The sequence below is a fragment of the Zootoca vivipara genome, chromosome 1 (assembly GCF_965207765.1).
Source record: "Zootoca vivipara chromosome 1, rZooViv2.hap1.1, whole genome shotgun sequence".
In the NCBI taxonomy this organism is placed as follows: Eukaryota; Metazoa; Chordata; class Lepidosauria; order Squamata; family Lacertidae; genus Zootoca; species Zootoca vivipara.
Genome location: NC_142582.1, coordinates 125,692,520 through 125,836,698, shown reverse-complemented (window position 1 = coordinate 125,836,698; position 144,179 = coordinate 125,692,520). Strand labels below are relative to the sequence as shown.

Genomic DNA, 144,179 nt, shown 5'->3' with positions numbered 1-144,179 from the left:
TTAATAACCCTGAGGTAGCCCAAATCATATCAATTCTAGAAGCTGACTTCCTTGCTCCCGAAAAAAATGTGAATTTCCTATCCTCTGGGTTGTTTTTCCTCCAAACATCCTCCAAACCGTAATTCTCTATTATATTGAAGAAAACTTCTGGCAGCTTCCCTCTATCCCTCCTCCCTCCATTTGTTCGATCTAATTCAGATCTTATAACCCCGTTAAAATCTCCCAATAAAATAATCTCTTCATCCAATATATATTCTCCCATTTTTGTTTCCAATTTTTTGAAAAATTCTCTTTTGCATCCATTTGGTGCATATATATTTACCAAAATTACATTTCTATTTGGCAGTTTTAGCCGTAACCCCACCATTCTTCCTTCATCATCTTGGAACAGTTTTTCAGCTCTGATATTTGGTTTAACATAAATAACTACCCCCCTTTTCTTTTTCTTATTTAAGGATAGAAATTCTTCCCCCAATCTTTTATTTATCAATACTCTTTCGTGATCTCTGCTTACATGTGTTTCTTGTAAACACATGATATCCCATGCTCCTTTTTTTAATATATGTTCAATTTTGTTTCTTTTAAATTTATCATTTAATCCATTGACATTCCACGAAATAACATTCAAATTAGAATTCATTCTTTATTATATATTTAAAATTTCCCAATTAAAATTAAACAGATTTTATTTTATTTTATTTTTCCAAAAGAAAGTGGGGGTTGTTAAGCAAATCCGATATTCCGGGGGTACTCTGTAAAAATTAGGACAAAGGGAGGGGAGGATAAGAAAGGGGAAAAAACAACAACAACAACAACAACAAAAAGAAAAAAAGGGAGGGAAGAAAATTTGAAAGTTTAGGGAAAAAGAAAACGAAGGGAAATGGGAAAGTGGTTTGTATATATTGGGGAGGAAAGGGAAAAGGAAGAAGAAGAAGAGAGAGAGGGGGGGAAAAGAGGGGGGGAAGGGAGGAAAGGGGGAAAAAAGAAAAGGGGAAAAAAAAGAAAAAGTGAGAAAAACAAACAAAACAAAACAAAACAATCAGGGCAAGCAAATCAGCCTCTTATACTTTCATACTTGCTATATTTACTACACTGGGCAGTGACAAGTTGGTCCACCACTGGGATAAAAACACACTATCAAACTTTAAATTGAGATTGGTATTTGAAATTTAACCAGTCACTTGGTTCTCGTCGTCCTGTTCTTCTTCCCCCTCTTTAAGCACTTCTTTCTTGTGTCTGGCCCAAAATCTTTCCGCTTCTTCCGCAGATCTTAAAGTCTTTTTCTTCCCTCTAAACACAAAGGTGATTCCATTGGGATACTCCCAAGTATACCACACTCCTTGTTTTCTTAGGGCGTCTGTCAATACATTATACGCCTGCCTCTTAAGTCGGAATCTCTTGGGGATTTCTTTGTATATAGCCACTGTTCTCCCCTCGATGGTTAGGCTCTCTTGTTTTTTCTTCTGTAGAATTTTATCTTTTAAGAGCATGGAATTCAAGTAAATCAAACAATCTCCTGGTCCCTTGATGTTGCGCGCCTTGTCTATCCTCACTCTGTAAATTTTGTCTATGTCCATCAATAATTGTTCTTCCTTTACATGCAGCCATTCAGACAATCCCTGGGTTATTTTCTCCTCAATTTGTTCACCTGCTGTTTCTGGGACGCCCCTTATTCTGAGAATCAGCTCCTTCTGTTTCATCTCAATCAGCGCCATCTGATCGGCTAGATCTTCCTGCATCTTCCTCAATTTCCGGGTTTCTTCTCCCTCTTTTTCCTTTGATGCCTTAATTTCTTTAAATTCTGTAGTTATTTTCTTGATTGCATCATCATGTTTGGTGACCTTCCCATTTAAATCTCTGACTGCTTTGTCTAATTCTTTATGCTTTCCATGTAATTCTTTTATTTGACCTGATAATTCTGAGATCATTTTTGTGTTCCCATCAACTTTAGATTCCACAGAGTCCATCTTGTCATTTAGGTGTACCAATTTTTCATTCAAAGTTCTACTCATTTCCATAATCAATTCTTTGATATCTCCCATTGTCTCACTCTCGCCTGCCATTGGGTTGGATTGTCTTCTTGTTGAGCTTCCTGTCGAGGTTCCTTGTTGTTCTTTATACTTCCTTATAGGCATATTATACAGTTCTTACTCTTTTTTATAGGAAATAAAGAATAGAAAGTCTTTCCTTATTGTCTCTTCTTTCAAAATTCTTCTTTATTAGTCTTATTATACAGAGACCCAAAATCTCTCTTTTCCCTTGGGAGCCCCTCCTTCACCTTTAGCAAGCCATTCTAATCTTTTGCAGCTTTATCTCAAAAATAAGGATCGTTTTGTACTTCTTAATCTCACTTTCAAGGAGTCAGGGCATCGAAATGCTGTTCTCAGACGGCGTTCCTAAGCAACACGTTGCCCTTCTCTCCTGCCAGAGGCTCCTGCTCCACTAGTTGTCGCCGTAGGGTTCCCGTCTCCAGTCCTCCCTTGCCCCCTCCTTCCTCCTCCTCCTCCTCTCCCTTGCGTTGGAACCGGAAAAGAAGCTTGTGGAATGACTTGTCTAAAGTAACATCTCCATTTTGAAACAGTTTTAAACAAACCAATTCCGATAGTTACTTTGTTATCACCGCGTTTCTTTCCTTTCAGTCTTTTAATAAGATCGGCATTGGACGCGGCGCGCGATCTGATAGCTTAAAAGTTCTAACTCTTGTTTCACAGGGCTCTTGTTTGCAAGTTTAGAGCGATATATTACAGGTTTCTTCGACTTGCTCTTCCGCCCGTGGTCCCACACTTTAAATCTTAAATATCAACAAACACACTCACGGTTCGGTGGCTCTGTATATTCTTAAGCCGAAGAGCTCTGGTGCTTCCTGGGCGAGCGATTTAGGCGCCGCAACAGCGGATACTTTGTATCTTGGCGTCAGGCTCCTCTCCGCAGCTCTCACCACTCTGGGTGCCGCTACTGAGTTCTGCCGTTCCGACGCCGCTTTTCTTGCTTTCGACGAGTGACCCGTACTCTCGTCTTAATTTGGAGGGGTTTTTTGGCGCCAACACCCCCCCCTGTTCACTTTTATCCGCTGTTTTATCGCTCCGATGTCCACGGAGCTTCTCCTTAATCACCCGATCGCCAGCGCACCGTCACCGGAAGTCCGAATTAAAGAACCTTTTAATGAGGGTGAAAGAGGAGAGCGCAAAATATGGTCTGAAGCTCAACATCAAAAAAACCAAGATCATGGCCACTGGTCCCATCACCTCCTGGCAAATAGAAGGGGAAGAAATGGAGGCAGTGAGAGATTTTACTTTCTTGGGCTCCTTGATCACTGCAGATGGTGACAGCAGTCACGAAATTAAAAGACGCCTGCTTCTTGGGAGAAAAGCAATGACAAACCTAGACAGCATCTTAAAAAGCAGAGACATCACTTTGCCGACAAAGGTCCGTATAGTTAAAGCTATGGTTTTCCCAGTAGTGATGTATGGAAGTGAGAGCTGGACCATAAAGAAGGCTGAGCGCCGAAGAATTGATGCTTTTGAATTATGGTGCTGGAGGAGACTCTTGAGAGTCCCATGGACTGCAAGAAGATCAAACCTATCCATTCTTAAGGAAATCAGCCCTGATTGCTCCCTGGAAGGACAGATTGTGAAGCTGAGGCTCCAATACTTTGGCCACTTCATGAGAAGAGAACAATCCTTGGAAAAGACCCTGATGTTGGGAAAGATGGAGGGCACTAGGAGAAGGGGACGACAGAGGACAAGATGGTTGGACAGTGTTCTCGAAGCTACGAACATGAGTTTGACCAAACTGCGGGAGGCAGTGCAAGACAGGAGTGCCTGGCGTGCTATGGTCCATGGGGTCACGAAGGGTCAGACACGACTGAACGACTAAACAACAACAACAACAATATATGAGTAGGCATATATAGGATTGCACTGTAAGCCGGCCCTTCTCTCACTTTCCCGGGAGTAAGTCCCATTGGACTCAATGAGACTTACTTCTGAGTAGAAATACTTGAACACGCATTTGCTTTTTTAAAAAATTGTGGGTCTGACTTTTGAGTAGACATGCAGGAGATTGCGTCCACGTCAGCAACCCGATAGCAAACACCTACGTACGGCAACGGCATCTCTCCATCCTACACAAGCTAATTTGGGGGAAAGCCCCCCCCCCTGATTTCCACGGGGCGCCTCTCCTGCCGGCCCTTTCTGCCTGAGGCTGCGCTGAGCCGGCCCTGCACACGAGGTGGCGCTTCGAGGCCCCATCTGGCAGCCGTCAGGGGCTGGGAGGCGATGGAGCAGCGGCAGCGTGGGCGGAGAGGCGGCTTCAGAGGCTAAAGGTCCTTAGAGTGAGTAGCAGTGGCGGCGGCAGCAGCAGGAATAGCAGCGCCCGCGGGAGCCTTCGCTTTGTCGCCAAGATGCCGGCTGTGTCAAAGGGGGACGGGATGCGCTGGCTGGCTGTCTTCATCTCCGACATCAGGAATTGTAAGCGCGGCAGCCCCGGACGAGGCTAGCCAGCGCCCCCTCCATTTTGACGCCCTAGGCAACTGCCTAGTTCACCTTAATGGACACGCCAGTCCCGCTTCTATGTTCTATCAAGGGGGCTCCTGTGCACTCACTATTTCACAACAGACATTCTCGAGTTTGATTGTTCTCTCCGCTCAGGAGAGCTGCAGGATCTTCTTGCCAGATGCAATCTTAGCACCTGACCTGCCGTTTCAGCTAAAATAGACTTGGCATAAACTGTTCTTGGCCAGAATTGTCTTTGCTCCTCCCTCGCTGGGAATTGTGCTTATGCATCTAATGTTACTAGAGAGGGGGGACGGGGGACTTTTGATCAATAAAGCCTACCCCATACGTATTAATCAGAAAGCACTTTTTTAGTGCTACGCTTTGTGAGGCTCACTTGCACACAAGTATCCAGAGGAGCTGCGGCCTTAACTACTCTTAGAACGAGTGCTTCATGCTCTCCAATGTTCCTCGCGTGAAAATAGATGCAAACTCAGCAGCTGACCGACACAAGCCAGAGCCAAGCAACTGCTGTATTGGCCGCTCTTCTGCACCTGCAAACCCTCTACACCCTTCGCAGCCATGCCAGCAGCCTTGTGGACCCCTCGCTTACCCCCTTCAACGCTTTCTTTATAGGAGACCAGTCAACTGAGGAACGGTGAAAAGCTTTCTTAGTGCCATTCAAGCAACCCAGGTCTTGTTTTTGTAAAAACAGGAAGTGGCGCCATATTGAGTGGGAGGGGAGGGAGCAGGCGGCATAGATCTGGAAACGATGCCTTATGAGGAACGGCTTAGGGAGCTGGGTATGTTTAGCCTGGAGAAGAGAAGGTTAAGGGGTGATATGATAGCCATGTTCAAATATATAAAAGGATGTCATATAGAGGAGGGAGAAAGGTTGTTTTCTGCTGCTCCAGAGAAGCGGACACGGAGGAATGGATTCAAACTACAAGAAAGAAGATTCCACCTAAAGATTAGGAAGAACTTCCTGACAGTAAGAGCTGTTCGGCAGTGGAATTTGCTGCCAAGGAGTGTGGTGGAGTCTCTTCCAACGCTATGATTATATGATTCTAAGAACTTGGGTCATTATGCCACATATGAATCTACTTCTGCATAAATAAGGCATGATCCATGCCAATCATCTGGGAATTTACTGGCATTTTTACTGGATGGCCCTTGTGGTCTCTTGCAACTCTATGATTCTATGATTCTCTATGATTCTATGATTCTATGATCTAAGAAAAGCATTAGAGGACACATGGATCAGAATGCCGGGTAACATGTTGAAACGCTGCACTGAAGAGAAGGCGCCTCAGGAATTTGGGAAAGCGAGAAGCCGCGATGGCTTGAGGGTTTTCATGACAATCCCAGTATTTTCAGGACTATTGGAGGGTATGCTCTACTTTGTGTTTATAATGGTGGGAGAGGCATTCTTCCCTGACATACACAGGAGGGATGCCTCTGCCTGTTCTTGTCCTCGCTGCCAGATGATGGACTCGAACCCAGGGCTTTGTTCCGGCCAAATATTTTAACGCATAAAGCTAAGTGATACATAAAGGTAAAGGGACCCCTGACCATTAGGTCCAGTCATGACCGACTCTGAGGTTGCGGCGCTCATCTCGCGTTATTGGCCGAGGGAGCCGGTGTACAGCTTCCGGATCATGTGGCCAGCATGACAAAGCCACTTCTGGCGAACCAGAGCAGCACACAGAGCGGTACCTATTTATCTACTTGCACTTTGACGTGCTTTCGAACTGCTAGGTTGGCAGGAGCAGGGACCGAGCAACGGGAGCTCACCCCATCGTAGGGATTCGAACCGTCGACCTTCTGATCGGCAAGCCCAAGAGGCTCAGTGGTTTAACCCACAGCGCAAGGGTTAAAAGGCAAGGGAGTAAGAACTGTCGTTTTTCCCTCAAGCAAAGGGTTATTCAATAGGTATCGGAGAGAAATGTTTTAAAATTGATCGATGATTACTATAGATAGATAAAAGGAGACTTAACTCCACTTGAGTACTTTGAGAACAGGTTGTAAGAAATGTATAGGAGTCTTAGCAGAAATTGGTAATTGAACAAGTGATGTGTTGGGAGAAAGAGTGAAATACTGAAATGTTATTGCGCAAAGGGGGGGAGAGGGAACATCTGGGGAAAATTCAGCTTTCAAATTTGTATAAAATTTGTATTAATTTGGTCACAATTTTTTAAAAATTATGGAAAATTAATTTAAAAAATGGGGGAAAGGCAAGGGTTAAAGGCCCAGCAGGTGAATTGTAGGGCTAAGCATGAGGTGAGACCAAACAAACTACACACCCTGTGCCTCTTCCTTTTGAAGAATGGGCTGGGCACAAACCCAGCTTGGGGTGGCCATTCGTCATGGATGCTTTAGTTGAGATTCCTGCATTGCATGGGGTTGGACTAGATGACCCTTGGGGTCCCTTTCAACTCTACAATTCTGTGATTCTATAGATCCCATTGGGTCTCCTATCCAGGCCCTGCGGAAGTCCTCGCACACCAACAGAGCTGCTCTGTGTGCCTACGGACCACTCCGCACAATTTGAAGTCGCCTTCGAGTCCTGCTGAACGTTTTGAACGTGCTACAATGTATAACCGGAAAATGCCAAATCCCAGAAAAAGCAACCTGTCACACCTTATTGATGAGGGAAAAATGAGTTATAAAGCACTGATTGAATTAGGCAGCCTAATGAGTTCTGCAACCTGGCAGAGGCTTCTACAATAAACTGCTGAAGTATTTGTTGATCTTTTGCAATCGGAGTGGTTTTGCCATTGTTGCTTACGCAGCAACCATAGACGTCTTCAGCAATGGCACGCTGCGTCAGGAACCACAGTTCTGAGTAATTAAACCAAGCTGTCTCTTCAAGATGGCAGGAAACATCCCTCGTCCAGCTTGTTAAAATGCAAGAGGCTCTCTCTTTTTTCTTAATTAAGCTGAACAAATGCTTTTGTCCTGATTGCTTAGCGTTTTGCAGCTGGAGGAGACCTGAGAGACGTTTTCAAGGGCAGCCCTGCATAGAGCACATTGCTGTAGTCCAGCTGAGGCGTATGAGACCATGGAGTCTAAATTGGAAGGGGTTTAAGCCGCAAAGTATCTTGCAAATTAATCCTCACATACCCTCCCACATGACTCAGGCAAAAATTATGGAGATCCTAGTCTACATCAGGAAGCTTCTCCTGCATTTGATCATCATCATCATTAGAAACTATGAGAATGAATGGGAACATAGCAGAGAGTGAATCCTCTTAAACTCAGTGGGACTTTGTTCTGAGTAAAAATGCTTTAGGATTACACTGTACAGTCTTTACCCAGTTACAGGTAGGTAGCCATGTTGGTCTGAGTCGAAGCAAAATAAAAAAATTCCTTCAGTAGCACCTTAAAGACCAACTAAGTTTATATTTTGGTATGAGCTTTCGTGTGCATGCACACTTCTTCAGATACACAGTCTTTACCCAGTTACCTCCTCCTCAGTCCCTCTTGTCCTTCCTTGGTGCTCTCCCATTTCACTCTTTTTACCACTCTTTATTATCTGTTAGTGTCTATAATGAAAGGGAAAAAGAGCAAGAGGGGGTTTTCTTTCTCTTTGTTCCCTTTTGCTCGTCCCATAGACATTGTTTCTCAGCACAACTTTCATAAATCGACACAAGGTGAGCCTCCTTATTTCTGAATTCCTTGTAACTGTAAAACGTTTACATGAAATCAGCTGTCCCCCAGATACTCTTCTCTTTCACCATTTCTCCTTTGGGGTAGCTGTTTTTGGCGTCGGTTTAACTATTGAGAAACTTGGTGCCACTCTTTCCGGGATCTGAGGCCTCTCGCGGTTCAGGGCGCAGCCTCTTTAGCGCTGGGTTTCCTGCTTTCCTTTTTGCCACAAAATATACGGTAGTTGAAATTTGGCTTCTGTTAGAGCAGCAGATAAAAGCCCCCTTTTGCGCTGCTCGGGCTCTTTGCTGAGAACCTCTTCCTCAGCTTTTTAAGGGGGGGGTTCTTCGCTGACACCCCCCTCTCCCCTCTCTCCGCAACGAAAGGTGTTCTGCTCAACTCACCAGGAACACTTTTCTCAACCCGTTCTTAGAGCGCACCCTGCTGGATGGCTCGGGGCGCTCAGCAGGAGGAGGCAGGCACCCGGAACCATACGGTACCGTATTTACGGTAAGAAGAAGAAGAAGAAGAAGAAGAAGAAGAAGAAGAAGAAGAAGAAGAAGAAGAAGAAGAAGAGGCACCCCCATAGGCTTGTTTTCTTGAGTAAAATAAATATAAGACGGTGTCTTAAAAAAGGGGAAACCCAGTGGGACTTACTTCTTAGTAGACATGTAAAAGTCTGCAGTGAAAGGCTCCATTTACAACAAAGGAATAAACACTCCGCATGTTTCCTTGCTGAAGCATTGCAATTGAAGAATTTAAAGCGGATTGGTAAAGTTTTCCTTCAAATTTATAGGAAGGGCTTCACCATTTCCTTCATTTGGTGCAGGTATTTAATTCTCGGTATAATCAGGACCCTGCTTTTGCACAAATCCCTTTTAATAGTTTTCTGAGACATGAAGGGGATGAAAAGGGGAAAGCGGGACATTCTGGGATCAAATCAGAAACTGGGATGGTTTCTGTTAATTCTGGGACTGTCCCTGGACAATTGGGACACTTGGGGGGGGGTGTCTCAGGCATCCTCCATCTGGGGGACCTATCAGCTTCCTTTTCCTTAGCCTAAGTTTTGCCCTTGTAGAACTCAGCAGGGAGAATGAGGGCAAAAAAAGCAGTTCAATTATGTTCATTGGTTTCTCCGGCTGGTTCAGTGTTTTGCTTGCTTGTTTCTAGTTAGATGATAACTAGACGATAGCTTCATTGTTAGATGATAACAGATTTGTAAGCTGAAAGGTAGAAGCCAACTCACAACGCCAAGAAAAACAAGTTTGTTTTCTCCTACTCTGGAGGGTAAGACTTGAACCGATGGCTTCAAGTTACAAGAAAGGAGGTTCCAACTAACATCAGGAAGGACTTTCTGACAGTAAGAGCTGTTCAACAGTGGAATGGACTCCCACGAGAGGTGGTGGACTCTCCATCCTGGGAGGCCTTTAAGCAGAGCTTGGGTGGCCATCTATCATGGATGCTTTAGTCTCCACTCTCATCGTTCAGCCCAGACACTGAGATCCAGCACCAAGGGCCTTCTGGTGGTTCCCTCACTGCGAGAAGTGAGGTCACAGGGAACCAGGCAGAGGGCCTTCTCGGTAGTGGCACCCGCCCTGTGGAACGCCCTCCCACCAGATGACAAGGAAACAAACAACTACAGTGGTACCTCAACCTCCGAATGCCTCGACTTCCGAAGTCCGCTAACCCGGAAGTATTTTTGTCGCGCGCGCAGTCTGCGCATGTGCAGAAGCGGCGCGCACGGTCTGCGCATGCGCAAAATGGACGCTTCGACTTCCGAAGGTTTCGACTTCCGAACGGATCGCCTTCGGAAGTCGAGGTACCACTGTATCTGACTTTTAGACTTTTCTGACTTTTAGAAGACATCTGAAGGCAGCCCTGTTTAGGGAAGTTACAGGTAGGTAGCCGTGTTGGTCTGACGTAGTCGAAACAAAAAAATTAAAAAATTCCTTCCAGTAGCACCTTAGAGACTAACTCTAGTTGGAGCTGCCCAGAGTGGCTGGGGAAAATATTATTATTATTATTATTATTATTATTATTATTATTATTATTATTATTATTAGCTTTGCAAGGGGTTGGGCTAGATCACCCTCAGGATCCTTTCCAACTTTACAATTCCATGAGTATTGTATTCCATAGGACAGTGTTTCTCAACCAGTGTGGCTTCAGATGTTTTGGGACTACAACTCCCATCATTCCTGACCACTGGTCTTGCTAGCTAGGGATGATGGGAGTTGTAGTCCCAAAACATCTGAAGCCACACTGGTTGAGAAACACTGCCATAGGATACCAGACTAGATGGGCCACTGGCCTGATCCAGGAGAGCTCTTCTGATATGCTTATGTCCTGGCGGCAAACCTCATTGTCAGTACAGAGTTACTTGGATTGACTGTCTACCTGAGGCTGGATTTTAATCGAGAAGCAGAGCAGCTGGGTTGCATTTGATAAGCCGCTTCATGCCAGCCTCTTGAAGGCAACCTGGCAGCTTCTAGTCCCCAGAGCTAGTCTTCCTTTAAAGCGAGTAGAGTTGTCTTGCTTCGACACACATCAGAGAGCTGGCCTTTGAAGAGATGCAAATCAAAGCAGACTCCCTGCTCCTCTGCTGAGACAATACAACTGTAATGGCAACGAACAAAAGAATTGAGTCACCTCCTGAGCCCATCAAGAAGATGCCTTTATCAAACAGACGCACACATTTCCCAGACATGGTCACCACACTGTGGCTTCAGCCTGTCTCAATTCATTTTTGTCGAGTTAATTTTTAAACTATAGATTCGTTGTCCTCCTCAGAATGTCTTATCCAGAGCCGGTCTCGCCATACAGGCAAACTACTCTGCTGCTTGGGGTGGCACAATTAAAGGGGATGCCCACATAGAATCATAGAATCATAGAGTTGGAAGAGACCACAAGGGCCATCCAGTCCAACCCCCTGCCAAGCAGGAAACACCATCAAAGCATTCTTGACATATGCCTGTCAAGCCTCTGCTTAAAGACCTCCAAAGAAGGAGACTCCACCACACTTCTTGGCAGCAAATTCCACTGACGAACAGCTCTTACTGGAAGAGCTGTTTGACCAGGAAGTAAGACGGCTTCAGGCTTGCCATTTCCAGGCGCACTTCAAACCTCGTTTCAATTTCTTAATCTGGCTTGGGAGCCAAATATCTGAAGTAGAATCATAGAATCATAGAGTTGGAAGAGGCCACAAGGGCCATCCAGTCCAACCCCCTGCCAAGAAGGAAACACCATCAAAGCATTCCTGACAGATGGTCGTCAAGCCTCCGCTTAAAGACCTCCAAAGAAGGAGACTCCACCACACTCCTTGGCAGCAAGTTCCACTGTCGAACAGCTCTTACTGTTAGGAAGTTCTTCCTAATGTTTAGGTGGAATCTTCTTTCTTGTAGTTTGAATCCATTGCTCCGTGTCCGCTTCTCTGGAGCAGCAGAAAACAACCTTTCTCCCTCCTCTATATGGCATCCTTTTATATATTTGAACATGGCTATCATATCACCCCTTAACCTTCTCTTCTCCAGGCTAAACATACCCAGCTCCCTAAGCCGTTCCTCATAAGGCATCGTTTCCAGGCCTTTGATCCTTTTGGTAGGCCTTCTCTGGACAGGGTCCAGCTTGTCAGTATCCTTCTTGAACTGTGGTGTCCAGACCTGGACACAGTACTCCAGGTGAGGTCTGACCAGAGTGGAATACAGTGGTACTATTACTGCCCTTGATCTAGATGCTATACTCCTATTGATGCAGCCCAGAATTTCCTCCTGAGGTTTCCAGCAACTGGCATTCAGATACATACTGCCTCTGACTGTCGAGGAAAAAAGGTAAAAGGTAAAGGACCCATGGATGCATAACATACAGGTAGCTGTCATGGCTAGCAGGCCGTGATAGATTTCCAACTCTATGATTCTATGAAAGAGTGCTCTGGCAATTTTTAAAGTTCACATTCAAAGGAATCCAATTCCTTGCCCCCCCCCCCCATTGTTAAATGCACAGGTCTGAAACACACCAATGTGAAAAGCCTCAGTCACTAGTGGCAAACACGGTTCTGCTTGTTTTTAAAAGTTCTGCCTAAGTATTATATTCTGGGCAGCTTCCAGTATGAGGACAACTCAGGAGACACGGCCTCCTCAGTAAAGCCGCTATTAATAGCCCAAGTGTCGATTTTCAGCAACTCGCTAACAAATCTAACTAACGGAGGGAAATAAAAAACCTTCCCACTTAAAAGGTTATCGAGGATGAGAGTCCTAATTAGTTATATAATGTTCTCCTGGCAAGCAGAAGGAAAGAATGTGCATTATGGGCCTCTTAAAAGTAGGTGCATCAGGAGCAGTATTTTAAAGCAGCGGATTGGAAAAGGGATTCCGATTGTCTTCATTCTGAGCATTTGAGCAACAGCTCAGAGAGAAGGCAACTCATCTATAGGAAAGACAGGGCATTCGATCTAGATAAGGCTATGCTCCAACTTTCCTATCCTATCTGATACCTCGTGACACAATTTCTGTGTTACCCCAACTGTTAACAACCATCATTGTCTGCATTACTGTGTTTTGTTTCCTTCTGACCTCAGTGTTTGCAGTCCTCCCTTGCCATGTCTAGGGCTTGCCAACATGGCACCCGTGGATGAATGGCTGCCCAAAGAGATCTTATTTTGTGCCCAGAGGGCTCCCCCTGGCTGAAATTAGACTTGAGGAAGCATTCTGTTGTAGCCAATATCCTAGAACAGGCATCCCCAAACTTCGGCCCTCCAGATGTTTTGGACTACAATTCCCATCTTCCCCAACCACTGGTCCTGTTAGCTAGGGATCATGGGAGTTGTAGGCCAAAACATCTGGAGGGCCACAGTTTGGGGATGCCTGTTCTAGAAGTTGCAGTGCATGGTTGGTTACAAAGGTGTTGCCCATTACAATTTTTGCAGTTGCTCCGAATGCCTAATTGTAACAGAGAGTGCCATCAGTAAATCACACATTTCAAAGTTGGAGTTAACTCTTTATTAGCAAAAACACAATCTCCACAGGCTTCACTGAGTGTCTGGCCTAAGGAGCACAGCTGAGATTGAAAGTCCCCACCTCTCCAGGGTTGAGAGCCAGTGTGGTGTAGTGGTTAAGAGCAGTGGACTCGTAATCTGGTGAACCGGGTTCGCTTCTCCGCTCCTCCACATGCAGCTGCTGGGTGACCTTGGGCTAGTCACACTTCTCTGAAGTCTCTCAGCCCCACTCACCTCACAGAGTGTTTGTTGTGGGGGAGGAAGGGAAAGGAGAATGTTAGCCACATTGAGACTCGTTAGGGTAGTGATAAGGCGGGATATCAAACCCAAACTACTACTCTTCTTCTTCTTCTTCTTCTTCTTCTTCTCCCCAAGCAATCGGAGACGACGCCTGTGTGCAGCTGATCTCTCCTCCACCTTTTTCATGCCTCTCCTGGTTCTGAGAGGCTGGAGGTAGAGCTTGTAGCAGCAGGAGGGGGAGAAACCTGTGACCCTTCCCCAGCCTGACTCATCTCTGCCTCTTGGCCTCCCTCCTCCCCTGCTTCAGCTTCTGCCTCTGATTCTGGACTGCTCTCTGCCACAGACTCTCCCTGCTCACTAAGCCCTGTTGCCCCTTCAGCTTCTGACACCTCCTCTTCCCGGTCTTCTCCCTCTGAGCATTCATCATTGTCCCACCACCATTCCCTGGGCTCTGAGCCTTCTTCCCTTGGAGGTTCCATAGCTGGTTCCTCCCACCATTCCTCTGGGTCCAATCAGTCCATGATTCTATTGAACCCCAAAAAAAATTGGCAACCCTGGTGTGAAGAACTCTTCACACATCCAATAAAGCAGATTGGAGCCCACAAAAAATATTACGCTGGAATACATTTGTAAGACCTTAAGGTACTCTTATTTTTGCCACAACAGGCTGACCCAGTGACCTACCCTGGAAAGTATCCTTGATTGATTGATTGATTGATTGATTGATGATAAGAATTTTATTCCTATAGCACCCTCAGCATGCACAGTGTTTCACAATGTAGAAGGAGGCAGGTGTCTGCCCCGAGCCTCTTACAATCTGAAATTTGACATGTCAGCAACCGCAGGAGGAAGGAAATGGAGATAGGAGTAAACAGGGAAATTAGATGCAATTGTTTTAGTCACACTAGCTTTCGCTTGCCTAATGTTTAATCGATTATTTTATTTCATTCTTCTGTTGGAAGCCGCCCAGAGTGGCTGGGGAGACCCAGCCAGATGGGCAGGGTATAAACAATAAATTATTATTATTTATTATTATTAAGCACTAAAGCTGCAGCAGAGCACGGGAAGTAAGGAGCAATGCCAAAAGCTTCACAAAGAAATGGTTTGGGGGCAGGAGAAGGAGGGAGGATCATGGATCATGGATTATTCTGGTGTTCTGGGAGGGAATCATAGAATTGTAGCGTTGGAAGGGAACCCGGGGGTCATCTATCTAGTCCAACCCCCTGCATTGCAGGAATCTCAGCTAAAGCATCTGTGACAGGTGGCCATCCAACCTCCCGTTTAGGAGGAGGTTAGATGGAGCATGCCATTTGTGTACAAGAGGGGTGGAGAACCCTTTTGGTCCAGTGGGCCAGATCTTTATCTCCCCTACCTTATGGTCAGGTTTTGCAGGGTGGGTGGGACCAACGCCCTTCAACCAGCTGGCTTCATGATGACATCAGGCCATAGCTGCCAAGTCTCCCGTATTCCCCGGGAAATCCCCGTTTTTCCAGCTGTTCCTAGCTGAAAAAACAGGTTTTTTGTTTTTTTTCCCGGTTATTCTGGCGCGGCGGCCATTTTGGAACTGGGCGGAGCATGCTCAGAAGTGACTTTTGATGCTGCTCTGCCCAGTTCCAAAATGGCTGCAGTGCGCCTTCTGGCGCGACGGCCATTTTGGAACAGGGCAAAGCAGCATCAAAAGTCACTTCTGAGCATGCTCCGCCCAGTTCCAAAATGGCGGCAGCGCTACTTCTGGTCTGCTACTTCCGGCCCAGTCCCTTATTTCTCCGACAGCAACTTGGCAGGTATGCATCAGGCAACTGCTAGGTTGGCAGCCGCACCCACCTGTCGAAGATGACTCACGAGAGTGGCATGCCCCTCACAGGAAATGCACTGGTGAAGCAGCACCCAGAATGATTGAACCCCTGCCTCAAACACCCACTGATGGCACACAGGGGCACCAGCTGATAGACAGGTGGACATAGTTTAAGGGAAACGGCCTATCATGATTTGTTTGTGTAAGGGGGAGGGATTACAGAGAAACCCCCCCCCATCAGAAGCAGCCCATCTCCAAGCAGTCATGAGAGCGAGGGGTCTGAAGAGGTGAGTCAGGAAACGGAGAAGGAGTGCCAGGGCTCTGGCAGCACGGGAGAGCCCCTGCTCCGTAGGCAGGAAGAGAGAGAGGCGGAAAGAGTGGACAGGAATAGGGCAGACAGAAGACCCGTACCTCCGACGCCAAAACTGAGGAAGAGAAGGAAAGGGAGGCGCTTCTCAGTTCTGAGGCTTTTATGCTGGTCGAGAACGCGGAAGAGTTTAGTGCAGGAATCTGACTCGAGCGGGTAGACATGAAATGAGCAATCAGTTACACTGTAAATAATGTGCACCAATAAAAACATCTGAAAGACAAGCATGTGGACGGTCGTTACTCAAGAGTAGTCACAACAAACCCTGACAGTTTGCTTTCTTGTTTTTCTGTTGGATCTTCCAGGTGCAATTTAACCAGTTTAGCACCACGCTAAAATTCCACTGCAAAGAGGGACAAGGAGTCACTGCGCACAGCGGCTATCTTACTGTGATTCCGTTTTATTATTATTATTATTATTATTATTATTATTATTATTATTATTATTGTCATCATTATTAAGAACGCAGATTGATTTGCAGATCATATGAGACCAGGTGCAGTCATTGAAACAGGCACTGAGAAAGAGAAAGAAATCAAAAAGGGTATGGTTTGTAACTAAACTGCAGTCAGGGACCTATAATTCCCCTCCCAGTTGCAGAGCAGATTCCACCCCACAATTTAAACAGGAAAAACAGCAGTGTTTAATAAATAATGCAGGTGTTTTTGTTTTTAAAGGAACAGTAAGGCAGTTCTGGGTTTAGGAAAACTCCGAACCCAAAGGAAAACCCGTTCTACTTGGGCAAAGCTGAATGTGCAACAATACACGCTGTTGCTGACGGAGAATTGGATTTTGGTTCACTTTAGTCAATAGCATATATGAGAAGGTTTGGAGAGTCATTGCCTTAGTTCCTATCCCATGGAGCTGCCTTTATTGGGGAAGGGCTATGGCTTAGGGGCAGAGCACCTGCATTGTGTGCAGAAGGTTCCGGGTTCAATTTCTGGGACTTCCCAGGCTGGAAAATACCTTCTGCCTGAAACCCAGTCAAACCACTTTTTTTCTCTTCGGCTGTTGTAAGACTACAGCTCCCATCATCCCTGACTGCTGGTCCTGCTAGCTAGGGAGGATGGGAGTTTTAGTCCACCAAGAGCCAGAGACCCAAGTTTGAGGAAAAACTGCAATAAGTAGACAATACCGTGCTCAATGGATAGTGGTCTGATTCAGTATACAGGTGAAACTCAGAAAATTAGAATGTCGTCGAAAAGTGCATTTATTTCAGTAACGCAACTGAAAAGGTGAAACCAATATATGAGATAGGTGCATGACATGCAAAGCAAGATATGTCAAGCCTTTATTTGTTGTAATTGTAGTTATTTGTCATTAGGTGGGTCAATTATAAATGGAATGGAATTAATGAAATATAATAGGGGACCCAGGTGGCGCTGTGGTTAAACCACTGAGCCTAGGGCTTGCTGATCAGAAGGTCGGCAGTTCGAATCCCTGTGACGAGGTGAGCTCCCGTTGCTTGGTCCCAGCTCCTGCCAACCTAACAGTTCGAAAGCACATCAAAATGCAAGTAGATAAATAGGAACCGCTACAGCGGGAAGGTTAACGGCGTTTCCATGTGCTGCTCTGGTTTGCCAGAAGCGGCTTTGTCATGCTGGCCACATGACCTGGAAGCTATACGCCGGCTCCCTCGGCCAATAATGCGAGATGAGCGCGCAACCCCAGAGTCGGTCACGACTGGACCTAATGGTCAGGGGTCCCTTTACCTTTACCTTTAATAGCGATGTTTATTTTTGTATTATTGTAACTATTTGTTTTATTACTGTGGAATTTCCAAAAGAAAGCATTTGTAAAAATTAAAAGAAAAAGAAAAAATAATAAGTTGCATTACTGAAATAAATGCACTTTTCAACGATATTCTAATTTCCCGAGTTTCACCCGTAAGGCAGCTTCCAGTCTTCCAGTATGTGCTGCTGACGGTTTCTAAAGCCTCAACTACGTGGCTATATGAAATCTCTAAATAAGGGCCAATGGGGGAAAGGAAGAGAAATTCCAGAGCCAAGCGACTACATCCCACCCTGATTCTCAGCGCCACCATTGCCCTACTGCCGGTTTTCGCCAGCAGCAGGATTGAGCCCACAGAAGGTTGCACTTCAGCCGTTGTGCCAAGGGCTCAGGCGGTCTCGCATTCCGTGGTCTCGGTGAGGCACATGCCGCAGTCACACCGAATGGCCTTGAGGTACGTGTAGAATGGGCTGACGTTGGCCGCACAGTTTGGCAACTTCACCGTCTCCAGCTTGGTCTCGTTGTAAGTGCAGACGCGGTGGTGAGCTTCGATGTAAGGGGGTTTCAGCACAGGTTTCTGGCCACAAGGGAAGCAGAGAGAGAGGGAGAGAGAGAGGAGATGTTAGCCTAAATGTGGCTGTATGGACATGCGCAACTGTCGTTGGAGCAAGCTTGTTTTCTCCTGCTCCAGAGGGTAGGACCCAAACTAATGGCTTCTAGTTACACAAAAGGAGATTCCAAGAGTTCTACAGTTCAGGGCAGGCATCCCCGAACTTCGGCCCTCCAGATGTTTTGGACTACAATTCCCGTCATCCCTGACCACTGGTCCTGTTAGCTAGGGATCATGGGAGTGGTAGGCCAAAACATCTGGAGGGCCGCAGTTTGGGGATACCTGGTTTAGGGGCTGTCACAGAGAAAGCTGTCTTCAGGGCTGCCATTCACCACAGCTTCTGTTCCCAATGCCAATTTCAATAAGCAACCCCTGACAGGCTGCACCTGAGGGAATGTGGCCAATAATAATAATAATAATAATAATAATAATAATAATTTTTATTTAAACCCCGCCCATCTGGCTGGGTTTCCTCAGCCACTCTGGGCAGCTCCCAACAGAATATTAAAAACACAATAAAACATCAAACATTAAAAACTTCCCTAAACAGGATTGCTTTCACATGTCTTCTAAAAGTCAGGTAGTTGTTCTTTTCCTTGACATCTGCTGGGAGGGCATTCCACAGGGCGGGTGCCACTACCGAGAAGGCCCTCTGCCTGGTTCCCTGTAACCTCGCTTCTCACAGTGAGGGAACCGCCAGAAGGCCCTCGGTGCTGGACCTCAGAGCATCAGGAAGAACTTTCTGATGATAAGAGCCATGCAGCAGTGAAACAGACTCCTGAGTTTTGATTCTATAAACGTTTAATTGTTCTAAATTGGTTTTGCTCTGAATTTTTTAAATTGTTCCTATATTATCTGGAAGGCAGGAGTGCCTGGTGTGCTCTGGTCCATGGGGTCATGAAGAGTCGGACACGACTAAACAACTAAACAACAACAAATATTATCTGTATGCCGCCTTGAATCACTGTCAGGGAAAGAAGCAGGGTAGAAAAAAATTACATAATAGTCATAATTTCTGAAGGGCTGTCATGGAAGATGGAGCAATATTGTTTTCTGCTGCTCTGGAGGGTATGACTTGAACCAGCGGCTTCAAGTTACAGGAAAGGAGATTCCGACAAAACATCAGGAAGAACTTTCTGACAGTCAGAGCTGTTGGACAGTGGAAAGGTCTCCCTCAGAAGGTTGTGGACTCTCCTTCCTTGGAGGTTTCAAAGCAGAGAGTGGATGGCCATCTGTCATGGATGCTTTTAGCTGAGATTCCTGCATTGCAGGGGGTTGGACTAGATGGCTCTTGGGGTCCCTTCCATCTCTACAATTCTATAAGTCTATGAAATAATTACAGGTAGGTAGCCATGTTGGTCTGACGTAGTCGAAACAAAAAATGAAAAAATTCCTTCCAGTAGCACCTTAGAGACCAACTAAGTTTGTCATTGGTTTGTCTCTATATTGGACAAACAGGCCAAACCCTACGCCAAAGGATAAATGGACATAAATCTGACACTAGGAATCACAAGACAGAGAAACCAGTAGGAGAACACTTCAATCTCCCAGGACATTCTATGCAAGATCTCAAAGTAGCTGTCTTATTACAGAAAAAATTCAGAAACAGACTGGAAAGAGAAGTTGCCATTACCAAGCTTAAAACCATGGAGAGACCTGGTCTGAATAAAGACATTGGATTCTTGTCTCATTATACATGTTAAAGCTTTCTTTAGCCATCTCACCCCTTGCTTTTTCCTGCAAGACCGATTGCAGTCGTTAACAGTAGTTAACAGTCGTCAACAGGTTTACCACTCCTATCAGCCAATCACCCATTCCCACCACCCTTCTGAGTAATACCCCTCCCCACCCTCTGGTGACTTCTGTTTCAGTGTATCTGAAGAAGTGTGCATGCACACGAAAGCTCATACCAATGACAAACTTAGTTGGTCTCTAAGGTGCTACTGGGAGGAATCTATGAAATAAGTTTATCCTCAGCATTCACCAAAACCAGCATAGTGAAGGTGCCAGATATGTTTCACAACTTAGTGGCTGCCACAGAAGATGTCCTCTCCTGGGCTACAGCCACCCTCAGCTTCTGAGGGCGGTGGAACATGTAACACCCAGAAAGATCTGTAGAGAAGGTGATCTTTCGGGGACTTGGGACGTGTGAGCTTTCCAGATCATAGCCAGTCCTTTGAATTTCCTCAGCGGGAAAAGTGAGAATGAAAGCATTTATTTCTCCATCACAAGATTTTATACACAAACACACACAAGTGGGGAATCGGGCTCAGAGCTCCCGGTGTGTGGAATGAAAAGGAGTCTAAAATTAGTCACAATCTTGTTCTGCTTAATGTGCATGGACTTGCTTGCCCTGTTTTGTCACACCCACTCACACCTAACACCTAACAGCACAATTGCCACAACTCTGAGGCAACCAAAATTAGAAGCAAACATATTACTGGGATATGGAATAAAAGGTATCCCCGTTGAGTCAGGGGCTCTATTTTAATCCCCGAGGAATTTTCTGTCGGTGGAGCAATAAAGGACAGCTCCCCCTTAAGTGCTCAAGCTGTAAGGAGCTTTCGAAATTATATAATGAGAGCATTAAGTAATTGCTTGAGAATATATTTTGCCATGCAACCACTAAGGCGTTCTTAAGAAGAAAGAGGAGGAAACTTTAAAACAAGTGGCTCTCATTAGAGATGCAGCCCAACTGCAAATATGCAATATTCGGTGATGTCAGCTATTTGTGTGTCAGAACAAGCCATTAAAGACCTCTGGAAAGTTACTAAGTAAGGATGGCGGACAAATTCTGTTCAGTTCACATTTAATGGTAAACCAAACAAATCTGCACTTTCCAGAATAATATGTGAACCAAATCACAGCCCACTGTCAAAATCCTCGCCCCTCCAAGTTTTGCAGTTCAGTTCTCCAGCAAAATAATATGTGCAAATTTGCACACACTGTGGATGAAAAGTGTGCATGAAAAATTGCACATATTCATGGAAATTAACTCCAAAAAATGTGTACGTTAGGCAAAAATGCATATCAAAATGTGTATGTGAAAAGAAATTGGCACTAAAATGCTCGTAGATTTTAATGAGTACCTTTAAAATACTTGTTTGTTTGTTTTATTAAATTTGTATACTGCCCTTCATCCGAAGATCGCAGGGCGGTTTGCAACATAAAAATACAAAATGGAAACACAAAATACAGAACAGAACAAAAGCAAAAGCAAAACAACCAATAATGATGTGGAAATATGGAGACGATTGGAAAAATAAGAAACAGAGGAATACTGAAATGGGGGCCGATTTGCCCAGACCAAATTACAAGTATTGTGTCCATGTGTCCTATATTACAGAGGATAGTCCCCCGTTTGAAGGAATGTCCAGGCCAAGTCCAGATTAAAGATAAAGAACCCTAAAAAGAGAGAGCGTATCATGGAAGGTCATTGTTATTTCAAGGAGCTTTTAAGTGGGAAACAATAAGGCTCCTTATGGCGTTTATGGTGCCTCCACTTTCATCCCCTAACTCTAATACAAGAGGAAGGTCTGTGGTTCAGTGGTACAGCATCTGCACACATAAGGTGCCAGCTTCAATCCCCAGCATCTCTAGATAGGGCTGGGAAAGAGCCCTTATTTGAACCCCTTGGGAGGCCCTGCCACTCACCTCCCAAGTCTGACAACGGCCCCAGCAGGAGTCTGTCGTAATTCGCATCGCCTTGCAGCCAGGCTTCTTGGCCAGGAAAGTGAATTCACGCACAGCACAACCAGTGAACGTTTGCAGGTTGATGCTGGGGGGCTTGGGGGCACCGGCCCAGCTGGCCAGGATGAAGAGAAGCAGTGAGCCTTGGACCACGGATGGGAGCTTCATTCTGTGAGGGGAACAGCAAAGACGGGGAGTTGTTAAAGACGCTCGCCTGGGGTATGTTCTGCATCAGAAATGGGCCTTCCCAATGTCTTTGGACTCCAATTCCCATAATCCACAGCCAGTATGCCCAACAATTGAGGACGATGGGTATTGTAGGCCAACAACATCTGGAAGACCCACCCCATCCTTCTTCTGCATAATCAAGATCCCACCTTAAGGTCCTTAGACCAAGTTACTTCAACCACACCTTATTGCTGATCTCTTGGACCATTGTCTCATGACAATGACCTCTTTCTGATGGCTTGTTTTTTTGTGAACAGTTTTGGCAGTGCTGAAAAACAGCTCCTCATCTGGGTGATTTTTTTGGCAGCCGGCAAGAAAGATCACTTACACATTTATATGGTCTTCCATCACCCTCATTTGTCCTCAGTGGTATCAATAGATGACAATATCAAACTGCCCTGGGGATTATTGGAAGGCTGGAGGAGAACCCAGGTGGCGCTGTGGTTAAACCACTGAGCCTAGGGCTTGCCGATCAGAAGGTCGGCGGTTCGAATCCCTGTGATGGGGTGAGCTCCCGTTGCTTGGTCCCAGCTCCTGCCAACCTAGCAGTTCGAAAGCACGTCAAAATCCAAGTAGATAAATAGGTACCGCTACAATGGGAAGGTAAATGGTGTTTCCATGTGCTGCTCTGGTTTGCCAGAAGCGGCTTTGTCATGCTGGCCACATGACTTGGAAACTCTACGCCGGCTCCCTCGGCCAGTAATGCGAGATGAGCACACAACCCCAGAGTCGGTCACGATTGGACCTAATAGTCAGGGGTCCCTTTACCTTTACCTTTTAAATAAACAATACATGAATCGTGCGGCCAAATCTAGCTATAATTGACTGTGCTTTTATTCACTGATATCTGAGAATAACATCACGTTATATCATCCCATCCATCTCTACAACATGGGATCATTCATGTGCCTCGTTCAAGAAGGTGGAAGGTGGAATTTGGAAAATGAGTAAAAATTAATTGGCAAAATAAAAATGGGAAATGAATAAAAATTAATTGGCAAATAGGTGGAAGGTGGAAGCAGACAGGTGAGGCACCACCCTAAAATGATGTCGAAGGGTCAGGACATCAACTATGTAAAATAAATAAAACAAGATGCAAAAGTTGAGACTTTTCATAACCTGAAAAGCCTTTGTTCTGCTGAAAACGATTGTTTCAATCCCCAAACAAGAATTATTAAATATTTGGTGCCCCCTCCCTTTTATATAGCCCTTTTAGTTTTGCATTTCAAAAAATGTTTCCAGTGTGGGGAAATTCAACATCTCTCTGGCTGCATGTCTGAGGCTGAAACCCTCTAGCCAGTTTCTACCTGAACTCAGTGGGACTTGCTTTTGAGATGGCATGTATCTGTTCTGTTAGGCTGTATCCTTAGAAGAAACTCATACTAGTTTTACACCAATTTTATCCTCAGTGCTTCTGCAACCCCCAAATGAATCCTGTAGTCTGGTGATATGAGAATTCTGTATCAGAGATCCATAACCCTTTTGTCAAAGAACTACAACTCCCAAGATTCTCAAGGAAGAGAGAAAGCCTGTTTCAGTATTTTAGGACAGAGCATAGAAATGCCTGTAGGGAAACACAAGATTTAGTTTTCCATACTGGGGCAAGGGGAGGACTTGCCTAATACAGAAGTCTTGACAAAATACAAAACCTAGTGTTGGAGCAGGAGATTTCTCTTCCAGGACAGTAAAATACAGGCTTATTAGCCGCCATTAGTAAGTTGTTAATACTGCTCATTTTTTCCTTGTAACAACCCAGAAATGGAAGGAGGGAGGGACAGTGGGTGGGTGGGTTTATGGGTAATGAGTGGCCCTGGGGAAGGCCTTCAGCTCAGGTCTCCCCATGCCAAGTCCAAACTATTAGCCAGCAGTAGCCTTCAGGGTTGCCATATTTCAAAAAATAAAAACAGTTGTTGAGCTTTTCTTTATTTTTAGACAAACCCCAAGGATCCCTAAGATCCAGGACAAAGAACCACCTCTCAGAAATTCCCCTTTGAAGGAGTAAATTCTGGACGTATGGCAGCCCTAGTTATAGTTTTATTATCAAAGATGCTCACTTTCCATATTCATTTTTTTATATGAATCCAGACAATATGGAAGTCCTAGGAAAGGAGAGATTTTACTTTCTTGGGTTCCATGATCACCATAGCTGCCAGGTTTTCCCATTTCTCGTGAGGAAGCCTATTCAGCATAAGGGAATTAACCTTAAAAAAAGGGATAACTTGGCAGCTATCATGATCACTGCAGATGGTGACAGCAGTCACGAAATTAAAAGATGCCTGCTTCTTGGGAGAAAAGCAATGACAAACCTAGACAGCATCTTAAAAAGCAGAGACATTACTTTGCCAACAAAGGTCCATATAGTTAAAGCTATGGTTTTCCCAGTAGTGATGTATGGAAGTGAGAGCTGGACCATAAAGAAGGCTGATCGCCGAAGAATTGATGCTTTTGAATTATGGTGCTGGAGGAGACTCTTGAGAGTCCCATGGACTGCAAGAAGGTCAAACCTATCCATTCTTAAGGAAATCAGCCCTGAGTGCTCACTGGAAGGACAGATCCTGAAGCTGAGGCTCCAATACTTTGGCCACCTCATGAGAAGAGAAGACTCCCTGGAAAAAGACCCTGATGTTGGGAAAGATGGAGAGCACTAGGAGAAGGGGGCGACAGAGGATGAGATGGTTGGACAGTGTTCTCGAAGCTACGAACATGAGTTTGACCAAACTGCAGGAGGCAGTGCAAGACAGGAGTGCCTGGCGTGCTATGGTCCATGGGGTCAGGAAGAGTCGGACATGACTAAACGACTAAACAACAACAAGAAGGATATTGGTGCTTTGGGAAAGGGAAATCTGCCTGTGGGTTATGGGTTAGATTTGCTCCTGTTTGGTGTACTAGCGAAGCTGGAAGATAATAGTAGATAGATAGATAGATAGATAGATAGATAGATAGATAGATAGATAGATAATAGATAGATAGAAAGATAGAAAGATAGAAAGATAGATAGATAGAAAGAAAGAAAGAAAGAAAGAAAGAAAGAAAGAAAGATAGATAGATAGATAGATAGATAGATGATAGATAGATAGATAGATGATAGATAGATAGATAGATAGATAGATAGATAGATAGATAGATAGATAGCTGATAGATAGATAGATAGAAAGATAGAATGATAGATAGATAGATAGATAGATAGATGATAGATAGATAGATGATAGATAGAAAGATAGAAAGATAGAAAGATAGAAAGATAGAAAGATAGAAAGATAGAAAGATAGAAAGATAGATAGATAGATAGATAGATAGATAGATGATAGAAAGATAGAAAGATAGAAAGATAGAAAGATAGAAAGATAGAAAGATAGAAAGATAGATAGATAGATAGATAGATAGATAGATGATAGATAGATAGATAGATAGATAGATAGATAGATGATAGATAGATAGATAGATAGATGATAGAAAGATAGAAAGATAGAAAGATAGAAAGATAGAAAGATAGAAAGATGATAGATAGATAGATAGATAGATAGATAGATAGATAGATAGATAGATAGCATGTGACCTTCTAGAAGTTTTGTTGGACTACAAATCCCATCATCTCCTGCAAGGATGGCTAATGAACAGAGATGATGGAAGCTGTAGTCCAACAATATCTGGAGGACCACAGATTCTCCATCGCTGATATAAATATCTACCTATCCATCTATGTATCTACCTGTGATGGGGAACCTGTGGCCCTGCATATATTATTGGACTACAATTCCCTTCATCCTTGATTATTGGCCATCCTGGCAAGGGTTGATGGGAGTTATAGTTCAGCATCATCTCAAGGGATCCAGGTCCCCCATTCCTGTTTCAATTTTTCTTTTCCTGGTACCCTTTTTCCAAATACGATAGCCGGGCCATTTTTCTCACATCTCTTTAAAAGAAATAGACCCATTTCAATGAACGTTTCTGTGTCCGCCGATTGCCTTTGTTCGCTGTTACCTCCTGGTTGCCTCTCGACTAGCTGCAAACAGTAACCTGCACCTAGCCGAAAGACAGCAGACTCTCTTACCTAGCTCGAGGAATGCCCCTCTTTTCTCCAGCTGCGGTTCTGCAAGGCAGTCGCTTGCCAAAGGACGGGAGACGGCCTCCTCCTCTGTCAGTGTCGGCTCTTGCCAGAGCTCCTTGCCAGCTGCTACTAGGCTGCTTAATTGCTCAAATTTATAGAAAAGGCTGTGTCAATCAAACCACAATGGAGGCAGATCCTTACATGAAGAAGCAGCGGAATCAAAGGCGATGGGTTAGAAAAAGGAGCCTCTCGTTCCCAGCGCTAAGTTCAGGGATATTGTGTTGTTTTTCCCCCCTCTCCCTAACATCACCCGAGTGGAACAAAAGGGACCATCTTGGTGGGGCTGCAGGATCGTGGCAAGGAAAAAATGAGCAGGCCACTGGATCTCCTCCCCTCCCTCCCCCCCGCTCCTTCGTGGCACTTTCCACCCCTTGGCATTCAGAATGGTGCAAAGTCAGCCTCCCAGGTATCCGTTATCCCAGGAAAAGCAAGAGCTGAGCCAAACGCACAATAAGGAGAGGACCCGCCAACAAAAGCTTGAGTTAAATTTCACTGCCATAGCTCCTTTGTTGTGGGAGTATGGGGGGGGGGGGGCGGCACGCACATTTCCTAGTTCCGTGCAGTGATTATTGCAAGGTGTGTAACCATGTAAACTTTGTAAATCGCTAAGGAGTCAGCTGGCCCTTGGTTTTCTGTAAGCATTAACACTGCAAATGTAAAGGAAGAAGAAGAAATGAAAGCAAGAAAACGGTGCTATATTTTTGGGAAGTTTGCTGGCAATAAATGTGCATATTAGGCAAAATTGCACACCAAACCATGAATATTCTCTCTCTCTCTCTCTCTCTCTCTCTGTGTGTGTGTGTGTGTGTGTGTGTGTGTGTGTGTGTGTGTGTGTGTGAGAGAGAGAGAGAGAGAGAGAGAGAGAGAGAGAGAGAGAGAGAGAGAACTACTGATGAAATTCTCATGAGGAATTTCATAGAAACCTAGGAAGTTGCCTTCTATTGAGGCAGACCGTTTGTCCATCTAGCTCCATACTGTCTGCACTGACTGGCAGCTGCTGCCCAGCATTTCAGGCAGGGGGCATTCACAGGCCCACCTGGAGATTCCATGGAATACTGAACTTGCAAAGCAGATGCTCTGCCAATGAGCAAAGGCCGTTCCCTATAACTCGGAGAAAGGGCATTTGAGAGAGAGAGAGAGAGAGAGAGAGAGAGAGAGAGAGAGAGAGAGAGAGAGAGAGAGAGAGAGAGAAGAGAGCGCTGATGTGGAAATGTGGCTAACTCAAGTTAGATTGGGAAACCAATAAGTTAAGGGAGAAACAAAATTGGCCTGTTCATCCTTCTATAAGGTAAAGGTAAAAGGACCCCTGACCATTAGGTCCAGTCGTGACTGAGTCTGGGGTTGCGGCACTCATCTCGCGTTATTGGCCAAGGGAGCCAGCGTACAGCTTCCAGGTCATGTGGCCAGCATGACAAAGCCGCTTCTGGCGAACCAGAGCAGCGCACGGAAACGCCGTTTACCTTCCCGCTTGGAGCGGTACCTATTTATCTACTTGCACTTTGTGCTTTCGAACTGCTAGGTGGGCAGGAGCAGGGACCGAGCAACGGGAGCTCACCCCGTCGCGGGGATTCGAACCGCCGACCTTCTGGTTGGCAAGTCCTAGGCTCTGTGGTTTAACCCACAGCGCCACCCACATCCCTGCATCCTTCTGTCTCTTGGAGACATATCTATGTCAAGGTAAAAGGCAATATGAAATGAAAGTTCTACTTGTTTTTCCCGTATAGTCAATCAGGCGTCGTCTGTTGTGTCCTGAGGCATATATAGTTCAGAAAAGGGTCACGCAAGACAACTAGATCAATGTCTACCAAAGTGTAGAAAGTCAAGGGAGAAGTCCCCCGTTTCCATCCATTCATATAAACTATGGAAAAAGCTGCTCTCTCTCTCTCTCTCTCTCTCTCTCTCTCTCTCTTTGCGCACATGCATGCACACAGAAACACCTTGAATTGATTCTCTCCCCCCATATATTTTTTAAAGTCGCTGTTTACAAATGTTGCCCTGGCAACGGTGATGCTGAATGGCAGCCGTGTTGCCTTGTGAGACATGACACATCTCCCCAAACACCAGCTTGTCCCTTGCCCTCCTGGCAGATGCTCATCTCACCTTCGAGGGCCTCCCAGCCAGACGACCCACCGCTGCCACCTCACTCCTTGCACCACTTGGGTGGTTGACTAGCACCAACAGGATTAACTCTTAAGTTATAAACCGAATGGTCCCTGCTGTTACATTTCCTGCAGATTCAAAATTACAAAATTACACCATCAGTCAGAAAGCTATCTATTCCAGCCTCTGGTCCAAATGCTCATGGTAAAGAGAACATCTGGAATTGTTTAACTAGTCCAGTGGTTTGTCATGGAATTCTACTCAATACCGATCCAGAGCAGATTCCAATGTATAGTTAGCAAAATAAAAACTTAAACAAGTTGCAGGGATTCCCCAAAATTAATATTTCATCAAGCAGAGCTTTACAGTACTGCTACTGAAGGCAAATGGTCACAAATCCAATACAGGATTAGCACTGTCCATAAGAGATCCAGTTGCAGCAGACTTAACTTAAACTTGAAATAACTTATAATAAGTCTGAATCTTAACACTAAGCATACTATGGACAGAACACCACACCAGAAGAAAAAGAAAAGAGAAAGTGAAACCCAGGCTCCTTCTGGCCTGACTTTTATAGTCAGCATGACCTTGACAGAAGAGATAACAGAACCAGGGCCGGCCCTATGGCCAGGCTGGGTGGCCTGTCCGCTGGCCGGCCAGTCCGCCGTGCAGCTGTTCAACAGTGGAAATTGCTGCCAAGGAGTGTGGTGGAGTCTCCTTCTTTGGAGGTCTTTAAGCAGAGGCTTGACAGGCATATGTCAAGAATGCTTTGATGGTGTTTCCTGCTTGGCACGGGGTTGGACTGGATGGCCCTTGAAATCTCTTCCAACTCTATGATTCTATGATTCTATGAACTTGGGTCATTATGCCACATATGAATCTACTTCTGCATAAGTAAGGCATGACCCATGCCAATCACCTGGGAATTTACTGCCATTTTTATGGATCAGGACCGTCTCATCTTTTAAATACAGAAACAGAGAAGCACACGCCCATTGTAATTTCTTTGAGAAACTCCTATATTCCACCTTGCTTTCTATTTCTTGTGCAAAGGCTCATATGACAATGAAACGGACTGAATCCCATAATCCCTTCCCTCTGGCTCAGAGACTGAATTTGAAGCTTTACAACCATAGAGACTCTATATCTTATGTCATCATTGGGTGGTTTGATTTTCCTATTGTTCCTGACCAGCAGGCTGGAAAAGAAAACCTCATTCCGACATGCTACTACATCCTTTTAAAAAACTAAAAATAAAAAAATGTTTCCAAGATTGCAAACTTTATTTATCACCAAGGCAATCAAAAAAAGCTTTTGGGGAGGGGTGGGAAGCTGCCTGCCTCCCTGCTCCAAGAGGAGAGACAGTTGCAAGAAGTCAGAGTGGTTCCCTTAGCCTAAAATGCATGCAAAGAATGTGCTCGTGAACGAAACACAAGTTATAGTTGGGAATGAAACTAATTCAACATTTGTGCAATTAACGCTGGTCACCTGTTCAAAGAAATCTCAGTAGTTTCATCCAACGGGTTTTAAGTGTTTAAATCTGCCTAAAATGGCATACAGCTAAAACAATAGTTTTAACCAAAGGGAGAAGCAGCATACCTGGACTTATAGAATCGGAAGTAACCACAAAGGTTGACTAGTCCAACTTCCTGCAATGCAGGGATCACAGCTAAAGATGAGCACAGATGGCCGTCCAACCTCTCTTTAAAAGCCTGCAATGAAGGAGAGCCCATTACATTCTAAGGTGGTCCGTTCCACTCTTAAACAGCTCTCACCTTCAGAAAGTTTTTTTCTGGTGTTTAGTCGGAATCTCCTTTCTTGTAACTTGAAGCCATTGGTTCAGGTCCTACCATCCAGAGCAGGAGAAAACAAGCTTGTTCCCTCTTCCATGGGATATTTGAAGAGGGCTATTGTATCTCCTCTCAGTCTCCTCTTTTCCAGGCTAAACATACCCAGCTCCTTCAACGGTTCCTCCTAAGGTTTGGTTTCCAGACCCTTGATCGTCTTGGTCGCCCTCCTCTGCAAACCTTCCAGCATCTCAGTATCCATCTTCTTTTAAATAGATGGTTACATTTTTAAAACGTGTCTGGGAGGTTTGGATCAGAAGATGTTGGGGTGGCTTCCATCTCCGAGGTTTCTAGGATTTCAGACAGGGAGTCTTTTCCAGCCCTGCCTGCAGGCGTCAGGAATCGAACCCATGACCCTCTGCGTGCAAAGCATCCCCCCTACCCCTGAGCTGCAACTCATCTCCAGCCAATAACGAGCAGCATAAGAATTCCAAGGCAAGGGTGCCCCATTCATAAAATGGATTTTATGAGCCCTGGTACCTGCTGAAAGAACAGCTCAATTAGGCTCTCCTGTCCCTGACCTCTTCCCTGCCCCACCTGGTCATGATAAAAAGTACTATTTAACTTTAAAGAATTGGTGACGGGGTCTACTGCTTTCCTCTTCCCTCCATTGTCCTGTTACCTTTTATGTTGCGTATTTATTTTTTAGGGTTGTCTGCCTGTAGGCAGGGACTCTTGTTTCAATGTATTGCACATGAGCTGGTTTGAGAGACTTTTCGGCTGAGGAGTGGGGTAAAAAGGTAAATGCATCAGTACATACATGCATAGTGCCTTGCTAACTGCCACCTGGAACTGCTGTTTGCACAGGTTGGTTTGACCTTCAACCTGCAGGTATATCGCCACCCATATCCTGCCCAGGTGGAAAAGAGGAGAGTTGTTTTGTGATGAACAATAGAATGTATTTTCTTTCCTTCTTTCTCTTTCTTTCTTTCTTTCTTTTATTTATTTATTTATTTATTTATTTATTTCCTTTATTCTTTCCTTCTTCTTCTTCTTCCTCCTCCTCCTCCTCCTCTTCCTCCTCCTCCTCTTCTTCTTCTTCTTCTTCTTCTTCTTCTTCTTCTTCTTCTTCTTCTTCTTCTTCTTCCAATGATAGTTTTACCCAAATTAATCTCTGCTCCTTTTTTGAGTGCAAACTCTTGATTTGTGCCAAAATAAAGTCATTTCTGCTCTTATCAGCTCTTGATCTGTGTTCAATTCCAACGGAACTCAAAAGGGTTCACAACCGAGGCCATTGTGAAATTGATCCGGTTTTCCCCTTTCAGTTAATTAATCAGAACTGAGTCAAGTAGTTCCTGCTTATGTTTCCAGTAAATGCGATGCTATTTCTCAAAAGAAACGTTTCCAACTTATTTTCATTGGCATCAAACTTTGTCACGCGGAGAAGCTCCTTCTGGAAAAAGCCATGCCCCAAAAAGACTAAAGCGGGAGAGGTGGATTTTCCGGGGCCATTGAGTTGGGAAGGATTTGCTGAGGGCAATTAAAGGAAGGGCAGGGTCAGAGGAGGTCAAGGCCTGGAACAATAGCGATACTGCAGCATTATAGGCCAGCTCCTTTCTGACATCTTAAAATATTGCCAGCATGGCTAAACCTTCTGGTGTCTGGCATCTTTTCGATGGCAGGCAACACCTATGGGGGAGTGCTGGACCAGAACCTGAGAGACCAAGGGTCCAGTCCCCACTCATCCATGAAACTCATTGGGTGACCCTGAGCCAGTCGCTTCCTCTCCACCTAACCTACCTTGCAGGGTTGTTGGGAAGATGAAACAAGGAGTGGGGGAAATCATGCATACCATCTTGAGTTCTTTGAAGGAAATGCAGAATACAAATGCATTCATTCATTTGTTCGTTTTGAATTTATTTAAGTTATAAATTGCTTAAAGGCCTCTGCATTTCAGTAGGCCCTTTAAGGAAGTGTGCTGTTCTTATTAGTTTTAACTGCACTTTTTGTAATTGTTTACGTATGCAGCTAAGAATCTAAGATAATTAAGAGGGGTATGTTGTTGTTGTTTAGTCGTTTAGTCGTGTCCGATTCTTCGTGACCCCATGGACCATAGCACGCCAGGCACTCCTGTCTTCCACTGCCTCCCGCAGTTTGGTCACTGTCCCCTTCTCCTAGTGCCCTCAATCTTTCCCAACATCAGGGTCATCAAAAGGGGTATAGATGGCTTAAATATACAAAAACAGAACCATAGTAATTTAGGTAACTCCTATACCATACCTTTAAAGCACATAAAGGTAAAGGTAAAGGGACCCCTGACCATTAGGTCCGTTGTGACCGACTCTGGGGTTGCGGCGCTCATCTCGCATTATTGGCCGAGGGAGCCATGCGTACAGCTTCCAGGTCATGTGGCCTGCATGACTAAGCCGCTTCTGGCAAACCAGAGCAGCACATGGAAACGCCATTTACCTTCCCGCTTTAGTGGTACCTATTTATCTACTTGCACTTTGACGTGCTTTCGAACTGCTAGGTTGGCAGGAGCTGGGACCCCTTCGCAGGGATTCGAACCTCCGACCTTCTGATCAGCAAGCCCTAGGCTCTGTGGTTTAACCCACAGCGCCACCTGGGCACATAGCTTCCCCCAAAAAAGATTCCTGGGAACAGTGGTTTACCCAGCGTAAAGCTACAATTTCCAGCACCCTTGGCAAACTAAGGTTCCCAGGATTTTAAGGGGGAAGTTATGTGCTTTAAATGCCTTTTAAATGCATGGGTGTGGCCTTAGAGATGGAAGAGACCTCAATGTCTTCTAGCTCAATCCTCCCAGATAGCTTAAAAAGATGTATCATCTACCTAAAAGAAGAAAGATATTGACAAACTAGAAGGTGCACAGAGAAGGGCAACCAAGATGATCAAGGGTCTGGAAATCAAGTCTCACAAAGAACGGTTGAAACAAGATGCTGCTGGAAGGAATTTTTTTTTTATCTTGTTTCGACTACGTCACACCAACACGGCTACTTACCGTACCTGTAAGAAGAACGGTTGAGTAACTTGGGGTGTTTAGCCTGGATAAGAGGAGACAGAGAGGTGATCTGATAGGCACCGTCAAATTTCTGAAGGGCTGTCACATAGAAGACGACGCAAACCTGTTTTCTGCTGCTCCAGAGGGTAGGATTCAACCCCTGCATTCAAATTACAAGAAAGCAGATTCCGACTAAACATTTGTAATAACTTTCTGACGGTTAAGAGCTGCTCAACAGCAGAACGGTCTCCCTCAGGAGGTGGTAGACTCTCCTTCCTTGGAGGTTTTTAAAGAGAGGTTGGATTGACATCTGTTAGGGCCTTCTCGGTGGTGGCGCCCGCCCCGTGGAACACCCTCCCATCAGATGTCAAAGAGAAAAACAGCTACCAGATTTTTAGAAGACATCTGAAGGCAGCCCTGTTTAGGGAGGCTTTTAATGTTTAATAGATTATTTTATTTCATTTCTCTGTTGGAAGCCACCCAGAGTGGCTGGGGAAACCCAGCCAGATGGGCGGGGTATAAATAAATTATTATTATTATTATTATTATTATTATTATTATTATTATTATTATTTAGCTGATAATTCCTGCATTGCAGGGGGGTTGGACTGGTTGACCACTGAGTTCCCTTCCAGTTCTACAATTCTATCATCCAGTTTGTGTGGACAGAAAAAAGAATCACGAGGCGGCCGCTCGTTATGACCTGTGCAGACTGCGTCCGCTAAGCTTAATGGAACAGCATTCAAGCTGCCATTGTGAACAGGTGGCAAAATGTATCTGTTTGGCTTAATTGCCAGGGAAAACAGAAGTTTGCAACTAAGCCATTGAGAGGGATTCCTGCTCTCCCTTTTAGTCGGCTCTGAATTCGTTACTAGGGCAAGAAATCCAGTCGGTTGCATCATGGTCGGAAAACTTACGCAAGGGTGTGGGTGAGCCTGAGCTGGAGGGGGATACTTCCATTTAAAAAAAAGAAAAATCTCGTTTATTTTTAAAGCCATATCTCCACCCCTGCCCTCCGTTCCTCGCCCTACTGTGAATGGATCATTCCTTTTAGCGAAGCCTGAAACTACCCAAAACGTTTATGAGACCCTACCCTACCCTACCCAAAGAGTTTATGAGACCCTGAGACCCTACCTGCCTGCAGACTGTCTAGCCAGAGTGGTGCATGCTCTAGTTATCTCCCGCTTGGACTACTGCAATGCGCTCTACGTGGGGCTACCTTTGAAGGTGACTCGGAAACTACAACTAATCCAGAACGCGGCAGCTAGACTGGTGACTGGGAGCGGCCGCCGAGACCACATAACACCGGTCTTGAAAGATCTACATTGGCTCCCAGTACGTTTCCGAGCACAATTCAAAGTGTTGGTGCTGACCTTTAAAGCCCTAAACGGCCTCGGTCCAGTATACCTGAAGGAGCGTCTCCACCCCCATCGTTCTGCCTGGACACTGAGGTCCAGCTCCGAGGGCCTTCTGGCGGTTCCCTCGTTGCGAGAAGCCAAGTTGCAGGGAACTAGGCAGAGGGCCTTCTCGGTGGTGGCGCCTGCCCTGTGGAACGCCCTCCCAACAGATGTCAAAGAGGAAAACAACTACCAGACTTTTAGAAGACATCTGAAGGCAGCCCTGTTCAGGGAGGCTTTTAATGTTTAATAGATTATTGTGTTTTATTCTTCTGTTGGAAGCCGCCCAGAGTGGATGGGGAGACCCGGCCAGATGGGCGGGGTATAAATAATAAATTGTTGTTGTTGTTGTTGTTGTTGTTGTTATTTCGTGTCTGGGATGGAGGCGATTCATCTAAGGCTTCACCGTTGGTGCCGGTCCTATCCTTAGACAGTATAAGTATCTGTAGAGCTGGCCCACCTATGGGGCTGGGTGAGGTGGCTGCCTCAGGCGGCACCCCGCAAAGGGCATCACCCCGTTTCTGATACCCACATTTGTCGGTGGCCTCTAGCGGCAAAGCTCTGCAGAATGCCTCCCCTCAGGCCAAGTTGGAGAGGCAGAAGGTTTACCGTCACCCTGACTGCTGGGGGGGGAGCGGGTTTGGGGCCATTCCTGAACTTGCTTGGTTCTGTGCGGGTTTTCAGAACACCAATGAGATCCGGATGGGCCCTGACAAAGCTGAGTGCTCTTTAATGGTGCATTATTTCTAAAGGAGGAGCAAGCGACCTGCGTTGACTGGATTTCAGAAAGAGAACAGTGTTTCCTTTGTCCTGCCGAGGAGAACCATTAGTTCAGCGATCATCGGCACTTGGAATCTACTCTGAAATCACAGGCCATGTGCGAATCAATTATTGTCTAATGACAGGCATGTGCAAAGGATGTCAAAATATCGTCTTTGTGTCTGTGAGATAATCTGTGAACTAATTAGCGCTGTCTGAATTCCACGTTTCCTTCTCACTGAACCAAGCCAGGAAGGACAATTCTTAGAAATCAGGATGAAACCTTTCCCCAAAGAATTGTCCTCTTCGGCAAAGGGTGGTGAACTTGTGGCCCTCCCCATGTTTTTGGATGACAACTTCCGACAGCATGTCCAACAATATCTGGAGATCCGTAGATTCTCCATTCCTGAAATAATTTCCTTCTTGTTGTGGTTAATTTATATGCCACTTAGCTGCCAAAATGGCTTCTAAGCGGTTTCCAAAACTAGGGACGTATCCAAACCATTCATTTAAGGCCCTTTTAGGCCATGGCTTCCCCTAAAGATGTATAGAGTTCTGGGAGTTGTTCAAATAAAAGGATGTCATATAGAAGAGGGCGAAAGGTTGTTTTCTGCTGCTCCAGAGAAGCGGACACAGAGCAAGGGATTCAAGCTACAAGAAAGAAGATTCCACCTAAACATTAGGAAGAAGTTCCTGACAGTAAGAGCTGTTCGGCAGTGGAATTTACTACCAAGGAGTGTGGTGGAGTCTCCTTCTTTGGAGGTCTTTAAGCAGAGGCTTGACAGGTATATGTCAAGAATGCTTTGATGGTGTTTCCTGCTTGGCAGGAGGTTGGACTGGATGGTCTCTGGACCCTTGTGGTCTCTTCCAACTCTGAGATTCTATTATTCCAAGATATCTGAAAATGGCTATCATATCTTCTCTGGCTAAACATACCCAGCTCCTTCAACTGTTCCTCATCAGGCTAGGTTTCCAGACCCTTCATCATCTTGGTTGCCCTCACCTGTTCCAGCTTGTCAACACCCTTCTTAAATTGTGGTGCCCAGAATTGGACACAGTATTCCAGGTGTGGTCTGACCAAGGCAGAATAGAGCAGGACTATTGGGGGGGGGGGGTGCTCCTGGATCTATCTTTGTCACAAGAGGCCCAGGTAACTGGAGAGACTTCTAGCAGCTTTGGCTTGTAATACTAGTACCATCTCTGGACCCAGATAGCTTGACTGCTGTCATCCATGCAAGGGGAACATCCAGACTGGATTACTGCAATGCACCCTATGTGGGGCTGCCCTTGAGGTTGGTCCAGAAGCTGCAGCTGGTGCCAAATGTGGCAGCTCAAGAAGAGTTGTTTGGATTTGATATCCTGCTTTATCACTACCCGAAGGAGTCTCAAAGCGGCTAACATTCTCCTTTCCCTTCCTCCCCCACAACAGACACCCTGTGAGGTGATTGGGGCTGAGAGACTTCAGAAAAGTGTGACTAGCCCAAGGTCACCCAGCAGCTGCATGTGGAGGAGCGGGGACGCGAACCCGGTTCACCAGATTAGGAATCTACCGCTCTTAACCACTACACCACACTGGCTCAACTGCTCACTGGAGCAGGATATTGCCAACACTTTACCCCGCCGTGGAAACAATTGCACTGGCTGCCAATTAGCTACCAGGCGAAGTTCAAGGTGGTGGTTTAGATTTGTAAAGCAGCTTAGGGTCAGGATACCTGAAAGATTGTCTCACCCCCTTATATCACCACTAGATCACTATGCTTTGCAGGTGGAGGTCTCAGAATGCAAAGGCTTCTCCCTACCCACCAGCAGAGAGCTTGCATGCTTTTTCATATATAGGTGACAGCATTCCTACGGAGAAAATGAGCTTCTGCTGCCCTCTCCTGGCTAAATCATAAAATGCAACCTCATCCTCTATCTACGGTATGTAAGTTAAAAAAAAAAAAAGCAGCAGCAAAGCATGATCCAAACACCCACATGAAGGGCAATCCTTCATAAGGGAGCTGTTTCCAGAGGAAGAACTGTGAAAGGAGAGAGACTTTGCCTACAATCATGAGGTGGCTGGGCTCAATCGATCAAAAGATTATGAGTCCTGGGGTTATTTTTTGGGTTGCTATTTTGTTAACATCGTGGTTTTATAGATTGCGAATGCTGTACTTTGTGAATCCCAGCATATGACCCTTGTTGCAATTGTGCCGTTAGGCTTGTTGGGTTTTTTTTAGTTGCATAGATGGCATTTTATGGATTGCAGTTGTTTAAACTGATGACTTATTGCTCTGTACAATTTGTGCTGTATTTGTTCTATTATGTTATTACAGTGGTACCTCTGGTTACAAACTTCATTCGTTCCAGAAATCCGTTCTTAACCCGAGGTACCACTTTAGCTAATGGGGCCTCCCGCTGCCGCCGTGCGATTTCTGTTCTTATCCTGGGGCAAAGTTCTTAACCCAAGGTACTACTTCCAAGTTAGGGGAGTCTATAACCCTAAGTGTTTGTAACCCAAGGTGTTTGTAACCCAAGATACCACTGTATTTGCCATTTGTAAGCCGCTTTACGGCTCATCTGAATGAGAAGTGATGTAGAATTATTATTTTTAATCAAATCAAAATCTCCCATCAGCCCCAGCGTGCATGGCCAACTGCTAGGGAAGATAGGAGTTGTAGTTCAGCTATACCTGGAGGACCACAGGGCCCCCATGCCTGCAGGCGTAGCCGAAGTGCAGCCCCTCCAGGGGTTACCGGAATACAGCTGCCATCATCCCTGGCCCTTGGGCCTTCCTGGCTGAGTCTGATAGAAGACGGAGTCCAACTGCAGCAGAACATAGGCTACCCTTGGACTTGGGAATCACAGCCAATCTCCTTTATTAAAAAAAAAGCATACAAAAGGCTTTTAAAATGCACGTGTGGCTCCCCCATAATAGTAAGAGATCATGCGGCTGTAAACAAAATTTAAGGTCAGTGCACAGATGCAATGCTGTGTTTCCTGCTATCTCGGCGCCCTCTCAAGCATTTCATGTGTTTTAAAAGGCAGATAAAATATATTGTGTGTGAAAAGTGTTTAGTTTTCCCAGTGTAGGCTGCTTCATTAAAGGCGGGCTGGGCCAGGGCCACCCCAATACGTTTTTGCACCTGAGTCGGAACCACAAAATGACATCCCACTCCCCACCACAGGTCTACATCAGGAACAGAGGAGGAAGGGAAACTGACATTGGGATCTGCTGTCCCTGCGGATGCTGCCGCCTGAGGCAGTCCCCTCACCTTGCCTCATGGGCGTGCCGGCCCTAGATGAGGCCCTGCTTCAACTGCCTCAGTCTGCTCCCAGCTATCTCCCGCCTGACTCTCTTTTTTACTTACATGCACTCCAGGAAGATCAATTGTTGACCCTGGGAGCTGCGTTCTAGTCTCTTTGTTGTGTTTATTCCTTTGCTCAAAGAAAGGCATGAGAAAGGCTGGCTCTCGGGCTGAATTTCCATACCTTCTAAGAAACAGGCCCTGGGCTCATGAAGAGTGTTCAGCACCTAGCTGACTATGGGACAAACGGCCTGGAATGTGTCTCCCGTTGAAAGATGACTGCAAATATCCGGGAGTCATGTGGCCAGCATGTTGCTCCTTTGGGGAAATGGGAAATGACCCGTGAACTTCAAATCCCTCCCCATCTCTTCAAAATAGAGGTAAGGCAGTGTTAACGGAACAGGCACTATATCCACAGCATCTACCCTGACCCAAGCAATCAACTGACCTTCCTTCAAAGATACAGCACTAATGACGCATGTGTGTGTTTTAACACCATCATCATAACATATAACCTTTACACTGCTGCTTCAGTATGGTTTTCACTACTGTAAAATGCTTTTAGTCAGGTGTGTAAAACGTTCTCGTCGAAGCCTATTTTAGGCATGGGATAACTTCAAAAATCTGTAGCAGAAACAAAAGACTGGTCAAAATCAAGGACGTCTAAGGGATATGATTTGTTATAAATTTATTTCATCTTCAGTATTTCAGCTTGCACCTTTTGCTCCAGCACTTTTTTTTTTTAAATAGAACGTTTCACCTACGGCAGCACCTGCCATGTATACATTGAGTCCCAGTCAATGTTCTTAAAAGAGGCTTAGCTTAATCCCATTAAACCATGTTGTGTTTGGTGTTGCATATGACTAGTTTACTTCTGGTTTCCACCCACCCTCCCCCCCCCCCAATGAATTAGCAGTGTCAAGTTTTTACAAAGCTCTTGAGTTTACAATATCCATGTGCAAAGACTCACATGTACAAACTGTGGCCTGATAACCCCAAAACAGTAGTCCATCTGACAGAGAGGGGAATATCCCTGCTCTCTCATTTTTATTTTTATTTTATTTTTTTGGCCTGGAAACAAGAAACCCCCAATTCTACCAAATATTTAAATGGCAGGAAGAAAAATATACAAGCTCGTATTTATACTGTACTTCTATCAATGGCAACAGGTTGTAAATTCATGTTTGCGACTATCACAAAAGACTTATGAACACCAATTCAGCTTTATACTGTAAATACTGCTGGATCAATGGTTTAGGATTATCAATCATTGTTGTCATATGTTGTCTATAACAGTTCAAAAGCATCCTGGAGAAAAATCCTGAAAAACACATACCTTACGGTATATAATAATGTACCTGCATTAGCTAAATATATACTGTACACAAGTCTTATCAGCATTTTATCTACCAAAGATGTGAGATTCCACTTTTAAATACAAAGCAGATAGCCAGTAATGTATATTTATAATACAGCCCTCTCTTTTTTCCATATATTTTTTTTTGCTTTGTTTTTAACCTTAAACAATTTGGTCACAATGCACCTTTGATATAAAATCATTTAAAATTTTATTATTTAATACTCAAGACATTAGGTTTGCCAGAATTGGAATATTCTCTTTCCCCCCACCCTCCCCAATAGTATTTTTTAGAACCACTTTTGGTAACAAATACAGTAATTAGGAAATGAGCACCCAAGTTCAGAATGCTGAAGTATGTTATCCATAATCCATTCCAGCTCAAAACGCAAAGATGTGATGAGAAACAAGAGTTGCAAAAAACCACCACAGAATCTTATTTTTCTTTTTTTGGCTGGAATGTTTAATAAATATTTAGAAAGGTAAGGCAACAACTTCAAACAATCCAACTTGCCTGCTCAACTCCCCACCCCACCCCCATATTAGCTCCATGATGACCATACACGATCAATTTCTTTTAGATGTACTCTTTTTTTATTATTTCCAAATAGCCTAAAGAAAATGTATAGCAATGCAATAATTTATCCTCAGTATTCCTAAGACAAATCTGGCCATTTTATCAACCGTGTACAGTTTAATACTGGTCGGATACTGAAGTCTGCGTTGTTGCCACTGCACACTTTGATAAGGATTGGTGAGGTGAGCTGGGATTCGCAAGCAACTGATTCATTGACAAATCCCAATGCACACCTCCCAAGTCCGTCTATAACCACATTATACTTACTCGTAATGTTCACACTGAAGGAGCACCAAAGCAGGTCTGGTACTCAAAAGTTGCGTATACCAGAACAAACTCTTAGCATTTTAAGGACCTCTCTCTATATATATTTTTTACGGCCCTGATCTGTATAAACATTCAACTCATGAAGATGTGCAAAAAAGGAAAAAAAACAAAAACAAAAAAAATCCAAGTCAAATTACAGCATAGTTATCCGGAGGAGAAAGATGTTACACAAACTCATAAGAAAATGACAATCTTTTTTTCCTCTCTTTTACTATAAATACATTTAACAGTTTAGCAGAAAGACAAGCTAAATTTTAAGATTGTTCACATTTGAAGTTGTATCACTCTCTGCTAATGATAAATAAGGAAGAGGTCCTGACAATGGAATTTGGACATAGCAATTTCGACAGATCTTTTGAAGACTGGTTTAAAGAAGGGTTAAAACAATGATTATTTTTGCAAAGTTCTGAGAAGTCCATCTGTTGTCCAAACTTTGGATTGAAGTTCTTTTTTTTGTTTTGTTTTCCTTTACTTAGAGACAGATATATACAGTGCTGTTGTAATAATGAAACAAATGTGAAATCTACTGTAAAGTTGCACAATACAGAAAACTGTTGCTCCATCTTCTACTACATACATGTGTGACTCCACAGGTTATTTAAATGCTGCTTTGCTTCTTTTTGTTAAGTTGGAATTATTCCATCCCGCCTAAGACCCCGCTTTAGTTCCAAATCCTCCAGTTTCTTCCATAGTTCTTCACGTTCCTTCTCCTTTTTCTTCTCACTGTTAAATTAAAGGGGGGGAGAAACATTAGAGAAAAGTCAGGTTTTCACGAGCCTCATTTCACCTTGCTTCTTACATCATTACAGCTACAGAAAGAAAACGGCACTAGAGATAGAACGATGCACTGGGTTGTCCCAACGTTTTGCATTTTCTCTGAAACCTCTTAAGGCTGCACACATAAAAACCCTGCAACTGAATAGTGCCAGGCATTCACAGGAACAACCCCAAGCTGGTGGTGCCTTGCAACATCCAATGCTACCCAATCTGGCAAGACTTCGGAATCACACCGCTTGCTCTATTTGCCGGCTGGTCTTGTCCTGCACTTACTGGGATTTCTTTATCCAAGTTAATGAAAACCTGCCTTCTAGAGCAAAACAAAGGTAGAATAAAAACAATTACGTACCAAATGCACTACTGCAGACGTTTTGGAGGATAAGGAATTGTGTTCCTGTATTTGAAGCCATTACAAACCCATACTGCCCAATATGTTCCTTCAAATAATATGGAGATGGAAGCCAGTGGAGCTTCATTTGGCAATGCATGTCATCCGTGACGAGTGGTTTTATTTTTTCTTTCTAGTGAACTCATTGAATCTCTTTTTTTAATTATCAGACTGCATCAGTTCTTTAATTTAAAAACATTATTATTCCATTTCTTGTTCTCTCCTTCCCCATACAATCTTATCTTAATCATTATTTGCAGAAAACTGTCCTTAGCTTCTTTCCAATGAAACCACCAATGAAACCACTGGAACTGCAGCCAGACAAGTGACCAAAATTTCAGGTCCAACCTTTCACAAAATAGAAACTGCTACTTAACCTTTATATTTCTCAGGATCATAAACTTAATATGTGCATAACTTTCAAGTTGCCAGAGAGCTAATGAACTATACCCAAGTTTATTATAGTAGTAGTCATAATAAATAATAATAATAATGATTTATTATTTATACCCCACCCATCTGGCTGGGTTTTCCCAGCCACTCTGGACGGCTTCCAGCAAAAGATTAAAAATACATTAAGATACAGCTATTTAACTTTTTAAGAATGCCATATATTGACTTGGCAGGCAATAGATAATGTCACAGTCATCAACTATACATAGTGTACATAGTTAAAAATGGCAAAATTCTGTATGTTAGAACAATCCTGGACTACTATCCTACCATTATTCATTATGGAGGAGGCCCCATTGAAAACAGTAGTGCTTACTCCCTAGCAAAGTGTATCCTCTACTTGAGCAATGCCTTGTCTTTCTTACTGCTGGATTCCAAATAACAGCGCATCGAGTTCTGTGCTAGTGGCCAGGGAGGGCTTTAGGCTTGTGTTTCTCAAACACCCCGCAATGCCGCACAGAAAACCATTTTCGAGACCGAGTGAATGTTCAAAGCTGATCATGGTGTGATATGGGAGCCTGCTGTTCCAAGACAAAAAGGTCGAAAACCATGCCGGAGATTCTCAAGACCTAAAATGAAATAGCTTTCCGGATCCTTGCCTCCAAGATGCCATGATTTTAAAAATGTGTTTCCTGCATGAAGATGGAAGCCTCGGCTTTGATCTTTTGAGGTTACCGTAAACGCCAATACCCACGGCCAGAAACGCAATCAATACTTCACTAATTGTTAGGAGTCTAACCAGTTTCTTGATGAAACTTGCGTAACGTTTGCAAAAAGGTCCACACTACATCCAGACGGCAACATCCCACTGATTCCCTGGTGGTACTGGGAGACTATGTAAGAAGCCTAGCCTAGCTTAAACAAAACATTGACAAATCAAGCATAACTGACTTGCTGTGCGTACAGGCATAAAGTCTATAAAAGCTAAGGGGTACTTGGTACGCCTCTGTTTACATTTCTTTGAGTTTTCTTTTCTTTTTAATGTTAAGCAGAGAGCTGTCAGCCTGGTGATGGAACTGAACAACATTAGGGCCTCCAAGAATGTGTGAGAGGCTATACTAACCTAACAAGGCTTGATGACATACAGTACCCTTCGCTTTGCTTGTGGGAACCCCGAGTCTCACAAAAGGCACGACTTTCACCAAGTCGCAAACTGCCCGGAGTTCCCGAAGTTTCCTCATTAGTTTCACCTGCTGCTTTGGATAAGCTGAAATTTCAGACAAAAGATGATGCACTATAATTGGAGAAGGGTGATTAAGGGAAAGACAGAGAAACATTTTAAACTAAGGTGCAACTAATGATCGTATGGATGGCACTTCTTCTAGATCCAGCAATGTCAAAGCCTTAAATGTATCAAGATATTATGGAGAAGGAAAGCAAGGAAGGCTTGGGGGGGGTCACTTTGCTTAGAGCAGTGGTTCCCAACAGGTGGCCGTGGACCCCCAGGGGTCCGCGAGCTATGCCAGAGGGGTCCGCAATATGCTATTAGAATTAAAAATATATTAAATATATTTTGTATGATAACAGATTTTTTGTTTTGGCCGCTTCCTGCATGAGCAGAGTCTAGCGCAAAACTACAATTAGATGAGGCAGTAGTTCTGCTGTATACCGTTAGGTGGCGCTTTACAAACACTACTGTTTTGCAAAGAGGCAGCACGCGCATTCTACTAACGCTCACCGCCCCAAGATGCTTTGCGCGTGTCGGCTTCATTTGTGCGCTACTGTGCAGGTACCCTGTCTTCTGCATTCCCCTCCCTCCTCCCTGGACTCTTATAAAAAGACTCTTAATTTGGCTCTCACTTTTTAATTTTAGGATTAGGAATTAATGGGGGTCCTTGTCACAATAGCGGCTCGATGAGGGGTCCTCGAGAAAATTTTGTTGGGAACCCCTGGCTTAGAGATTCCAATAAAGGTCAGACGCGAGTTATGAGAGTTAATTGCTGAAAGCTTTCTTGACTCGCAAAGAGTTCCTGTGTGCATTCTGGACACCATCTTCAAAGCAAAGTGAGGGCAAATTGATGAATTTGGGGTTTGTTTGTTTGTTTGTTTTTTATTAAAAAAAAGAGATTTGTTTTATTTTTTGCTACTGAAAATTCTTGATACAATTAAGTCTTTAAGAACATAGAGCCAAAAGAAGTTCTGTGAGGAATGCAAGTTCACAAGCTACGCAATGGGTACTGTATCTCATAAAGGGGAGGAAAAAACAACCATCTATACGTCTTGCGGGGGCCAGGCTAATGAGCATGCGGGGAGGGGAGGAATGAGGCATTGCAATCAATCATGTGTGGGAATTATGCAATTACTGCAAAGTGTTTAAATAAAATAAGAACCAAAACTGAAAACAGCGGGCTTTATGCGCAGCTGACCAAAAAAAAAAAAAGGCTATAGAAAGTTACCGCTGGCGATCTGACTTGTAAGTGGCCGTCAGCTCGTCAAACATGGCGCTGTTCATTTCCATAAATGCCTTCAGCACGTTGTATACTAAAGCCACAATAGCCCTGTGAATCGTGAAAGAAAGAGTCCATTAATTTGCCGTTCAAACGGGACAGATCTTCTCGTGTCAACAACACCATTCTGATTTGACGTATTTGTGTCATAGGAGACATAGCTCTGGCATCATCTAAGGTGTGTCCCCTTCCAGTCTTCCCCAAAGCTATGACGGGTCAATGGAAACAGAATCCCACATCAATCAATGTTGTGCTGGGAAGTGTCAGCAACCACAGCTGAATACAGTGTGTGGGAGCCTTTTCAAATTCTGCAGTGTTTAAATGTAAAAGAAACAGCGGTATGCCAAACTCAAGATGCTATTACTTTGTGGGGAAAGAGCAGAGGGCGCAACTGAAGTTTAGAACTCAAGCTTCGCAGAAACATATGAAAGCAGGGAGAGAATGCAGGAAGGATTTAACACAAAACTTAGCATGGCACCAGAGTAGAATACCCAGGCAGGTGATCCCAACTTTTCCTTTCCTTTCATCTGTGCAGTGTAGTGCGAAGTTCTCCAAGAACTGGGAACCTCAAGATTCTCTCTAGTCAACTCTAGTCTTTGGTTTCAACTATGCAGCTAACAAGCTGGGACAATGGCATAAGAAACCATAAGAAAAAGGACTGGGGGAAAGAAGACTAGAATTAGAAAAGGGTAATCGAATGAGAGAAGCACTAAGGAGGAGCAGAGAACCTCATATTAAATTTACAAAAGGGCTTTCATGTTTACATTTTTCCTTTATTACCCAGTGGAAGCTCAGTGCAATATATGCATGTTACTACATGTCCTGTTAAGGAGACCCAGAAGAAGAAAGTGTAAGAAAATCAGGGACTCATCTCCCATAAGCCCTCTTGAATAAGCTTTTGATGACCTGTCTGTGCACCTCAAGGCTGTCTCCTCCTGCAGACCCCACAGAATACAACAGGGCTTATCAGTGCAGTGCTCTGAAGACTAGGGCAAAAGTAAATCGTATTAAGGTTTTGTCGGGAGGATATTGCTGTAAAGTGGCAAAGTTGTAGCTGCAGAGCAGCAAAAGGCACCTTTTAAAAATACGGGGTGCACATCTCTGCGGCGCAACAGTTCAGTGCATCTGGCTGCTGACCAGAAGGTTGGCGGTTCAGGCCCCCCCAGGGACAGCTGTGGGCCAGGAGTCCTGCATTGCAGGTGGTTGGACTAGATGACCCTCAGGTGTTCCTTCCAACTCTTGATTCTATGATAGATTCTGCGTTGCTCTTTCCTAACTGATGCTTAGTACAGCCTTTGTTTCAAATTTCCTGATGCACAAAGCACTAGTGACATCAACAACACTCAACTGTGACACAACCCTCCACGCAACCGATCTGAGGAAGCACAGTAAACCAACCTCCCTGCTCCCAGTGAACTGCAAATTCTTCTCATTCTTTTGGCTAGATTTTTATTAATACAGTTCAGTCTTGGGGTGGGGGAATACCAGAATCAGAGCATCTGCCAATATGCTAGCTCAGGATATGGAATGGACTTTGCGCTTCCCCAATTCAATATTTAATATGGACATATCATGCTGGGTGCTACTAACTGGTGCTGCTTGTTTTAGCAGGTTTCTGTGCTGTTTTGAAAAAAATGAAATGATTGTTTGTTTTTGTTTTTATTTAGTTTCAAAATTATATTGTGGCTTAACTGTTGGTATGGCATTGTGAACAGCTTTGTGAAACTTTGTTTGAACAATGATCTGTAAGATTTTTATTTTTATTTTTAAAAAAACAATAATAAACTTTCCGTTTCTGAGAAACGGACCCTTCAAACTGGTGAAATATTTTCCAGGTTCTGCCAGTCTCCGGATAAAATGTTTCTGTTCAAAGATCTGTAATAGTCCAACTTGGAAGGCATCATACTTTTGCTCACAATAGGGCTGTGCATCAAATATCTAGGAAGAGGTTCCAATATCACTTTTCAAGTAAATAGGCCAGATCATAATGAGAGTTGCTTTGGAGAGCCAACCAAATCTCCTCTAATTTCCAAAAGTTTTAACCTTATCTATTTTCCTAAGTGACCATGTACACAACGAGGCAGGGCCACATTCCAACTATGTACAGGGATTTATTATCTCTGTAGTTCCAGAGTTTTCTCCTCTTCTTAACTTCTCTCTCCAATGAACTCAGAGGAGCGTCTGCAAGCTTATTCTATCATAGTGCAAGTACCATCATGCGAAAGGCTGGACTAGATGAATCCCAAACCGGAATTAAGATTGCCGGAAGAAATATCAACATCCTCAGATATGCAGATGACACAACCTTGATGGCAGAAAGTGAGGAGGAATTAAAGAACCTTTTAATGAGGGTGAAAGAGGAGAGTGCAAAATATGGTCTGAAGCTCAACATCAAAAAAACCAAGATCATGGCCACTGGTCCCATCACCTCCTGGCAAATAGAAGGGGAAGAAATGGAGGCAGTGAGAGATTTTACTTTCTTGGGCTCCTTGATCACTGCAGATGGTGACAGCAGTCACAAAATTAAAAGACCCCTGCTTCTTGGGAGAAAAGCAATGACAAACCTAGACAGCATCTTAAAAAGCAGAGACATCACCTTGCCGACAAAGGTCCGTATAGTTAAAGCTATGGTTTTCCCAGTAGTGATGTATGGAAGTGAGAGCTGGACCATAAAGAAGGCTGATCGCCGAAGAATTGATGCTTTTGAATTATGGTGCTGGAGGAGACTCTTGAGAGTCCCATGGACTGCTAGAAGATCAAACCTATCCATTCTTAAGGAAATCAGTCCTGAGTGCTCCCTGGAAGGACAGGTCGTGAAGCTGAGGCTCCAATACTTTGGCCACCTCATGAGAAGAGAAGAATCCTTGGAAAAGACCTTGATGTTGGGAAAGATTGAGGGCACTAGGAGAAGGGGACGACAGAGGACGAGATGGTTGGACAGTGTTCTCAAAGCTACGAACATGAGTTTGACCAAACTGCGGGAGGCAGTGCAAGACAGGAGTGCCTGGCGTGCTCTGGTCCATGGGGTCACGAAGAGTCGGACACGACTAAACGACTAAACAACAACAACAGTGCAAGTACCATACTGTCCGCCATATACCATATACGAGAAACACTGCAACTTTCTCAATTGTATGGTATCCCAGAAACAAGTTTCGTGCATACACTTCAGGTAAATATCCTAAGTGCTTGCAAAAGCACTGCTCTCATTGTGCAACTCTAGAGTCAAGTGCATTTGGTGTCAAGTCTATGCTGTAAAACCCTGCAAGTGGTGAAATGTCAAGACAGGTCAGATAACTAGTATTTCATTGTTTAGAAAACAGCTCTGTGAAAGGTACAAATTTAAGATTTTCTATGTGTTGCAAATATACAATGGGTTTTTTAAAAAAACAAAACAAAGAAAAACACTTACGGGTTCCAGTGTTCTTTGGAAATCCTGTACAGACTGGAAAACATTATGGGAAGTATTACATTGGAATTCTCCTCTATCAAACTCATGATGTATTCATTATTCCAATAGTACAGTGCTCTTTCAGCCACCTTGAAAAAAGGGGGAAATGGTATTCTTTTATTTCCTAGATCAGGTAACAATTCCAGAAAGTACAACCATATTATGCCAGTGCTTTGCCATCTGTACTGTTTTCCAGTTTGTTTATGGGCCCAACTTAAAGTACTGGAATAAACCTTTAAAGCCCTAAACATATTGGGGCCAGCAAGTAAATACACATGTGGTAGTGGTATTCCATTAGGGGAAATCTATTAAGAGGAAACAATATTGCATGACAAGTGGTAGGACAGGGAATAATAATAATTTTTTTAAAAAAAAATTATACCCAGCCCTCCCCGGCCAAAGCCAGGCTCAGAGCAGCTAACATCAAATATATATCATTCGCTGTACCCTCCCAAGTAGTGATACCTTCTTTTATCTAATAATTTTTACAATGGATAAAGTTTATATTTATTGCTTATATTTTAGATTGTATTTTGGATTGTTTTATGTATATATGTGTATGCTGGTCGCGAACCGTAACAATAAATAACTAAAATAACTAACTAACATATTAACATAAAATCAGGCAATCAATTAAAATACATCCTAAAATCAAATCAGAATCAAAGTGAAATCCAATCAGATGGCAGCCCACATATTAGGGTTGGGGACCTTAAATGCCCACCGGCCTAACTGTTTGTACTGATCTTATATGAGCCTGTGAGAAAAGTTGCAGGGCCACTTTCATACAAGTTCTCATAAGGAGAGAGGGGGAGTCAGACTGGACCCCGACCAAAGGCCTGGCGGAACAGCTCCGTCTTGCAGGCCCTGCGGAAAGATGTCAGATCCTGCAAGGCCCTGGTTTCTTGTGTCAGGGCATTCCACCAGGTCGGGGCCATGACCGAAAAGGCCTTGGCTCTGGTCAAGGCCAGTCTAATCTCCTTGAGGCCCGGGACCTCCAAGATGTTATTATTTGTGGACCATAAGGTCCTCCGTGGGACATACCAGGAGAGGCGGTCCCGTAGGTACAAGCGTCCTAGGCGTATAGGGCTTTAAAGGTTATCAGAATCCCCCTCTTCTGAAGTGACTTCCCATATTAAACAAATGGCCCCACGGTTTATATACATGCAACATACAATTTGCTTCTGAGTTTCTGGCTGCCTATACTGACCTGAAAGTGAGGGCTAGACACACACTTAGCTATCTGTTTAAACAAGGGTTCTTGAATTTTGACAAACTGTGAGGGTTCAATCACATCCAATATCTCCTCCAGCTCTCCAAGGAACATGACCTAAAGTGAGAAAGGAAGTATTAAATTCAGAGGTCTTCTGTTTGCATTCGGAAATAAATTTTGAAGGAAGTATTAACTCAGCTTCTAGTTGTGCCAGCAGAGATAATGCACAAGAACAATATACCCTTCATTTGCAGAAACTGGCTGCAATCATGCATATACTTCTTAGGAAGTAAATGGAAAACCCAGCACCATTTATTGGCATAGGAACAAGCGCACTTCAATCAAGTCAGTAAGACTCTACACCAAAATAAACTTCCAAATGTCACAATTAAAGAGCAACATCCAAGCATTTCCAACCGCTCTTAAAAATTTACACTTATTAACAGCTAAGTAGGGTGGGCAGCTTACTTTTTACAGATGGCACTAAGGAGGGTAGCCATTATTTTACTCCTACAAGAATATGCTGCATACAATGGTTGCTAATTGGGCTGCTGTCAACCTTTGTGCAAAGCAATAAACCTATGGCTTCTGAGTAGACAATGACGAATGTCAAAAAAAAATCTGCATCTAAAATCATTTAACAGAATCATTTAACTTTATGATTCCTCAAAGACACCTACATTTTCCATTGTACTACAAAATACTCTTAGGTTACTTGTAAGGTTTCTATCCTACCATTTCTCTAAAGAGCTCAAAACAGCACACATGGCGGGGTCCTCACCATTTTATCCTCTGTGTTGCCCTGTGTGATAGATCGGCCTGAGAGACAATGGTTGACCAAAGGCCACCCAATTAGCTTCATGGCTGAGTGGAGATTTGAACCCGAGCCCCTCTAGTTGAACACTCTAAGCCAGGCATCCCCAAACTGTGGCCCTCCAGATGTTTTGGCCTACAGCTCTGTTGAGATTCTGGTGAACACAGAGTTAAAACACTCTGGAGGCGTTCTGATTCTCTGGGTGTCTGCCCACAAGTCATACGTGCCATTTCCTTTGTTTCAGATTTCAGTGTTTTGGTTTTGAGTATGAGAGTCTGAGTCTGAGTTTCTGCCGGAGAGGAGTGTATAGGAGAGAGCGCTAGAGATAAGAGCTGCAAACATGCAGCTAGCTTCTGTTGGTTTTGCTGTTTCTTTTATGCTTCTGTAATAAAGTTAAGTTAGTTTAGAAGCAACAGAATTGAGTCTGCCATCGTTCTAGCTGCGCTGTAACTCTGCTGGGTCCGAACAAGAAGAAGCTTTGCAGAGCGAGTTGGGGAGCGTGCTGGGCAGCCATTGAAGGTTGGCTGCGTGGGTCTAAGGCTTTACGGCCCACTAATGAACTTTACAACACTACATTTATCACAACAAACTCCCATGATCCCTAGCTAACAGGACCAGTGGTCGGGGAAGATGGGAATTGTAGTCCAAAACATCTGGAGGGCCGAAGTTTGGGGATGCCTGCTCTAAGCACTCTAATGATCCCAAGCATGGAATTTGCCTTTCCCCCCAGCTGCTGCAAACCCTAGGCTACCATCTTCATCTAGCTATTTTCCAAAGTCTTTTTCCTCATCAGCCACCAGCAGTTCAGACCCTATGAGCATAGATATGAGATTAAGATATTTTTTTTCCAAAATGTGCATCCCTTTACATTTGCTTACATTAAATGCCATTTGCCATATAATAAGAGATGGCCCAATGATTCCTTTTTCTACAGATTCTGTTTTCAACAGGAAGAGGATTGATGCCCCGTTACTTACTTCTTTTTGACTGCAAGTTTTCGGCCAGAATTTCATTAAACCTCTAATGACCTGTATGGAGGAAGAGACAATGAACAATCCATTTAGATACAGAAATACACAGGTTTCTGAAGCCAACTCTTAAGATAAAAAAAAGACATGTATATATCATACTTACAGGCTCTGTGAGTGAAGGGTCTTTCTCCAGAAACTGCACTATGCAATACGCCAACTGCAAAATATATAAGAAAACATTGCATTAAAATATTTTCTTGAAAAGGCAAAAAGAATAAAAATAGCATTAAGGTGGCTAATCCATATATACATCCTGAATCCTTCATGGCACTGGGTTTTCCCTGACTTGCTGCATCCTCCTGCAACTACAAAGAGCAACTATTAATGATGCCCACTGGAAAATATTAGGAAGTAATACAGGGGGCTGTAGCAGGAAGAGATAAATCAGTGGTCCTACCCCAATAATAATAATAATAATAATAACAACAATGCAACAACCCTCAAATAACACAGGGGCAGCTTTGTATCCAAGTCTTATTCTGCTAGCAGTTTCCATTTCAAATGAAGATTGAAAGATGTGGAGTTCCATCAAACTGCAACGTTGACCAACGCACCAAGCTCCTCAGTGTACTAAAGCAACTAGATAAATGTGAGTCTGAAACCATCTGAATTTCGGCACTGAATGCCTCATTGTGCTGTGGATGTTTTTCTTCTACGTTTCTGGCAGCACTAGGGCACATGAGATGAGTTAGCACAGCTGAAGACCAGCATACAGAAAGATTCAAGGTAGCAAGGCTCCCTCTGCAGGGATATCAGAGGCAAAGGTTTGGAGAGCAGGAACTGGGGGAACATGCTGCTGCTCAATGAGAAGATTTGTAGGCAAACTTAGGAAAGCAAGAATACTAAAGAGTATAGGTGCTGGTTCAGAATTTGTGCCAGGAATTCAAAGCAGTGGTGTGCAGGCTACACAGTGGTGTGTAGGCTAACTCTGACACACAGTTGCTTCACCATCACCTTGCAGCAGAGGAAGGCAACCTTTTCATTCCAGCCAACCCCCTCAAAAACTGGCTTTTGGAAGGAGCAAACACTTTCAGAAACACACAGCAACACTCCCCACTTATTATTCCCTGCAGTCTCCTCTCCTATCAAGAACAGTGGAAGATGCTACCCTTAGGTGCTTTGTGTCAGCTGACTACAGATTCACTGGAGTGGCAAAAGTAAGAAGGGAGGTGGGAAGGGGAGGAGGTGTGGGGAGGAGGTGTCTGACTCGGGCTGTAGTGCGCCTCCCCAAGTTAGCTGGTGGGCATATCTAGCTGCCACACCCCAATTACAGAGTGCAATAAAGCACCTAAACCCAAAAAAGTTTTTTTAAAAATAGGGAAGCTATACAGGCAGCCCCCGGTGTGCATGGGTCTTGCATTCCAGGGCATCGCACGCTTGTGTGAAATTGTGTGCAATTAAAACACCCTGCCCCATCCATCCCTTTTAGGACATTTCCTGGTCCCTTCCGGGTTTGCCGCTGTGTGCATGTGCACAATCATGCACATTTCGATCACGCCTAAAAGAGGGGTTGTTTGTATTCATCACCACTGAAGACAGACACTTGTTCTAGTTCTGCCCCCATCCCAGTGCTGCACAAAGTGCAAGCTTTCAATTTTAGTTTTCAAACCTTGTGTGCTCCCCCTCCTAAGGCAACACTAAACAATTAAGATACCATTAGCAGTAGCTCTGTTTCAGCAAAACAGCCAATAGTTCTGTACCTCCTTAGCTTACCTAGCACTGCATTGTGGGCTCAGGGCAGAACTAGAGAAAACATCCCACTCACCTAGCCAAATAAGCTTGTAAGGCATCAAGAACAGACTGACAGAAGTGGGTGGGTTGCTGGAGATTCTTGCCCAATTGCACGCAGTCTCTGGTGAACACAAGGGGCATGCAAAAATATGTCTACTGGACTCTACATGTTTCAGTTTTCTGAAGGGGTTTGATTAAACCTATTTCCAACTCAGCACATACAGAAGTGCCGCACCGGTTCTAACAAAAGCAAGAAACAACAACAACAACAACATTTGTATGGAAGTTTTACCTGTGCATGGAAGAGCGATAAACTTCTAACGGTATGTAGAGGAATCAGTACTTTCACCAAAAACTGTTTATGCTCGGCTTTAAGAGGTAAAGCAAAGCCATTGATAATACTAGGAGGGAGAAAAGAAGCCTTATTAGTATCAAGGTATTCCTTAACACAGAATGAACTGAGATGTATCTAATCACAGCTAGAACAAGTGTTTGAAACTGGCACACATGGTCTAGATTTGCTTGAGAACAAAAGCAATCTTGCAAATTTTATTTATAAGCAGAAAAGCATTCCTTTACCAATAAGTGCAAACAGTGCATGTTATAAAATTGTCCATACAGATTTCCTTTCATTATCTGACCCCTGAGAATTTTGTTATCATGAGCAAGTTCGGGTCTCTTGTCCTCTCTCACTGTGGATAGAAGTGACTGAATAAACTACATTCACTTCAGGGTGGAATCTGCCAGATCCTGCAAGGAAAAAGGCCAAGGATTTCTCTTTCAGGATCAAAGCGAGCAGATAAGGAAATATATGAGCCGAAACTACATGAGCTCAAGGTCATGACCTCAATGCAAATAAAATTCTGGGGATCAAATGAACAAGCCCAAGGTGTGGGCCAGCAGAAAATCTAAAATGGAGCACAGAAAAGCTTAACAGCCTGACCCTGCCTCTAAACTAAAGTTAAGCATATGCAAAGCAACTTAGGATAAAGGTAAAGGTAAAGGGCCCCTGACAGTTAAGTCCAGTCGCGGACGACTCTGGGGTTGCGATGCTTATCTCGCTTTACTGGCCGAGGGAACCGGCATTTGTCCGCAAACAGTTTTTCCGGGTCATGTGGCCAGCATGACTAAGCCGCTTCTAGTGAAACCAGAGCAGCACAAGGAAACGCTGTTTACCTTCCCGCCAGAACGGTACCTATTTATCTACTTGCACGTCACACCCCGTCGCAGGGATTCGAACTGCCAACCTTCCGACTGGCAAGCCCTAGGCTCAGTGGTTTAGATTACAGCGCCACCCATGTCCCTAAAGGATACAGGGCCCCATAGCATTTGAACACCACTTTAAATGTCAGTAAGAGCTACCTTGACGAAACTGGATGCCCAATAAAGCATACGATTGCCTGACAATCCCCACCAGCAACCCAATCCTTCAGATCCAATTTAGAACCGATATTATAAGGCAGGGGTTCCCAACAAAATTTTCTCGAGGACCCCTCATCGAGCCGCTATTGTGACAAGGACCCCCATTAATTCCTAATCCTAAAATTAAAAAGTGAGAGCCAAATTAAGAGTCTTTTTATATTTTATATTTATACGTTTTTTTACAGTTCTTCCTCTTCATCTGTAGGCCTTTGTCGTTTTAACGAACCACTTTTTAACCAACGGTCCATTTTTAACTACGCGAACTGTAGCTTCCGCGAAAAACAACGCTTTGTTTACAAACACTACTGTTTTGCAAAGAGGCATCGCGCGCCAGGGAGGAGGGAGGGGAATGGAGAAGACAGGGTACCTACGCAGTAGTGCACAAATGAAGCCGACGCGCGCAAAGCATCTTGGGGAGGTGAGTGTTAGTAGAATGCGTGCGCTGCCTCTTTGCAAAACAGTAGTGTTTGTAAAGCGCCACCTAACGGCATACAGCAGAACTACTGCCTCTATCTAATTCTAGTTTTGCGCTAGACTCTGCTCATGCAGGAAGCGGCCAAAACAAAAAATCTGTTATCATACAAAATATATTTAATATATTTTTTATTCTAATAGCATCTTGCGGACCCCTCTGGCATAGCTCGCGGACCCCTGGGGGTCCCCGGACCACCTGTTGGGAACCACTGTTATAAGGAACTAACTCAGATATAGCAGTATCCCAGCCCTGGCAAGTGACTCTGTCCAACTTCAGGAAGACACATTATTTAGCTTCCTTGTGCTCTCAGAAACGCAGCAGTCAAGAGTCGTGAGATCTTTCCTGAATTTCAAAGAGGGCTTTCTACAGCTTCACTCCCCTCTGCACAACTGCAGTTCCATTTGAACTATTATTGTGTGCAGCACAAGTGAGTGGAGGAAAAAAAGAACAGGGCAGGGCTGAGAGTTGGTTCAACACCACTGCATCTTATGAGCCTCCATGGCAAGGCAGCAACTCACATTGGGCCATTAGGGCATGTCATTTTAGGAGGGGATTTGTTTTTGCTAATTTCTTCAGAGAGGGGTCTTAAAAATATGTTTTTGAGTGTGAGGAATTCAAATCTGCTATTATTTTTTGTGATTGGACAACAGTTAGCTTGGTAAGTCTGTTGATGGAGAAGCACATAAACTGCTTTCGGAAAACAAAACAAAAAATAATTTTACCTAATGAAAATGTCAGATAATGCTAAATACAGTGGTACCTCTACTTACGAATTTAATGCGTTCCGAACACACCTTTGTAAGTCGAAAAAAAATGTAAGTCGAATCCCATAGGAATGCATTGGGAGAAAAAAATCGTAAGTAGAAGCAACCCTATCTAAAAATTCGTAAGTAGAAAAAAGCCTATCTAAACCGCATCCAAGATGGCGGATGGAGCTCCATTCGTAAGTAGAGGTACCACTGTAGTAGCACTGTAGTGATTATAGTTAATAATAATAATAATAATAATAATAATAATAATAATAATTTGCCACAAGTATTTGGCAATGATTTTTTAATGAATTCTATGCAATTTTACACACATTTAACTTACCAGGCAAACCTAAATTATATTAATTTAATTAAAATACCTTTTGAATCCTTAAGTCATATTATAACTTTTTAACACCCCTCATTTTGGGAAATTGAAAGTTGGGTCATGTGTTTGCTATCACAAGCACGCTTATCTGGAAGCCATTTCAACTGCTACTGAGGTTTCTTCCACATTTTGGGCTGTCAGCAAATTTAAGATAACCTTTTTTGCACATCAAGTTTCACACATCATGTAGAAGGAGTGTCGTGGGTGAGGTCAGCCATTAAAAAATGAGACTTTATTTACCTTCCTAATATTTCCAGCAGTTCAGCTACACCATTGAAGTGCTCAGTTTCATAAACAAACCTGTCCAAACAAATTACATACATTAAATAATTAAGCAAATTGCACAGACACAAATTACACAGATGATGTATTTATTTACTTGGAAATTTCTAGCCTGCCCTTCTAGTGTGCATGGACCAACCAGGGTGGTTTACAGTTTAAAAACACAACACAATACAAAATATATTGCGGGCATACAAACCTACAAGAAGAAAAATAGAAAATTACACAAATAGCTTTCTTTTTTAAACAAAAAACAAAAAAAACCTCACACTTACCGTAGAAAAATATTGTTAATCTGTTTCCTGATAAATGCTCTAAGACCAAGGAACTTGCCATAAATTCTGTGTAAGACTGTTTTTAGGTAGTCCCGCTCACGAGGATCTTCGCTGTCAAACAGTTCCAGAAGCTATTGGGGGGGGGGGGATCAAAACAAAAACAATAGCTCAGAAATGGAGACTGTCTCTAACACCTGCATTTCTGAATTGGCTTTATCTGACCCATACTTCTTTATTCCACAGCCAAATTGTCCATCATGAATTCTGACAATGGATCCCTACCAATAACCTTCACGGGAGGCTCTTTGATCCAGTGGAAGCTTTCATGAACGGGGTGGGGGGATGTTTTCGCAAATGCCCCCCCTTCCTCCATACAGCTCCCAGCACTGTTCCACAGCAGTGTTAAAAATTCGTACATATAAGCTAGGGGCTACTTAAACCAAGGTTGCAGTTGCCAAACCAGAATGTCTAGTTGCCATTTTGGGGCAAGACGGTTCTAAAATCTTATTTTTTCAAATGATGGGCTGATGTGATTGATCCTCTGGCTAGTTCAGATTACACCCTTGAGCTAGGTTAAGAGCTTTGAGAACTTAAAGAAGAAAAGTCACTTGATCCAGGGACTGTCCACATATATACTGGCCTATTTCTGCCTCCTTTTCTTAATGGTAACACATTCATAACGTAATACTATTCTTCACAACTGTGAGCACAGCAGTGGAGTGGGGTAAGTGAAGACAAGCTACAGCAATTAACCATATTGTTGTTCACTGCTCCTGCTCAGGTGGCAAAGGGGGGGGGACACATTTTGCTTCCTGAAATTATTTCCAACTGTGCAGAGAAAATATAACTGATAGAATTCTACAGGAAGGGGCATTAGTGTGTGAAAACAGTCCAGATCCAAGGATCCTCAGGTATGCACCTCCAGATGGTGGAGGTATCAGGTGTCATCCTGGAGCTCAGGCATCTGCGCTTGGTCGCAAGTGGCCGATAGCCAGGGGCAAAATGCGCCTGGCGCCTGGCTATTTTGAAACACTGTGCCAAAGGGTATCCGAACGCTCTGAAGCAGATCTGGTGTGGACGCAAGGGGCTGCAGAGAGAAGGAAGAATGTATGGCAATCACCTCTCTCCTCTTCACAGAAGCCTTTGCTGGATCAAAGAGTCTGTCCATAAACAGAAGGACCAAATTGCATATAAGCCTTACTTCCCAAGCACTGATGGACCAGTATATTGATTAATGCTTGGCAAGATCTAACAGGGAGGGGCAGGTTCAAGCCTTTTGCACCACGGAATTCCATTTATAAGGTGGAGGCAGAGTGAGAATTGTTTCAGGAGATGGTTGTGTGGCATTCTCTCTCATGTGGAGTTAGCTACTTCTTAGTGCCAAACATTTAATGTCATCTTCTAACAAATTTAATTTAAAAAAAATCCTTCCAATAGCACCTTAGAGACAAACTAAGTTTGTCATTGGTATGAGCTTTCGTTCTGAAGAAGTGTGCATGCACACAAAAGCTCATACCAATGATAAACTTAGTTGGTCTCTAAGGTGCTACTGGAAGGAATTTTTTAATATTGTTTCGACTATGGCAGACCAACAAGGCTACCTACCTGTAACTACCAAATTTAAGTTACAGCATTTCATAATTGCTTTCACATATCCCAGTGACAGCTTCTGAATGCAGCTTGTTTTTTTAAGTCCCTGAGACTTTCTGAAACTCCAGTCATTAACCTTTTCTTTTTTTTAAGTTAACATTACAAATACTCTCATGAGCTTCAAAGAAAGCAGACCTCCTTACCTGTAGTACAAATTTCTGATCTATGTATTTTTTGGCAATGCTGGGCTGGAATTCTTGGCTTTCCAAAAATCGTATGAAAAATTCATATACAAGCTGCAATAAATCATAACACAATTTAGTAATGTGTTAATGCGTGCTGCATTTCTACAGAATGAAACAGTAAATTATTCTGCTTCTGTATTTAAAGAGAAGCAAGAGAGGGACAATGGTAGGTAAAGACATTGTCTATGTGCCTAACCCTGGTTCAAGTGAGTGTTTTCCAATCTGCTGCCCTCCCTCCCACTGCACAGAGGAGTTCGTTGTTCTGCATGTGTGAGAAGACTGTTGCTGAATCAAACATCTTTTTTTTTAAAAAAAAAGTTATCTTCACGACCACCTTGATAAAACTGTTTCCCCATCTTCCCCTACCTCCCGTCCCACCCTTCCTTGGTTTATTTATATGGTCTCCCCCCCCCTCCCATAGGCCCTTTTCAGAGACACAGACCCACACATATAAATACTACCACTGCCACTCATACCCACTCAGGAGAGGGTGGGATATAAATCCAATTTAACTTAATAAATAATGTGTTATTTTCCTGTGTTCATATAGCCTAGAGTGGCATAAGCCTAGTGCCCATTAATTCTTTTCATTTAGCTGCCATCAGAAGAACTGCAGCTCATTCTAAGAGCAGGCATCACAAACTCTTTTTCACTGGCTTGCCAAAGCTCCCAGGGGTATAATCAGCATTCCTCTGCCCTCCAGACTCTTGAAATCATATAAAATAAAGCAATTATGATGTTGGTGAAACATTTAATAGTAATTAGAAAGCTTTTGGGAGCGTTCAACTACAACACAGATGCCTGTTGCAGAATAATGTGTTTTAATCTGGATTTTCCAAACTTGGGGGGGGGGTTTGGGGGGGGAGGACTGCCTCCTGCATGGAAGGCATTTGTGTGCCCGCACTCTCTCCCTCTCCACCCCACAGGGCCAGACTGCAGGTTACATGTAAACACGCCCAACAGCCCTTTCCACTTTATGGAACTGATAGGGAGGGAATCAGTGGATGGAAAGGGCACTTAAGTCTTTCTCTGCCCTGTTTCCTCATTTCAAGTCACCGTGCCAGGCAACTCCCCCCCCCCCGTGAGGTTTAAAATGAAGAACTGGGGTGGGTGTGCTACTAGGCTACCGTTGCCCATGCTGGCACGTAAGCAGGAACACATGGAGCTTCCTTTCACTAAGTCTCATCACAGGTTTATCCCAGCAGGCACTGGCCCTCCTAGGTTTCAGAAAGGGGGGCATTCCCAATCCTACCTGGATTGAACCTAGGGCACTTTGCACACAAAGCCTACATCTTTTTAGGGGGAAGCAAGTGACCAGGGCCATTAGTTCCATGAATGGAAGAATGGAAAGGAAGCGATAACACTTTAAAATCTGTGTGAAACTGGTTTTAGAAGTTGCAGACCATCATAAGGTGTGGCTCAATGTATTCTGCCTAGCTAAATATAAGCTGCTAGAGGACTGAAAGCTGGAGCCTACAGCTGCTTCTCCTCAATGCGCCTTTGTATTTCCTAGGAAACTATTTAAAATGGTGTTTCCTAGTCCCTTTTATAAAAATCAATATCCATACTGAACAGAATGCCAAGCTAAATATGGAATTTAAAATCACTAAATCTGTATTTATCTATATACATTCATCTATAATATGGCACACTGTTACTATTCTGCGTAGAAAATCTGAACACAATTTTCAAAGGGAACCAGAAAGTGAAAGAGACCTGAGGTTTATCAAAACTAACAGCACAGAACCTGTCATGTGGGTATACAGTGCACAAAATAAATTGCAACATCTATTATGATAGTGTCAAACTAAAGATTTCTGCTGTCCTCAAATGGCCCGGGCATGCCGGCCAAGCTATATACGGAAAAGTGCACATCAGGTGACAGCTGAGAAATAGAAGTTTAAAGTCATTTGAGACTAAAGCAATGTAGATTAGATACTGCTGAGACTTCCTGGTTTCTAACCTTATTTTGAGTGAACACTTCAGGTAAATGCAATAGCATGCCTGTTTACAAAGCAGCAAAAATGAGGCGGTGTGCAAAGGGAGATGCTTGTACACACTGTTAGTTTAAAAATAAAAACTTCGGATTAGGGTGGCAACTCCAAAACTTTGAAGTTAAGCACTGACTACTAAATCCTTAAACGTTGCACTGGACCTGCAGCAGAAAGGAGAAGCAAGTTTTAGTCCCCTGAACCAGCCAGAGGCTCATGGGCTACTTGAGGCTTCTAGGCAGAGCAAAGGGAAGTTATCAGGTCCTGCCACTGGTCAGGGAACCAGTTTGCTTCCTTCTCCCCCAGAAAGAACACTGCTGCAGCCTATAACAATCTGCTATCCTGTGGCGAGAGCACTGGTGAGTTCCTGTCCTGCTTGAAGGCCCCTTATAAGCATCTAGATAGCCACTGTAAAAACAGAATATTGGACTGAATTGCCCTTAGGTCTGGGTCCATATGTGGCTGCAGAGCTAAAAAAGACATAACCCAGGAGGGCATATCACATTAATCCTAACTGGACACTGTCACAAACCATCCCCTGCCCCGGTCCATCTAATCACAATAAATTGTATTTTGTTTGGGGGTTGTTGTTTTTTTAAAAAATGTGTTCTGTCCCATTTCAGGGTCCTTCCAGCACGCAAGTTGGTGTGCTTGTTTTTAATTCTAAAATAAAAAAAATTAAAAGAATAAAATCACCTGTAAATGTGGCCATGACGCCTCAAGGGTGGGTTCATCTTCTTCTGGATCAAACTCATTGCTATCGCTAGGAGGAAGTGTTCGGAATATATTGCAAGAAACCTAGGAAATTGAACAAACACAATTAAAGGCTGCTCTCTCGTCAAGATTACAGGGCAAGGCAATCAGAAGAATTAGAGTGCATTCACAAATTGCTAAAAATTTGCCCAATGAATCCATAAATTGATATAATGCATTTCACTAGCAGATTATTCTTAGATAAGAAAAATGTATATGGCACTTTATGGTTTCCAAATTGCACTAATCATTTCTTACCTCTGTTTTATCCTTGTAGTGAAAGCAGGGAGCACCTACTACCAGCTCTAGAGAGAAGAAAAAACTATGTGACTCCTCTAAGCTGACTAGCATCTCCCTCTGAGAATACTCTGGATACAAAGCATAACTTATATTCCAAGAAATGAAAATGTGCACTGCTATAGCTAAAACCTCACGAGGCCCACATCAAATGACAATGCAGTCTCAAACTGCTCCCTTTCTTTACACTGCTCAGATCAAGCCTAACAGAGCAATCTATCAGGAAGGAGAAGGAGCATTTTATTCTCACAACCACCTTGTTAGATGATAGCCAAAAAACACCACCTTGTCCAGGGTCATTAAGGCTCACAATTAAGAAGGGAAATGAACTCAGTCATCCATAGCCCAAGTCTGAAACTTTATACAACGCTGTCTAATTGTCATCTCCTCCTAATTTCAATATTCCAGTTAACTTAGATGAAACAGAATCATTTCAATAATTCGAGCTTTCTCTCACACATTAGACGAGACTTTTAAATTACTGAGAAAGAGTAAGCAGGAAATAAAGAGGTTTTGTACTTAGTGTTTTCTTTTCTCACCACAAGAGGGTGCATTTTGATATAATCCTAGAAAAAGGATGCTGGCTTTTACTAAAATCTTTGTTATGCACCAATATGTACTTCCATCACACAGTGTTTCATAGTGAGAGATCTATTAGCAACAGATACCAAACAACTGATTTAAACTTTCCTTTGGTGCAGGTTTCCTAAGAGATTGTTTCAATTTTGATCTAAAATTAACACCTATTAGCAGTAATCATTCAGAGAATCTATTTATGCTATTCATCTAATTTGAGCAATAGATTAAAGCAGTGGTCCTCAACCTTGGGCTCCAGATGTTTGGAGACTACAATTCCCATCATCCCTGACCACTGGTCCTGCTAGCTAGGGATCATGGGAGTTGTAGGCCAAAATTTAGCCAAAGTGGCAAAGATCCCTCACGTTTAAATCTTGCTTCTTCCACGAACTCATTGAGTGCCTTTTATATACCATCTCTCAAACGCAACCCTCTCACCCAGTTCCTCCCCAACACATGCTACAATAGGTAGACACTGACTTACCTTACAATGATGTTGTAAGGGCAGAGGTAGGTCACATCCACGCCACACATTTAATGCACTCTTATACCACTTTAACCACCATGGGCTTCCCTTTTAAAAAAATCCTGACAACTGCAGTTTATTAAGGGTGGTGAGACTTGTTACGAGACCCCCTCACAGAGCTACAATTCCCAGCACCCTAAATCAACCACGGTTCCCATGATTTTTTAGGGGAAGCTATGACTGTTAAAGTGATATGAGTGCTTTAGATGTATGGTGCGAATGTGACAATAACATACATAAAGCACTTCCTCCTTTCTTAACAGTTATACAGTTATGCCAAGTTATGCCAAGTGTTAGTTCCTCCAAAGATACTTTGGATTTCACACATTTTGCTGTAAAATAGTAGAGAAGAACACTATACATATTGTGGCAGATACATAAATAAATTCAAGAAAATCAATTATTCCATCTGGCCACGCAAATAGAAAATTGATCACTTGTGCTGGGACTAAAGAACAATATACCTGAATGTGACTGGAGAGCCAAAGTAGCCATGCATGGATTTTTTATTTTTATTATTTATTATTATGAATTTGTTTTTATTGAAAGATTTTCATGGATAACAAAGGTATATATGACATCTCTGTTTTCAATTCAGAGTCCTTCCTACAGGTCAAAACGCAAACAGAAGTCACAGAGTGGGGGCTGATCATTACGAAGGCACCCAGCTGGCAGAAAGGCGGAGTGAAACTCTTTCATCCCTTGCTTTGGTCCTGGTGAAAATTGGTTTTTGAAGCTGCTATTTGCATTGGGGGGGGATCTCCTTTACTAGAACAAACAGTTATGTGTAGTGCACCATATTTTTCTCTCCATAAGACACACTTTTTAAAAAGTAAGGAGAAATGTCCGTGCGTCTTATGGAACAAATGAGTCCTATGGAGCAATTCCTCTTCCCCCCCCCCCCCCCGCCATTTTCTGTTGCATGAGATTTTTCAACTGTTCTTATATGTTCTTTCAATGCTGATTTCATATCTGAAGTCGGTTTTGTTCTGTAAGCTCTAGGGGTTTTTTGCAATTTTTTGCTCTAGTTTTTCACTTTTCACCATAATCTTCATTTTTCGCAATGCAAGAATTCAATATTTTATTAAACACATAGCCAAAGCAGTACAATATGATTATAAATGTAAGTGACTTATATAGCATTGAACATGACATGTATAGCATTGAAAATGGCATGTATATCTATGTACAGTTGAAGGTATGCAAAAAAATGTATTCCCTTGGGATACAGTACATATATACAAGCTGCTGTTATTCAGGTAAGAATTTGCGCTTGTATTTGAGGAGGGTGTGATTCAGAATATTTTTTTCCTTGTTTTCCTGCTCTAAAAAGCTAGGTGCGTCTTGTGGTCAGGTGCGTCTTATGGAGCGAAAAAGTACAGAGCAGCAGCAGCATTGGGATGTTCGGTTACACCTTATCACAACAATGACTTTTCAATAGTGTATCATCACTGTATGCACAAAAGATACAACCCTGTGTGTCCTTTCTTAAGATTGAACCCAATCTCTTCTGAGGAAATACTTGTAGGCTGGCAATGAAATAGTTGTATGGAAAAGTAGCTATCTTAAACCTATCTTTACTTATCGGATTTATACTTCATTCCATCTTACCATTGAAATAACAGCCGTAATGAAAATTCATTATCTCTTCCATTTCTCTCTTGTAAGCAATAATTTCCCCTTTTTCCTGGTGTGACAAGTTGTTTAGTAGGCATTAAGAGTTAAAAGTATACACACGTTCTTAACAGACACATGTCCTGACTCCATTCCTCTCAGTGTGCGTCTACACACATGGTGAACAGTGTGAGAAACTCAGATATATAAGCTGGGTGCCAGACGGCACCTTAAATCTTGGTTACACTTGCCACAATGGAATGTCTGTTTGTGAGGGGGTTGAACTAGATGACCCTCGGGGGTCCTTTCCAACTCTACGATCTCAACTACATTGCTTGACTGTAGCTTGCTTTTACAACAATTCACTTGTCTCAGTATGCAAGGAGAAACAGCAGAAATAGAGTTGTTGTTAACTGTGGACTAAGGCAGAGGTTTTAAAACTGTGGTAGCCAAACGGGTGCCCAGGAATCTCCATGTAGCCGCAAATGGACCTGCGCCAATAGCAAAAGGCACCTGGGGAATGTAAAACACTGGGGTGAACATGTATGTGGGTTCAGACATAAACCTTATAACACCACATTTCAGAAGACTATAATTTTAACCAAAGGGGGCCACTCCCATGTTATGTGCCACACAGCAACAAGTGGTTGATTTCTTTTAAAAGTGAGAGTGTGTAAAAATCACAGTGCAGTCTTATCTAAGCACCAGCCTGGTAGGCAATGAGAAACTGCAGGCAGGCAAGAGGGATGGATAACATCTAGGCTAGAAACCAAATGGGCTGCTCCATCCCCCACAGCCCCTTAAGGCTCCTTGGCTAATCCCCAGCAGGCGACTAACTTTTGCAAGGTTATTTGCAAGGCTGTTTTTAGTATTACTTGTGCAGTGGCTTTCTAATAGACTCCTTAATCAAAACTGAAGCGAAGAGATGTTGCATGTACATAGTTGAAGGGGACGGAAGCGCCAGAAGCTGTTTGCAGCTCTAAAATTAGCTTTTCCACATGAATGAACGCCAGGCATTCACTTATATGGTAGAAAGGGGGCGTGGAAATTTATTTATGAACGCCAGCAACATCGCCCCTCCTGTAACAGTGCTGCCAACTACAGGTCACTTATTTGTCCTACAGAACTCAATGGTAAACAATCAAACCTGATAAAGAGGCTATTAGGAACTGGCTATTGCCTTTTTTGGAACATTATATTTATATATATTTCGGAGTGCCTTCTACCAACTTCACTTGGTCAGGCTGCTGCAGGTGATTCTGGATTGCCAGCCCATGGACTGGTAACATCCAGACTGCATTATTGCAACATGTTATAGGTAGAGAGGCCCTTGAAGCTGACCCAGAAGCTGCAGCCAGCACAAAACCCAGTGGCTGGGTTGCTCACTGGGGCAGAATATCACCATTGCATTGTGCCACTGATAAAGGAACTGCACTGCCTGCCAATTGGCTAGGTTCAGGATACTTATGTTGCTGTACTAAGCCCCATACAGCTGGATACCAAAAAGATCATCTGATCCCCTACATACCTAATTGATCACTGAGGTCTGGCAGGTATCAGTCTATCTGTAGGTCCGTTCCACATTATGTCAGAATCAGCCCTTTAGTCTGGCAGAACCAAACCTTTGGAACACCTTCCCATTGCTATCAGACAACTAACTTCCTCTTCTCTTGGCTATTAGATCCCATATTTATTTTGATAGCTGCTTTTTAAAACTGTTTTTATATGCAGTTGCTTTTAACTGTTCTGAATATTTCATTGTATTGTAAAATTGTTTCAAGATGCCTTATGTGATTCATAAATTAAATAAATATTTATTATATATATACATATATGCAAGTATATGGGATACCCATACTCAAATCACACACACACAGAGAGAGAGAATTTCCACACTACTGGGCTGTTTGGCAAAGCTCATATAAACAATGACTAAAAAACATGTCAAAAGAGCAGAATATACGATAGTGATGTGTTCTAAATTATTATTTTTTAAACACTATAAATCCTCCAATGAGAACGCATGACTGAAGTTCAGGAAAGTGAAGGGGTGGCATTCGCCATGGGCCCATATGAAAAGAAGAGCAGGATACAAATTTAATCAACAAACAAACAACGTTAGTTATACTCCTTGAACTACTTGAATCAATGGACTTCAGTGGAACTACTCTGAGTATGACTTAGTTGGATAGCATCCAAGGAGTAAGAAGAGATGAAAAGCCTGCTGAATCAGGCTACTGGCTCATCTGGCCCAGCATCCTGTTCTCAAAATGGTTAACCCATGCAAAGAATGCAAGATGGGCATGAATGTTATAGCACTCTCTCCTCCTGCCATTCCCAACAACTAGTATTTAGCAGCATTTATCTATCCGCTTTCTCCACACCATGCATGATTTTATAAACTTCTATTGTGTCATCTCTTATTCCCCTTTTTCATCAGCTATAAAGTCCCAAATGTTGCAACGTCTCCTCATAAAGGAGCTGCCCTATCCCATTGATCGTTTTGGTTGCCCATAATTAGATCTTTTCTAACCCTGCAATTTTCTTTTGCATGTGAGGCAACCAGAACTTTACACATTATTCAAAATGAGGTCACACCACAGATTTGTCTAAGAGAAATATTGTATCAGCAGTTTTGTTTTCAATTCCTTTCCCAATTATCTTTATACGGAATTTGCCCTTTTCACAGCTGCTGCACACTGGGTTGACATCTTCATTCACTATGGCCCCATGGTCTTGTTCCTGGCCAGTCACCTCCAGATCAGACCCCTTAAGTGTCTATGTGAATTTAAGGTTATTGTTCTCACATGCATCACTTTACACTGTAGACAGTGAATTGTATTTGTCATTTTACCACTCCTTCACTTGGTTTGGAGAGGTCCTTTGTAAGCTCTGCACAATTTTTTTAAACAATTTAGTACCATCACAAAACTTGGTCATCTGCTCATTCCTAACTCTGCATTGTTTTCAACAAGTTAAAAAGCACAAATTCCAATACCAATCTTTCAGAAACTCCACCTTCTATCTTCTCCGTTCAGAGAAATTAACCCTGCACTCTGTTTCCTGCTATTTAACGTACTCCTCCATAAGAGGACATCTCCTCTTATTTTGTGTCATTTACAGCAGCCATTAAGATGTGTGTGTGTGTGTGTAGTACTGTAAACCAAAAACACACTAAAGATGCAATACCAACACAAGCCAGACAGGTTTTAACTACAAGCAGCACACCATACAACTTGTATAGATATACAGTGGTGCCTCGCTTAACGAATGCCCTGCTTAACTAAATTTCCACTTAACGAAAGGTTTTTTCTAGTGGAGGTTGCCTCACTAGACGAATTCGTTTTATGAAAAATTCGTCTAGCGAATCGCGGTTTCCCATAGGAATGCATTGAAATTCAATTAATGCGTTCCTATGGGCAAAAAAAATTCAAAAAAAATTCAATGCATTCCTATGGGATTCGCTAGACGAATTTTTCGTTATAAGAAAAGACCCGTGGAACTAATTAAATTCGTCTAGCGAGGCACCACTGTACACTGTAATAACAGTCATCAGCCACTGTAATATAATTTATTCCAGAGTAAGCAACAAACAAAAATACAATGTAAGGATGCTGTTTTAGAGCTATCGTCTGCTAATGTCCTTAAACCTTGCAAAATATTTATGCTTTAAATGAAACGGCCAACCTGCTCTGACCTGCTTCAACCTTTATCAATATGAAACAGCTGTTACAGGGGACTGGTTCAATGTGGGAAACACAGTATTTTACTTGTTCTGCTCTCCAAGGGCAAGTGATAGTAATATGCAGGTAGCCGTGATGGTATCAGTGACAGTTGTTAACACAGTCACACTTACTACTATTGATAATCAATACTTGTGTCAGTTTCCAGAACTCTGAAAGGTTTAATTCTAAACTATGTTTTAAGTGGTTCTGTGCAAACGGTAGTTTTTTTTCAAAAAAACAGAACCATAAATGTTCCTATATTCATTGAGATCTAACTCCCCCGGCAACCTGTTTCCAAATATATTCATTCGTTCATTCTCTCTCTTTCTCTTTCTCTCTTTCTCTCTTTCTCTCTCTCTCACACACACACACCACTTTCTCTATTCTCCTGTGTTCAGCTTCACAGGTTCTTACACTGTCACCAGTCTTCAACATACAAAATTACTTTTCCCTTAAGGATAAATGGCACCCTTGCAGGAGTGTTCAAGGAGAGCAGGACATTGGCGCAGCCTCAGACCCTATTCTTCCAAAGGTGAGTAAGATTGTCAAAAAGCTAAAAACCTGGGGCAAGCTCCTCACCAAGAAGTTTCTATATCAAAGGAATATACATTTCCTAGGGCTTACAACCCTCCATTAATTAATGCCACTAGTTCCCCAGGTTTGTGGAGAAAGCTTGGAGTTTCATCATGGGGCTTATATAATCAACAGCAAATTAATCAGCAAGAGAGTTTTTCCATCATAGTGGTACATCACATAGGCAAGCTTAGGACAATAAGCCATTGTGTCACTGGATCAGAATGAGACAATGCAATGAATACACTGTGCAGCAGAACATCTCATCCTGGGGCACTGTGAGCAGATTCATGATCCCACACTAGGGCAGCACCACTATGCTCTCAACAGGGGTGAGGTTACATAAAGGCCAGCAGCAGAACCAGCAATGACAGTGCAAAATTAAATTAAAAATGCCTTCCAGTAGCACCTCAGAGACCAACTAAGATTGTCATTGGTATGAGCTTTCGTGTGCATGCACACTTCTTAGTTGGTCTCTAAGGTGCTACTGGAAGGAATTTTTTTATTTTGCTTCGACTACGGCAGACCAACACGGCTACCTACCTGTAACTAAGTGCAAAATTAAGTCCAAGCTTCTAATATGATTGAGCAAAATGTTGTTTATTCAACTTCTATGCCACCCTCCATCCAAGGATCACAGAGAGGTTTACAATATGAAAAAACAAAAATACCTAACATAGTAACAAACAAAAACAATACCCCCCCACACACACACACAGTTTAAAGGGCCATAGACAGTAATTGTTTTATTTATTAAATTTCTATACCGTACTTTTGTCATCAAATGCTTTATAACAAACTAGTCCAACTGCTCTTCTACTGGAGCACAGTATACCTAGAATGGAAGCAGCTTTTCTGGATTTCAGTTCTTTATTATTATTAATAATAATAATAATAATAATAAATTTTTATTTATACCCCGCCCTCCCCAGTCAACAACCGGGCTCAGGGCGGCTGACACCAACAGAACCACAATAAAACATAAAAACAATTAATTAAAATACAGATTAAAATTTCGTACAAAGATTACCATAATCAAGGACAAAAGTGGTAAGGACCTAACAGAAGCAGAAGACATCAAGAAGAGGTGGCAAGAACACACAGAGGAATGGAGGTCTCGTACACCCCAGGTAGTGTGGTTGCTGACCTTGAGCCAGACATCTTGGAGAGTGAAGTCAAATGGGCCTTAGAAAGCACTGCTAATAACAAGGCCAGTGGAAGTGATGATATTCCAGCTGAACTACGGTATTTAAAATTTTAAAAGATGATGCTGTTAAGGTGCTACACCCAATATGCCAGCAAGTTTGGAAAACTCAGCAATGGCCAGAGGATTGGAGAAGATCAGTCTACATCCCAATTCCAAAGAAGGGCAGTGCCAAAGAATGCTCCAACTACCGCACAATTGCGCTCATTGCACACGCTAGCAAGGTTATGCTCAAAATTCTACAAGGCAGGCTTAGGCAGTATGTGGACCGAGAACTCCCAGAAGTGCAAGCTGGATTTCGAAAGGGCAGAGGAACCAGAGACCAAATAGCAAACATGCGCTGGATTATGGAGAAAGCTAGAGAGTTCCAGAAAAACGTCTACTTCTGCTTCATTGACTATGCAAAAGCCTTTGACTGTGTCGACCACAGCAAACTATGGCAAGTTCTTAAAGAAATGGGAGTGCCTGATCACCTCATCTGTCTCCTGAGAAATCTCTATGTGGGACAAGAAGCTACAGTTAGAACTGGATATGGAACAACTGATTGGTTCAAAATTGGGAAAGGAGTACGACAAGGTTGTATATTGTCTCCCTGCTTATTTAACTTATATGCAGAATTCATCATGCGAAAGGCTGGACTAGATGAATCCCAAGCCGGAATTAAGATTGCCGGAAGAAATATCAACAACCTCAGATATGCAGATGACACAACCTTGATGGCAGAAAGCGAGGAGGAATTAAAGAACCTTTTAATGAGGGTGAAAGAGGAGAGTGCAAAATATGGTCTGAAGCTCAACATCAAAAAAACCAAGATCATGGCCACCGGTCCCATCACCTCCTGGCAAATAGAAGGGGAAGAAATGGAGGCAGTGAGAGATTTTACTTTCTTGGGCTCCTTGATCACTGCAGATGGTGACAGCAGTCACGAAATTAAAAGACGCCTGCTTCTTGGGAGAAAAGCAATGACAAACCTAGACAGCATCTTAAAAAGCAGAGACATCACCTTGCCGACAAAGGTCCGTATAGTTAAAGCTATGGTTTTCCCAGTAGTGATGTATGGAAGTGAGAGCTGGACCATAAAGAAGGCCGATCGCCGAAGAATTGATGCTTTTGAATTATGGTGCTGGAGGAGACTCTTGAGAGTCCCATGGACTGCTAGAAGATCAAACCTATCCATTCTTAAGGAAATCAGCCCTGAGTGCTCCCTGGAAGGACAGATCGTGAAGCTGAGGCTCCAATACTTTGGCCACCTCATGAGAAGAGAAGAATCCTTGGAAAAGACCCTGATGTTGGGAAAGATTGAGGGCACTAGGAGAAGGGGACGACAGAGGACAAGATGGTTGGACAGTGTTCTCGAAGCTACGAACATGAGTTTGACCAAACTGCGGGAGGCAGTGGAAGACAGGAGTGCCTGGCGTGCTATGGTCCAGGGGGTCACGAAGAGTCGGACACGACTAAACGACTAAACAACAACAACAACAGATTAAAATACAGTATTAAAATTTAAAGTGCAGCCTCATTTCAAGTAGGCCATAAAAAACATCAATGATCACCTAACAGCAAGGTTACACCTGCAAGTGCGCTATGTGAGTAGTACCTGACGCATAATTCAGCAGTAGGTATCTGAATCCAAGCAAGAAAAATTAAACCAAATTTCTAGACTTTATGGATGCAGATAAAAGCTTGGAAATGTGTGTGCAATGCCTGGTCTTGGATGGTCCCTTATGGGTAAAGCCCCTAGGCACTAAAGAAAGCTCTCTATCCTTCCATAATGCCAAAATATCCTGCAGTCCTGATATTACTACCGTAGCCATTTTAACCCTATCTCCATGCAGCAGTCTTCCACCACCATATGCCTCACTGCTGCAAGAGCGCCAATGCCACTGACTGTGACTCTTGCAAGGAGATGGAAATGTGCAGAATAAGGAGCTAAACTGCAAATGTGCCACAAATACGTACATATTATAGGTATATTAATTCTTACTGCACATTCTGAAGCTCTTTAGAACAGAAGAAGTGAATGCAGCCTATACACAGCCCTGCATATCAGACATTATGGAAATATCAGGATTTTCCCAGGAACTAAGCCCCACTTCTTTAAATTATGGGAGCCTACCGATTATATTTTTTACAATGCAGAACTGTGGCAATGAATCTAGTTAGTGTTAAACTGAAAGGATGGTGCCTTTCAAAGGATAAAAATTGTCACTGGTTTCATAATGAAAGACAGGGACTGCTCAGCTAGAAAGGTAAAGCAGCAGAGAGGCCAGATGAGATCTGAAGGGAAAACGAAATCAAAACTGCAGCATGGTAGCTAACTGGGATTGGCAATGCAGGGTTTTCCACAGCAGTCTGTCTACTTCACTTTTAAGAACAGCGAGATTCACAAGTACCATAGAAATTATACCACCAAACCGGCATCACTTTTTTTCTCCACTTACAGCACAACCCCCGAAATAAAGCTGTCAATTACGGTAGTTAACTGAATCATACCTTTCATTTTGCCTACACATTAATAAAATCAGCTCTGTCAGATTTTAGTTAAACCTGTGCACCTAAAGATGCATATATATCAAGCACTAGAGCATGAACATTTTATGTTTCCCATAAGCATGGTACAGGGAAATTGGATGTTGCTGGGATGCAATAAAAGGTAAAGGGACCCCTGACCATTAGGTCCAGTCATGACCGACTCTGGGGTTGTGGCACTCATCTCACGTTTTTGGTCGAGGGAGCCGGCGTACAGCTTTCAGGTCATGTGGCCAGCATGACAAAGCCGCTTCTGGCGAACCAGAGCAGCACACGGAAACACCGTTTACCTTCCCACCAGAGCGGTACCTATTTATCTACTTGCACTTTGACATGCTTTCGAACTGCTAGGTTGGCAGGAGTTGGGACCAAGCAACGGGAGCTCACCCCGTCGTAGGGATTTGAACTGTCGACCTTCTGATCGGCAAGCCCTAGGCTCTGTGGTTTAACCCACAGCACCACCTGCGTCCCTTGCTGGGACGCAATACACATATCCTATTAATGCAACTTCAATCTAAACAGCCCCTTCACAAATGATCATCTTAAATAAATATTCCTCACAACCCTTTCAACTTTATTTCATCATATACTGTTCAGTTACAGCAGCTAAGGATAAACCAATGTTTCCCATCTATGTTATCCTAAAGCATTAAAAAAAATACTGTGACTCAGGACCAAGACATGGCATCTCTGCTTCAGAAGGGGAAATTCCCTTTCCCAGGACCATGTTTAAGCAGCAGCAACTGGGGAAGTCTTTTTGGCAGATACTTCTACCAACAAAGAACCACCAGTTCGAACTCTGATTCTTTGATCCATTGCTTCTGAGGAGGTTTGTTTGCCAACATCCTCAGATATCAATTATGCCTCTTCAGAAATCCATTCAGCTATTTCCCAACAATGGTGTGCAAGCCTCAATATGGAAGCACTGCCCCTTAAATGCAAGTTGATCTCCCACCAGGAAGGTGGGAACTGGAACACACACCTGTGTATTTCAGCCCTCTGGAGGTTTCAGGCCATGACTGAAGCAACACTCCAGGTTTCCTCCTTTCCAACCTAGGTTCTGGTGCTTGACACTGAGCAAATACTGCATGCTTGTCCTTATTACCAATCCGCCAAACTCTGCAATACAAACTCTGACTCCAAGTACTCTGAAGCCCTCACTACCCGCCATCCACCCCTGAGTAGCAGTTCTCTGCAATGTTCAGTCACAACCTCAATATCAATTCCCTACTTGCTTAACCATGTCCAACAAATGTGAGTCCATAAAAAAGTAACCTTTATATTGCCTTACAGAAGAACAGTGGTGAATTTACAGAGGAAGGAAATTCCACAAAGTGGATCACCCTTTCAATGAGTGCCTGGTGCTTAAAATTTGTTTAACGTCTTGTAATGGAGTTGGGGAAAATTATTGCAATGTATTAACGTGTTGACTTAAGCTGCAATTCTACACACACTTACCTGGGAGTAGGTCCCAGTGAAATCAATGGGTCTTGCATCCAAGCAAGTACTGTATGTACAGTATTGTCCTATAAATCAGACTTATACCACTGACAAGTGTAAATCCTAAACCCAATTTCCAAGACTAAATGCCACTTCACATGTGTGCTAGTATCTAGAATAGGGACAGAATGTATACACTCAGTGTCCAAGTAGTACAGCAAACAATTTTGCAAACAAGCATTTCATAAAAGTTTACACTGTTGAACAGTTCACAGATTTCTGCACAGAGTACAGACATAGCATGTTTTCAGAGCATATCAGTACAAATATTGATTCAATACTTATACTGGGGTCTGTGATTCTTTACTTTTTACTGTAAAAAAAAAAAACCACTCTTCAAAAACAAACAAAGCCGCAAATAGAAGAGAGTGGCAAATGGCCATGGAGCAGCGTAATAATCTGTGAGCAACACTTTCTGAGACCCGATGCCTTGGAATGACAAAAACACCCTCCTGGCATGATATACCACCAGCCCTGGTGTCCTGGGCTAAGAAATTGAGAGAGAACCTGGAGAATAAGCAAGTGTAAAGTGGTGCACAAGGGGAGAATAAATCCTCATATATTAAGTGTGTCTGAACTGACAAGTGATGAAGCAGGGAAAAGACCTTGGGGTCAAAGTAAATAGCTCAATGAAGATATGGACCCCACTGTGCAGAAGCTGTGAAAAAGACAAATTCCATGTTAGGGATCATTAGGCTTTTTAGTTTAAAAAAAAAAACAGTAAGGAGGGAAATGATGTGTATTCAATTATGTACGCTGTAGAGAAAATTAACAGAGTGAGGTTTTTCTCTCTATCTCAGAACACTAGAAGCTGGGAACAGCCAATGCAAGCTTAATGTTGGAAGATGAAAGGAAGTACTTCACACTGTGCACTGTTAAACTATGGAATTCAATACCACAAAATGTAATCATGACGACTAAATAGGGTGGCTTTAAAATAAAATTAAGGCAGATTTGTGTTTCTCAGTGCAAGATGTCCATTACGGCAACCAAAACCATTTTTGTCGCAAAGTTCTGCATAAAACCAGACTGAAAGGGATCTAGACAACACACAACTTTCTAGCCTAAGACTCCAATACTCAAGACTAGACAATTTCCCAGTCTGCTTGAGTAAAAAGATAGGTACATCAAAGGGCACATCACTGCCTTCTTGAGAACAGTAGGCATGGAACCCTCTCTCAAGGTTGCCCAGACACATAATCTCAGCCTTCCTGTCTTTGTCAGCCAGGAAAGGGAAAGGATCAAGCATATCTCTTAAAGAATTTCATCCATTTCCTCTAGTCAAACAAATAAAAGTAGGCATAGAAACCTGATAAAGACTGTGTTAAAGACACATTCAGCACACTCCACATACAACTACAGTTCAAGTCTGAACAGATGTGAAAAAATTTATTCACAAAGTGCTTTGCAATCTCAACATAGACTCTGGTGGCTCCTCCAACTTCCACTGCACGCCAAGTTGTAAAAGGCCCCTCACCATTTGAAAAATCAATACAATTAGTAATACAGTGCTAGGTGCAATCCAAATAACTACTGTATTTAAAATCCATAACTTTAAAGCATTTTAATGTCACATATGTAAAATGGTATTTCTCCTAACATCAAAACACTGCACAACGACTTTTGAACATTGTATAGAAGTGTTCTGAACCACAGCTAAGAAGCCCAACATTTGAAAGACCTGTATTTAAACAAAATAAGGAATATGAAGCCTCCTATGATTCTTCTGTGATCCCAACCCACCCACTGCATTTTGAGCAGACATAATAAATTTGGCTGCATCTCATATAGTGAATTACCAGAAGTAAAGTTGTATTCCCTATTTTGCATCTGAAAGACTTTCCAGCAATACGCAATATCTGTCATGCAAACTCCAATGTTCTATTGAGCACACATACTAGCTAGCACTATCTTGATTTATAAAGTGTTCGTGATAAAACTTACCATTCTAACTACTTCAGGATAAGTCTGCTCTGTCAAACAGCCCCTGCTTATTGTAATGTAATCCACAAGTTCATTAAGAGTTGAGCGCTTGTATTCTTTCATTTTAAGATCAGAAAGTGTGTCCATGAAGTCAAAAATGACACAGCACTGCTGAAGTTTCTTTAGGAACAACTCAGGTTGCTCTGAAGTTGGAACGTCTGGAAGGGAAAAAAGGAAAGCCTGTGTTAGTCTTAACATTCCTGCATAAAACAAATCACGCTTCAAAAGGACAACAAACATTGCATATATTTTTTTGTAAATCAATAAAATCTTTAATAAAAAAAGGACAACAAAAGCAGCAACACCCATTGAATATCTGTAAAAAAAAGAAACCATATGAACAATTATGCTTTTCAGATATTGGTATGTTGGATACTAAATCACCAACTAGTAATATATCCATGGTTTCATAAATAAGCCCAAACTCAAGCCCAAGCAGGCAAAAGGCAATCTGGCAGCCTTAGTCCTTCAATAGAACCAATAATTTCCATCTAGCACTAGTAGAATATCACAAACAGCTCAAATAATAAAATAGCACTTTTTATTTATTTACAGGCATATTAAGACTGGGGCCAAGAAACTGGCTCACATTTTATTACAACAGTTGTCACTTGTATTTTCAACTAATAATATGGTATAATCTCTTCGAAAACTGCACAGAGATCTGGGAATGGGGAGTTAGGCAAGTTTAGCTTTCATTTTAAAAAATATTGCATATATTTGAGTTTATTTTGGATGAGAAAAGACTAAAAAAAAAACCCAACATTTTACTTTCCTATAGCAGCATATTGGATGCACAAGTAAATCTTTTTAAAGTATAATACTACACCACTCAACGCTCTCCTCACTATACATGTGTGAGTGTTTAATAGGTTGTTGTTGTTGTTGTTGTATTTATATACCCTGCCCACCTGGCTGGGTTTCCCCAGCCACTCTGGGCGGCTCCCAACAGAATATTAAAAACATTATAAAACACCAAACATTAAAAACTTCCCTAAACAGGGCTGCCTTCAAGTGTCTTCTAAAAGTTGTGTAGCTCTTTATCTACTTGATATCTGATGGGAGGGCATTCCACAGGGAGGGCGCCACCGCTGAGAAGGCCCTCTGCCTGCTTCCCTGTAACTTCACTTGAGGGAACCACCAGAAGAAACTCGGAAGAGGACCTCAGTGTAAGTACTGTAATATGTATAATTTATAATGCTTTAAACCATATGCAGGTGACTCTCTCTCCCCCCCCCCCCGTACATGATCGATTTGTGCATGTCTGCATATATGCGGGCACTGGGAAATAAACAAATATATTTAAAGCAGGAAATGGCAGGAGAGAGCTGGAGAGTCCTTGCGGCTCGTGAGGACACCTCTCCTGGAGCCCAAAGAGGACTTCATTGAGGGTGAAGGATGCCCCAAAGAGATTCGGGGTGCAGCAGGGCTTTGTTTAGGCTGCCCAGCCTCCCCGCCTAGCAGCTGACACACACAGTAGCGCAGCAGCCACTTTTCTGCACATCCCCCCCCAGCCTCCCCAGACAGAGGAGAGAGAGCTGGAGAGCAGGAAAAGACAGGTGTTTAGAGGCTTTTTAGAGGGTGTTCTTGACTTAGGCAATTTTTGCTTATGCACACAGGGGCCCGTAACGTAACCTGTGCATAAGCCGGGGGGGGGGGCTGTATACATAAACCTTTTGTATTTATTGCTTCATACTGAACAGGGTGGATAAAAATCAATGATTTTTTTAAAAAAATCAAAAAAATCGGATTTTTTTGATTTAAATCGGATTTTTTTGATTTAAATCGATTTTTTTGATTTAAATCGGATTTTTTTTAATAAAATGCTTTTCGAGGAAAACATATTACCATCCAAAGGTTATTCCATCATGAAATAAAGATTAGTTTTTTAATTTTGTAGTATAAGGTTGTATATATTTAATTTTGGGGGTAAATAAATTCCATTAATCCATTCACAATGTCATGCTCTTCCAGAGGTTTTTGTAAGATTATTGGGCAGTTTCTCTGCCTACAAGATATTATCACAGGTGCTTGGTTTACTTTTGCAGTTCTCAAAACTGAATTTGACTCAACAGAGATCACATGCCTCTTCTTCACAGCAAAAATGTTATAACATGAACAGAGTTGAGAAAAAGACCTTAATCCTATTGTTCTACAAACCTATGAATACAGAAGCAACCCCTTCAGTGCTAAGTTTCAAGAAGTTCAGTGAATAGAATAGAAACAATATTTTTCTGATTGTTTGGAGTGGACAGTATTTAAGTTTTTCATGTGTAGGCTGGGCTGACAGTCTAAGTTTCTTAAAATATATATATTTTGTTTCTGTTTAGCCAAATTAGTTAACAAACATGGATGTTTGTTTAAGCAAATAACATTTGCTGAAATGTTATTGTTTCAGTTGAATAAATCTATTTAAATGGTTATTATTAAGGTAATGATTATTTTTCTCCTTCCTAAGTACAACAGTAAAGTTGTCCAAATATGAATGATTAACCTATTAAACTGGGGATAAAAAAACTAATATGAAAAGTTGTTATTCTAAAAATCTTCATCTACTTGCATATTAAAGTTATACCAGCAAGAATTAGTCTTTATGATTTAAATCAACTATGATTTAAATCAAGCCTTACTGACTAGTGATTTAAATCGTGATTTAAATCGTGATTTAAATCAGTTTGATTTAAATCAAATCCACCCTGATACTGAATCAATGTTTGACTCAAAATATTGTATGAAGGTAACCATGAATGTGGCAAGTCATCATAAATCTCCTCAGAACAGTTGACTGTTTCCATTTTATTCACAGTGGCAAGTTAGTTACGCTGCTACACATTTTCAAAGGAAATGCATGAAATGTAGATTAATCTCAAGTACCCAGGGGGCTAATAATAATGGGCAAGTCACAAGAACAAACACTGAGCTTTATTTGAACAGCAGACACCAAGCAAAGGCAAAAAGATTTTTCCTCTACCCTGCAGTTTGATTAGGCGCAGCAGCGTTATTCACAATGTTTAAACAGCATGGCAAAACAAGACCAAAAAAACCCCAAATTGTATTTTAAAAAGCAATGCTTCAACGGGTACACATTTTGCAGTCTTAAACAAGGCTGTTTATCTTCAGACTCTCACCCGATACATATAAGATAAGATGACAATTTTTGCTTTCTATTAGCAAGTTCTGGATTCCAAATTCTAATTGGAAACAAAATTAAAATATATAGGAGTTTTGTGGCATAGTATATTTCAGGGTGGATTTGATTTAAATCAAACTGATTTAAATCACGATTTAAATCACTAGTCAGTAAGGCTTGATTTAAATCATAGTTTTCTACATAAAGACTAATTCTTGCTGGTATAACTTTAATATGCAAGTAGATGAAGATTTTTAGAATAACAACTTTTCATATTAGTTTTTTATCCCCAGTTTAATAGGTTAATCATTCATATTTGGACAACTTTACTGTTGTACTTAGGAAGGAGAAAAATAATCATTACCTTAATAATAACAATTTAAATAGATTTATTCAACTGAAACAATATCATTACAGCATATGTTATTTGCTTAAACAAACATCCATGTTTGTTAACTAATTTGGCTAAACAAAAACAATATATATATATTTTAAGAAACTTAGACTGTCAGCCCAGCCTACACATGAAAAACTTAAATACTGTCCACTCCAAACAATCAGAAAAATATTGTTTCTATTCTATTCACTGAACTTCTTGAAACTTAGCACTGAAGGGGTTGTTTCTGTATTCATAGGTTTGTAGAACAATAGGATTAAGGTCTTTTTCTCAACTCTGTTCATGTTATAACTTTTTTGCTGGGAAGAAGAGGCATGTGATCTCTGTTGAGTCAAATTCAGTTTTGAGAACTGCAAAAGTAAACCAAGCACCTGCGATAATATCTTGTAGGCAGAGAAACTGCCCAATAATCTTACAAGTACCTCTGGAAGAGCATGACATTGTGAATGGATTAATGGAATTTATTTAGCCCCAAAATTAAACATATACAACCTTATTCTACATAGTTAAAAAACTAATCTTTATTTCATGATGGAATAACCTTTGGGTGGTAATATATTTTCTTCAAAAAGCATTTTATTTAAAAAAATCCAATTTAAATCAAAAAAATCGATTTAAATAAAAAAAATCCGATTTAAATCAAAAAAAACTGAATTTTTTGATTTTTTTAAAAAAAATCATTGATTTTTATCCACCCTGGTATATTTTCCCATTCAACACCATGTATCTAATAATAGCCAAATCAAAACCCGAATGTCTATTCCAAGCCTTGGCTTTGCATGCTCCTTCTTCCCCTTGCATGCTCCAATTTCTTCCCTGAATGGACACAGGCAGCACAGCCACTCCAGACTGAACCACACTGATTGGTAGGCTTACATTTATGTCAGGCACCACAATTCACATGCTGCTGCCTGAATGGGATAGAAGAGGCCATTTCTTTACCCCGCACATTACAGAGCTATATAACTGCTTTCCACTGCCTGTCTGTGCTTCAGCTGCAAGATATGACAGCTAATACTACCTCAGCTTCTCCACAGACACTGTCACTAAATTGGTTTACACTGAGTGCAAGAGTTGTGCTTTCCTGCATTAGGAGTTATTCAACTGCCTAATTCTATGTGTTGCTGCTTTAAGTGCTTTGTGACTGGGTCACAAACAGAAGAGAAAGAACAGAAAAACAACAACTGTAGAGCACTACTTTTAAGTAGATTTTTAACTTAAAAAAAAATCATGAACAGAGCAATCTTTCAACTTGTCCAGAACTTTTCTGCAGGCCAGATGGTAAGCAATAGAAACCAAGAAGGGGTGGATAAGGAGAGAAAAGAAAAGCTAGGCGTGATGAAAAGCCCACATCTGAAATTTAACAGATTTATACAGTGGAATCTTAGAAGCCAAACAGCTGTAAACTCAAACATTTCGGCTCCCGAATGATTGAAAACCGGAAGTGATTGTTTTGGTTTTTGAATGATTTCCGGAAGCCGAACATTCAGTGCGGCTTTCGATTGGCTGCAGGACACTCCTGCAGCTAATCAGAAGTCGCGCCTTGGAAGTCAAACGATTTGGAAGTTGAACGGATTCCATTTGACTTCCAAGGTACGTCTGTATTAAACCAATGGTGACTATGGCCCATGGGCAAAATGTGACCCGTCAGGTCCATTTCAGGAAGTCATGCCCCCCCCCAACGACATCAGGTGTGGGATGGATAAGAATGGGAGTTTAAAGGAATGATCAGCAGCTTAAAGTTTCTGGTTGCTCCTTGGATCCAGCAAGGGCGCTCCCACCTTTCAGCTGATGGGTGGATTGGAACGTGACTGTAACATCCCCATTCCCCATGTTTCTTCTTCAAACCATGGAAGTTTGAAAAAGTGGAAGACCTTGAAGGTACACTTCCATCTGCCCATGAACTAATAAGCAGATTGGAGTATGCATTCAACAACACCCCCCACACCCCCACAAGGTTCTTCAAACCTCAGCAGTTTGCTCCAGGGATGTGTACAAAGGACTTAAAATCAGCCGCACAAACAACCCCCACCCCATTTTTAATTCAAACCAAGAGGAATTCTTGCAGAGGGTTGTTTAGAAGCCCCACAGTTCACTTCAATTGGGACTATCAGCTCAGGTGAGTTGACAGGTGGGCACCCTTGTCAGAGGGAAGAGAGATAAAGATTTGGCCATCTGTCCAGAAAAGGTTCCCCACCCCTGGATTAAACCAAGCTAGGTGCAAAACAAATTTCAAGGCTACTGACAAAAAACAACAATAGCTGCTTCCACATTTTTAAATATTATAATAAATATTATAGTGAGTGGAAGAGCAGAAGATAAATGCGGCACATCAAAGCTGGTCCATGGGTACTCTGTCCTGCCTAGCAACTGTCGCCTGCAAAACTGCAGAAAGTCATTTATCACTGGATGCCTTAATTATTATAATCATTGATATTTATACCCTGCTCTTCTGCTCACTGAGCACTTTGAGTGACTAACAAAAAAAAGCAAAACAATAAAAAGAGCAGCATGTTTGTAAGCCAAAGAAAGCCATCCGCTAGACTTTGGCCTGGGACTGACAGTGCTTGCTCTCTGGCACATCTAAGGCCTTTTCAGTTTCTAGGAACCCTTAGAAGTGCCCTGCCTCTTTGGATGGGTGCTATATCCTTGTTTTCAAGCTTAAGGCTGCCAAAAATACGATATCCAGAAAAAGTGTCATAGAATCATAGGATTGCAGAGTTGGAGGGTACCCAAGGGTCATCTAGTCCAACCCCTGCAATGCAGGGGTTTTCTCTTCTGAATGCATGAGCTCAGTAAGATATGGTTTATTTGAAACATAAATATACTACTTATCTTTCAGTTAGGACTTTAGGGTGTTGAACAACCATTGGTAAAGGTAGGTACAGGACCCCTGGATGGTTAAGTCCAGTCAAAGGTGACTATGTGGTGCAATGCTCATCTCTACTTTCACACCGAGGGAGCCGGCGTTTGTCCGCAGCCGGCTTTTCCGGGTCATGTGGCCAGCATGACTAAACTGCTTCTGGCACAACAGGGTTCCATGACAGAGCCAGAGAGCTTTATCTACTTGCGCTGATATGCTTTCAAACTGCTAGGTTGGCAGGAGCTGGGACAGATCAATGGGAGCTCACCCCGTCGGGTGGATTCGAACTGCCAACCTTACAACCGGCATGCTCAAGAGGTTCGGTGGTTTAGACCACAGCACCACCTGCGTCTGTTGTAGAACCATTATGTCACAATACAAGTAACGACAAAGGATAAAATCCTTAAAACAGAAAACTTAATTTTACAACTATTTAAGAAGCCTGGGTGATTAAGAACTTTTTTGTCTGGTACCAAAAACATTACAAGGTAGATGTAAAGTCTACAAGTCTACAAGTCTCTTTTATTGTTTAGAAGCGTATCTCAGATAAATAAGGTACCTGGAACAGAGTGTCAAACAGAACTTAGTGCACAGAAAGATTGCTATCGGGCTTTGACATATGTTCTCGTCCAAAACATACCTAAAGCAGTTTAGGCTCCTTCATAATCCTGAAGTGCTTTCTCTGTGAGCTGAAATAGCAGAGCTTAAGTCAGCTGGCATTCAGCTGGATCTCAATTTCTGCAAGACACTTCGTAAGTCCTTCAACCTCTGCCTCTGGGTCAAAAGAGGCAATGCAGACTGAGGCTTCTGAAGCTCACGTTAGCACAGCAATCTCCACACTACAGTATATGCAGGCACTTTGTGAAACTGTAGCAGGCCTGAGTTCTGGAGAAGCTGAGATCATCCATAGGGGAAGTACAAACACAAAGAAGGAGTAGATATCACTCGTGTAACATGGCAGTCCTCTAGCTCTCAAGAACTAACAGATGCAAAAATAGGTAAAGCTGATAATGGCTTGGATACCAAGATAAATTAAAGTACCGTAGTTTGTGGAAGGAAAGTTTCCAAGACTCTCTTTCCCAGCAGGCTCACTCCCAGCACACGGGATCAAGCCATTCTTATTCTCTGTACCCCAAATGCTGCATGGACCATCATGCAAATCAATCCATCAAACCATTTTCAGACTGTAAGCTGTAGAACCTATTTCCACTGATGTGATTCAGCCCATTTACTCATAACAAGAGGGCCACTATTATTGCCCCCAAATATGTAGAATATACTATTTCATATATATATTGCCCTGTTGCCACCCTTTTCTGTCTCTATATAGTCTGATTCTCATTCTCACTCCACTCAATATTCCATTCAAGACTCACTCACTCCATTTAAACTTCATTTGCAACGGATTTGTGCTGAGCATGCGCAGGTCCACATCATTATGAAACTCTATTGAACAATACTGGTCACAAAAATACCTCTGAAAAAACAACAAAAACCCAAACTACAAATATGTTGCACTACACTTAGATGAAAACACACTATGTGTTCCCCTTGACCTAACACAGTTTCCTTTAAAAAAAAACTACAGCAAAAACTGAGAAATGTTTCCAGAAAAACCACCCCAGAAGTCTATGCAAGAAAAACAACCTGCACCTGTCAACATGCCAGTCTTGCTCATCAGAAACTTAACTCCTTCGAAATGAGCCACAGAATGCTCAAAGTTACAACATTTAATTAGCAGAGTTGCAGAGTTTTGAAGGCACCAAAGGAACTCAATATGGAATGCACCTCCAAGAGCTGAATATACTCTTGTATATTCTATCATAGGGCGAATGATTATTCAGACATCTTTTTTCCTTCCTCCTTTGTTATGCTGCTTCATTGGTTGTGCCAGTAATTATACATTTTTATTGCTGACTATTATTTTTAATTTTGGCTGCAAGTTCATTTGAGCAGTTCAAAAAGCGTAACATGAATGTTTAGAATAAATACTATTTGCTGCAGTCTGCTTACCGTAATATTTTAGGATCTTTATTTTTTTCGATCACATACATTCCTATATTCACTTTTACTTTCACAGTGTCTTTTTGTCTCCCATTAGACTCAGAGGATATCTCTTAACTCTTCACAGGAGAATGGATCAAAGGAAAGGTTTCCATGTTTTTCAAGACTGTGGTTAGGGTAGAGCCAAAGGTTTTTAGACAACAGCATGAAGAAGCTCCAAACCCATGTATTTATAGACTGTCATGAGACAAGATTAAAAAGCTGCCATACATTCTGCAGTTAGGGCATTATAAATCTAGTGCAAGAGATACCAGAAACATTTGACCTTTCATGTCACTACAGCATTTCCCCCCTTCCTTTCCCATTCTTGGGTTTTTTTTTTACCCCCATCTCAAAAGCAATTCTAATTCCTTTTCAACTGCAGTCAACATCTGCATTATTTATATATATATATATATATATATATATATATATATATATATATATATATATATATCAGAAGCAGAATCCTCCTTTGGGATTGCTAATTCCACGTTAAATTTATTTCCTTTCCCACAACTATTTTCCTGGGTCACCAAGTAGAAAGTAATGCAAAACACTTACTTCAAATATATGATTGTTTGCAGTAGGGATCTTTCTCATTAAGGCCCCCAGGTTAGCTTATTTTATGTTCTGTTTTGATGTTATGGGTCACCAAGGGAACCAGATTAGCACATTCTGCTTTCTCAGTTTAGGGATATATATTTTTTAAATCTAATGTTTTGATGCTGGCCTTGAAACTTGACACTCTATCCAACACACTCCCGCTTCAATTCCAAGAACCACTTGTATCCTCTTCTGGTATCTTATTTCCTTCCTTCTTTCAGGTGAAATAACACTGTATATCCACTGTTGCTTTAAAATCTGACTCACCCTACTGTATACAATGTGTTTCTTCTCTCACGCAGCAGTTTAATGGCATTTATGTACTATTTTGAAATATAGTCTTACCACATCAGTGGCACAAGAACATCATGCCTTGCGTATCTATGGCAGTTCAAAATCTGAACCTTTTCAACAGTTTTCCCATCAAGAACAATTTTAAAAGAAAATGAAAAGGTCACCTTCCACCCAACCCCATGGATCTATTCCCATGTGTATGTGTATACAGATCAGAGAATTCAGCTTTTCTTTACAACTTTTCAGTCAATTTGATGTGGTTGGTTTTGTTTCTAGCAAAGAGCACACACAGCCCTCCAATTCTGATATTCCAATCACCCGGCACACAAGCATGTGCGCACACATATAGGCTTGCAAGGGAAACCATACTTTCCTACTGATAACACAAAAGAACACTACTGTAAAGTGCACTGGTTTTTTAGTGTTTGTAAAGGGTCCAAGGTAAATTTACCTACAACTTAATTTATAGAGATTTTAATACAGTGGTGTTCAGAGTTCTTCTAATCAACAGCTAAAGTCCCAAATGGAATAAGATTGCCCAACTGATATTCTTTTAGTGACAACTATCTGTACCCAGCCATGCGCTGCTGTGGCTCATCCCTGTGACTCCCCCCCCCACCGCGTCCCAACCCATGACCCATCCCGAACCCGTCCTGCCCCTACCCCCAACCCAGGCGAGCCCCCACCTCCACTCAGCCCAGCCTGCTGTTTTGCTCTTGGTGAGGAAAGGTTTTCTAGCTGCAGTACCAGTGGAGTCGCCGCTAGAGGGCGATGTTTTGCAACATCTCCTGTTCCTGTTTTTCTGGTTTTTTCTGGTTTTGTGATAGGTGTGACATCTGTATAATCTAAGTTTATACAAACACTTGCCTATTCGCATGTGACCAAATTTGTGACAAAGTTGTGTCCAAATTTCAACGCAATCGGTCAAACGGTTTCGGAGAAAAGTGGAAATTAACAAACATAGACCTTTTACATTTACAGAAATATAGACAGTCACGGGGGCAAATAAAGCAGCAGCATAAAAACAGGATAATAAGTCCATGCATAAGAACAGATCACTGGAAAACTACAAACTCCTCTGCTTTTAAGAAGCCCATACTACAATGGTCTAAAACAAGGGTCAGCAAACTTTTTCAGTAGGGGGCCGGTCCGCTGTCCCTCAGACCTTGTGGAGGGCTGGACTATATTTGGGGGGGGGTGAACAAATTCCTATGCCCCACAAATAACCCAGAGATGCATTTTAAATAAAAGGACACATTCTACTCATGTAGAAACATGCTGATTCCCGGACCGTCCGTGGGTGTCAGGAGTATGGGCAGGAGTCAGGCTCTGGGGCCTGTAGTGCTTTGCAGGACTGGGGCCTGCCTCAGCTTGTGCTGGAGCAGCAAGGCGTGGCCACACAGGTGAAGACCTCAGCTTGTGCTGGAGAGGCAAGGAGTAGTCACCCAGGTGGGGCCACTTGATATCTGACTGCACCTGGTGGCAGGAGCTGGGAGGGATAAAAGCCCAGCATTTCCCTTCAGCTCTTTGCCACAGCAACGCTATCCCTGCCTGGTTGCATCTGGCCTCTTGCTCCTTGGACCCTGCTTCGCCTTCGCCTTGCTCCTCGACCCTTGGACTTTCGCCTTGCTTCTTGTTCCTGGATCCTTCGCCTTGCTCCTGCTCCTTGGACCCTTGCCTTGCTGCCGCCTTGCTTCTTGTTCCTGGATCCTTCGCCTTGCTCCTGTTCCTTGGACCCTTGCCTTGCTGCCGCCTTGCTTCTTGTTCCTGGATCCTTCACCTTGCTCCTGCTCCTTGGACCCTTGCCTTGCTGCCGCCTTGCTTCTTGTTCCTGGATCCTTCACCTTGCTCCTGCTCCTTGGACCCTTGCCTTGCTGCCGCCTTGCTTCTTGTTCCTGGATCCTTCGCCTTGCTCCTTGCTCCTTGGACCCTTGCCTTGCTGCCGCCTTGCTTCTTGTTCCTGGATCCTTCGCCTTGCTCCTTGCTCCTTGGACCCTTGCCTTGCTGCCGCCTTGCTCCTCGACCCTTGGACCTTCGCCTTGCTTCTTGTTCCTGGATCCTTCGCCTTGCTCCTTGCTCCTTGGACCCTTGCTTCGCCTTGCTCTTGCCCCGTGGACCTTCGCCTCTGCCTTGCTCCTCGACCCTGCTTCTTCACCACCATCTTGCCTCTGGTCCTGACGCCCGCCGACCGGACCATGACAGTGGGCCAGATTTAGAAGGCGATTGGGCTGGATCCGGCCCCCAGGCCTTAGTTTGCCTACCCATGGTCTAAAATGTTTCCATAACCATAGGGATTAAAATCTTACCTTCGGAAAAATGAAACCAGAGCACCCTACATTCTGAACAGGGATGCATTTCATACCTGTATTGTGAGGGGCTTTTACTCAACGTCAGCAGCTTTGTACTCTACTGGTCACAGAATCTTCCTGGACCAGCCCTGTAAGATGGGAATTGGGCTCTGTGTCCCATCTGTGGGTTTGGCTTCAGAGAGCAGCATTAGGGGACTCTGCCTGGGAATTGTGCTAAGGTACCCACAGGGTATCATCTTGTCCCTCATACTGTTTAAGAGGCCAGCGGGTGTGGTCATTAGGAGATTTGGAGAAAAAAGTCATCAGTAAGCTCATTACGCTCAACTCTATGACATCCGAGCCAGGTGTGGCTGCACAAGCCCAGACCAGTGTCTGAACACAGTGTAGGGCTGGATGAAGGCCAATAAACTGGAGCTGAGTGCCAGTAGGACAGAGGCCTTGTAGGCGAGTGGCTCCCCTGTCTAAGATACAGGCCAGTTACTGGATGGGGTTACACTCCCTCTGATGAAACAGGTTTAAGGTTTTGCTGTTAGTATACAAAGCAACTACTCAGGACCAGGTTACCTGAAGGGGAACACTCCTTGTGGTATCACACGTGCTAGAGGTCTGCTCTTTTACTACCTGCCTCATAAAGTAAGATAAGCATCAATGATCTGTACTTTTTGTCGTAATACACACACACACACACACACACACACACGTACATACATACATATTTATATTTCTGCAGGCCTTCCCAAAAGTCTATACACTGACTGGCTATGCCCATGTCACAATCACATTCCTAAATATTTAAAGGTTTATTTAAAAAATCTAATAACCAATACTGCTCTGTACTTCTTCAAATTCAATGAAGCTTGCACACACAGGACCCAAAATTGGATTCAGATAAATATCAACCTTTGCACTACTGCTTTGATGCTGGACAGGAACATGCTTTTCGATAATTCTGAGAAGACGGATATACATGTATATACATGTAACCTATATTGCCTTTTTAAATGTATCATCAAATAAACTGCAGACAAATACACTGCACACTTATGTGTCTGAATGCACAACCAAAATTCAAGAATAGTACTTTTAACACAAGACAAGTTATGTGTTCAGTATTAAAAGCATTATTTGAACTCTAGCCATACAATGGCAGGATGTTGTACAGTTATCTCCCTCCTGCACAATAACAATAAAGATGATGATAATGATGATTTTTTCCCCTGGTTTACCATTTATTTTTTATGAGGAATTTTAAATTAATTTTCAAAATAAAAGAAATCTATTGCTGCACATGCTCTTGGGCTAAGCCATGGAGGAAAATAATAACTTCTGACTGAATTTTAGCTCCAATAATAATACTCCTTAAATGGCCAATAAGTGTTTATGCAATCTTTCTATTAGTTTCACATGAAAATCTAGAAAGCCTGCATTACTATGGCATTTAGCCTACTATTTTAGTGGCTAAAATAATGGCATTTTCCCTAATAGTTATGGAGAAAGACTATACTTTATACTGTACATGGGTGGGTGAGCTCTTCCAAATTCACCTCCGATTTACCATGTTGCATCCCCTAAAAACCATACCCACCAAAACACAATCTCCATCTTCCATTATCTTAACTTTAAACTGGCAGCAGCAACAGCTGGTGCACATGTTGAGAGGAGGATGTTTGTAGCAGTGCTTAGAAAATCCACATGATCCAAAATTCCCCCAAGCACAGGTTACGGTACTTAGCATACCAAGGTGATAGGCAAAAGGGCAGGGTGGAAGAAGGGGAACTACCCTCCTCCTTTCTCACCTCCACTGTAGCTTCTACTACAAATGAAAAAGTAAAGGGATAGGGTTACCAGCTAACATAGCGATATCATGATGCCTGAAATAAGGATGGAACGCAGGTGGTGCTGTGGTCTAAACCACTGAGCCTAGAGCTTGCCGATCAGGTGGTCGGCAGTTCGAATCCCCACAACGGGGTGAGCTCCCATTGCTCGGTCCCAGCTCCTGCCCACCTAGCAGTTCGAAAGCACATCAAAGTGCAAGTAGATAAATAGGTACTGCTCTCGCGGGAAAGTAAACGGCATTTCCGTGCGCTGCTCTGCTTCGCCAGAAGCTGGCCACATGACCCGGAAGCTGTCTGCTGACAAACGCCGGCTCCCTCAGCCTATACAGCGAGAGGAGCGCCGCACCCCCAGAGTTGTCTGCGACTGGACCTAATGGTAAGGGTACCTTTACCTTTTAGGTAGAGACTAACAGTAGGGCTGGGCGATATCTGGTTGTCAATGTTGTGATATATCATCAGCTATACATCGTGATATACTGATATATCACAATGCCTGAAATAAGGGTGGAGCTAACGTATTTTTCCGTGTATAAAACTATATTTTTTCAAGTTGAAAATTGGAGGGTCATCTTATACACGGATAGTGCATATGGGGGATTTCTTTACCTGGAGTCCCGAAAAATAGGGGTCGTGTTACACACGGGGTGGGGGCTGTTATAAACGGAAAAATATGGTATATAGGCACTGGCTGGCTTCATTGTATTTCCCCCCATTGTGATTTTTAGCGTGTGTGCACACGCACACACATCATGATTTGTATTATGTAGCTAGGTCAAAAATTATGAAACTGATATCATGATATAGACTTCAAACCAGTTTTGGACGATATATTGATCTATCACCTAGCCCTAGAAAAGAGGTGTTTCATGGGCTTGAGAAAATGGCAGAAGGCAGGGATTCTCCAGATCAGACTTTGATCACAAATCAGAGAAGAATTCAGGAGCTTTAAAAGTTCACCTTCTGTTTCGAGTGAGATTTTACAAGCTCCTAAATTTGTTTCTAAGCCTGGATCAGACGAACTGGATCACCTAGCAGCTTGACTATATTTTCTTTGTGATTAGCAGCAAACACAGGACGCCTTCATAAGAATGGGAAAATCATCATAAGCAGGAAAGGCAGGCTGAGTGAGCTGTACTTGGGAGGACAAAACAACAATCTAAGAGAACTGAATAATCCAAGAAAGCTCTGCAGAAGTCAGCAAGCCAGACAAGATACTGGAAGATGCATCTTCCTGAAAGGTGCTTTAAATATTCTAATTGAAATTTCTTTTCAAGACAGAAGCTATAGAACTTAGAATTTTGAAAAAAAAATAACACAAATTTTAACCACGTTTATAAATTTAAATGCATATATTTTAAACTTTCAAAAGGACCAACCTGGAGCTCCTTTTAAATCTCATACAGACACATCATCTACAATATCCACAGGAAGGAACTGCAAGATGATCAGCAAAACCTTCAAGAGCTACCCAGAAGAAACAAACAGGTCAAACTTGCTCCTGCTGAGCAAGAGTCCTGCTGGATCAGGCCAACAGCCTATCTATTCCAGCATCCTGTTCTCACTGTGGCCAACTAGATGCCTACGGGGATCCCACAAACAGAACATGAGCACAGTAGCACTCTCCAGCTTATGATTCCCAGCAGTTGGCGTTCAGAAGCATAAAACCTCTCGTATATTTGGAGGTAAATCTAGCCACAAGGAATGGGCTCTGCTTCTTACTGCTGCCTGCCTTGCTCCACACTTACCCATCGTAGCCAAAGCCTTCAGAGACTTTATCACCACACACAACTCTTCTGACTAGCCATTAACGTGCCAATCAAAGCTATTCCGATATAAAGTTATGTTTTCAATTCATCAACATTCTGAGGAAGCCTAGAAGAAATATCAGACTCCAAATTCCTAGGTTTGAATCACACACCACCTGATTAAGGTACTGGAATGATTAAGGCACCAAATATTTATGGCTTAGTGTGCTATGGCTAACTTTTCAAGTCTGGTGACACAAGTGCATTGTTTAGTAGCCATCCAGCGTGAGGAGATACAGGGAGGCTGAAACCTGCAATCAGGGAAGTGGTCAAATGGCTCAACCACAACCATGGCAGCCCTTGATTATTAGGCAGCATGTTAAAAGTAATTAATTTAACTATGATTGAGCACACAGTATCTAAAGGGAAAGTGCACCTATTCTGTAAAAATCAGAAAGAACCTCATAAAGAGCTCTCTAAGGCTAAGGAGCTAAAATACATCAATTTATTGAGTTATATAAATTTGTGCCACAAAGGCAGGACAGAAAGCAAGCCAGAGAGGATCCTCCTTGACTACTATCCCCATACATTCTTTTCAAGAAGGAACAAACAAATGTGTGCATTTGGAGTTTTGCAATAAGACAAGATAATCTCTCTGCTAGCTGAAGTGACTTTTAAAAGGTGTTCTCTCTTTGAAGGCACTATTTGAAAGAGGATTTCTTTTCATTAATCAGATTGATGACTTCCTCCTCTCTTGGATGTGCAAATACACACCCTCGAATTAGCAATGACTGGAATGCAGATTTCCCATCTGGCCCATAACTTCCTTTCTCCACAGCACAGTAGCTCACCAATGGCCTCTTCACTGATTCAAGCAAAAACTTGGGAGAAATAGCATTGAATACAGAATATATACAAGAATCCTCACCGAACTCTCAAAACTACAACCCACTGTACCTAGACAACCCGATAGTAGGGCTGAGTACAGAAGCTACAGCTTTAAAAATACCAACTGCCATGCTTTCCAGGCACAGGTCCATGATTTCAAGCTCCAGGTGTGAGCACTCTTTTTTCCACCCCAGAGCTTTGCCCGTGAAATCTCACTCTTTAAAGATAAAGTGCAATAAACGGCAATTCAGGTTTTCCACGGATCGACATTCGCTCAGATTCAGCAGTAAAGAGGTTTTCGCAGGCAAAGCTCCAGAACAAAACAAAGAGAGAGAGAGTTTTAAAGTGCGGACCTGTGCCACTGATTGGGCCTAATGAACACTCATTTTGACTGCATTTGTCGCCACTTGTGTTTAAGCCAGGGTGGTCTGCATGCAGCCCTCAAGGCCCCCCCCCTTTTTTTGGCAGCCCTCGGCAATATTTGGGCCCTGACAGGGTCCTAGAGTCCTGTCTCCTTCCCAAAGCCTAGCTAGTGCTTTATGTGACACACCTTTTCCTGGAAGGAGGAGGGCTCCAGGACCCTGCCAGAGCCTCGCATCTCCTTCCCAAAGCCCAGCGCCTCGCCTACCCAGCTTCGGGAAGGCAGCAGAAGGTCTAGGGGTGTGTCATATTTTGGCCTCGCTCCCCCCACGTGACAAGGCAGTGTGAGGCCCACGGGTTCCATGTCAAACTACTTTTGCTGCCCACTTGCTATATAATGTTGGACCGTACTGGTTTAAACAATAGTCCAACTTGTTTCACTACCTTAAGCTCTGGAGCCTAAGGAAGAACCACTTTGGCTCTAACAAGTGATCATGTCAACATTCTGGCTCATCTGCACATTCCAAAAATCTACCAGGGCTGCAGCAACCGTAACATCCATTATCAGCTAGAAAATCCCCAAGAGTAGTTTGGAAACCAACTGGATCCATCAGACACCAGGGGCAGACCTCCCTGATTGGTTGTACACTTCTGCAGAGGGGGAAAGCAGTTGAAATCTCAATAGGAGATGATCCATGCATGACAAGCTCCTGGTGTTAATATCCCTCGCTCTCTGATAACCTTCTTCCTGCCTGGTTCAGAAAACCAGATCCAGAGTGTGGCAGACCACATGCTGCAGAAGTGACAGCCTCAGCATGGATGTTTAAGTCTCCTAGAACCAACAGTATGGGAGTTCTCAAGGCCATCTCTATTAGTTCGCCCATGGAGACTGCTGGAAAGCAAAGCAGGTGATAAACCAGCAGAATCTCTAATCTGTCCTGATTACCCAACATTGGGTTCAGATATACACTCAGGATGTACACTCCAGAAGCCAGAAGCCATGAGAGAGATTTCCTACAGATACTGCAACTCCTCCTCCCTGACCCTCAAGTCTGCCATGAAGCCACAGAGAGTACCCAGATGGGCACAGCTTAGTGAGACCAACTCCACTAATAGCCCACCCAGAGCTCAGCAATGAACACCAGGCTGGCCTCCTCATCCACGATCAAATGGATAAGGGAAATCTTATTCAAAGCCAACCTGGCATTCAACAGCAGCACCCACAAACCTGAGAGCTGGCTGATGTGACAACAGCAATCCTTCAGGTTGTAGAGGAGGCCTACACATAGCATTGCCACTAATTGTCTGTGCTGCGTGCCCCTTACCTGAAGGGACACAGGTGGCGCTGTGGTCTAAACCACTGAGCCTCTTGGGCTTGCTGGCTGGAAGGTCGGCAGTTTGAATCCGTGCAATGGAGTAAGCTCCCGTTGCTCTGTCCCAGCTTCTGCCAACCTAGTTGTTCAAAAGCATACCAATGCAAGTAAATAAATAAATAGGTACCACTGTGACTGGAAGCTAAATGGCATTTCCGTGCACTCTGGCTTCTGCCATGGTATTCCGTTGCACCAGAAATTATGTTGGCCACATGACCTGGAAAGCTGTCTGTGGACAAACACTGGCTCCCTTGGTATGAAAAGCAAGATGAGCGCCGCACACTATAGTCGCCTTTGACTGAATTTAACCATCCAGGTCCTTTACTTTTATCTTTTTACCTGGCTTGCCCCTCCTCCCAAACCATACCTCCCCTTACCCAGAAGCACTGCAACTGCCCCCCATCCCACTCTCCCCAGTTGATCTCTACCAAGGCACATCACGTGCCTTCCTCCCAAGAACTTAACAATTTAAGCAGCAAGGTAAGTTCTAATTAGGTAAGAACCAGCTCCACAAGAGAGAAAGGGGGGAAACACACATGCACAATACCCTTAATCTCAAGTATCAGGAAGGTAGCTGGCTGTTGGGCCCCCAACCTTCCCCCCCCAGAAGTAACGCCCAACATAGCTGTCAGTAAAATCAACGGGGCATGCTCTCACCTGCCAAAAATGTAAAGCCTATGTTCTCAGATGAGATGGCAAGAAAAAGTTTAGGAAGCACAACAACGTGCGAGGCAGGGCTGAGTAAGCAGCTCATCTACTCCACTGATGATTCCAGCCGTCACATCCTTTTTTTATTTAAAAAATGCCATTATGAAAGAAGACTCATATGATATTTCACCAAAGATGTTCATAAGGCTAGGCTCCAACAGCTGATATGTCTGTTAACACCATTCCTTCCTCTTCTGAGTATATACTTGGAGGTGAACACAGTACTTGCATGCATAAATTCATAATTAAGCAATGACTAATAAAAAATTACCTGTCACACAAACAGGATGACATACAACATTTCAATTAACCAATCATTCAACAGAAATAGCTTATGTTTCATAATCATATGCAACCTTGACTTCCTGCACATCCATTTTACTTACAAAGTTTGTTAGTCAAACAGTACCAAGATGTCTTAAGTTTCTTATAAAAAAGAAACCCAACAACAACTGTTCAAAGTCTGAATTGTGGGAGTAGTAGAACCTCAGGAAGAATTTGGGGAAAATACTGTTCCATCTACAACCATTCTTTCATCCTCTGGACAGAATCACTTGTTCCAAAGCATACTTTTCCCTCTCTTGGGAAGACAAGGAGAACACAGTGGCAGCAAGAAAAAGGTATGTCTGTGAATTATTAATACAAATATTCTCATATGGGTGTGCAAAGTATGTTATTTTCAATATGTGTGTAGCTTTAAAGTGGGTCTAGAAATAGACCCCTAAGAAAATCAAAATTAATACTTGTTTTACATCTCTGTCTCATTCTGCCTCCTTCCTTCTCCCCTCTTTGACTTTTGACTGAGTTAAGATTTAAAAGGGATATGTACAAAAAATGGAAAAGGGGGGAAATCTCCAGAGAGGAATTCAAACATATAGCCAGCACATGTAGAGACAAAGTCAGAAAAGCTAAAGCACAGAATGAACTCAGGCTCGCCAGAGAGGTTAAAAGCAACAAAAAGGGCTTTTATGGGTATGTCCGTAGCAAAAGGAAAAACAAGGAAACAGTGGGGTCACTCAGAGGAGAAGATGGTGAAATGCAAACAGGGGACAGAGAAAGGGCAGAACTCCTCAATGCCTTCTTTGCCTCAGTCTTCTCCAAGAAAGAAAAAAACGCCCGACCTGAAGAATATGGAGCAGATGATTCAGCAGGGGAAACACAGCCCAGGATAAGTAAGGAGGTAGTACAAGAATACTTGGCTAGTTTAGATGTATTCAAGTCTCCAGGGCCAGATGAACTACATCCAAGAGTATTAAAAGAACTGGCAGAGGTGATTTCAGAACCACTGGCAATAATCTTTGAAAATTCCTGGAGAACAGGCGAAGTTCCAGCAGACTGGAGGAGGGCAAATGTTGTCCCTATTTTCAAAAAGGGGAAAAGAGAGGACCCAAACAATTACCGCCCAGTCAGCCTGACATCAATACCAGGAAAGATTCTAGAGCAGATCATTAAGCAAACAGTCTGTGAGCACCTAGAAAGAAACTCTGTGATCACTAAAAGTCAGCATGGGTTCCTGAAAAATAAGTCATGTCAGACTAATCTGATCTCATTTTTTGACAGAATTACAAGCCTGGTAGATGAAGGGAACGCTGTGGATGTAGCCTATCTTGATTTCAGCAAGGCCTTTGACAAGGTGCCCCATGATATTCTTGTAAAGAAGCTGGTAAAATGTGGGCTAGACAATGCTACCATTCAGTGGATTTGTAGCTGGCTTACTGACCGAACCCAAAGGGTGCTCATCAATGGCTCCTCCTCATCCTGGAGAGTAGTGACTAGTGGGGTGCCACAGGGTTCTGTCTTGGGCCCAGTCTTGTTCAACATCTTTATCAATGACTTGGATGATGGGCTTGAGGGAATCCTGAGCAAGTTTGCAGATGACACCAAATTGGGAGGGGTGGCTAACACCCCAGAGGACAGGATCACACTTCAGAATGACCTTAACAGATTAGACAACTGGGCCAAAGCAAACAAGATGAATTTTAACAAGGAGAAATGTAAAGTACTACACTTGGGCAAAAAAAATGAAAGGCACAAATACAGGATGGGAGACACCTGGCTTGAGAGCAGTACATGTGAAAAGGATCTAGGAGTTTTGGTTGACCACAAACTTGACATGAGTCAGCAGTGTGATGCAGCAGCTAAAAAAGCCAATGCAATTCTGGGCTGCATCAATAGGAGTATAGCATCTAGATCAAGGGAAGTAATAGTACCACTGTATTCTGCTCTGGTCAGACCTCACCTGGAGTATTGTGTCCAGTTCTGGGCACCACAGTTCAAGAAGGATACTGATAAGCTGGAACGTGTCCAGAAGAGGGCAACCAAAATGGTCAAAGGCCTGGAAACGATGCCTTATGAGGAACGGCTTAGGGAGCTGGGTATGTTTAGCCTGGAGAAGAGAAGGTTAAGGGGTGATATGATAACCATGTTCAAATATATAAAAGGATGTCATATAGAGGAGGGAGAAAGGTTGTTTTCTGCTGCTCCAGAGAAGCGGACACGGAGCAACGGATTCAAACTACAAGAAAGAAAATTCCACCTAAACATTAGGAAGAACTTCCTGACAGTAAGAGCTGTTCGGCAGTGGAATTTGCTGCCAAGGAGTGTGGTGGAGTCTCCTTCTTTGGAGGTCTTTAAGCAGAGGCTTGACAGCCATCTGTCAGGAATGCTTTGATGGTGTTTCCTGCTTGGCAGGGGGTTGGACTGGATGGCCCTTGTGGTCTCTTCCAACTCTATGATTCTATGATTCTATGATTCTATGATTCTTTACGTCTGAAATCTTGAAAACAATTGTGAAATCTTTTGCCTATTTTGAAACAGAAATGCCTAATCCAAACATAAATTTATAAAGGCAAATGTATTAGAAATGAACTGAGGAAACAGCTGTTTACAATTTTCTGTACTTTTGTTACAGTAGACATGTTCTAGAAAGGAAAAACCCAGCAACACCACACCACACATAACCTAACGCATCAATGTTAAGGTTCAAAAAGCTTATTTTATAATTCCACTTAGCCTGAACAAATACAGTCACATTTTTTATTACCTGTGAAGAGTTCTTAACACAGCTAGCCACAGGGAAGAAAACAGACATAGCTTCTTCATACAGGAGAATCATGGGCATGTTATGTTACTGTCTTCGTCAAATTTTCAGAACAAACCCATGCCACATACCATTTGTCTTTGTCAGAACATCTTCAACCCTTCTGTCACCCTCACATGTGTACAACACAGAATTCATTCTAAGGTCTACATTTCTGCATACTGTATTAAACTAAGGGGAGGTGCTAAACCAGACAATTAAGTAACAAAAGATGACAAGACATGAGTAAGATGAATATTGTTAAGTTCTGGCCTCTGATTTCCAAGAGCAACAAAATCATAAATGTGTTACGTAATTAAACTTCCTAATATACTAACTGAAAACACATTTTTTTAAAAAGACAAAGAAAAAATGACACAGGTGCAATTCTTCTGGGATCTGTTCTATCCTTTTAAAGGTTTGTGTTATTTTATTCACGTTTATCATTTTTTATTCTCAGATGCTTGTAGCTACATGTTTTCTATAGCATATGGATGGGCCGATAAGCCTTCAGGCTTGATCCAGCCTGCAAAACTGCTTCTAGCGGCCTGCCAGCCCTCTGCCAAAATCAGGCACTTCTTCGTACCTTGGAAAAGTCCCACTTCTCCCTCTGGTGCAGCGTCACTGGTCTTAGAGGTTCAGGAAATAGGAAGGAGAGCTCCTTTCTTTTCCCCATGTTTTAAGACAGGGGTTGGCAACCTAAGGTTGGGGGAAGGCCAATCGCCTTCTCAATCCGGCCCAATGGACAGCCTGGGAATCAGCGTGTTTTTACATGAGTAGAATGTGTCCTTTTATTTAAAATCCATCTCTGGGTTATTTGTGAGGACTGCCTGGTGTTTTTGCATGAGTAGAATGTGTGCTTTACTCAAAATGCATCTCTGCATTATTTGTGGGGCATAGGAATTCGTTCATATTTTTTTTTTCAAAATATAGTCCAGCCCACCACACGGTCTGAGGGACGGTGGACCCGGCCCATGGCTGAAAAAGGTTGCTGACCCGGCCCATGGCTGAAAAAGGTTGCTGACCCCTGTTCTAAGAGCTTCTTGCAATCATGACACACCAGAAGGAGGTGTGCTTTTCCAATATAAATGGAGCTCTTCTCTTGCATTACCGGGTGAAGAGGAGAACGCTGGACTGGCTGCTTTTCTTCCTCATTGCAGCACTTGGCTAGGGGCAGAAGTACCTCTCCTAGCCCAGTGTTTGTGGGGTGGCGGGGAGGGAATTTGGTATGTATATGAGCATGGCAAGGTTGACTGTCCATATGCCAGAATTAAGAGGGTTGGTTCACCCTCAAGGTGGCTCTCAGGCTGAAAAGGATTACCCACGCAGTGCCCAAGGAAAGGAATCAGTTTTCCTTATCCAAGATAGACAGAAAAGTTCTCCTTCAGTTCTCTAGCCGATCTACCCTATCCTGCTCTGAGAAACAATGTGTTGTGGGTTAACATTATCTTACAACCTCAGATATCAGCACAATGGTGAGAACTATTACTTATGAACAATTACACTGAATTAGCCACGTGTGAAAATACCAGGGTGAATAAAAATCAATGGTGTTTTTTTTAAAAAAACACCCAAATAAATCTGATTTATTTATTTAAATTGGATGTGTTAAAACAAAATGCTTTTGGAGGAAATTTTTTTCTAAGGATAGTTTTCTATTTAAGTAACATTATAGTCCAAAGGCTATTCATGAGGAAATAAGGATTTGTTTTTAATTACGGTATGTAGCATGAGGCTTTATATGCAATGTTTAAAATTTTTGTTAAATGAGTTCCTTTAATCCATTCACAATGTCATGCTCTTCCAGAGGTTTCTGTAAGATTATTTGGGGCAGTTTTTATAATGAGAAGATATTACCACAGATGCTTGCTTTTGCAGTTCTCAAAAGTGTGAATTTGTGTCTGCAGAGATAACAAGCCTTTTCTTCACAGGAAAAATGTTATAAAAGAAACACCCAGAGTTGAAGGGGAAAAAAACCTTAGTCCCATTGCTCCTTTGCAAATTTATATACACAGAATCAACCCCATACGTCTGAAATGCCAAGTTCCAAGAGGTTCAATGAATAGATTGTTTGGAGTGGAATGTTGTTTAGTCGTTTAGTCGTGTCCGACTCATCGTGACCCCATGGACCATAGCACGCCAGGCACTCCTGTCTTGCACTGCCTCCCGCAGTTTGGTCAAACTCATGTTCATAGCTTTGAGAACACTGTCCAACCATGGAGTGGAATAGAGCTAGCTAAGTGTGAAACGGTAAAAATGAAAGTGCAACCTTGTGAGCAGAATGCTCCACAAGTCTTGGGATCTTTGTGTAATAATAACTGTGCAAGACAGTCGCATGCCTGTGTAAGTTAGACTCGAGGCAAGTGCTGAAGGCACTTCAGGGCTGGCAACCTCTTCCCAATCCCACTGGGTTCCAACAACTGCACTAACACTTAACTGTACAGAAGAGACACCTGAATGTAGAAGCAAATCCAAAGGTGGTGGTAGTTGTGGTAGAAACAATAACTGGGATCTGTAAGCAAGTCCTTGGCGAGACCTTCAAGTCTTGCCAGGCAACTACCGGTAATAGGAGTTCACTGGTTCTAGGCGCTTCTTCCCAGGACTCGCCTGATATTGTCCAAACAATAAAGTCTCTAACCACATCAGTTATTAAGGAAATGATTATTTATTTTCTCCTTCCAATACAGCAGAAATGTTGTCAAATTATAAACAGTTAACTTATTAAACCTCACAATAATTTCATAATTGTCTATGTAGTTCTAATAGTATAACCAAATCAGTAATTTTTGATATAACTGTAAAAACTAGTCTGAAAATCTATTATTCCAAAATGAAACCTTCACCTGGTTGTATTATACCAGCAAGAATAAGTCTTTCTGTAGGAAAAATAAATAAATCAAGTCTTACTGACTAGTGATTTAAATCGTGATTTAAATCAATTTGATTTCAATTAAATCCACCTTGGAAAATACTTCAGAAGATGTGATGATATAAATAATTGCACTGCATGAGCTGGGTAATATGGAAAAGCAGAAACACAAGAGAAACAGGTGGGAAGAGGAGGAGGAGAGGAGCCCAATGAGCAGCAAAGGCAGGTGGAAAAAGACATGGCTCTGGCTCTTTCCCTCTCAACCTGCTGCAGCCACTGAAACCTTCAGTTCACTCAGGGAGCTGGTAAGGCTGCCTCAGCTCTGGCCGAATGCCATAGCAAACAGAGTGCTCCAGAACACCCTCTATAATCCTTGATTATGGGCAGGGTTTAATTCATACTAGAGCTCACTCCTGACATCTGTTTTCAATGTCAATGACCCATCCCTGGAACACATAAAAAGAATAAAATATATTTTCTGCATTAAAACACTACCTATGCCCTGGTCACATTGTAGCTGCTGGAATGCCCCCGTTTTTACCCTCACTCCATTGCTCCTTTTTCCCATCAGTTCAGCCTTGACATTTTCATTTACTCCTACTAACATGTGTGTTCCAAACTGGATTTTCTGCTTCCTACGCTTTACCTGGCTCTTTAAAAAATCCTCATTAAGGAAAAAATTATCATGCCCTCCTAAGCTTCCAAAACAGTCTAGTCTTTCAGGTGTCTGCAAAGCCTGTGAATGTATCTTATTCTTCCATCTTCCCTCCTAATTGCAAATTCTGCTTTCCTCCCTTCCTGATCTCCAACTCAATTCTCTCATTAAAAAAAAACAGCATGGTTGTATTGCCAAATGGGCAGCATTTTCTTACAAAAATAAAAGATTAATAGCTTTGACATACATTACTTCTTGGAAAAACATTTTTATAAAATCATATAAGCCTAAAACTAACACTTCAGCAAACAGTGTTAACAAATAGGAATATCCATCACAACCTAGGCTTTCCCATGATTCCTCAATGAGTACAACCAGACATGTGAAACAGTCCTTAGACACAAACCTGAATAGAAGGATGATTTGGGAGAAGTTGATCCTGCTGCATTTTTAAAAAAATCATTTTCAAGTTTTTAATCTACTGTAATTCCAACATACCTCTTATCTGTGTTCAGAGCCACTCTTATACATGATGTTCCTAAAGACATTTCTGGCCATACCTCCAACTCATCAAAGGCACCTGATGTCTTCCAACATTCCATGCCTAAAGAACAAGCAGGATTCCCACAAACAGCAGATTCTGCCAGCTGACTATTATGAAAGATTCCTCAACAGAAGTTGTAACAGGGTTAGAGATTTATTCATCTTTTTCAAGTTTGTCCACAACAACCTTCCCCAACCTAGAGCCCTTGAGTTGTTTTGGACTGCAATTCAGCCTGAGCCACCATAGTCAGTGGTCAGGGATGATGGGAGTTGTAGTCCAAAACACTATATCACAGAAGGCTGTTCTACAAGGTTTGGATACCCTGACTGCAGAAGGCTCCCCATTCCCTTTGGCAATTAATGGCAACATACACAAGAAATGTGAAGAATACATTTATAGGTCTGCTATTCACATCATAATTGCAAAGAATGGTCTGTTGTTACTTAAAAGTACAGTGGTACCTCTGGTTGCGAACAGGATCCGTTCTGGAGGCCTGGTCGCCTCCAGAGCAGTACGGAACCTGAAGCGCCAAATCTGCGCATGCTCGCCGTGCAATTTGGCACTTCTGTGCATGCACGTGACATCATTCGGCACATCTGCACATGCGCGAATCGCCGAACCTGGAAGTAACCCGTACCGGCACTTTCAGGTTCAGCAAGTTCGTAACCCATTATGTACGCAACCTGCAGCAAACGTAACTAGAGGTATAACTGTAGTATTCTGCATAAAGGAGGAAAGATAGGCAAGCCCCCTTCCTGAAAATGCATGAACCAATTATTTCAAACATGTCAACACATAACCCTTTTCTATAACACTTTTCACTCACAACAATTTCATAAGCTGAAAGACTTAAATACACTTAAATCTAAAGAGCTGTACATTTTTCATAATAAGCAACATTTGCTTCATCGGTTAATAAGTCAACAAAGGGAGTATAATGCACATTTCTCCAACATATATACTTCCTGACTAATTTGAAAATATTAACCTTGTGTAAGTGTTTTAGGCATGATTCAAAGGTTAAAAAACATGTCACACTCTAGTGGCTGCATTTAATCACTACAACTGAAGATGATTTAAAAACCTTGAAAGGGGCAAAGGTTATGAAATTAAGAAAGAAAAGTGGTAAGAGGTAGAAAGAGAGGAAAATAAAAAGGGATTACAAGTAATGCCATAATCCTAAATAATAATTACCATTTGAACAAGATAGCACAAGCTGAAATGTAGGAATGCCCAATTGCTGTCTCTAAAATAAAAAAAATTCCTTCAGTAGCACCTTAAAGACCAACTAAGTTTTTATTTTGGTATGAGCTTTCGTGTGCATGCACACTTCTTCAGATACAGTGAAATGGAAGTTTCCAGGCACTTATGTAGAGAAGGGGTGGGGAGGGGTGGGGATGGGGAGGGGGCATCACTCAGAAGGGTGGTGGAAATGGGTGATTGACTGACTGATAGCTGTTGATGACTGCAAACGACTGCAAATGGTTTTGCATGAAAAAGCAAGGGTTGAGATGGCTGAAGATCGCTTATCATGTATAATGAGATAAGAATCCGATATCTCTGTTCAAACCAGGTCCCTCCATGGTTTTGAGCTTGGTGATAAGTTGCAATTCAGCAACTTCTCTTTCCAGTCTATTTCTGAAATTCTTTTGTAGTAAGACAGCTACTTTGAGATCTTGTATAGAATGTCCTGGGAGATTGAAGTGTTCTCCTACTGGTTTTTCTGTCTTCTGGTTCCTGATGTCAGATTTATGTCCATTTATCCTTTGGCGTAGGGTTTGGCCTGTTTGTCCAATATAGAGAGCTGAAGGGCACTGTTGGCATTTGATGGCATACACAATGTTAGAGGATGAGCAATTAAATAGTCCTGAGATGGTATGTTGGATGTTGTTGGGGCCAGTAATGGTGTTGTCTGGGTGTATGTGGCAGCAAAGTTGGCATCTGGGTTTATTGCAGGCTCTGGTACCAGTGTCCATGTTAAGTCTGGTGGTTGTATTATTGTGGGTGAGGAGTTGTTTAAGATTGGGTGGCTGTCTGTAGGCAATGAAAGGTCTTCCTCCCAGAGCTTGAGAAAGGGAGCTGTCATTGTCCAGGAGAGGCTGTAGATCTCTGATGATGCGTTGTACTGTTTTAGCTTGGGAGCTGTATGTGATGACTTTACTTCGATCCAGACCAACACGGCTACCTACCTGCTGTCTCTAAATTAGCCATCAAACATGATTAATAGATTTCTCTTGAAAGACACTGTATTGTGGTTCTACTGTTGTCCTATACAACTCAGCCCACATCAGGTTATGGATACACAAATCAGCTACTATTCTTATCCCAATATTTAAAGATCACATTCTTGATAATTTGATTCAGTTCCTGCCTTCTGCTTCATATGCAACTGGGAACTGCTACAATCCACCTCCCCCAAAATAATCAAGAGTAGCTGCAGAAGGTTGAGCACCCACCTTGCATCCCTCTGGTCAGGGATGTGTCATGCTCCTTCTGGGGTAGTCTGTCCACCTTTGGTCCCTACCCTGCACTCAGGCTCCTAGAAGCTGTCAGCATGTGACAGAGGCCACACTCTAGGGGGTAATGACTTTGACTGGCCAGCTAAACCAGGTGAGGGTAGCCAATGGCTCTTGAATCCTTGATGAGTTAGGAACTTCCCCTGCATGTGAAGACAGGCTCCGGCGGATTGAGTGGATGAGAGCAATAGTGGGTCAAATGGTCGATAAGGCAGTTTCTGCACATGCTGTAGAGAGAAGTGAGGGGCAGATCTGAAACTTCAACTGCCTTGCAGGCTATCTTCGGGAGAAGGACTAGGGAGTAAACCCTACACAAATCCAGAGTGGAGTCCCTAAGGTAGTTGGATGGCGCCTTGCACACCTCCTTCCAGCAGCTCTTGCAGTCAAGCTGGTGCCAAACGTACTGCTCTGCTTTCCTTTGGACCACATCAGTGAAGCCAAGAGTGGAGTCTTGTACTCTACGCAGCCAAGGACCTCAATACACACTGGTCAGGCTTGTGCCCGGGGAAGTCACTTCAGTGCTGCTAACACTCCGGAGGTGCATCTCATTGTCTCTCAAGAAGACATAGATAAATGCCAACAAGTCCCCCACAAACTGTACTCTAATTACCCATATGTATGAGCCCAATTCAGGCATCACATTTCCTACTCTCCACTTACTTCCATAGTATACTACAACCATATTCTGCAAACTCACAAACCACAATGTGAAATCATGCATTGGCAATCCTGGTTAGCAATTACTACAGTTACCCAACTGAGGCGTCAGAGAAAACCATGAACCAACTATGGTATTATAGGAATTTAAATCTTCAAAACATATATGATCTTAGAAACAGCAAGGTCTGAAAGGATCATTTGTGATGCTTTTTTATTTGGCTTGCAGCTTTCAAAGGGTATGCCATCATCACATTTTAAAGCTTATCTTTGCAAGCATGACAGCTTTTAAATGAAAGCTGGGATTCCCAGCCACACAGAATGCATCAGAAAACTAGCCAGAGAAGCAGTAAAACTGTTGGATGACAAGGTTTAAAAAGGAATGCTGAAAGAAAAGGAAACCGTAGAGAAACTAAATTAATGCTTTTGCACAAGTCACTGCAGAAAATGTTAGAGACATACACATTCCTGAATCGTTTTCAGGGAGTACATTTGAAGAACTATGTTAAATGGAGGTGTGAGGATGCCATTTTAGAAATGATTGACAAATTAAAAAGTAGTAAGTCTTTTAGTCCAGGTGGCATTCACCCAAGAGTTCTTAAACTCAAAAATGACATTGGTTTACATATTTCAGTTAAAAGGCTGGCAGAGTCCTTATCAGAAGTGAATGGAAGGCAGCCAACACAACACTGATTTGTTTTTTTTAAAAAAAAATCAGATGAATCTAGGAAACCACAGGCCCTGTGAGCCTAGTGATGTTCCAGTTAAATTGCTGGGAAGCATTATTAAGACTAAAGAAAGGATCAGCATGGCTTCTGAAAAGGGAAGTTTTGCCTCACCAACCTTTTAGAATTTGTTGAGTGTGCCAACAAACTTTTAGATGTGGTGAGTGGTAGACGTTGTATATTTGAGTTTTCAAATGGTTTTTGACAAAATCCCTCCCCAAAGGCACATAAGAAACGTTGCACAGACATAGCTTGAAGATATTGCCGGTTCGGTTCCAGACCACTGCAATAAAGTGAATATCGCAATACAGCGAGGCACACCTTGTTTGTTTCCCAGTGCATCTAAAAGTTATGTTTACACTATATTGCAGCCTATTAAACCAGTCCCACCTCCTGGGGGGAAATCCAGCTTCAGCCCTAACCAGCTCCACCTTCGTGGCCAAAAGAGGGGTGGTGGGGCTGCGGGGGCTTCCTTCCCCTGGAAGTGGCTGGGCTGCCTGCCCCTGCACCCACGTCTTTGTAAGGGGCAATACATGTGAAACACAATAAAGCAGGGCACAATAAAATGAGGTATGCCTGGAAGAAGATGGCTAGTTGTGATATGAATTGTGTGAATCAGTAAACTGGTTTAAAAACAAGAAGCAGAGAACTGCAAAAACTGGGCTGTTTCCATTGGAACCAGTGTAACTAAATACGCATAAGTGAGAATGAGTCAAGGGTGAACATTGAGGCCATCCAATCTGCAGTGGATACTTCAAACCATGTGAAAAGGCAAAAGAATGGCAGATGAGATTCAAAATATAGAACACAGGAAAAGAAATCATAACCTTCCTCCAAAGAAGGCTGAAAAGGTTAAGACTTTTTCATTTAGATAGAACCTAACTACTTAAAGGATTCATAAGAGGGGCTTATATAATTAGTTTTGGCAAAACTGAAGGGATAAATGAACTTGTAACACCAGAAAATTCACTCATCCAATGAATATAGATGTTGAAAAGACTAAGGATACCACACAGACACTTGTGGAATTCATCATCAAAAGGTAGCCAGTAACATACTTGTAAGTATCCTCCAGACTGTCCAGCCACAGATTCCCCTTTACTCCATTGGTTTCCAAATTAGAGCAGCCAATAGGCTATATTCCCAAGCATGCCGACTGCAATGTGAACTTTAATGAAATATAATATTTAGCCTTAGTATGGCTTCTATAATGCTATAATGCTGTTTTCTCCTTGCAGATTAAACCCACCTGGCATTTAGTAATATCTAGGGCAGATAAAAGTCACATAGAAGCCATGTTGTTGTTTAGTCGTTTAGTCGTGTCCGACTCTTCATGACCCCATGGACCATAGCAGGCCAAGACAGGAGTGCCTGCCGTGCTATGGTCCATGGGGTCACGAAGAGTCGGACACGACTAAACGACTAAAAAACAACAACATGGCTTCTATGTGACTTTTATCTGCCCTAGATATTACTAAATGCCAGTTGGGTTTAATCTGCAAGGAGAAAACAGCATTATAGCACAATTGAAAGTTGAGTAATCCCTGGTAGTTATTCTCCTATTTTTACCTTTATTCCCACCTATTTTAAGCAACCATTTTAACAGCTCTTGTCTATGTGATGTTTTGCCTTAATTCCACTATGTTTTCTCTTTTTTGCGCTGTTGAGATTGTTATTATGTCATTGTTATTAGACCTTCTGTACCCTTGTCATATTCTATAAATCACTCTTTTTATACTGTAAACTGCCCTGTGATCTTTGGATGAGGGGTGGTATATAAATTTAATTAATAAATAACAGTAATAAAATAGTGCATTCAATATGCACTCAATAATGCAAAAAATGGCCCATAAATCTGGGACATTAATGAGATAATAATGTGGGCCATCAAGCCCAGAATACTTGAGGGAAAGTATTCCCCTTTATCCCCATCCTGCCTACCTCTAAGATCACCAGGTGGAGCCCAAATGTATACTTCCCTCTGCTCAAATTTTAAAAAATCTGCAGGGGTGCAGAACACATTGTCTTCTATTGCTGTGAAACTGCCCTTAATAGATGCATTATTGATATGGTACGATATGGTATTCTATTGTGTGGTTTGTTTCAGCTTCACCGCTACCCCTGAGCAGGATGGCAACTACCCGTAACATCCGGGCAGAATGACAGAGTTGGAAGAGACCTTGTTATCTGGACCCAATCTGGCTTCAGGCCAGAGTTTGTCACTGAAAGAGCATTGATGGGTGACCTTTGAAAGGAGAGAAATGGGGGAGTGTGGTGCTCCTTGATTACTTGGTGGCTTTGGGTACCATTGATCATGGCATCTTGCTGGACTGGCTCTGCAGGTTGGGAGCAAGAAGCATAGTGTCAAGGTGGTTCTGCTCATACCAGCAGGGTCAGTTGCAGAAAGCTCACTGTAGGATTTCAGCATAAGCGTTGTGTTATTTTGCAAGGTTCCATCCCCCAAGTCCAATGCTTTTATGAAACGACTCAGGAAGGTCATCCAAGGGTTTGGAGTGTGGTGCTATCCCTGTCATCAGTCTACTGAGAATGAGGCAGCTACTGAACCATAGTCTGGATTCAGTACCAAAATGGGTGAAACTGAATTGTGTTGTTCCTCCTATACCGGACAGGGTGCACCCACCATGATAGAGCTAGAGGTTCCTGGATGGAAATAGATTTGTTACAGTGCTTCATAATCTGGCAATTTCAACTTGAATTACTGTGATAATTCTGAAGAAGTGTGCAAGCACACGAAAGCTCATACCTATGACAAACTTAGTTGGTCTCTAAGGTGCAGCTGGAAGGATTTTTTTTATTTTTTTTCCGACTACGTCAGACCAACACGGCTACCTACCTATGATAGTGTTGTTGAACATGAAGTTGCCCTTGAAAATAATTTGGAACACTTGCAGTGAGAATTTGGCTACAATAATTGTCTGGTGTGGATATATGAAGCACTGTCACCCTGGGCTCCAAAGGGAGGAAAGAAGGGATAGAAACTTAATAAAGGAATTATTAGTCCTATACTTCAAGAATGATGCTGGTTGTCTGTATCCATCTGGGCCCAGTTCAAGTTCTGGGGGCTCATGCTTAATCTTTCAAGGAGCAATAGAAGATGCACCAAGAGAGTTATGGAAAAGCCTCACTATGCAAGCAGAGTTCTGTTTGCACTTCTCTGGTTCCAACCAAGCAGGTAGAAAAGATATGCAGCTGCAATCCTATACACACTTAACTGGGAATACGTCCCACTGAACTCGGTAGGACTTACAAAAGTAAGTGGACATCCACAGAACCTATGTAAAAAAAAAAACTAATGTAAAGTATATTTAAAAAATAATTTAGTAGAATTTGTTCATGAATTTTAGCATTAGTATACAGATATTTCACAATAGACAAATTCAGAAATGCATAAAAGATAGCTACAAGAATATGAACTATTTCTCCACAAGATAAGAGAACATCCTGAAGCACTGTATTATTTGTTGGAATACAGTGTTCAAATACTGTAGGGATGAATCCCCCAGTTCAATAAACTACCTCTGACATTAACTTTTCAGTCTACATAATAATTCCTGTTCCTGACACAATTATTAGTCCTTTAATTACCCAGAGTTCCACCTAAATCAATGATGTTCTGGCAGGAGGTCAAAAGCGCCACCTGTGCCGATCCATATTCAGACTAGCATGATAGCATTAAGAGGCAAATTACTACCACCCCCCCCCCCCGAGTAGTTGTACAACTTACCTAGTGAGTAAATCACAGCCCCAACTTCAAGAACTGTTTGAGTGCCATGCTCAACTGCTCCCTGCAGGTTCCCCCTTAACAAACGATCTACCTATACAACATTCTGCTTTGGAAAGTTTCCTGTGCCTTAATCTGTGGTTCTCAAACTTTGGCACACAGACTCTCCTTCCAGACCTGCAGACCAACAATACATTCCCATCACGACCCTCTCGCCATCACCTTTTATCATATATATATATATATATATATAGAGAGAGAGAGAGAGAGAGAGAGAGAGAGAGAGTCCTGCCCCCCACAAGGTCTGAGGGACCCCTGCTGAAAAAGTTTGCTGACCCTTGATCTAAACAAAATTTTGAAAAAATCCTTCTAGTAGCACTTAAGAGACCAACTAAGTTTGTCATTGGTATGAGCTTTCGTGTGTATGCACACTTCTTCAGATACACTTGATCTAAAGTGATGAAACGAACATTAATTACTTCCACCATGCCCTTTTAATTGAGTTATGTCTTCAGCCTTTCAATGACCCTGGGAGAATTATTACTGACAGTTTTAACTCTGGAATTTTGCTCTGGAATTAGCCTACGCATATCACCATATACTGTATACTAATGCAACATCACCATATATACAAATATAATTGCCACCTGTGATGCAGACATCCAACTAGCATCTAATGCCACTGGTCCCATGCAGCAGAACACCCTTCCAGCACAGAATCAACAGGCATTTCACTTTCATGCATCTCTGGACCTTTTTATAATGGCAGGCCTGTGTAGCTGCTTAATTCTTAATTATCTGTATTGTTTTTAATGGTGTTTATGTTTTAATGCTGTACACTGTCCCGATATTTTATGATATGGCATTACAGAAATACTTTTATAAATAAATAATGGTAAAATCAATTGGAGAATTGAGTGCTGAGGTTTATGTAGCCAAAAGAGGCCACATCGCTGCAAAAGAGCCAGATATCAGCAAGCTTGGGGAACTCAATTGTTTTCATAAGTAATTAAAAACTGGGGGGGGGGCTAAAAAGGGGAGGGGCAAAAAGACCAGTTGAGATGGTTAGCAGAAAACCTGAGGAAATTGAATGGTGCAGCCTAAAAGGCATAGCTAGAACCCTGAAAAGGAGCACACCACACAGAACCAACCATTTCATTGCAGGTCTCACTTATAATTAATTATGAACACGCACATGACAGGTAACTCCAGGTGTTGCTGGTCCTCAACTATCATAATCCCTAAGCTATCACCCATCATGCTGGCAGGGCTGATGGAAACTGAATCTGACAACATATGCAGTGTCACTGCTTAGCTAGCCCTGCATGATGGTTTGTTTTAAACTATGGTTTGAAGTGAACAAAGAGCATGCTGATACAGGCTGCTCAAGAGTTCTTTTATATATTTGTTTTTTTAAAATAATTTTTATTAAAGATCTGTTACCCAAAACCCAAGCTCATGGTTTGTTTCCTCCATAGCTTGTTTTAAACTATGGTTTAATGTCATGTTTCATATAACCTTCCACTGCCTCTATCAGGTAACTTCTATAGCGCTTAATACTTGTTCACTATGGCAACAAACATGATTAATGCATCTCACAGTAATATTATCACAGCTAATTTTATGATGAAAGCAGCCTTCTCACAGCAAAAGGCAAGCTTTCAGAAACTGACAAAAACCATTATTAAAAGCTGAATTCAGATATGTTGGGGGGGGGGTATGTATGTGTGCTTGTGTATATGTGGGCGGTATTTACCATGGCCATATATTTGTATGCAGTCAATAATGCCCTTATGAGTGTGGCAGCCTACCTTTCTATATAGATCTTGGGGGGGGGGGTTTAAATAAAAAGGCTGTCACTAACACAAGGGAATTATTTGCTTAGAATAGATCATGGTAAATAACTGTTAGCAATTTGACTGTCTCAACCCTACACCCTAGACCAATTCTAAAGCAGCTTCAGAAGAAGAACAAACAGCAGTTTGGGCAAGACCTATAATATTTATAAATCTTTATAGTAATTCATACCTCTCTCTAATGTCAATAATACAAGAAATGAAGCAAGACTATAGCCAGAAGCTATGAACAAGAGTAATATAAATTGGATAAAACATTTGAAGGAGTAAGACCACTGAAGTGTATTTTTACAAATTCGCAGCTACAGAAATGACTGGCCATGATGAGCACCTAGGTTTAAGTTTGCTAAAATACAAATCAAAGTAGTTAACAAGGTATTAAATCCAAGATTCTTGAAACCTTGGAAATAAATGAATAAGGGCCTTTGCAGACATGGTTTAGACAGATGCACTCTAATAAACCATCATTAAACCACCGTTTCTCATTTCAGATGTAACGGGGAACTGTAATTAAGATAACTGGGATCAGTGAGCTGTAAAGCTGGCCCACAAAGGGAAGTGGCATGGGAGAAGACATATGGGCAACACTCTCATTCGCAGTTTGCTGAAGTATGCAATGCTGTGTCCAAATCAGGCCAATATGAAATCTGAGAACAATAAATTTCCAGACGTCTTTCTTACTTTATGCCTCCAGGAATATGGGTTCACACATCACATCTCACAGAAGGGAAGCAAACGGCCAAAACGCAAAATAAAAAAATTCCTTCAGTAGCACCTTAAAGACCAACTAAGTTTTTATTTTGGTATGAGCTTTCGTGTGCATGCACACTTCTTTGGTATCTGAAGAAGTGTGCATGCACACGAAAGCTCATACCAAAATAAAAACTTAGTTGGTCTTTAAGGTGCTACTGAAGGAATTTTTTTATTTTACTTCGATCCAGACCAACACGGCTACCTACCTGGCCAAAACGCAGAAATCTTTTTTTAAAATTCATGTAGTAAAGTGGCTACACAAACTGAACTACAAATCAGAAATCCCCACTTCAAATCTTCCCATTCATGAGGTAATCTTAAACCCACCCCATCCACAGCACCTCCCACAACTGCATCTAAAACCTGTCTGATTCTATTTTCATTTTACTTAACAAAACGTTTCGTTCCAGAACTGAGTTCCGGTGAGTTCCAGCTGAAAAAAAGCCCTGAATTGACCTATATTTAGCCCATCAGGAGTTTCCATACAAAAAAATTAAAAGACCAAATTGAAGAAATCTGAAAAAACCTCCAGGTAATGTTTTGCTAGCACCTAGGCACTTTGTTAAACTAACTTTAAAATTCTTAAGAGGGACAGAACGATGACTAAGTCCCCATTCATATCTTACAACAGCCATTAATTTGCTAGGTTGCCTTAAACTAAGCAAATCGCAATTCTCTTAGCCTAGGTCCCCCATAGCAATATGGGGATACAAATACAGACCTACATTATCTCAGTAACCCTTACAGCAGCCCTGTTAAGTATGTGACATGCTCTGAACACTTAAGAAATACAATATATAAACACAATTATTAAATATTTATTCACCCTTGTGCAATGCAGTGCCGGTATCGAGAAATCTGAAACATTTTCTCAGTCCCGTATGAGTTCCTCCATTACAGGCATGTGAAAAATTATACAGCACATGAAACTCAGTATTCCTATTATATGACCAAAGAACAATATTCTAAATTGAACAAAGGCCAACTGTAGACAATGTGCTCTTCATATACACTGCAAGCTTGAAGGCTGATGTGACCACTTTCTGCGTATTTTCCAATTATTTTATCAACCAGTTAATCTTGTGTGGATTTATTTATTTTAAAAAGTATTCTCAGAAACATATACATACACAAATATTTAATAAAAAAATTCCTTCAGGAAGACCTTAAACACCAACTAAGTTTTTATTTTGGTATGAGCTTTCGTTGGTCTTTAAGGTGCTACTGAAGGAATTTTTTAAATTTTGTTTCGACTCAGACCAACACGGCTACCTACCTGTAACAAATATTTAAGTTTACCATTTCAGACTACAAGATTCTTCCAATAAAAATAATAACCTTTAAGAGCTGCATTGTTTTGTACTAAATATGAGAAATTGAATGATGTCCACCTGCTTCCACAACAGGACTTCTAGCTCTCATCTCCCTGCTGCAGCCCCTCATATATGCTCAAAAATTGCTTCAGAGTAGGGCTGGGCGACGTTAGGTTTTCAACACCGTGATGCATCACCAGCAAAACATCACAGTTTGGCAATAAACCGCAATGTTGAAACAAGCTGCATTGGCCCCAGCTGGACTGGGAGAAACTGCCTCAGCTCTCAGTCTGGACTGAGGCGTCTGGAGGGCTGAAAGCGAGATTGGGGCTGCTCAGCTGGGGAGCATGAAGCCACCGCATCCCAGCTGAATGATCCACGACCCTGCTCCTGCTTGCACGCAAGTAGTAAGAGTGAGGTGGGTCAGTTTTCTCCTTCCTTCTCAGCTGAGAGAGCCCTATCCTGCTCCTCCTTGCATGGGAGCAGGAGCTGGATCGGGGTTGCTCAGCTGGGGAAGTGCAGGCTCCTTCACACTTTTCCATTGAGGGGTGTGTGGCTCCGCTCCCCTCAAGGGAAAGGTTTAAAGGAGCCCCTTCCTCAGCATCAGAGCCCCTACACCACCTGAAAGCAGTCAGGAGGAACAGGGACTGGGGTCGGGGAAGGTGGAGGCAGCCCAGCACCGGCTTCTGAGAGCCCCTGTACCGCCTCTGATGTCTTTAAAGATTTGAGAAGCTAGTCAATTGACCATGGTCAAATTTTCCACAATGTCAATAATGCTTTATGTAGATAGGCAGCCAACTTTTTAAATTGTATCATGGTGCCTTGCAATAATTAATGCTGTGCATTTCTTGTTGCCCAGCCCTACGTAGTACACATGAACTCCACAGTTGTGAGAAGGAACCTCCTGGCCAGTACTATATCCACATTTTAAAACCATTGCCTTTACATACATGCTACCCCTGAAGTTCCAAGCAAAATCTGAAAGTAATTATTTGATCTCTTATACATCACTGACATAAATCTGTATCTGCACAATGAGAGATCATAGATCTGTCAGTCATATCATCCTTTGCAAGCAGAAGGACCCAGTTCAATTTCTGTCAACTTCAGCAAGCTTCCCCTATTCATAATAACTGAACATTCTGGGTTTTTGTAATTAGAACTACTATCTTCCTTTGAACTGTAGTTCAACTGGCCTAAAACTTTAACACATTTAACCACCATTTGATCTGTGAATTGCCAAAGTTTTTATAATCACCTAGCAGCCAAGTAAACCTCCCTGTTCCTTCCTTCTCAGCTGAGAGAGCCCTATCCTGCTCCTCCTTGCATGGGAGCAGGAGCTGGATCGGGGTTGCTCAGCTGGGGAAGTGCAGGCTCCTTTCATACACTTTCAATGTTGTCACATACCATGCAAAATGCAACTGAAGTTGCAGACCCATGGGCTTTGAAAAGATTCTATTAATATTGAAATGCAACACTGATTTGTTTACCAAAATGCCACACAGGCCAACAAAAATATTTGGAAAGTCAGGTAATTCAACACACTGAAGAACATTTTTGTTTTGGTAGAACAGTGGTGGCTGATGATGGACTCAGACCATTAGGAAATTTTGGAATTGCAAACTCAAGTTTTTAAATTGTATCATGGTGTATCAAGATTCTTGATGAGAATTTTTAGAAAGAAGCATCAGACTGGATGGAATCTGGAGTCATAGCTAAGTACTTATTGTATCAGGTGCCAAGGGGCTTTAAATCAGGAGCCCTGCAGGAACAGGAACCAATTCCTCCGGCCATTGTGCCACTACAGTATAGCTGCTTGTCACTCAAGGAAACTCATTATTTCAGATCAGGCTGACAGACACTGCTGAGCTTGAGAGTGATACAGGAGAACCAATCCCACTCCAAATCCTGCTCTCCATTTTTTTTATTCTTAATTTGCATTATAATTATATAGCTCTAAAGCCTACCCTGCACAAACTTAGTCTGGGCAACTCATTTCTGAGAATGAACATGATCAACATTCTACGTTCCTGCTCTTGGCCCCCCAAAACTATTTCCCATCTGATACCTGGCCTATTTAGGCAAGCCATATCCTCCCTTGCCCATATGAACCGTTGCCTTAACTTTCGAGTTATTGGTATCTGACATTTTTAAGAAATCAAGTGTCATGTGTCTTAACACAGTAGTTCTTCACAAGGTGAATCAATGAATGACCACAATGGAGAAGATGAGTACTCAAGTACATACTCAAAAAACATACAAGGTGTATTTAACTTGTAAAGTGCTTCCCAACTTCTCTCATTGTTAATCTACTTTCAGAGGAAGAGGGAAGCCCGCTTGGTTTTATTAGGCCTTGGGCAAGCTAAATGGCATTAGCCAAGATTACATGTTCTGCAACCTCCTCTACCCTATGTGAGGTTTGTTTAAATGTAGCTAAGTATAGCATGACCAAGCTTCCAGTCCCTCTTAATGCAGCCTGGCCTGAAGGTTCACAACAAAGTTTGCCTGGACAAGGCCTCACCTCAGTCACATGGAATATGCTCATCTGTCCTTCATAAAGCCTGCTCTGGCACATGCTTGACAAATTCCACTTGCTATTCAAATAAAACATGGATTTTATTTTATTTTATTACATTTATAGCCAGCCTTTCTTCCATCATTGCACCCAAGGCAGCAGAAACCCATGTAAACAGATTTTTAAGTGCCTTCAAACAATATATAGGAGATAATCTTTGTTAAATTACTGAATATTCCATACCTTGCTGATTGCAAGTTGACTAAGTGCAAGGAACAGAAAATATAAGCAGCCGCATAACAAAACAAGGCTGGCAGCTCCAAAATTAAACATTTCATACTACAAGTTACTAGAATTATCTGTTAGTAAACACAACATCTATTGTCCATGTTTGCACACTTTTGGTAGGCTGAAAAGATCCAACAATAAAAATGAGTCAGGTAGAGAATATATACAAAAGCTTTCCTGATTTTTCAATGGTCCAGATTCCTAATGAAACTGCAGAAATTGTCAAAGCTTAAATGCTGCAGAAAATAATCAGGCTGTGTGATCAACCACTAAACTCCCAGCACATGCACTGTCTGCTAATATTGCAACTACATTACGATAAACAGAACTGGCAATCAGTTATTCAACCTAAGCATCAATAGAATTTACACATATATTACACACCTATAGAGCAGTTAATTAGTTCACTATAATCCAGTGTGAGGGACACGGGTGGCGCTGTGGGTTAAACCACAGAGCCTAGGGCTTGCCGATCAGAAGATCGGCGGTTTGAATCCCCACGACGGGGTGAGCTCCCATTGTTCGGTCCCAGCTACTGCCAACCTAGCAGTTCGAAAGCACGTCAAAGTGCAAGTAGATAAATAGGTACCGCTACAGCAGGAAGGTAAATGGTGTTTCCGTGTGCTGCTCTGGTTCGCCAGAAGCGGCTTTGTCATGCTGGCCACGTGACCTGGAAGCTGTATGCTGGCTTCCTCAGCCAACAACACAAGATGAGCGCCGCAACCCCAGAGTCGGTCATGACCATAGCTGCCAAGTTATCCCTTTTTTACAGGGATTTTCCCTTATGCTGAATAGGCTTCCTCGCGAGAAAAGTGAAAACTTGGCAGCTATGGTCATGACTGGACCTAATGGTCAAGGGTCCCTTTACTCCGGTGTGAACTTTCTTTCTGAGAACAGCAACTATTATCAGACTCTTCCACAACTGATTTATAATTAAAACATTGTTTTCCAACTGATAAACATTGGTAGAGCCTTACCTTTTAGCAGAGGCAGTGGAGTTAACTCTATAGGCTTGCCCTGAGACCGAAACTGGGAGGAACTTTGCGACCTCTTCTGCCTGGCTTTTCTGACGGACTTCCGAGAAAATCCGTCTACTTTATCCACTGATGGAGGAGTGGTTGGTGCTGAGGACATATCCCTACTGAAAGGAACAAAGATATTTAAGAATTTTTCCAAAAAATATTACACACACACACTTCACTGCCCTTAAAGATCATACTACCAAGAAATCTGTCTCTCACTGCAGAGTTTAGTTTAGGAAACTGACTTAGAGGGCAATTGAATTTGTTCATTGGTCCTGATCCAGTCCTAGTATGACAAAATATATGCAATGAGAATCCCTCAATAAGGGACCAGTGCAATGCACATACATATATGCAGCTGTACCAGTCTCTATTTCTCATTCTTTCTCCAATTCACTTTTTTTTTGAGGATATTTTTAAGTTCTCCTTCATGCATCATAGCAATTATGCAAGCAACAGAGGTAAAGCAAATTCATAACATCTTTAAATGGGTGGCATGAACTCTCCTATTAAGAATTGTTTCTGGAAATAAATAATGAGCCTTTCAGTCCTTATTGCATAAATACAATATTCCAGATACCCCTAAATTAATCTGACAATATTTTATACTTAAATGTACATGTAATGAAAGTTGTGTAATGGCAATGTGAGTCTGACACTGAGTTCAGTTAGTCAAAGAGGTACCATGTCCATTACCTATGGTGCTAACTTGGAATTCCCATTTTCTTTTGCTTCCCATTTCTTGAGTCACTGAAATTGGGGGAAGTGCTGGGAGTCCTGTAGTCCAATCCCTTGCCCTAAGCCAGGAAACCCTAAAACTAATGAACCCCTGTGAACCCACAACCTCACTAAGTAGATCAATTTTAAAAATTTACATCACTTTCTCCTTACATGTAAGGAAACACAAGATATTGCCATTATGGATTATTTAAACATGTCATATTATACTCCTTTAAAATAATAAAGTTTTTTACTTATAATTTACTATTTTAAAATAGCAGCAAACATAATAGCAAGAAATCAACACAGGACACACTACTCAAGTCAATGGGACTATGCTAGACCTTTGCAGGACAAAGGGCATTACTGCACTTATAAAATATATTGATTTAAATGTTTATTGCTCTGTGTCAGTCCAAAAGCTGAACTTTCATATATGAGCGTTCCATGTTGATTTTTAAGATGACCACTGCCTTGTAAAATGGGCGGGGGGATCAGAATTGTGCACACAAAAACTACTCTCAACCTCTACAAGGAATCACGAGTCCTTGTCACACAGCAGTGAGAGCAGCTTTATCTACAACAATCCATACTTTAGCAACTTATCGTTCTTATGGCCGTTGCGGCATTGTTATCCTGAATAGCACAGCTTGTGTGTGAAAGATTAATGATACTGTGTTGTTATTATGATGGTTATCAATTTAAGCATTAAAAATTAAAATAGTAAATATACCATGAAGATATGAGGCCTCTACTAAAGGACGCCACAGTTATCCAAACTGAAGATGTATAAAACTAGCCTGCTGGCCATATTTAAGAGAGAGAAGCTCCACACAAACAACAAGGATGTTATTGGTCATCCGGTGGGAACCCGAAACTCAAAAAGCACCCCTGCACTCACAGCCCAATGCAAAGCATGCTTACTCAGAGGGAAACCTGGCTCTCACTCTTGAATAAGCATGCAAAGGCTGGTGCTGCACTCTGAGGTTTCCGGGCCTGCTAGGCACCGGGTTTATCCTCGCATTGTCAACAACCCTTTAGGAACGTCTCCCATCTCTCCTGAAATATTTCCGCGGTGTCTCAAAATGGAACGGCTAACCGTATTAATGGACAAGCCCTCAAGCAGATCCTTTCGACGGCGGGATCATTGTGTCAGCAAGAAGCTTTGGCGGCCCTTCTCAGCTGTATATTTAGCAACGCCCCCCCCTTCCCTCTCTCCCGCTTCGTTAAGGGTCCAATTCTAACCCGACGAGCCCCGGCGACAGTCGGCAGGCAACGCGGGGCGCGGAAGAGGACAAGAGGGGCCCTTCCCGCTTTCGGATCTCCCTCCCAGCGGCAGGCGGCTGCTTCCTTGGACATAATTATGCAGAAATAGCGCGGCAGAGATCTTATTTATTTGTGTTTGCGCGGGGGGGGGGGCTGTTATTAATATCCCAGCGTGGCCTTCCCTTCCCCGCCACCCGCTTCCCCCGAGCTTTTCCTTCTCACCCCCTTGGGCTAGCGCAGGCTTAAGCCAGGGATTACCGTTATTATTTTTAAGCGAGGGGGGCGGCGGGGAGGCGGCGTTTGAGCGCCTGCAGAGCAACCGGCTGTCAGAGGCAATGCGGGGAGGAAACACCGGCGGGCAGAGAGGGACGGAAACGACCCCCTCGGTGACACAGGGTGACCGGGGGGGGGCGATCCCCTCGCGCCTTCCCTTCAACGCTCCCAACACGCGCGGCCGGGCGGTTGCTCTCTCTTTCTCTCTGGAAGTTACCTTGAACCCTCCCGGCAGAGAATCCAGAGACGAGGAGGAGAAAAAAGGAGGAGCAGCAGGAGCAAGGCCCCGATCCCCGGCGGAGGCGGAGAGGGCGAGCCGGGCCGGCGGCGCGGTTCCTGCCGCAGGAGCAGCGGCAGCCTGGTAGGCCTCGGCGGCCTCCCCCAGCGCAGGGCGGCGTTGGCGGCTTCGGGAATCAGCGGCGAGAGCAGCGGCGGCGGCGGCGGCTTCTCCTCGTCTTTCCCTCCGGTCCCATGCGCTGCCGCCCTCGGCCCGCTCCCGCCCTCCTTTCCCCCCAACGACACGGCGGCGGCCGCCCGAGAGGCCTCGTCGTCGTCCTCCTCCTCCTCCTGCGGTTGTAGCCGAGGCGGCGGCGGCTGCTTCTCTCACATTCCCGGCGAGGCGGCCTCGGGGAAGGAGGGCGAGCGCGGCCCGAGCTGCCTTCGTTCGGGGTGCGGCGAGGAGGAGGAGGGAGGAGAGGCGGCGGCGGGCGCTGCTGTTGCTGCTACGGAAGGTTTTCTCGGGCGGCCTCTCTCCCTTTCTCCCCGCCTTCTGTCGCTGCGGCTGCGGCAGCTCTCGCTCGTCCCTATTGTCAGTCAAGTCAGTCACTGAGCTCCGGCCATGGCCCTCTCCCGTCTCGCTCGCTCTCTCAAACACACACACACACTCGCTCGCGCCCTCTCCCGCTTTCTCCGGCGCGCGCACGCGCTCTCGCTCGCTCTCACACACACACACACATACACCGTCAGTCAGTCAGCCGAGCCAGCCGTTTAGGCCCCCGAACATGCTGGGACCCTCGAGGCCCCGCCTCGCGCCCACGCCCCTCGGGAGGATGGCGATGGAGAGGGGGGAGGAGGAGCAGAGCACGGGCTCACGCACGCGCGCGCGCGCGCTAACGCCATTGACGTCCGTCGAGGCCCCGACGCCAGAACGTCCGACGCGAAGCCTCATTGGGCCGGAAGCAAGTCCTCCTCCTCCGGCCCCTCCCCCCCACCCGGCTTCGTATCGCCTCAGTGGCAGCAGCGGCAAGACGTAAAGGCCGCGGCGGGAAATGAGTGGTAGGGAGCGGAGCGAAGCGAGCGGGCGTTTTCCGTAAGGGAAGGGAGACCGGCGGGCTCGTGAGGAGAGGCGAGGCGAGGGTGGGTGGGTTGGCTGGTTGTCCCCGCCCCCCCTTCTTCCCCGGAGTCCCGCGGTCCTCTTGCCTCCCGCCACGGCTGGCGGCGGTCTCCTGAGGGACGCGGGGTGCTGAGCGCCAGCCGCCGGGCTTTCGCCGAGGGGTCAGCTTCCGCCTGGGCTCTGCAAGTTAAGGGACTTGGGCGGGTGCGGGGAAGTTAAGGATCCACGGTTTCGTTGTCCCGCCGCTTAATTTTTTTTCTGGTAAGGCTGAGGTAAGTATTCACACGTGACGCGTTTCTCGACGCGTGGAAGAAGCGGAAGTTCAATGGCCGTGGCCGATGTCGCCTTTTCGCGGATGCCGCGCGCGCTGATCCTGGAATCGCCCCTTTTATCTGCGAGGCGGATTTTTTAAATATTAATTCGCGGAGCAGCTGCCTGGCTTGTGGGGGAAGAGGAAGAGAAGTTACCCGCGCGACGTTTCCGAGAGAAAACCCACAAAGCAAACCCCGCGGAGCGGTTTGTGCCCTGGTTTGAAGTGCAATCCTATGCCTACCTGCCTGGAAGCGGAAGCCTGGGGCGGAGACGTCTGAAAGGAGTCCAGCAGCGAGGAAGCCCCTGGAGCCTGTGAGGGCTTGGCGCCTATCTGGGTGCTGCTTCCAGGCCGGGAGAGGCAGCTGGAGAATGGCAGCTTGGACATCAGAGAACGAGGAGAAGTTACATGTTCTTCTGCCCTGCCCAAATAACTGTTGGCCGTTTTGTTGCCTAAAAGAAAATCGTTTAGCAGGCGTGGGTTAGTGTTCCAGGTGCAGTGATGCGCCAGCTGTGACAGATTGCAGGATGCAGCATGGTCTTGCCTCTTTGGCCACTCAGTATACATGTCCTCGGAATTTGTCCTCACTGGGGTGGTGTCCTGAGTCGACTACATATGGGAATTCGTATGATGAAATACGCTGTACAAAAGTGTTTCCTGTGTGTAAGGAAATTAGCTGGCCAGGGAGAAGGCACTGTCCTAGCTTCAGTATAAGGTTTCCACATGGAGGGAGGGAGTGATGGTGCTGGTTTTTGTATTGAGAAGTGTTGCAACATATGAAAAACACCACCCAAAGTTCCAGACCAGCCACGCCTCTTCATTGCTTAAGAAAGCATTAAGGCTCACATCTGGGGCCCTATGAGATAATGATGGGGACAGTCAATGCAGTTTTTCTAGAAAAAGAGGTGCTGGAGCTCACCAAGAAATTCTCCTTTGTTCTCTTAGAATGGCAATGGCACCTACTTGAGAGGTTCCAGAGCTAAGTTCAGGTGAGCTCTGACTGAAAAAAAAAGACCTGGGGACAGCCATGTTTGCTTGCCCTTTATGAAGGTGGGGGTTGCAAAAGGTGTCTGAAGGAAATAGACTGGAGAAGGGCTGTAGCTCTTGTGGTAGAGCTTTTGAAATTTCATAGTTCCCAATAGGCTTGCTGATCAGAAGGTCGGCGGTTCGAATCCCTGCAACGGGGTGAGCTCTCGTTGCTCGGTCCCAGCTCCTGCCAACCTAGCAGTTCGAAAGCAGGTCAATGTGCAAGTAGATAAATAGGTACCGCTCCAGCGGGAAGGTAAACGGCGTTTCCGTGCGCTGCTCTGGTTCGCCAGAAGCAGCTTTGTCATGCTGGCCACATGACCCGGAAGCTGTCTGCGGACAAACGCCAGCTCCCTCGGCCTATAGAGCGAGATGAGCGCCGCAACCCCAGAGTCGGACACGACTGGACCTGATGGTCAGGGGGCCCTTTACCTTAGTGCAACCATGTACAGAGTGTACTTCCCTTGCCAATGAGGAATTCTTTTAAAATAAAATGATCTTACAATACAGCAGTATTTCAGACAATGCTATATTCCCATTATACAGTGGTACCTTGGTTTATGAACACAATTGGTTCCGGAAGTCTGTTCATAAACTGAAGCGAACTTTCCCATTGAAAGTAATGGAAAGTGGATTAATCCGTTCCAGACGGGTCCGCGGAGTACTCAACCTGAAGCGTACTTAACCCAAAGCATGGGTGTAATTGGTTCCGGAAGTCTGTTCATAAACTGAAGCGTTCATAAACTGAAGCGAACTTTCCCACTGAAAGTACCGTAATGGAAAGTGAATTAATCCGCGGCGTTCGTAAACCGAAAATTTGTAAACCGTGGTGTTCATAAACCGAGGTTCCACTGTAATTGCAAAGAAAGGAAAGCTGCGAACTGTTGAAAAGGAGCTCATTCTACTCGCCAGAAAAGTAGTTATACAAATGGTTATGCAGTTGGAGGACCTATTTTGAAGAGGATTGCAATAACAATTCCCCTAATCACCTTGTTGATGAGGTAGCCCATGATGTTCAAATAACAGTGACTTCAATTTCCTATCCAGCTGGGCAAGTTTGGAAATTGTAATAGTCTTTTGGCTTATGTAAGGTATTGCGGTCCCAGCAAAAGGTGCACATTCAGTGTGTTTCCATTTGCCAAATTATTTAAAGCTGACTTGAAGGGTGAGGCAATCTTCCTGTGCTTAGAGGAGTATTTTGAGAAATACGACAATCCACATGTAATATTGCAGCAGTTGCTTCCAGTAGAACACCAGCAGTGATTGGCAAGTACTGTGGATCTCCCCCCCCCCCAGTAAATACATAACTATTTTTGAACTAATTATCATGTTAATGTTTCTTGCTTGCAGTTGCCAACTGTCCAGATCTCTTTGTCTCTGAGGAGTAAATTTACCACTTCCATCTTGGACATTCTCCACCATTTTGAGCCCCTCTAAAGCCTAGAGCACTCTTGGAGCTCCAGGTGACTAGGAATCACACCATTGCGCTGTCAGCCCCTGTACTTCTTGATCATGGAGCCTACTCTGGAACTACCACAGAGATAAAGATGGTGGGCTATATACAGCTCTGGTGTAGAACCAGTTCTCATGATTGGTAATGCTCAAGGACATGGACAAGATACTTGAATCAGTCATGGGGACCGCTTCCCCTCTGGATCTTCGCCCCCATGACTGATAAAAACTAGCAGGCAGAGGACAGCATGCTGGGCTAGGGAGGTGGTTAATGTCTCCCTGCGAGACAGGGTGGTCCCTGCCTGCTTGAAGGAGGCAGTGGTAAGACCACTCCTTAAGAAGCCTTCCCTGGATTCAGAAAATCTCAAGTAATTCCCAGCCAGTTGCCAATCTCCTCTTCTTGGTAAGGTTCTTGATTGCATCATCACAGACCAGGTTCAGGCACTCTTGGAGGAAACGTGATTTTCTAGATCCATTTCAATTGGGGTATAGGCCTGGTTTGGGCACAGAAACTGCTTTGGTCACCCTCCTGACCTCTGTCAGGAGAGGGAAAGGAAATGCGTCCCTTGTTAATTCTCAACCTCTCAGTGGCTTTCGATGCAATAGACCATAGTACCCCGGAGCAGCTGTATGAGTTGGTAGGTGGGTGGCACTGTTTTCAGTGGTTCCAGTCCTACTTGGGTAGTCTATTCCAGAGGCTGATACTTTTAGCATATTCTTCAGCCCTGTGGAGCCTTCATTGTGGGGTTCCTCAGGGTTCAAATTTATCCCCTATGCTGTTTAACATCGACATGAAACCACCGTGTTGGGTCATGCAGTGTTTTGGAGTATGTTGTCAGCAATATGCTGATGACACACAGCTTAACTTCTTTACATGGGTGTGCAGGACCATTGCTTTGCCTTGGTAATAGACTGGATGAGAGTCAACAAATTGAAGCTCACTGAGGCACTGTTAGTGGGTAGGTTCCCTTTACCAAATGGATGGGCAGTTGCCTTCTCTTGATGGGGTTACACTCCTTCTGAAGGAGTGGATACATAGCTTGTGGGTGCTCCTGGATCCTTTGCTGTCATTTGAGGCTCAGGTGGCCTTTTGCAATGTTAAGTGAAAATAATAGTAAAAAAAATCACCCAGCTGCTTCTGCATACAAAAGTACAGTGACACTCAAAGGAAGATTGTTTACAAAGACTAGCCAATTCAGCTGTAGAACTAAAGATCATGTCTTATTTTGACGACTTACTGTATGTTGCAAATTTAATGAAGTACAAAAAAGCCTGCAAAGGAAAGGCATTACTACCAATCAAACTCAAACTGTTATACTGGGTTTCCAAAGATTGGCTTGTCTCCTTTGGCACACAGAGGCTTCCACTATTTCACAGACCTGTAGCACCTGTAAAGGGGAGCTGAGAATAGTACTTAAGACAATGACCTACTGATCTATACAACACACCTTGTAGGGGGTTGGACTAGATGACCGTCAAGGACCCTCCCAACTCTATGATTCTAATATTTTAAGGTTTGTTTTGAATACTTTGAAATTACAGAATGTAGTTTTCTGATTAGGATGTCTCTCTGTTCTACTTGCAAACAAGAACTGCAAATGTGGAGCCTAATCTACAGCAGGAATTCATCTGAATGAGCATGGATTTTGAGGCAAAAAGACTTTTCAGTGGTAAGGGCTTCAGTAGTTGCTAGAGCAGTGAGAACTGCTGTCAAATACCCAAACCATTGCAAGTATATTCAGGTCCATACAGAGTTAAAACTGGATTCATATATATTGGTGCTCTTCTGAACAGAGAAATAGCCTGAACAAGGCAGTGATACCTACAGCCCAATATTCCTGTACTTGCTAAAGCTCATTAGAAAAGATTAAAAAGTATGTATTGTTGTTATTTGCACCTTTTCACTATATATATAATGGTTCATAGTAATAGCAATTGATTAATAAATGTTGATTATATATTGATATTTCTTCACTTGCCTTCATTTACATTCCTAAGAATTTGGTTTGGGATCAGCAACAGCTTTATAAGCTCATCAAGGGCTCAGTGGATGTTGGGAAACCCTGGTGTAGACAAGACTAGATGGACTAAAAGTGTAACTCAATGTAGAACAGCTGCTTATGTTCATCCTAACAAATAAACATACACACATCTTACCTTGCCATGCCCCATCACTTCAGACACTTTTCTCATTGCCTGGCTGACATCTGGCATTGCAACCAGACCAGAAGAAAAGTGCCTGAAATCACAGAACACAGAGAGATAAGCTATAGGAGGATACTGCTTCCTCATACCTGTATGCACCTTTTCTAAAAATTATACACCGTATCCCACCCATCCTTTTTTTTGTTTACATGAGCATAGCAAATAGGAATAATAAAATATTGCCGCCCCTTCATTAGATTCAAGTTGGACACCCAATAATAAAGGGTATTTTTTTAAGATACAAGAATACAATCACGATAAAGTTATAAAATAAAAACTAGGAAGTCACATACGGGTAGAGGGAAGACATAGGGTAAGAAATAAGAAGCAATTAAGAAATGATTAAATGTCGCTGCATAATGAAATGAAAAAATGTGAATTTACAAATGTATATGTAATACTATGTAAACATTTCGTATATGTACATATTGAGATACAAATAAATTTAAAAAGAAAACTAATAAAGGGTGTTTTATCTCAATGGTACATCTGATAGCAAAGTGATTATGTTTAAGGATACCGTGCTACCAACTATCATGTGACATGCAGATGTCTGACCTTGAAGCAAATGAAATATTAATTTGTAAAAATCACAGTAACTATTAACACATTTGAAAGTATTTAGCTTCTTTTTTCGTGTAGCTTATTTTAAATGTTTGATTATAGTGTGGAAAACCTCATTGAGAAACTAGATATAATTATATGCTGATCAGTATGTGATATGCTGAGTTGCACAATATTTTTCTATAGAATTATTGATTTTATTGCATTATATTTATAAAGTATGTCACCTGGAGGAAAGCAGTTATATCTCAACACTTTTAATTGCCTACCATGCTCACAATGATATGAATAAATATTATTAAAGGTTTCTGTCCTAAGCACAATTACTAGTGAATAAGGCCCATTGAGCTGGATGGGACTTAAGAGTAAACACACTTAAGGGGTGGGCTTTTCCACCCTTTTAATGCATATTTGTGCTAAGGAGGTGGCATTTAACATTGAGCATGGTGATATGATTTTATGAATGTGATGTTAAAAGTTGGTGTTGACCATTTTTGCTCAGACCACTTGTACAGCTATTGCTGTTAGACTCTATAGACTCTGCATCTAATAAAGTGTACTCTGGTCCACAGAAGCTCATACAATAATAAATTAGTTGGTCTTTAACCATCTAACCTGATGCTTTAAACTAAAGCATCAAACATGGCTAGTTCTCTGGGCTTAGGTGGTGACCCTTAATCATTTTCTCTACAACGTTCCCTGTAACTTTTTTTCAGACTGCTATTACAACTTAAGAAATTTGAGCACTGGAAGCTATGCAATTATTAAGGTGGTTCTTGTTGTCAGTCATTTTAAATATGCTGCCTTTATTTATGTGTGTATGACTATGAATGGTATTATTATAAATCACCTAAGATTGTGAAACACACTGCAATTGCGTTCCAAGACAGTGTGTGTGTATATATATATACTGGCTTGAATATGTTTTGGCTATTTAATACATAATGATATCTGTGTTTGCTGATTGAAATTACAGTTGCGAGGCTCTTGGCTTTCAACATTCAGTGATATTCTGCTAAAAGCCACAGGAGATGGCTTTTACAAAATACAGATCAACTGTTGAAAGAATGAACACCTGACAACCGTAGTGTTTGGGACATACTGTTCTGGCTAAGAATCCCTGCCCAGCAACACTGTGAGGCAGATTTCAGTTGAAGATAGTACATGTTAAGTAAAGATGAAGATACAATTCCTCAGAGGACCTGTCAGTGTGGAGTAGGCAAGTCAGAAAACTCAAAGACAGCAACTACTCCTCCCAGCTGTCAAAGCCAGAAATTCTAAGATAATTTGCATAATTCCTTCCTGTTGGAACAAGTGGGAGGAGTAACCTCCAGGATACAATTATCAGCTGATGGAAATGCATTATTAATGGCAATTATTTTCCCAATACTGTACTGCTTTAGAGTATATTTAAATGGTGGGGGAATCTTACATATTAGGTCTATAATAATCTCATAATTTAGGATTGTTTTGTCAATCATTGTTCAGTCACATTCCCTTCTGTAGAAAACAAGAAATTTACTAAATTCATATATAGACAGATGAAGTCTGAATAGGTGGTGACTGGAAAAGAAAACGAAGTCGTGAGGGTGGCACAGGGAGGAAAGTAACCCTTGTTTGCTGGAGGTGAACAGCAAATTCCTTGGTAGGTTCCTAGGCATAGTATAAAGGCATACGATGCAGCTGAAGCTAGGCAGGTCTGTGTCTGGCCAGTTCCTGAATGGGGAGAACCCCATGTAATTATATCATCTTGAGAGTGGGAAAGGGGTGGGGCATAGCAACCAACTAAAATAAAGGGCTGAAATGCCTTCAATATGAAGAAACTTTAAAATGTCTGGAGCTTTAGAAAAAGGAGACATGATTGGGGTTTAACAAATTATCCAGTTGCTGGAAGTGGGGAGGGGAAATCACAGGGGAGTATTGTTTGCCTTTGTGTCCTGCTTGTGGACTTCCTGACTGGCTCAAATCCAGCAAGGGGTTTTTTGTGGTCTTATCATTCTGTCCTCAAAGTCCCAAGTGTCATTGCAATCCTCAATCCATTTTCTGACACATTTTTCCTCTCTGAGGATCATGCAGCTACACTATTTTTGGCAGCTAGCTGAAAATAACTTCTGGTGGTATTGAGAAGGTAGTGGTAATTTGGAAAATTCAGGGGAACTTTTAAAAAGTGATAAAGGGCTGGGAAAGAACTGTGAATGTTTTCATCTAAAAAGAGGTGGCACATGCACTTTATTTCAAATAAAGCATGTAAAAAAGCTCCGCTCCCCGGGCGGACGGCTCTCCGCTTATGTTTATGCACAACATAAGAAGTAATGGAGTTAAACTAAAAAGGGAAAGGGAAAGCTTCCAAACCATAAGGCCTGCTTATCCGAAGAGTAAGCCATCCAGAAAAAGCTCCAGAAGAATCTGTTAGGAATGAATTCATGTGATTCTGGGATTGCAGCCACAATGAATTTACTGTGCTATTATAATATGCCTAAACATATGTGTGGAATGAAAGTTTTATAATAGAACCAAAAGTGTACCAAGGGTTCAGGTGTTGCCGTAGTTCCAATTCACCATTATCACTTCTAGTTCATATTTAAGGTTTCTGTGAATTCAATCATCACAACAAAGGAAGCTTAGCCAAGATTTGATGTAGGGTTGCCACCAACAACTTATCTCTCTGAATTTTCGCTGTTTGAAATATCGCAACCCTATTTGATGTAGTATATGCATTGGCAAATTAGTTTACTATATAGTAGGCCAGTAAACCAGAGTTGAAAACCATATTTTGAAGTGAGCTTGTAAATAATGATTTTACAAACTCTGGTTTGGCATGCTGTCTGAACTGGCAAACACAGTAGTTGATACAGCAGTTGCTTTGGTTGCTGACCCATAGAGGCACCAATGACCTCATGAATTTACAATGCTAGGTGCTTACAGGATGGAAAATTAAAACCATGGTTTGTATGTTGGAAGTTCAAAACATAGTTTCAGTTCTATACTATGATTAGCACAACTATGGTTTGCTAACATATGTCTCAACTGAACTGCTGGTGACTGCATTTTTATGTATCACAAAAGCAAAATTACCCTGAGCAAACGCAAGTTATGCTTTTAGAAGGTATACAAACATGACTAGTTTTGCTAGTATGGGAATGGGCAAGAGAACATGCAGCCCAAGGAAAGCATGAAAAACAGGCACGTCATCCACTTTCCATGCAACTGGATGTGCATTTGACCCACAGTTCCTGATCTAGAAATTTATAAGTGGAACGGATTTCCTTAACTGAAGCAGTATGAGGAGTTGCAACAGCATATAAATTAGACTTACATTGTACTTTTTCTTCCAATCAGCAAACTTGCTCCTAGCTTCCTTTTCTTATTGGTCGGCTTTCCTTTTCTTTCTTGGACATTTCCCATGAATTCTTGCTTCTCTGTATTTTTGAGAAAGGTCAGAATGTCTTTAACTATGTAATGTAACTAATGTACACCTCATGGCCATATTTGCAAACAGCAGCAGCTCAAGTGTTGCAATTGTACGCTTGATTTACATCTGGGTTTATATAAAAATAATTGTGATACAAACATATATAATGGCTCTTCTATGTCCTGAGGCATCTTAGTCCTCTCGAATTAGAAAGTCATTCTCTGAGAAGACCCATTGAATTTGAGGGATCTCAATCATGACTGATGTCCATTGAATTCAGTTGGTCTACTCAAGAGTATGATGCAGCTCATTGTTGTCTTCTGCTGATGTGACTGTGAAGCTGCACGCCTACCCTTTAGCATAGACCGTCCCACTGAATATATTTGAAGAGAATAATAGCTGTCCCATTAATAGATCTTTTGGAAATGCCTTTGTTCAAAACTCTACAAATTGCAAGCACTCATGTTTCAGTTATGATCATTTAGAGGGATCTTTTGAGATATTTGTCAAGATAATTCCTTTTTAAAAAAAATTTAGAGGGATTTGAGTGCCTACCAATCAAAATATCTCAAGCTGAGTCTATATGTGCCTTGTCAGCATCTACATGTTTTCTGGGATTTGTGACCTCGTTTGTGACATATCTTCTGTGTCATATAGAAGAATAAAAGCTCACTAAACTCTACAAAGCCCTTAATACTTTTATCCATGGTGTTGAATTCACAATCAGGAAAGCAAAAGGGGGACCTTTCCCCACAAAAGTATATTCTTAGGAATATGGTGCAGCTTCTAATCAATTTTTATGTAAGATTGGCACAGAGTGAAATCTTTAGTGAACTTGAAAATGGAAGATTGGTATTCATCACTTAAGTGTTCATTTGCAAGTCTAGTCCTTAGAATACAGTTCTGCGTGTATGCTCCTGATGTCTGAGCCAACTGCTTATTTCTATCAGTAGGTATGTGGTCAAGATCTCATCTAAGACTACTTTAAGGTTTTTGCCGGAATTGTGACTTCCCTTCCTATTTTTTAATGTTTGGGTCAGTTGTGCATTTCATTTCGGTTTAATATTTCATTTATTGAGATCATTTCTGTACTGATTTACATTTTATTGAAGAAAAAAAGACTATTAAGAGATTTGCAGCATCTCTCTTAAAGCATTACAAATATGTTACAAACTATAAGAATAGAACATCATAGCCAATGCTTTTATGTGCCGCTTTGCTTCTGTGGTTGAAGCACTGTACATGGGAGATCTACAGTTAATTAAGGAAATAGGGGTGCCCCACAGGCGCCTGGGAAGAGGATGTCCCCAACCTTGCTGGCCCGATGGAGACTGGCCAAAGGTGGACGTGAGGCCAGCACCTTACCTTAGAGGCAGCGGTGGGCACTGCTGGGCCTACATGGCAGAAAGGCTCCCCTTCAGCACCGGGTACTCGGCTCCCAGGCAGGCCTTGCACACAGCAAGCACAAGAAAGGCCAGTGCAGTGCCTGCTTGCCCGACCTCCCATTAGTCTGTCCATTCCCAACAGCAAGGGCTGGTGGACTGGCTGGCTGAGCTCCCTCACCCGCTTGCTTGCTAACTCAGCTGAGGCCACCTCAGCTCCTGACAACTAGCACCCCCTGGCCAGCCCCAGAGACACCATTTGCCTGGGGAGGTTGTAGCCAGGGCTGCTTCAACAGACAGCCACACAAGCCTTTGGGAGGCAGAGATGTGAGAGGGCATAAGAGGAGGGAGGGGAGGAAACAGGGACAGAGGCTAGTTAGTTGCCCTCGGCACCCCCGACCATCATTCAAGGCACCCCAGGGTGCCACGGCACACTGGTTGAAAACGCACTGAAATCCTTTCATATGAAGTGAATAAACAATTGCCGCTGCTAAAAGAATCGTGGAGTTTGAGGCCAAACCCAGCATCAATCTGCTTTCGGTTAGAAACCGGTGGAGTAAAAGATGCCTTTCTGAAATGAAACAACCACACTTTTATACACAACCATGTTTAAGAAAACTCTGGTGGCCTGGGTTGTGTTTGTTTGTTTGTTTGTTTGTTTGTTTGTTTGTTTGTTTCTTGCTTGTTTGCTGAAAAGCAGCAGGAGGGAGCAGTTCTCAGTTGAGAAGCAACTGGTAGGAAAAATATAATCAGACCGTTGCTTCCGCTCTGCAAAATCACTAGCGTCCAGAATTGCTTTTCAGCAAGGAACTGGGCTGTCATTTCATTCAGTTGCCTCATGTGTCCCTGTCATGTCATTTTGCTCCTGCTTCCTTTTGTTCCATTTCATTCATTCCTTGCTTATTCCCTTTTGGCTCACTCTTCCGTTCCTCACCCCTTCCCAACACTCACTCTCTGCTCATTTTTCCCCCTTCCCCTTGTTTCCTGCTCTTCTCCGTGATGCTTTCTTCAGAATGCTTTCTCTTCTGTCCCAACTGTCATCGCCAACTGCTTCAGAATACACTTGAGTCCATAGTTCTGCCCTTTCCTCCCTCCCTCCAACGTGTGAGATAGCCACCTCCCTAAAGGTTCCTTTCGAGTTCGAAAAGCGAAGGGAGATGTGCTGCTTACTCGTCATTCGCTGTGCTTTCTTATTACTTCCATTCTGGGAATTGAACTGAAATACAGCCACTGTGCTGAATTTTTATTTTCACTTGAGCTGGAATCACAAACATAAAAAGTAAAAAATTGCCCTGTCCGTTGAACCTGAATCCACTCCCCATGGAGGACTTCACGGCCTGTCAACCAGATTTTGACCTGCCATGGTGCCACTAAACTCCTGTGAAAAGGGCTGGAAAAATCCCAGAAATTGTCAGCTGCCTAAAATGTTGCTTTGGTGCCAAATTTCCATTCTTCAACAGGATTTGTTCTTTAAAAAACAACAACCTGGAAAGCCTTATTCTGACAACTAAAAATCTGCAGTATTTTATGCCCACTTTTGCTACAGCAAAATTCTGGGATAAGGCAGACTTAATGGTTCTTATTGATATTATTAGAGTCTACCATAAGAGATCCTTGCCTTCATAAGGTAGCCTATATGTTTTGTAATGTGTTCCAGTCACTCCTACAGTCTTCAAAATGCCAAATGCTGTGTAGTGGCATGATGGCATTAAGAACACTGAGCCTCCAATAGCTTCTTGCATGTGTTAATATAAGAATGGCACTTCCTATACTCAAAGCTATTCAGTGCCTGTTGGATTGTTAATAGATTTTGATGAGGCATATAAAGAAATGTCACTGACAAGTTGGAATAAGTTTTCCTTAAGCTACATGTTCATATTTCCCACCCCATTTCATTTTTAAAGAGAAATGCACTGTTATTGCTATGTTAAAAACTATATAACTGACTGCAATTAATCACAATAGTTTTACACTTCTGTTGTGGCCAAACTGAATTAACAAGTTCTAAATCGGTCTAGCCCTGTCTTTATTGCCTTTTAGATAGTGCCATCTGATGTAGGGGTGGTATTGAATTAAGTTTTACTCAAAGGAGAAATAATTGAAAATGAGGTTAGGCTTGCTAATTTCAGTTACTCAGTTTCTGAGTAAAACTTAGTTGAATGCCACCCTAGGAGACTGGGGTTTTAAGGAATCTCGATACTTGATCTTACTCCTGCCTGTAGCATATTGGGTGACCTTTAGGATTTAAAAAAATCACCTCCCTGGTTGATTTTGTTTTATCTGTAGCACAGAGGTGATCACCCAGCCCAAAGGGCACTGTTGAGTTCATGAATATTTGCAAACTCCCACAGTGGTTATTGCTTTGTGGCCTTCATTTGAAAAATGCAGTGCTACAACTACTTTTGGAAGAGAACACCATTTATGTGTAGTTAGGTTCTAGGAGATATTTTCAGAGTGTGTGAGCAACACGGAGCATTGGTTAAATATATACAAAGCTGAATCTATATTTATATATAAATGTAGGCATTGCGTGCGCAGAGGTCACAGCTTTTCTCCGTAACCGCTGAACTGCAATGTAACAAATTTGGCCACAACGTTCCATGCCCAACAGTGGGGGATCTGGCATAATTTTTTTTTCCAAAAAAGCAAACCTTTCATACCTAAAATAATGATTAAACACAAAAAGTGGCGCTCAAATTAGACGTCACCAGCAGAAGTTCTAAAGACTCCAGCAGCATCCAATAGAAAGGCAGATCACCCACTGCTGCCTTGAAAGCCGCGCCACCTGATGACATCACAAAATTCCACAGCAACCAACTGAAAACAGGCCTTTTGCAGCAACAAGGCCCAACATTGCCAAGTGGAGTTAGGGGCCTGCCTGGGGGGGTGGGGGGGCCAAATAGGGGGCAGGGATAGGTAATGGGTCAGATCAGGGTGGGGAGAGAGAGGGGGGGATGAAACCTGCCCTCTCCACAGTATCTTGCCTTGGCTTTGCAGACTAGGCTGAGTGGATTTAGGGGTCTGCCTGGGTGGGGGATAGGAGGGGGCTGAATAGGCTGCAGACTGAGCAGGAACCTAGACAGTTAATCACTGGATTATGAGTGCATCACTAAGAATATTGCCATCTAATGGCTATGAGTGCAGCTATTGCTAGAGCATGTAACATCTCCAGCAGGGATTGTGCATGGGTTTTGGTTTTGGTTGTCATCGCATGGATTTCGTATTATGAACCAATTCGCAACAGTTGTAGATGATTTTACGTGATGGACTAATAATAATAATAATAATAATTTATTTGTACCCCACCCATCCGGCTGGGTTTCCCCAGCCACTCTGGGCGGCTTCCAACAAAGATTAAAATACAGTGGTACCTCGGGTTACAGATCTTCAGGTGACAGACGCTTCAGGTTACAGACTCTGCTAACCCAGAAATAGTACTTCAGGTTAAGAACTTTGCTTCAGGATGAGAACAGAAATCGTGCAGCAGCAGCGGCGTGGTGGCATCGGGAGGCGCCATTAGCTAAAGTGGTACCTCAGGTTAATAACAGTTTCAGGTTAAGTACGGACCTCCAGAACGAATTAAGTTCTTAACCTGAGGTACCACTGTACATTAAAATGTCACACATTAAAAACTTCCATAAACAGGGCTGCCTTCAGATGTTTTCTAAATGTCAGGTAGTTGTTTATCTCTTTGACCTCTGATGGGAGGGCGTTCCACAGGGTGGGTGCCACTACCGAGAAGGCCCTCTGCCTGGTTCCCTGTAGTTTGGCTTCTCGTAGCGAGGGAACCGCCAGAAGGCCCTTGGCGCTGGACCTCAGTGTTCGGGCAGAATGATGGGGGTGGAGACGCTCCTTCAGGTATACTGGACCGAGGCCATTTAGGGCTTTAAAGGTCAGCACCAACACTTTGAATTGTGCTCGGAAACGTACTGGGAGCCAATGTAGATCTTTCAAGACCAGTGTTATGTGGTCTCGGGAACCGCTCCCATTCACCAATCTAGCTGCCGCATTCTGGGTTAGTTGTAGTTTCCGGGTCACCTTCAAAGGTAGCCCCACGTAGAGCGCATTGCAGTAGTCCAAGCGAGAGATGACTAGAGCACATCATGCATTCAGTGAGAATTATGCTAACTGTACACATTGGAGGGGGAAAGGAAATAGTCTTTCTTCTCTCCAGCCTACAGGATTTGACATTTATTTGTTATTACATTTATATCCCACCTTTCCTCCATGGTTGTGTACAGTACATGGTTTCTCCCCATTGCGTTCTCACAACAACCCAGTGAGGTAGGTCAGGCTGAAAAACAGCTGTTGTCCCAAGGTTGTCCGATGAGCTTCGTGGCTGAGTGGGAATTTGCACCCTAGACTTGCAATTCTTAGTCCAACACTAGTGGTAAAGGGGGGTCATCTCTGCTGAGAATGTTGCCTGTATCCTTATAGCTAACTCTTCACAAATCAAAAGCGCCCATGGAATTTCATTCTTCCTGGATAATTTGTGAGCTGTTTCTTACGTAACACACAGGCATGCAGTGAGAACAGGTAGGGCTAGAAATGAGAAGCTGAATGAGCTTGTGATTTTGACATGGGCTGTTTTGCGAAGCCACTTTAAATATTTGCAAAACCCACAACGAAACTATTTGCAGGCCTGCATAGTTTATGCATAACTCGGCATGTTACAACCAAACTTCATGTTACTATGTACAGATCTTGTAGGGATTTAGGGGATCTTAACAGGACTAGCGCTGCCGACTTTTTGTTTCCTAATTCCCCTAGAAAACCGCTAGGGCGGGTGGGGTTATACACTGTAGCGGGTGGTACTACATTGTGGTTGCTGAACTTGGAACGTAGGCTGGTGTTAGACAAGGGAGTGGAGTGAATCAGAAAGACTTGGAAGAAGTAGCTGGCCTAGCTCACAAGGTTTCCTTCTTTCTGATGTATGAAGAATGGGTGGCTAAGCTGTGGCCTTCCAGCTCTCATTGGACTACAACTCCCATCATCGCTAGCTAGTAGGATCAGTGGGAGTTATAGTCCAACAACAGCGGAGGACCAAAGTTTGAGAAACGCTGGCCTAGCTCCACACACCCCAAAGCATTTGCTGACCACTGCTCTCTGAGGCAGGTGGTGTAACATCAGTTCCTCCACCCACTGCCGCCATTAAGGGGCTCCTTGGTCCTTGCTTGGAAGCACAGGCGCCTACTATCCCTGACCATTCGAGCTACTATAGGAACTGCGTCCATAGAGGTGACTCTTAAGGAGAGATTTACGACGTGAGGAGTTGTGAGAGAAGAGAAACTATCCACAGGGTAGAACCTAAACCAGGCATCCCCAAACTGCGGCCCTCCAGATGTTTTGGCCTACAACTCCCATGATCCCTAGCTAACAGGACCAGTGGTCAGGGATGATGGGAATTACAGTCCAAAACATCTGGAGGGCCAGAGTTTGCGGATGCCTGACCTAAACCATCTTAGAATTTTGAAGTGTCAGGCATAGCTCTAGTGGCTTTAGCCCAAACGTAGCAGAGTTTTCCTGCACAGCGCAGAAGCTAGTGGAGGTGGAAATGACTAGTCGGCTAGACGCAGAATAACTATTTACAGGATCTATTAAAAGAAAATAAAAGCAGCAGAGTTTCTGCATACAAAGCAAAGCAAAATAAATCCTCTCTGTCTCTCTCTCTCCAACCATACGCAGCACTCCTACTCCTAACACCCAACAAGAAACAACTGTGCTACCATTCCTAGATAACAGAGTTCAGTGCTGGCCGTTAACCAATCAGAGAGTAGTTTCCAAGTCAGACAGACCTTGGCTTTCTGCCAAGAGTAAATTGACACTGCCTTGAGTTAATTGTATGAAGCAAGAATCTGTAAGTTTCCCATGAGAACCAATTAACAGAAACTGAACAAACCAGGTGTCACCGTCCCTCAGAGCATGTGGTGGGCCGGACTATATTTTGAAAAAATAATGAACAAATTCCTATGCGCCACAAATAACCCAGATATGCATTTTAAATAAAAGGACACATTCTACTCATGTAAAAACACACTGATTCCTGGACCGTCCACGGGCCAGATTGAGAAGGCGGTTGGGCCGCATTTGGCCCCCGGGCCTTAGGTTGCCTACCCCGACCTAAACGAATGGATTCAAGTAAAAAGAAAGGAAATTCAGACTAAATATCAATAACTTTCTGTAAGAGCAATTCAGCAGTGGATGTAGTATCTGGAAGTGCATGGTGGCAGAAGAAAAGGGTTGTCATCTCCACCAGGGTCTCCTTATGAACCTCTTCCCATCTGCATCTGATTGATGCCTGTTGAAGACAGAGAACACTGACTAGATGGACTCTTTGTATGATCTAGCAAGCATTTAGCATAGCATCACTCACAATATTTATTCTGATTATCCAGTCAGGATGCTCCACAACATCTTGCAAAGTAAAGCCGTTATCTAGATGTGATGTGTTATTGCGTACAGTGGTACCTCGGTTTATGAACACAACTGGTTCCGGAAGTCTGTTCATAAACTGAAGCGTTCATAAACTGAAGCGAACTTTCCCATTGAAAGTAATGGAAGGTGAATTAATCCGTTCCAGACGGGTCCGCGGAGTACTCAACCTGAAGCGTACTTAACCCGAAGCATGGGTGTAATTGGTTCCGGAAGTCTGTTCATTAATAATAAAAATAATAATAATAATAATAATTTATTTGTACCCCGCCCATCTGGCCGGGTTCCCCCAGCCACTCTGGGCGGCTTCCAACAAAGCTGAAGCGTTCATAAACTGAAGCAAACTTTCCCATTGAAAGTAATGGAAAGTAAATTAATCCGTTCCAGATGGGTCCACGGGCATTCATAAACCGAAAATTCATAAAAGTGAGGTTCCACTGTAATTTAAAAATTCAGAATTGGCCACAGATTTTCCTCTTGCAATTGAATCCTCTTCTCAAGGTCCTGCTCTCGGTTGAACAGTAATACTGTTTGTACACAATGTGATGAGGACTCGAGAACAGTTTGTGCCGATCTTTACCTGAGAGCAGCTACCATGTCCCTCACATTCGCAGTCTTATGTTAGCAGGAACTGTGTACGGTTGTTGTTTTTCCAGGTCCCGGGCATTGTTTCAAAGGAGGGTATTTTTCAAGACTTGTCAGTACCTCCAGCACACGAAGCAAAACGTAGTTAAGCTTGCATTGACCCAAGCAGACCAGGGTGGAGGGTTTCCATAGTTCTGTCAAGTTTCAACAAAACACAAACCTGCCTTCTTGCCTCTGCATCTCCACAGGGAACACACAGCGAGAGGCTACACTTTCCAGTTTCTCCATGTTCCTCCTCTTCCAGTGACACTGTCACTGCAAAAGCAACCGGCACGACAATTTCAGAATTCCAAAGTGGCCTAAGCGAAATGTGAAACTTGCAGTAGTCAATGTACAATGAGTTCCTCGTGTAAACATCAGGAATAAAAAGATTGCCTACTAGGAGCAGATATTCAGGGCCACCTCACACTCATATGCAACTGTCTCCTGAACAGATAATATGGAAAAATTGCAGACCCTCCAAGGGTCCCTATTTTCCAGGGACAGTCCCAAATTTACAGAACCTGTCCGTCCTGGTTTCTGATTTGATCCCGGAATGCCCTGCTTTTCCTTAGGACGTCCCTATTTCCATCGGTTAAAGGGACCCAGGTGGCGCTGTGGGTTAAACCACTGAGCCTAGGGCTTGCTGATCAGAAGGTCGGCGGTTCGAATCCCTGTGACGGGGTGAGCTCCCGTTGCTCGGTCCCAGCTCCTGCCAACCTAGCAGTTCGAAAGCACGTCAAAATGCAAGTAGATAAATAGGAACCGCTACAGCGGGAAGGTAAACGGCGTTTCCATGTGCTGCTCTGGTTTGCCATAAGCAGCTTTGTCATGCTGGCCACATGACCTGGAAGCTGTACGCCGGCTCCCTCGACCAATAATGCGAGATGAGCGCGCAACCCCAGAGTCGGTCATGACTGGACCTAATGGTCAGGGGTCCCTTTACCTTTACCTTTATTTTCATCGGTTAACTGCTGGAAGGTATGTAACTGTAATTGCTGTGACATCACATCCGGTTTACAGTATACAAGCAGCAGCAAGGCTTGTTTGGGGTGTGGCTCGAGTGCCCATCATGTGTGATGATGGACATTTGGTTTCAAGGATCACATGGCTCATAAGTCACTCTCAGCAGCTACACACTGGAACTAGACACTGGAAGGACCTATCAGGAGTGAATATAGGCCCCCGGTACAAAAATGTATGGGAAACTGCCCTACTAGGGAATTTAACCAACTTTAACTAGCACGGGGGAAAACAAAGGAGAATGCCTTCATCCTGGTGTGGCTCCCCTATATATATCACATATACAACACAACAAGACAATGACCTATTCCCCCCTCCCCAACAGAATATCAATCAATATGGCTTATCCGAGCCAACAACACACACACCCCTTCACACATGCAAACAAACCACACAGCAACCAAGCAAACACAAACAACCAAGCTCTGGACTCTCTAATCTCTCACAATGCCAATAAAAACAAATATAAAATCTAAATATATAAATACGAGAGGCTTCTGAGAAATGATACACAATGAATTTTTTTAAAGATGTTCAAAATAGCCATTCCCAAGAGGCCTGAAGCATTTCTTCCAAAATGTGTGACTATATATCTGTGCGTTTTGTTTTGTTGGGAAACCCAGCCAGTTGGATGAGGTAATAATAATAATAATAATAATAATAATAATAATAATAATAATAATTTATTATTTGTACCCTGCCCATCTGGCTGGGTTTCCCTAGCCACTCTGGGCAGCTTCCAACAAAGATTAAAAATACATTAAATTGTCACACAATTAAAAACTTCCCTAAACAGGGGAACATTATTATTATTATTATTATTATTATTATTATTATTATTATTCTGTCACCTAAGTAACCAACTCCCAGGGCAAGTTAGTTCTTCCAGGGACCACCAGCTGATATCATCTTTGCTCTTGCTGCTCCCCAAAAGAATGAATCAAAGGGCTAGTGCCCTTCGGTGTTGCTCCTGCAGTAGAAATCTTTGCCATTCACAAAGTCAAAGAGCTTCCTCTTCTCACTCTGCAGGGATAATTGATGGTGGTCATTTCATTTGCTTTTACAACTGGTCTGTTTCTGCGTTTCCTCATTTGCTGAACATAGAATCATAGAATCATAGAGTTGGAAGAGACCACAAGGGCCATCCAGTCCAACCCCCTGCCAAGCAGGAAACACCATCAAAGCATTCCTGACAGATGGCTGTCAAGCCTCTGCTTAAAGACCTCCAAAGAAGGAGACTCCACCACACTCCTTGGCAGCAAATTCCACTGCCGAACAGCTCTTACTGTCAGGAAGTTCTTCCTAATGTTTAGGTGGAATTTTCTTTCTTGTAGTTTGAATCCGTTGCTCCGTGTCCGCTTCTCTGGAGCAGCAGAAAACAACCTTTCTCCCTCCTCTATATGACATCCTTTTATATATTTGAACATGGTTATCATATCACCCCTTAACCTTCTCTTCTCCAGGCTAAACATACCCAGCTCCCTAAGCCGTTCCTCATAAGGCATCGTTTCCAGGCCTTTGACCATTTTGGTTGCCCTCTTCTGGACACGTCCCAGCTTATCAGTATCCTTCTTGAACTGTGGTGCCCAGAACTGGACACAGTACTCCAGGTGAGGTCTGACCAGAGCAGAATACAGTGGTACTATTACTTCCCTTGATCTAGATGCTATACTCCTATTGATGAATTAATTATTACACATTCACACACACACACTCTTTTGAACCTTTGTCTCGTTTATTTAGCCAACACTAGGCAACATGGGCGTAGGCAGGGGGGCAGGAGGGGGCAGCTGCCCCCCCCTAGAAGCAAAAAAATTAATGTATTTTACAGACCATAACCAGCACTTTTCCCCTCCAAAAACTGAAGTGGAAAGGGCTTTGCTTTAGCAAGAGCAGCTAAGTCTCCGCTTGCTGGGGGTGTGTGGGAAACACAGCAGTAACAAAAACACATCAAATAAATAAAGCAAAGTGGCTACCAGTAGTTAAGCAGTTAAGACAATGGAGCATATATCCCCAGGCAAGATTCGATAGCTGACCATTTCACCCTATTGTTCTTAAGTGGGAGTTGTTAATGAGCATTCAGGAGCATTAAGAGTTCTATTGGTGATTTAATGAGGGTGCAGACTCAGAGGATTCAATTTGACTAAGGTGGCTCTGCAAGGCTAAAAAGAAGTGAATAAGAAAGGGGGGGCTGTAGCTTTGACAGACACAGTGATGTTTATAAAAAACATTGGTGTTCCAGTCTGCCCCTCCTCCTGCATCTGTATACTGTAAATCAGGGGTGGCCACCTCCCAAGAGACTCTGATCTACTCAGAGTTTAAAACTGGGGGTGATCTACCCCCTTTTGGGAGGTTCAGGTCAAAGCTGTTGAGTTTTTTTTAAAGGAAGGGAAGCCCTGTTTTTTGGGGTTTAGGTCAAACTTGTTGAGCTTCTTTTAGGAGGGAGGGAGGCCCATTTTTGTTTAGGGCTTCAGGTCATAGTTCAACTTTTTTGAGGGAGGAGGAAAATTTTGGGTGAGCTTTTTTTAGGGGTGCCAGTGACCTACCAGTGATCTACCACAGACATCCAGTGATCTACTGGTAGATCACAATCTACCTGTTGGACGTGCCTGCTGTAAATCAAGCAGAGAGAAAGCTGCTTACAAGGCTCCTGTACATGCAGAGTTCCAGCATCACAGCGTCACCCAGAGGCACCCACAAATATGAGTTATCCCTCTATTTCTTCCTTCCTTCCCTCCCTCTTCCATCCTTAATAAAATACGGGGGGGGCAGATAAGCCCCACATAGAAAGCCCATAAACATGGGGGGATGACTCTTTCAAATACGGTATTTACCAGTAATTGGGGGGGGGGGAGAGGCACCTAGGCCTCTAGGAGTTGGCTGCTATGCCTAGGAGTAGGACAATTCAAGAAAGCAGAACGATGCATATGCTATGGTAATATATCAATAGAATCGTAGAATTGTAGTCGGAAGGGACCACAAGGGTCATCTAGTCCAACCCGCTGCAATGCAGGATTTTTTTCCTAAGGTGGGGCTTGAACCATGGTTCAAATATTATGCTGATATGCAGCAACGCCTCGGAGCCGTCGTGGCTGCGGCCGTGTCTTGCCTCGCCCTCGCCCGCCCTGCCACCCCCTCTCGCCTGCCCGACCCTCCCATCCTCTCCAGCCAAGCAGGGTAGCCGCCAACGCTACCAGCCCCAGAAGCACAAGGTGGCCGCTGCTGCCACTGCCACGATGTCATCAGGCCCGTTGGCCCTTTAGCCCCGCCCACTTTGTGGCCCCTCCCCTTCTGTGCCTTGGCCCCGCCCCTGAACGACCATGGCTTGCCCCCCCCTAGTTTTGATCCTGGCTACGCCCCTGCTAGGCAATGCAAAGCCAGCCAGCTACATCTGACCCACCCAAGTCTTCCCCAACAATCCTGGAATTTTTTTACTGGAGAATAACCTGTCTTCAGGTGGAAGAAATTGCCAGAGATCTGATGATGTGTGCCAGCCTCAGTACCAGCCCAAGACATTTTGTTGGAGTGGAGCCCGAGTAGCACGCGCGCGCACACACACACACACACACCAGCAAGGACTATCCCTTCCTTTTTTAAAACCTTGCTGCACCATCCAGACACCGATTCCTGCTTTCATCTATTCCCACCCCTACTGCCTTCATGGTGCTGTCTGAGCTTCACCCTGCAGCAGGGCAGGGCCAGCATTTTGGGAAACAACCTACAGACAGAGGTCATTGTCACAGGGAGGTAGGAAGCAGTCCCAGTCAAAAGAGGCTGGCTATTGCAGGGGGGGTAGGGGGGTCTCTGGCAAAATGGGAGTCTGTTGCTGCGAATGATGCACGGTACGCATTGCTCCAGACTGATTAAAACGGCAAAGAAATGAAAATCGCATGTATTCCTTTCCACAGGCATGACTCAGTTTTCTGAAAAGCGGAGTTCTTGTGCTCCGTGCTGATGAGGGCAAAACCTTAGGAAAACGATATATGTTGGCCAGCTCTGGGTAAAACTTGTACCCAAATACTCTCAGTAACAAATCTCACAATACAATGTCTTCCTCTTAACTTTAAACAGCTGCTTGAAGGAGAAGGGAAAGCAGGGGGCTTAGGGTCTCCTCGGACTGCCAGATTCACAGATTTCTGATACCCATCATTAAATGGCAGTTATTTCACCCATGTTGTTTTCTGTACTTCCCAATTAGTAAAATCAACTTAAAGGGAGTGTGATACCGGTACTTGCTTGAAGGAACCTCCAGCCTGCCTGCATGTATGATGAGGCCCACCCAGGCCTCAGAGATTGGTCCACCTTTCCCATGCCTGATGTCATCTAAGACGTCAGGAGCAAAAAACAGGCATTCCCAGCCTGCGGCCCTCCAGATGTTTTGGCCTACAACTCCCATGATCCCTAGCTAACAGGACCAGTGGTCAGGGATGATGGGAATTGTAGTCCAAAACATCTGGAGGGCCAAAGGTTGGGGATGCCTGGCTTAAAACATAAGCTAAATGTGGAGAAAAAGCAGGTATGTGCTTTCAAGTGTCCTCCCAATTCTCTCTGCATCAGAAAGACGGTGCTTTTTGAATTTGGCGCCTTATTCTGTTGCCCTCCCAATCCTTTCCTTTGAAGTCGGATCACCTGATAGTATGGTGACGTTGCAGGAGATTGACCTGTGGGTGGGCTCATCAGTCAGCATGGCCTGCCGTGGAGTCTGCCAACCACATCCTGTTCTCTACCTGGCTTAAAGGGAAGTTGCAGCTTCAATATCCCTTGCATATCTAGTCCTTCTGCAATCAAGATCAATAGTAATATCACTGGTAGCCTGAGGAGAAGTTCCCAGGAGCCTGGGGTTTATTTTGTAGTGTGTCTATTACAGAAGCTCATCCATCCATTGCCGATTCGCAAACCTGCAACATGGGGGGTTAACTGTGCTGCAAGAGACACGAGTGATCAAGGTTTGCGCAAGGAAGAGAAATGCTCCCATCCACCATCCAAATACAAGATCTACTGGATTCTGTACCATGAGAATGAATGAATGAATGAATGAATGAAACCCCAGCAGGTGAGCAGTCACAGGTATAAAAGCAATCATTTCGTAAAGGGAAACCTATCAGAGTGTTCACAAGATGGGAGGATGAACGTGCAGAGGGCAAGAGTTTGTCAAAACACAAATGTGCTACTCAGCTTCCAAAAAGAAAATTGGTTGCACGCACATGCAATTGAGAATGCTGCACACTCCAGAGGTCAGCTGCGAAAACAATTGGGCAGAGGCAGACACCTTGCTGGAGCCAAGCTCCTTTCAATGTAACACCTCTTCTTCATCACACCTGAACCAAACCTGCCTTTCCTTAGGAACAGGGGAAATTGCCTTACTCTAACTCAGGGGTTGCCAACCTGGTCCCCACTGCCCATTAGTGGGCGTTTCAGGATTCTAGGTAGGGGGTTCTACGGCACAAGCTGAATCCACCTTCCATCGAGCACTGGTGGGCGGTAAGGAAATTTTACCATCAAGGAAGATGCATTAGTGGGCGGTAGGTATAAAAAGATTGACTACCCCTGCTCTAACTCC

General features: G+C 43.1%; 2 protein-coding genes and 1 long non-coding RNA gene across 9 annotated transcripts; 1 reads left to right on the top strand and 2 right to left on the bottom strand.

Moving 5' to 3' along the window:
• Window positions 1-15,473: 15,473 nt before the first annotated feature.
• On the bottom strand, window positions 15,474-26,120 carry GPHB5 (glycoprotein hormone subunit beta 5). The gene is made up of 3 exons (XM_060277276.2): window positions 25,844-26,120; window positions 21,529-21,733; window positions 15,474-17,841 (listed from the first exon to the last, which is right to left on the bottom strand). Exons 2-3 carry the CDS (start codon window positions 21,730-21,732, stop codon window positions 17,653-17,655), a joined length of 393 nt encoding a protein of 130 aa, XP_060133259.1. The 5' UTR covers window position 21,733; window positions 25,844-26,120; the 3' UTR covers window positions 15,474-17,652.
• Window positions 26,121-39,256: 13,136 nt separating this feature from the next.
• PPP2R5E (protein phosphatase 2 regulatory subunit B'epsilon) lies at window positions 39,257-129,166 on the bottom strand. Of its 7 annotated transcripts, none has more exons than XM_060271392.2 (15): window positions 120,743-121,209; window positions 116,553-116,716; window positions 75,474-75,670; window positions 60,929-61,030; window positions 58,200-58,292; window positions 56,407-56,537; window positions 56,090-56,149; window positions 53,108-53,216; window positions 51,188-51,241; window positions 51,031-51,081; window positions 49,237-49,356; window positions 47,988-48,115; window positions 44,525-44,626; window positions 43,192-43,335; window positions 39,257-41,233 (listed from the first exon to the last, which is right to left on the bottom strand). In XM_060271392.2, exons 2-15 carry the CDS (start codon window positions 116,707-116,709, stop codon window positions 41,134-41,136), a joined length of 1,548 nt encoding a protein of 515 aa, XP_060127375.1. In that variant the 5' UTR covers window positions 116,710-116,716; window positions 120,743-121,209; the 3' UTR covers window positions 39,257-41,133. The 7 variants fall into 7 exon arrangements, with proteins under 7 accessions (XP_060127375.1, XP_034960295.1, XP_034960303.1 ...); XM_035104404.3 differs by lacking the exon at window positions 120,743-121,209 and adding an exon at window positions 119,074-119,730; XM_035104412.3 differs by lacking the exon at window positions 120,743-121,209 and adding an exon at window positions 119,074-119,730 and having other exon boundaries at window positions 116,553-116,713.
• LOC148687749 (uncharacterized) lies at window positions 120,094-122,984 on the top strand. Its single transcript, XR_015951036.1, has 3 exons — window positions 120,094-120,131; window positions 121,445-121,488; window positions 122,876-122,984. It is a non-coding gene; the product is annotated as an uncharacterized LOC148687749 (long non-coding RNA).
• Window positions 129,167-144,179: the final 15,013 nt, after the last annotated feature.

Bases quoted from the DNA above. Each gene is read 5' to 3' on its own strand.
- GPHB5 (XM_060277276.2), bottom strand. From the start codon at position 21,732: ATGAAGCTCCCATCCGTGGTCCAAGGCTCACTGCTTCTCTTCATCCTG. The intron at 17,842-21,528 runs GTGAGTGGCAGG...CCTTGTGGCCAG, and splicing joins GCCGTTGTCAGACTTGGGAG to AAACCTGTGCTGAAACCCCC.
- PPP2R5E (XM_088673993.1), bottom strand. From the start codon at position 129,151: ATGGGAAATGTCCAAGAAAGAAAAGGAAAGCCGACCAATAAGAAAAGG. The intron at 56,538-58,199 runs GTAAGGAGGTCT...CCCCCCCAATAG, and splicing joins ATCAGAAATTTGTACTACAG to CTTCTGGAACTGTTTGACAG. The intron at 56,150-56,406 runs GTAAGTGTGAGG...TTGTTTGGACAG, and splicing joins ATTAACAATATTTTTCTACG to GTTTGTTTATGAAACTGAGC.